The 144,179-nt window shown below is 45.4% G+C and overlaps 1 long non-coding RNA gene across 1 annotated transcript; it reads left to right on the forward strand.

The window, feature by feature from the left end:
- The first annotated feature begins 3,652 nt into the window (after positions 1-3,652).
- LOC138286765 (uncharacterized) lies at positions 3,653-83,381 on the forward strand. The gene is made up of 3 exons (XR_011202054.1): positions 3,653-3,726; positions 66,682-66,735; positions 83,276-83,381. It is a non-coding gene; the product is annotated as an uncharacterized lncRNA (long non-coding RNA).
- The last annotated feature ends 60,798 nt before the right edge of the window (positions 83,382-144,179 follow it).

A 144,179-nucleotide genomic window follows, 5' to 3' on the forward strand; every position in this document is an offset into this window, starting at 1 on the left:
TTTAATTAATGTAGAACATGAAGGATATTCAATATCCACGAACCTTTATTTGTTTTTCAGGTATGTATATGGACACATATTGGAGTGTCTCAGATTATCGGGTATCCTAAATGGTTGGTCAAACACTCTGAATTTATTTGGAAGGTATATACTATGTATTAGTGACTTAGATGTATGTTTTGGTTTATATTTGAAGAGGTGTATGGGGTATAACACATTTATCACTACTGTGGTGGTTGTTTTTCTTGGCTGAGTGTGCATGACACACAACATAATTTCACATGAATTATTAGCAAGATGATTTTCACATGTTCTGACATCACTTATGGCTATGAAAAATATTTGGCACGGTTCTCATTGTTTGTTACGGGGATGTATGTATATCACCAATAATGAGATCAGTAATGTAATTAACAAGCTGTATACTGACATGGTAATTATGGGAATATTGTTTTAGGAGGTCCTGAAGAAATCCAGGGGCACTCCCCGGATGAAACACGTTTTGACGGACAAGCAAGTAAAAACATTTTTGAATGAAAGAATTTTGGATATTGTTCATGGGAATCTGTTCAGATGACCAAGTGGAACTTGAAGTGATTTGAAATTCTGGGATCAGAGATTGTTTGAATTGGGACTTTACTTTTACAATATATACATATGGATCTTTGGTCTGTTAAATTTCATTTGGAATAAACTGTGCTTCTGAACTCAAGAAAGGACATCAAATTGGATACAATAATATGTTTGAATCATCATTTAGTGATTGATGTACTGTTTTCACTGTAATCTGTACACGTGTGCAATTACCTATTGCAAACAGATCTACTTGTATCGGACCCCAAAGTCTCTGAACCACTGGATTCAATTTTCAATCACTGTAATCTTTGAGGTATGTGAAATTTAAATCTGCTCTTACATTAATGTTTTATCAAAGTTGAATCAAACATCTCTTCTCTGAGTGGATTTCTTATCTCAGTAGAGGTGGAGGCTTGTTACAGATCATCGTCCGAACCTCCAAAAAAGTCACAGCTCTCTTGCAGGTCAAAGATATATTCATCCCATTCCATGTCCTCATCATCCATATTCTCCTCAGAAAAATGTTAAGCTTCCCGCAACTCTGTTGTGCCAGTAAGGCCACTCTCCAGTAATGCCGCTATTGACAACCTTTCTCTGTGCCCTGTAAAGGTTGCCTCTTTTTTTGTGCTGCTGGGAGCCCCATTCTATTGTAGCAATTAGGCTATCAACATTGTAGACGGGGTTTCGCGCCTTCTCCATATGTTTCTTCTTTTAGAGAAATCTTCCCCATTTTTTGGGTTCAGAGGTAGAAGGGGAGTTCCCATCAGAGAAAGAAAAATAATTTTCCTCTGGAGGGGTGTTCCTCTTCCTGTTGCCCAGTGAGGCGTCCACTGCCTCTCTTACTGAGGACTTAAGTTCCTCTTCTAAAAATCTCTTAAGAGACTCCCCCATAAAGTCACCCAGAGGCTGAACCTGTAAGTTAGATTTTTCCATCCTTTGTGACATATGAAAGTCAAAATTAGGATAGTAATAAAGATAATGTGACAATTGTAGTGCCATCCAAAAAAGTAGATTTTTTTTAAATTAAAGAGGGCATAAAGCTGTTAAAATGAAGCTTTGTTCTCAATAGAAAGACATTCACTGTCAAATCTCATTTCCTACCAGTAGATGGAGCTCTTGTACAGAAAAAGACTTTCCTGAAACATAAAGATGTAATTTTGGTCAAAATAATGAAGCAACCACTCCTTACAGTTGAGTGCTACAAACAAGTGATTACTTCATTATTTTGACCAACATTATGGCCCTCGTTACGAGTGAGGCGGGGACTAGTCCGCAATGCCGGCGGTGGTGATCCGACCACCAACAGGCTGGCGGTGCACTCCACCATATTACAACTGCAGCGGTGAACAGGCCTAAACACACCATGGTCACTGCCTGTACCGTCAGTGCAGGTCGACCGCCGAAGACGGCGGTTGCCGTCTTCGGGCCAGCAGATAAGACCTTACCACCCACCATATTACAGCTCAGCACATCATCACGATTTCTGGGGCGGGCCAACCTCCGCCCAAAGCCTGGCGGAAAGGAACAATATATAAGGAAACACTCACCGTAGGGACACAGAAGAGGCCGCCGACAACATGGAGCGTGAACTGGAGATCTTCCCAGTGCTAGTACTTGAAATCCACCTACAGGACTTACAGCGCCGACGAAGACGATAACTGTGAGTACCCCACCTACCACGCAAGGGAGGTAAGGGGACAATTACACACCCACATGCCACATACACACCTGACACGGACTGCCACACCGACACACAAACACATGCACAGCAACACCCCTACCCATATACATACACACACACGCGCACTCACACTACACTCACACACAACCAGAACACACACCACGCCAATCACACGTCACTGACACACCAAACAATACCACACGTAAACACGCCACAACACTTATACCCTCACACACACAAACTGATCACAAACCACGGGCAACACAGACATCAGGCAGAAGACAGGCATACCAGACACACATACAGCACACAACCACAAGAGCTTTCCACATATGCACTACTACTGTACTATGATGCCATTGTCTATGCCACTCACTCCACCTACACCTATGCACAATAACTGAACACAAATCACAATCAATCACACACACCATCCACTCAAACTCCCAAACTCACCACCACACCATTTTACACACAAATATAGCCTGGGCCAAAGCTAGGAACAGAAGTGATGTTGCCACACAATCACAGTGCACATGCACAGATGAGGAAAACGAGCCACATACCTGTGTACATGAGGCAACCATAGTCAAACACAGGACAACTTAATCCAATTGCACCAACTGGAGAGGTTGGGCAGATATATTATTTTCAAAAACAAAAGGGAAACAGCAACTATGTACAAAGTGGGTCATTTGGCAGTTCATTAGTCCATGTCTGTAGGAGGCTGGCCTAGTTTGTAGTGGGAACCTTGGGTACTTACACCTTATACCAGGTCCAGTTATCCCTTATTACTGAAATGTAGTAGTGTTCTAGCAGCGTAGGCTGATAGAGGTAGCTGTAGCAGAGCAGCTTAGGCTGAACTAAGAAACATGCAAAGCTCATGCAATACCACTATAGTTAAACAGTACTTATACACAAGTAAAGACAATACTCAGTGTTACCAAAAATAAGGGTAGTTTATTTGGGTGACCCAAGGCCAAAAATATCTTAGAGGCAATACTCCTTCTGGAGGTAAGTATTTTACACAATATATATGCACTAGACAGCAAAATAAGGTAAGTAATTAGACATAGGATAGTGCAAACAATAGGAAATGCTATAGAAAAGCGACCTGCCTGCATCCTTGCAGGCAGGTCGCTTCCTCCTTACCACTGCTCTGGTAAGTGCTGCCATTGTTTTGGGCTTGTTTGGGCTTGTCTGGGCTTGTCTAGGCTTGTTTTGGCTTGTTTGTGCTTCTTGGCTTCTCCTCTCCCGGAAGGCCCCACCCCCCTCCCTCCTCCTGGGAGCTCTTCCTGCTCCTGACTCCTGCTGCCCCGCCCCCGCACTCCCATTGGAGGTTTCCCTCCCTCCTCCCAGCTGGCACTCCCTCCCACCTCCCCTCTTATGCCGGCCGCGGCACAAGGTTAGAAGCAACCTCTGACCCTGCATCCTTGCAGGCAGGTCGCTTCCTCCTCACCACTGCTTCGGTAAGTGCTGCCATTGTTTTGGGCTTGTCTGGGCTTGTTTGGGCTTGTTTGGGCTTCTTGGCTTCTCCTCTCCCGGAAGGCCCTCCCTCCTCCTCGGAGCTCTTCCTGCTCCTGACTCCTGCTGCCCCGCCCCCGCACTCCCATTGGAGGTTTCCCTCCTGTAGGAAAGTACCATCTTGCCTGGCATGTTACCCCCATTTTTCACTGTATATATGTTGTTTTAGTTGTATGTGTCACTGGGACCCTGTCACCCAGGGCCCCAGTGCTCATAAGTGTGCCTGAATGTGTTACCTGTGTAGTGACTAACTGTCTCACTGGGGCTCTGCTAATCAGAACCTCAGTGGTTATGCTCTCTCATTTCTTTCAAATTGTCACTAACAAGCTAGTGACCAATTTTACCAATTTACATTGGCTTACTGGAACACCCTTATAATCCCCTAGTATATGGTACTGAGGTACCCAGGGTATTAGGGTTCCAGGAGATCCCTATGGGCTGCAGCATTTCTTTTGCCACCCATAGGGAGCTCTGACAATTCTTACACAGGCCTGCCACTGCAGCCTGAGTGAAATAACGTCCACGTTATTTCACAGCCATTTTACACTGCACTTAAGTAACTTATAAGTCACCTATATGTCTAACCTTTACCTGGTAAAGGTTGGGTGCTAAGTTACTTAGTGTGAGGGCACCCTGGCACTAGCCAAGGTGCCCCCACATTGTTCAGGGCCAATTCCCCGGACTTTGTGAGTGCGGGGACACCATTACACGCGTGCACTACATATAGGTCACTACCTATATGTAACTTCACAATGGTAACTCCGAATATGACCATGTATTATGTCTATGATCATGGAATTGCCCCCTCTATACCATCCTGGCATAGTTGGCACAATCCCATGATCCCAGTGGTCTGTAGCACAGACCCTGGTACTGCCAAACTGCCTTTCCCGGGGTTTCACTGCAGCTGCTGCTGCTGCCAACCCCTCAGACAGGCATCTGCCCCCCTGGGGTCCAGCCAGGCCTGGCCCAGGATGGCAGAACAAAGGACTTCCTCTGAGAGAGGGTGTTACACCCTATCCCTTTGGAAAATGGTGTGAAGGCAGGGGAGGAGTAGCCTCCCCCAGCCTCTGGAAATGCTTTCATGGGCACATTTGGTGCCCATTTCTGCATAAGCCAGTCTACACCGGTTCAGGGACCCCTTAGCCCTGCTCTGGCGCGAAACTGGACAAAGGAAAGGGGAGTGACCACTCCCCTGACCTGTACCTCCCCTGGGAGGTGCCCAGAGCTCCTCCAGTGTGCTCCAGACCTCTGCCATCTTGGAAACAGAGGTGCTGCTGGCACACTGGACTGCTCTGAGTGGCCAGTGCCATCAGGTGACATCAGAGACTCCTCCTGATAGGCTCCTTCAGGTGTTGCTAGCCTATCATCTCTCCTAGGTAGCCAAACCCTCTTTTCTGGCTATTTAGGGTCTCTGTCTCTTGGGATTCCGTAGATAACGAATGCAAGAGCTCATCCGAGTTCCTCTGCATCTCTCTCTTCACCTTCTGCCAAGGAATCGACTGCTGACCGCGCTGGAAGCCTGCAAAACTGCAACTTAGTAGCAAAGACGACTACTGCAACTCTGTAACGTTGATCCTGCCGCCTTCTCAACTGTTTTCCTGGTGGTGCATGCTGTGGGGGTAGTCTGCCTCCTCTCTGCACTAGAAGCTCCGAAGAAATCTCCCGTGGGTCGACGGAATCGTCCCCCTGCAACTGCAGGCACCAAAGAACTGCATCACCGGTACCTTGGGTCTCCTCTCAGCACGACGAGCGAGGTCCCTTGAATCCAGCAACTCTGTCCAAGTGACTCCCACAGTCCAGTGACTCTTCAGTCCAAGTTTGGTGGAGGTAAGTCCTTGCCTCCCCACGCCAGACTGCATTGTTGGAAACCTCGACTTTTGCAGCTACTCCGGCCTCCGTGCACTTCCGGCGGAAATCCTTTGTGCACAGTCCAGCCTGGGTCCACGGCACTCTAACCTGCATTGCACGACCTCCTAAGTTGTTCTCCGGCGACGTGGGACTCCTTTGTGCGACTTCGGGTGAGCACCGTTTCACGCATCCTCGTAGTGCCTGTTTCTGGCACTTCTCCGGGTGCTACCTGCTGCTGAGAGGGCTCCTTGTCTTGCTCGACGTCCCCTCTGTCCCCTGACGCAATTTGCGACATCCTGGTCCCTCCTGGGCCACAGCAGCATCCAAAAACCCTTACCGCACGATTTGCAGCTAGCAAGGCTTGTTGGCGGTCTTTCGGCGGGAAAACACTTCTGCACGACTCTCCACGGCGTGAGGGATCCGTCCTCCAAAGGGGAAGTCTCTAGCCCTTGTCGTTCTTGCAGAAACCTACGCTTCTACTGTCCAGTAGCAGCTCCTTTGCACCCACAGCTGGCATTTCCTGGGCATCTGCCCATCTCCGACTTGCTTGTGACTTTTGGACTTGGTCCCCTTGTTCCACAGGTACCCTCGACTGGAAATCCATCGTTGATGCATTGTTGGTTTGTGTCTTTCCTGCAGAATTCCCCTATCACGACTTCTATGTCCTTTGGGGAACTTTAGTGCACTTTGCACTCACTTTTCAGGGTCTTGGGGTGGGCTATTTTTCTAACCCTTACTATTTTCTAATAGTCCCAGCGACCCTCTACAAGGTCACACAGGTTTGGGGTCCATTCGTGGTTCGCATTCCACTTTTGGAGTATATGGTTTGTGTTGCCCCTATCCCTATGTGTCTCCATTGCATCCTATTGTAACTATACATTGTTTGCACTGTTTTCTAATACTATTACTGCATATTTTGGTATTGTGTACATATATCTTGTGTATATTTGCTATCCTCATACTGAGGGTACTCACTGAGATACTTTTAGCATATTGTCATAAAAATAAAGTACCTTTATTTTTAGTATATCTGTGTATTGTGTTTTCTTATGATATTGTGCATATGACACTAAGTGGTACTGTAGGAGCTTCACTCGTCTCCTAGTTCAGCCTAAGCTGCTCTGCTAAGCTACCATTATCTATCAGCCTATGCTGCTAGACACCCTGTACACTAATAAGGGATAACTGGGCCTGGTGCAAGGTGCAAGTACCCCTAGGTACTCACTACAAGCCAGTCCAGCCTCCTACATTGGTTGTGCAGCGGTGGGATAAGTGCTTTGAGACTACTTACCACTCTTGTCATTGTACTTTTCATAAGAGAAAAATATACAAAACAAGTTCAGTGTGTGTACACATAACTAAAAAGTTTTGCATTTCCTCTTTTCACTCTTTTCTAAAGTGCTGAAAAGTACTTCTAAACTTTCAAAAAGTTCTAAAAAGTTTTAAAAGTTTTTTTTCTCCGTCTTTCTAAAAGCTCTGACAAACTTTTTTTTCTTTTTCTATCACTTTAACTCTCTCTAAAAATGTCTGGCACAGGCCAAAATGTTGATCTGTCCAAACTTGCATATGATCACCTTAGCTGGAAAGGAGCAAGGAGTCTCTTCATAGAGAGAGGTTTGAGTGTAGGGAAGAATCCTTCCTTGGAATTGTTACTTAACATGCTTAGAGAACAAGATAAGGCTAAAAGTGCCCCATCTGTTGAAAAAGTAGCTAATGGTTCCCAATCTGATCCAGGGACTCCCCCAGGAAAAGATTCAGGAAAGAAACTTCTTAGCCTGCCCATTACTAGACAGTCTAGCATAGTTGGTACTGAGGTGGAGTCACATCATACAGATGGTGTGCTCTCACATTACACTGTCAGCCAAGCTGTTAGGGTGCCCTCTGTAAGGGACAGGTCTCCTTCTGTTCATTCTCATCATACTTCTGTGTCTAGGAATGTCCCTCCCACCCACCCTGATGACAGATTGTTAGAAAGGGAGCTCAATAGATTGAGAGTGGAACAAACCAGACTGAAGCTCAAGAAGCAACAGCTGGATTTGGATAGACAGTCCTTAGAAGTAGAGAAGGAGAGACAGAAACTGGGTTTAGAAACCCATGGTGGCAGCAGCAGTATTCCCAATAGTCATCCTGCAAAAGAGCATGATTCTAGGAATCTGCACAAGATAGTTCCCCCTTATAAGGAGGGGGATGACATTAACAAGTGGTTTGCTGCACTTGAGAGGGCCTGTGTTGTACAGGATATCCCTCAAAGGCAGTGGGCTGCTATCCTATGGCTATCATTTAGTGGAAAAGGTAGGGATAGGCTCCTTACTGTGAAAGAAAATGAAGCTAATGATTACAAAGTTCTTAAGAATGCACTCCTGGATGGTTATGGCTTAACCACTGAACAATACAGGATAAAGTTCAGAGAGACCAAAAAGGAGTCTTCACAAGACTGGGTTGATTTAATTGACCATTCAGTGAAGGCCTTGGAGGGGTGGTTACATGGCAGTAAAGTTACTGATTATGACAGCCTGTATAACTTGATCCTGAGAGAGCATATTCTTAATAATTGTGTGTCTGAATTGTTGCACCAGTACTTGGTGGACTCTGATCTGACCTCTCCCCAAGAATTGGGAAAGAAGGCAGACAAATGGGTCAGAACAAGGGTGAACAGAAAAGTTCATACAGGGGGTGACAAAGATGGCAACAAGAAGAAGGATGGTAAGTCTTCTGACAAGGGTGGGGACAAATCTAAAAATGAGTCTTCATCAGGCCCACAAAAACACTCTGGTGGGGTGGTGGGCCCAAATCCTCTTCAAATCAAAACAAAGAAAAGAAACCATGGTGCTATTTATGTAAAATAAAAGGCCATTGGACAACAGATCCCAGTTGTCCAAAGAAAAGCACCAAGCCTCCTACCACTACAACCCCTACTGCTACACCTAGTGTCCCTACTAATAGCAGTGGTGGTGGGAGCAAACCTACTAATAGCCAATCCAAGGGAGTAGCTGGGCTCACTTTTGGTAATTTAGTTGGGGTTGGTCTGATTAGGGAGACCATAGAGGCTGTGTTAGTCTCTGAGGGGGCTATTGATTTAGCCACCTTGGTTGCTGGTCCCCTTAACATGGATAAGTACAAGCAACTACCCCTAATAAATGGTGTTGAGGTTCAGGCCTACAGGGACACTGGAGCCAGTGTAACTATGGTGATAGAGAAACTGGTCCACCCTGAACAACACCTACTTGGTCACCAGTACCAAGTAACCGATGCTCACAACAACACACTTAGCCACCCCATGGCTGTTGTAAATCTCAAATGAGGGGGGTTACTGGTCCAAAGAAAGTTGTGGTAGCTTCAGATTTACCTGTAGACTGTCTATTAGGGAATGATTTGGAGACATCAGCTTGGTCAGATGTGGAGTTGGAGGCCCATGCAGCAATGCTGGGCATCCCAGGGCATATTTTTGCTTTAACCAGGGCTCAGGCCAAAAAGCAAAAAGGACAGGGAAGCTTGGATCCTGGAACAATGGACCAAGTGCTCCCTAAAGCTAGGGCTAGTAGAAGTAAAGCACTTCCTACTATCCCTCCCTCTACAGTGGATTCTACTTCTGAGGAAGAAGAATTTCCACCCTGTGCAGAACCTACACCAGAGGAGCTGGAATCAGACACTGCTGAGCTTTTGGGTGAAGGGGGGCCTGCCAGGGAGGAGCTGAGTGTGGCACAGCATACCTGTCCCACCCTAGAGGGTCTAAGACAGCAAGCTGTCAAACAAGCTAATGGGGATGTCAGTGACTCTCACAGAGTTTACTGGGAGGACAACCTCTTGTACACTGAAGCAAGGGATCCTAAACCTGGAACTGCCAGGAGGTTAGTGATTCCTCAGGAGTACAGAAAGTTCCTCCTAACTCTAGCCCACAACATTCCCCTAGCTGGGCATTTAGGACAAATGAAAACTTGGGACAGGCTTGTTCCCTTGTTTCATTGGCCTAGAATGTCTGAGGACACAAAAGAATTTTATAAGTCCTGTGAAACCTGTCAAGCCAGTGGCAAGACAGGTGGCACCCCAAAGGCACCCCTTATTCCACTGCCTGTGGTTGGGGTTCCCTTTGAAAGGGTAGGGGTTGACATAGTTGGCCCCCTTGACCCTCCTACTGCTTCAGGCAATAGGTTTATCTTGGTGGTAGTGGACCATGCCACAAGATATCCTGAAGCAATTCCTTTAAGGACCACTACAGCACCTGCAGTGGCAAAGGCCCTCCTAGGAATATTTTCTAGGGTGGGCTTCCCAAAGGAAGTAGTATCAGACAGAGGAAGCAATTTCATGTCTGCTTACTTAAAGGCCATGTGGAAGGAGTGTGGTGTGACTTACAAGTTCACTACACCCTATCATCCACAAACTAATGGACTGGTAGAGAGGTTTAACAAAACTCTCAAAGGCATGATTATGGGACTCCCAGAAAAACTCCGCAGGAGATGGGATATCCTTTTACCATGCCTCCTTTTTGCCTACAGGGAGGTACCCCAGAAAGGAGTGGGCTTCAGCCCCTTTGAACTCCTCTTTGGACACCCTGTTAGGGGTCCACTAACACTTGTCAAGGAGGGTTGGGAACAACCTTTAAAAGCTCCAAAACAAGATATTGTGGATTATGTACTTGGCCTCAGATCAAGGATGGCTGAGTATATGAAAAAGGCCAGTAAAAACCTTCAGGCCAGCCAAGAGCTCCAGAAGCAATGGCATGATCAGAAGGCTGTTTTGGTTCAGTACCAACCAGGGCAGAAAGTGTGGGTCTTGGAGCCTGTGGCCCCAAGAGCACTCCAAGATAAATGGAGTGGACCCCACATAATTGTTGAAAAAAAGGGTGAAGTCACCTACTTAGTTGACTTAGGCACTGCCAGGAGTCCCCTTAGGGTGCTCCATGTCAATCGCCTGAAACCCTACTATGACAGGGCTGATCTCACCCTGCTCATGGCAACTGATGAGGGACAGGAAGAAGACAGTGATCCTCTACCTGATCTCTTCTCTTCCACAGAACAAGATGCTCTTGTGGAAGGTGTAGTTTTGGCTGATTGTCTTACAGCTGAGCAGAAAGACCATTGCATAAATCTCCTGGGTCAGTTTTCTGAACTCTTCTCTACTGTGCCAGGTACCACTTCTTGGTGTGAGCACACTATAGATACTGGAGACAGCTTGCCTGTCAAAAGTAAGATCTATAGGCAGCCTGACCATGTCAGGGACTGCATAAAGCAAGAGGTGCAGAAAATGTTAGAACTGGGAGTGGTTGAGCACTCTGAAAGTCCATGGGCCTCTCCTGTGGTACTTGTACCAAAACCTCATTCCAAAGATGGAAAGAAGGAAATGCGGTTTTGTGTAGATTATAGAGGTCTCAACCAGGTAACCAAAACTGATGCTCACCCTATACCCAGGGCAGATGAGCTCATAGATACACTGGCATCTGCCAAGTATCTAAGCACTTTTGATTTGACTGCAGGGTATTGGCAGATCAAATTATCAGAAGATGCTAAACCCAAAACTGCATTTTCAACCATTGGAGGCCATTACCAATTCACAGTAATGCCTTTTGGATTGAAAAATGCACCTGCCACTTTTCAAAGGTTGGTGAACACAGTCCTGCAAGGACTGGAAGCTTTTAGTGCAGCATATTTGGACGATATAACTGTCTTTAGCTCCAGTTGGGATGATCACCTGGTCCACCTATGGAAAGATTTAGAGGCCCTGCAAAAGGCAGATCTCACTATCAAGGCTTCAAAGTGCCAGATAGGGCAGGGGAAGGTGGTTTATCTGGGACACCTTCTTGGTGGGGAACAGATTCAAACTATTGTTGATTGGGTTCCCCCTACTACTCAGACTCAGGTGAGAGCCTTCCTAGGCCTCACTGGGTATTACAGGAGGTTCATTAAGAACTATGGCTCCATTGCAGCCCCTCTTAATGACCTCACATCCAAAAAGATGCCTAAAAAGGTATTGTGGACAGCTAGCTGTCAGAAAGCTTTTGAGGAGCTGAAGCAGGCCATGTGCTCTGCACCTGTCCTGAAAAGCCCTTGTTACTCTAAAAAATTCTATGTCCAAACTGATGCATCTGAATTAGGAGTAGGGGCAGTCCTATCACAACTTAATTCTGAGGGCCAGGATCAACCTGTTGCTTTTATTAGTAGGAGGTTGACCCCTAGAGAAAAGCGTTGGTCTGCCATTGAGAGGGAGGCCTTTGCTGTGGTCTGGGCACTGAAGAAGTTGAGGCCATACTTGTTTGGCACTCACTTCATTGTTCAGACAGACCACAAACCTCTACTTTGGCTAAAACAAATGAAAGGTGAAAATCCTAAATTATTGAGGTGGTCCATATCCCTACAGGGAATGGACTATACAGTGGAACATAGACCTGGGAGTAGCCACTCCAATGCAGATGGACTCTCCAGATATTTCCACTTAGACAATGAAGACTCATCAGGTCATGGCTAGTCTTATTGTCCTTCGTTTGGGGGGGGGTTGTGTAGGAAAGTACCATCTTGCCTGGCATGTTACCCCCATTTTTCACTGTATATATGTTGTTTTAGTTGTATGTGTCACTGGGACCCTGTCACCCAGGCCCCCAGTGCTCATAAGTGTGCCTGAATGTGTTACCTGTGTAGTGACTAACTGTCTCACTGGGGCTCTGCTAATCAGAACCTCAGTGGTTATGCTCTCTCATTTCTTTCAAATTGTCACTAACAAGCTAGTGACCAATTTTACCAATTTACATTGGCTTACTGGAACGCCCTTATAATCCCCTAGTATATGGTACTGAGGTACCCAGGGTATTAGGGTTCCAGGAGATCCCTATGGGCTGCAGCATTTCTTTTGCCACCCATAGGGAGCTCTGACAATTCTTACACAGGCCTGCCACTGCAGCCTGAGTGAAATAACGTCCACGTTATTTCACAGCCATTTTACACTGCACTTAAGTAACTTATAAGTCACCTATATGTCTAACCTTTACCTGGTAAAGGTTGGGTGCTAAGTTACTTAGTGTGAGGGCACCCTGGCACTAGCCAAGGTGCCCCCACATTGTTCAGGGCCAATTCCCCGGACTTTGTGAGTGCGAGGACACCATTACACGCGTGCACTACATATAGGTCACTACCTATATGTAACTTCACAATGGTAACTCCGTATATGGCCATGTAATATGTCTATGATCATGGAATTGCCCCCTCTATACCATCCTGGCATAGTTGGCACAATCCCATGATTCCAGTGGTCTGTAGCACAGACCCTGGTACTGCCAAACTGCCTTTCCCGGGGTTTCACTGCAGCTGCTGCTGCTGCCAACCCCTCAGACAGGCATCTGCCCCCCTGGGGTCCAGCCAGGCCTGGCCCAGGATGGCAGAACAAAGGACTTCCTCTGAGAGAGGGTGTTACACCCTCTCCCTTTGGAAAATGGTGTGAAGGCAGGGGAGGAGTAGCCTCCCCCAGCCTCTGGAAATGCTTTCATGGGCACATTTGGTGCCCATTTCTGCATAAGCCAGTCTACACCGGTTCAGGTACCCCTTAGCCCTGCTCTGGCGCGAAACTGGACAAAGGAAAGGGGAGTGACCACTCCCCTGACCTGTACCTCCCCTGGGAGGTGCCCAGAGCTCCTCCAGTGTGCTCCAGACCTCTGCCATCTTGGAAACAGAGGTGCTGCTGGCACACTGGACTGCTCTGAGTGGCCAGTGCCATCAGGTGACGTCAGAGACTCCTCCTGATAGGCTCCTTCAGGTGTTGCTAGCCTATCCTCTCTCCTAGGTAGCCAAACCCTCTTTTCTGGCTATTTAGGGTCTCTGTCTCTTGGGATTCCGTAGATAACGAATGCAAGAGCTCATCCGAGTTCCTCTGCATCTCTCTCTTCACCTTCTGCCAAGGAATCGACTGCTGACCGCGCTGGAAGCCTGCAAAACTGCAACATAGTAGCAAAGACGACTACTGCAACTCTGTAACGTTGATCCTGCCGCCTTCTCGACTGTTTTCCTGGTGGTGCATGCTGTGGGGGTAGTCTGCCTCCTCTCTGCACTAGAAGCTCCGAAGAAATCTCCCGTGGGTCGTCGGAATCGTCCCCCTGCAACCGCAGGCACCAAAGAACTGCATCACCGGTACCTTGGGTCTCCTCTCAGCACGACGAGCGAGGTCCCTTGAATCCAGCAACTCTGTCCAAGTGACTCCCACAGTCCAGTGACTCTTCAGTCCAAGTTTGGTGGAGGTAAGTCCTTGCCTCCCCACGCCAGACTGCATTGTTGGAAACCTCGACTTTTGCAGCTACTCCGGCCTCCGTGCACTTCCGGCGGAAATCCTTTGTGCACAGTCCAGCCTGGGTCCACGGCACTCTAACCTGCATTGCACGACCTCCTAAGTTGTTCTCCGGCGACGTGGGACTCCTTTGTGCGACTTCGGGTGAGCACCGTTTCACGCATCCTCGTAGTGCCTGTTTCTGGCACTTCTCTGGGTGCTACCTGCTGCTGAGAGGGCTCCTTGTCTTGCTCGACGTCCCCTCTGTCGTCTGACGCAATTTGCGACATCCTGGTCCCTCCTGGGCCACAGCAGCATCCAAAAACCCTTACCGCACGATTTGCAACTAGCAAGGCTTGTTGGCGGTCTTTCGGCGGGAAAACACTTCTGCACGACTCTCCACGGTGTGAGGGATCCGTCCTCCAAAGGGGAAGTCTCAAGCCCTTGTCGTTCTTGCAGAAACCTACGCTTCTACTGTCCAGTAGCAGCTCCTTTGCACCCACAGCTGGCATTTCCTGGGCATCTGCCCATCTCCGACTTGCTTGTGACTTTTGGACTTGGTCCTCTTGTTCCACAGGTACCCTCGACTGGAAATCCATTGTTGTTGCATTGTTGGTTTGTGTCTTTCCTGCAGAATTACCCTATCACGACTTCTATGTCCTTTGGGGAACTTTAGTGCACTTTGCACTCACTTTTCAGGGTCTTGGGGTGGGCTATTTTTCTAACCCTTACTATTTTCTAATAGTCCCAGCGACCCTCTACAAGGTCACACAGGTTTGGGGTCCATTCGTGATTCGCATTCCACTTTTGGAGTATATGGTTTGTGTTGCCCCTATCCCTATGTGTCTCCATTGCATCCTATTGTAACTATACATTGTTTGCACTGTTTTCTAATACTATTACTGCATATTTTGGTATTGTGTACATATATCTTGTGTATATTTGCTATCCTCATACTGAGGGTACTCACTGAGATACTTTTGGCATATTGTCATAAAAATAAAGTACCTTTATTTTTAGTATATCTGTGTATTGTGTTTTCTTATGATATTGTGCATATGACACTAAGTGGTACTGTAGGAGCTTCACTCGTCTCCTAGTTCAGCCTAAGCTGCTCTGCTAAGGTACCATTATCTATCAGCCTATGCTGCTAGACACCCTATACACTAATAAGGGATAACTGGGCCTGGTGCAAGGTGCAAGTACCCCTAGGTACTCACTACAAGCCAGTCCAGCCTCCTACACCTCCCTCCTCCCAGCTGCCACTCCCTCCCACCTCCCCTCTTATGCCGGCCGCAGCGCGAGGTTAGAAGCGACCTCTGAGCCTGCATCCTTGCAGGCAGGTCGCTTCCTCCTCACCACTGCTCCGATAAGTGCTGCCATTGTTTTGGGCTTGTCTGGACTTGTCTAGGCTTGTTTGGGCTTGTTTGGGCTTCTTCTCTCCAGGAAGGCCCCGCCCCCCTCCCTCCTCCTCGGAGCTCTTCCTGCTCCTGACTCCCGCTGCCCCCACCCCCGCACTCCCATTGGAGGTTTTCCTCCCTCCTCCCAGCTGCCACTCCCTCCCACCTCCCCTCTTATGCCGGCCGCAGTGCGAGGTTAGAAGCGACCTCTGACCCTGCATCCTTGCAGGCAGGTCGCTACCTCCTCACCACTGCTCCGGTAAGTGCTGCCATTGTTTTGGGCTTGTTTGGGCTTGTCTGGGCTTGTTTGGGCTTCTTGGCTTCTCCTCTACTGGAAGGCCCCGCTCCCCTCCCTCCTCCTCTGAGCTCTTCCTGCTCCTGACTCCTGCTGCCCCCGCCCCCCACACTCCCATTGTAGGTTTCCCTCCCTCCTCCCAGCTGCCAATCCCTCCCACCTCCCCTCTTATGCCGGCCGCAGCGCGAGGTTAGATGCAACCTCTGACCCTGCATCCTTGCAGGCAGGTCGTTTCCTCCTCACCACTGCTCCGGTAAGTACTGCCATTGTTTTGGGCTTGTTTGGGCTTCTTGGCTTTTCCTCTCCTGGAAGGCCCCCCTCCCTCCTCCTTGGAGCTCTTCCTGCTCCTGACTCCTACTGCCCCCGCCCTGCACTCCCATTGGAGGTTTACCTCCCTCCTCCCAGCTGCCAGTCCCTCCCACCTCCCCTGATATGCCGGCTGCAGGGCAGACGCGCGCAGCGGGCACGCCGCTGGCGCACCAATGGCAAGCCAGTCTTCGCCTGTCCGCACCAAGACCGTGCCCAGCGCCAGACCCCCTGGCCAACACGCCTCCTGTGCCACCAAACACCTTTACACTGCCAACGAACTCCACGCCCTTAATCCAGGACGCTCCTCCATCTGCTTCCAGTCCACACCGACGTGCACCAAAGGACCCTTCTCCTGCAAAGCCTGCAATTTCACCTGTAACCTAACCTCCAAACTCCAAATCAAAACAGACAATCGCCTAAGATGCATCCTACTTAACATCTGCTCCGTCCACAAACATGCAATTGAACTCTGGGACCTCCTGACCACATACTCGCCCGACGTCGCATTCCTCACCGAAACCTGGATGTATTCGGCCTCAGAACCAGACGTAGCCATAGCCATACCAGAAAACCTCAAGATCACCAGAAGAGACCGAATCAACAGACCAGGAGGAGGAATCGCCATAGTCCACAAAAACACCATAAGAGTCTCCACCAACTCCCACGACACCATCAACTCCGCCGAGCACCTCCACTTCAAAATCCACATCAACACCAACAACACACTCAGGAGGAGCACTGGTCTATAGATCCCCTGGACCCAGACCACAGTTCTTTGATGACATCGCCGATGCCATCAGCTCCCAAGCCCTCACCTCAACAGACTACATCCTTCTTGGTGACCTAAACTTCCACCTAGAAAATAACAACGATATCAACACCACCAACCTAATCGACAACCTCGCCAACTTCGGCCTCAAGCAACTCGTCACTACACCTACACTCCGCAGGCCACACACTCGACCCCATCTTGTCAGCCAGCAACCACGTCTCTTTCAGCCACACCACCGAACTCAGTTGGACAGACCACCGCTGCATCCACTTCTACCAAAAACCAGTCACTCACCACCACCGCACACAACCCCCTCAACGCAATTGGAGCAAAATATCAACGGATCAACTGATCTCCACTCTCGCCTGGGCCCCATCCCCTAGGACCCCGGACCCCAACATAGCCACCACCAACCTGCATCACTGGATAGAAGATTGTGCCAACACCCTCGCACTGCTAAAAAAAAAACCAAACACCTCCCACAGAATCAAGGCCAGCTGGTTCACCCCAGAACTACAGGAATCCAAACGGCTATGTCGCAGAATTGAAAAAACCTAGCACCTTGACCATACCAACTCCAACCACATCGCTTTCAAGGATGCCCTACGCAAACATCACCAACTGATTCGCACCAGCAAAAGGACCCACTTCAAAAACCGCATCGACGCCAACGCTCACAACAGTAGAGCTCTTCGGCATCGTCAATGAGCTCTCCACCCCCAGGACCTGCACCAACGAACCCCCGCCATCACAGGAGTTCTGCAACTCACTGGCAACCCACTTCCGTCGAAAGATAGAAGAAATCCATAATAGCTTCAAACCCCAGACCCACCAGCTGACTACAAGCACCCAAGAACCCAACGCTCCAAGCAACACCCACCTCCTCAACACCTGGACCCCCGTCAACATAGAGGACACCCCCACCACCATGGCCTCCATCCACTCTGGATCACCATCGGACCCCTGCCCACACCATATCTTCAATAAGGCAAACATCATCATCGCCCCCCACCTCTGCAAAACCATCAACAGCTCCTTCGAGTCAGCCACCTTCCCAGAAAGATGGAAGCACGCAGAAATCAACACCCTGCTAAAGAAACCAAAGGCAGACCCAGACGACCCCAAGAACTACCGGCTGATCTCCCTCCTCCCCTTCCCAGCGAAGGTCATCGAAAAAATTGTAAACAGCCAACTATCCCGGTTCCTGGAAGACAGCAAGGTACTCAACACCTCCCAATCCGAATTCCGCAGAAACCACAGCACTGGGACTGCACTCATTGCTGCCACAGACGACATTAGGACCATGCTCGACGAAGGAGAAACAGCAGCACTCATCCTCCTGGACCTCTCCGCAGCTTTCGACACGGTATGTCATCACACTCTCCGCACACACCTCCACAACGCTGGAATCCGCGACAAGGCACTCGACTGGATCTCGTCATTTCTCTCAGGCAGAACCCAGAGAGTCCGCCTCCCACCGTTCCTGTCAGAAGCCTCCAGAATCACCTGTGGCATTCCCCAAGGATCTTCGTTCAGCCCCACGCTCTTCAACGTTTACATGGCCCCCCTCGCCAACATCGCACAAACCCACCACATCAACAGTTTCCTACGCAGATGACACTCAGCTCATCCTCTCCCTCACGGAAGACCCTACAAACTGCAAAGAACAACCTCTACAACGGACTTCACTCCATCGCCAGCTGGATGGAATCAAGCCACCTCAAGTTAAACACAGACAAGACAGAAATCTTCATCTTTGGCACCAACCCCTCAACTTGGAATGACTCCTGGTGGCCCACTTCCCTAGGAACCGCGCCCTCACACACCAACCGCGCACGCAACCTAGGCTTCATCTTGGACTCCACACTCAGCATGACTCAGCAGTCAATGCCATCTCCTCTTCCTGCTACAACACTCTCTGCATGCTCCGCAAAATCTTCAAGTGGATTCCTGTTGAAACCAGGAAAACTGTCACCCATGCCCTGGTCAGCAGCCGATTGGACTACGGAAACGCCCTATATGCAGGAATAACAACCAAACTCCTAACAAAACTGCAAAGAATCCAGAACGCATCCGCCCGCCTCATTCTGGACATCCCAGGCCATGACCACAATTCCCCCCACCTCAGAGACCTTCACTGGGTACCAGTATCAAAGAGGATCACCTTCAAACTCCTCATCCACGCACACAAGGCCCCCCACAACACAGGCCAAGCCTACCTCAACGACAGACTCACCTTCCACACCCCCACCCGCAATCTACGCTCCACCAGCCTTACCCTCGCCTCCATCCCCCGCATCCGCCGCACCACCGCCGGAGGAAGATCCTTCTCTCACCTAGCCGCCAAGACCTGGAACTCACTACCGCTCCACCTTCACCAGACCCAAGACCTCTTGACATTCAGGAAACGCCTCAAGACATGGCTCTATGACCAGTAGCTCCCCCCCAGTGCCTTGAGACCCTAACGGGTGATTAGTGCGCTCTATAAATCCTTGATTGATTGATTGATTGATTGATAGAAAGCAAGGGGAGAAAATAGGTCTACGGACAACACAAACCATATAATAAGAAAGCGGAATGCGAATCACAAATTCCCCCCTAGACAACTGTAGTGTGTAGAGAATTGCTGGGAGAGTAAGAAAACCACAATCATGACTAAAATACCCCACCCCAGAGCCCAGGAAAGTAGGAGTAAAGTACTGCAAGTTTCCTTAGGACACACAACAAGTCATGATTAGGGTTATTGCAAGAACCAAGCAAGACTGCAAACAACAAATGGTGGATTCCTGGAGCTGAAGACCTGCCAACAGAGGAGACCAAGTCCAGAAGTCGGCAGAAGTTCCAGGTAGGACAGGAGCCCCTGCCAACCTAGAAGAGGGTGCAAAAGAAGAGTCCCCGATTGGATGAAGACTGCAGAAATGCACTAAAGGAAGATGGCTGCGGGTTCCTGTGTGATGCAATGGATGTCCCACGAAGAGATGTTGGATGCAGGCGAGTTTCGGCGCTGGATTCGTCCAACAAGCCTTGGTTCAAGCAAAGTCGCAGATTGCGTCAAAGTGGCGCTGCCTGGACCCAGGAGGGACCTGGGGGCCTCAACTCAGACTAAGGAGGCAGAGAGGGCTCCCAACACTGGAGGGAACCCACAGATGACCAGGCAGCACCCACAGAGGTCCCAGGACATGGGGACAAAGAAGGTGCAAATTGCGGTTGTTGCAGCACTACAAAAAAAGGCCCCATGCCGCCGGAGGACAACTCAGCGAGTTGAGCATCACAGGATAGAGTGCTGGAGACCTAGGCCAGGCTGTGCATGAAGGATTCTTGCAAATAGTGCACAGAGGCCTCAGGAGGTGACGATGACGCGGTGCACAGGGGTAATGTCGCAAACGGGGAAGGCAAGCTCTTACCTCCTCCAAATTTGGACATCAAGTCCTTAGGACAATCTGTGTCGAAGGGGTCCACCACCTGTGTTCCAAGGAGCACGCTCATCTCCATGAGAGGAGTCCAAGAGAACCCCTCATCGACTTAGAAGGTTCCTGCTAGAGCAGGGAAGTGACTCTGTCACTCCATGGGAGATTTCATTGGTCCTTCTGGTGCAGGGTGAAGACAGGGAGTCCCCAGAGCGTGCACACTGTGGAAACTGTTGCAGTTGCTAGCTGGAGCTGAAGTTGCAGAGGAAAAGTAGCCCGTCTGGATACTTTGTTGCTGTTACAGCGGTTCCTGGAGCAGTCTGCGGTCGATCCGAGGTCAGGGGATGAAATAGTAGTTGCAGAGGATTCCTGCTGGAAACTTGCAAGTAGAATCTGAAGAGATACCCACAGGAGAGACCCTAAATAGCCCTGAGAGGGGGATTCGCTACCTTAGCAAGTGGGGTCTCTGACGTCACCTGCTGGCACTGGCCACTCAGGCCTCCAGAATGTCCCCACACCTTGGAAAACAAGATGGCGGAAGTCTGGGACACACTGGAGGATCTCTGGGCACCACCCCTGTGATGTACAGGGGAGTGGTTACTCCCCTTTCCTTTGTCCAGTTTCATGCCAGAGCAGAGACAGGGGTCCCTGAATGGGTGTAGCATTTCCAGAGGCTGGAGAGGGTACCCCCCCCCAAGCCTGTAACACCTATTTCCAGAGGGAGAGGGTGTAACACCCTGCTCCCAAAGGAAATGCTTTGTTGTGCCTTCCTGGGACTGAGCTGCTCAGACCCCAGGAGGGCAGAACCCTGCGTGTGAGGTGGAAGCAGCTGTAGCTGCAGTGCAAGCCTCAGAGAGCTGGTTTTGCAGTACAGGGGGCCATAGTGGAGCCCCCAGGATGCATGGAATTGGCTCCCCAATACCAGATTTGGAATAGGAGACAATTGCATGATCTTAGACACCTTACATTGCTATATTCGGGGTTACCATTGTGAAGCTACATATAGTTATTGACCTATGTGTAGGGCACGCGTGTAATGGTGTCCCCGCTCTCACAAAGTCTGGGCAGTTGGCCCTGGACTGCATGGGGGCACCTTTGCTAGTGCAAGGGTGCCCTCACACTTAGGGCCAGATGTAGCAAAGGGTTTTTGCCATTCTGTGTCAATGGGAAAATGTGTTCGTACATATGGCCCTTAGTAACTTTGCACCTAGCCTTCAGTAAATGAAAGTTAGACATATAGGTGACTTATAAGTTACTTAAGTGCAGTGAAAATGGCTGTGAAATAGTGTGTGCACTATTTCACGCAGGCTGCAATGGTAGGCCTGTGAAAGGGTTTGTCTGAGCTCCTTATGAGTGGCAAAATAAATGCTGCAGCCCATAAGGATCCCTTGGAACCCCAATGCCCTGGGTACCTAGGTACCATATACTAGGGACTTATAAGGGCGGTCCAGTGTGCCAATTGAAATTGGTAAATTAAGTCACTAGCCTATAGTGACTAATTAAAAGCAGAGCAAGCATAAAGACTGAGGTTCAGGTTAGCAGAGCCTCAGTGACACAGGTAAGCACTACTGACAACACACACATTAGGCCACAAACTATGAGCACTGGGGTCCTGGCTAGCAGGATCCCAGTGAGACAGGCAAAACACATTGACACTCACAAACAGGCCAAAAGTGGGGGTACCCATGCTAGAAATAGGCTACTTTCTCACAATGTCCATCTGGCACAACAGTGCTAAAAAGCCCCCAACTTGACTCCTTACATGACCATGGTCTCCACAGGGCAGGGGCATCAATGGGGCAGGCACCTCAGAGCGCAGGGGGAGGGGTTGGAGGTGTGGAGTCAGGTTAGGAAGGGTGGGGGCTTGGGCTTTGGCTTGGAAGGGGGGGCTTGGCCTTAGCTTTTGATGGAGGGGGAGTGGGTTTACACCGGTGGATGGGATCAGGCCTCTTCACACTTGTCTTCTTGGAGGAGGAAGGGACATGGAACCGGAAGGAAGGTCTAGGGAGGATTGTGAAGCGGAGGTACTGGGTTTGGGGAGGCCACCGTAACGCACCGGGACAAGACGGGGTAGGCCACGAGGTTCAAACAGGTCAATGCCAGAAAAGAAAAAAAAATTAGGAGCCCGTTGAGGGGCTGTGGAAACAGGCGTGGGAGTGGAGGTAGAGGGAGTGGTCGTAGGACGTTTAGGTGTGCTGGATCTGGATGCAGGTGGATGCGGAGTCTGTGTGTGGTGGAAGAATGTGGGGTGCCTGAGTGGGTGTGTTTATGTGTTTTGGGAGGAGGGGGGAGAAAGGGTGGGAGAGGACAAACAGGTTGTGTGAATGGAAGTTGTGGTGTCTGCATGTCTGGTGTGTGTGCTGCAGGTGTCTGTTATGGTTGTTGTGAGTGCGAGTGTGGTTTCTGGGGTGCATGTCTGGGTGACTGCTGTTGTGGTGACTGTGTCGATAGGGGCAGGAGGATGCAGTGTTTGCAGGTGTGTGTGGTGACGTCACTGTAAGGAAGGACAGGGTGGGGGCGACAGTGGAGGATGTGGCTATTGTCGTGTTTGCATCTGTCTGGTGAGTGTGTGCATGGCTGCGGTGTGACTTGTGGTGCCTGTGTTTGTCCTTGTGTGGCTTGTGTGTTGTTCTGTGTGCATGCTGTTTGGCTTGTGTGCTTGGGATGGGAGGGGGGAGAGGGGTGCTGGATGGGGCACAGGTGGTTGGAGAGGGGACGGAGGGGTGAACTGAGGTACTAGGGACACTGGCTGCCGTCAAAGAGGAGGCCAGAGCCTCAACCGATCTCTGGAGGCCAGACAGGGCACCATGAATGCCTTCCAGGCATTGGTTTGCTGCATCTGGGATGCCAGCTGGTGGATGGCATTCACAATGGTTGTCTGTCCCACAGAGATGGTTCTCAGGAGGTCAATAGCCTCCTCATTGAGGGCAGCAGGTCTGAGGTGCCTGCGGAGAAGGAGACACCCACCCTCCTGTGTGAGCGGGCACGTGCAACTCGGTGGGGAGCTCCTGGGAGAGCGGTGCTGGTGGGGGGGCAGACAAAGATGTCATTGGGTTGGTCCCAGAGGGGTCCACCACCACCAGGGATCTGCCATCGGAGGAGGAATCAGAGTCTGATGTTGCAGTGATAGTAGGCTCACCCGTGGTGCTCCCCTCGCCCTCCAACCCACTGGTTCCCTCGGTGTCGGTGGACTGTGCCTCCTGGGTCCTATGGGCTGCAGCATCCCCACTCACCGGTGCCTCTGCTCCTTCGCCTATTGATGCTGATGCACACAAGGACACAAGAAAACAGAGAGAGAGGGAGGGGAGGAGACAAAAAAAAGGTATGCAGGCTGTTAGTAACTCAACTATGATGCAGGAAGGCACACATGCATTACACCGCAATCTAAGACCTCACCTTCCCATAGCCTTTGCACTATAGGAATGTGCCATTGATAGAGATTTCACCTGCCTCTTTGGCGTACACTACACTGACAGTGGTTCACTGTACATGTCCTGCAAATCGAATTGAGGAACCCATTCACTGCTCAGGTGTATTGAGTACCACTACGTCACTTTGCTAGACAACAGGAACACTACCTGACTGACTGGTCTACCCAATTCCCACCTTACCTAGGTCCACATGCCACCTACACAGCATAGTAACGAAAGCTGGTCAAGAAGCTGAACACCTGCATGCCCTGACATCTGTTAGCCACTGTAACAGCATCCTTTGTTCCCATTACCAACCAATCCCCCCATTACGGTTGGTATGACGGACAGTGTGAGAACTCACCCCCTTGTGGCTATTGTGGTGCTTTAAAGTCCCATACAACGCTGGGTAGGCCACTGCGAGTATGCGGGCCATGGGGGGGGGGGTCAGGGTCCGACGTGCACCCCTTCCTCATTTGGAGGACGTCCCCAGCTGGGCCTCCACGGTCTTCCGGGCCCTGCGTCTCAGATCCTCCCACCGTTTCCTGGAGCTGGTGCTCTGCCGAATATAGACCTCCAGGGTCCGCACGTCCTTGGCGAGGGCTCTCCATAAACCCTTCTTCTGATGGGTGCTGACCTGCATGGGAGACACATAGGAAAACACGTTTATGTAGACTTACCACATGCATGCTGATATAGGGTACAACCACACTGACATTAGTCCACCATACATTCCATCACCTTCCTGCAGGTTCACATTGATGGCTTATTCCACTACTCCCATACGCTTGGTGATCCTACATACACACACATGCACCCACAGCAATCACACTCACTGCAAGGACACTGTTGATCCAGTCTCCTGCACCCCTGGTCGCCCATACAGGGGTAGGACCCTGTCAACAAGCTTGGTCAGCCCCACCTGGGTGAAGGCTGGGGCCCTCTCCCCTGTTGCAAGTGCCATCTTCGCAACCAGATGCAGAACACAGCAGCACACGCAGTGGAGTTGTGGTTGTGTTGAGTGCAGGAGTCAAGTGGCAAAGGAAAATCTAAATGGCGGTGATGAACGCAGCAGTTCGCACCGTCACCGCCGGCGGTGATCATGATTGGCCCCTGTCCCCCATAGATACCAATGTTAACCAATGAGGAATTGCACGGCAGTACAGATCCCCTAACGGCATGACGACTAACATCAGCAAAGTCATGTCACTTCCATCTGTCCTCTGCCTGTAGGACAGAGGACTACCATTTTAAGTGCAAAATGTGTTAAGTTCAGTCTCGACGCGCCGTCCATGCTGTCATATTTAAGTGTAAATGTTAGGTACATAAGTCATACACAACAATATATTCCATATGTGATGTGTGGCACGAGTGGGAGGAGTATGTAGGTTGAATACCACTGTGAACACTCGTCAATCGTCAGTGTTAGCTGTATAAAACCCTACATTAGTGCAAGTGGTGTGTACGTAGACATTACTCGTAATGTGTTGGCATGGTGACATATGTATGTTGGCCCTCCCGAGCTACCGACCCACGTGGAGACTGAGGAATGCACCAGTGTACCGGCCCCTAGTTGACCTGGCAACCATGGAGGAACGACACATTACGGACTGTCTGAACCGGATTACTATACGTGAACTGTGTGTCCAAATGCAGCCAGATCTACAACCAGCTCTACGTAATCTCTATACTATATCCCCTACTGTGCAGGTACTATCTGTGCTACATCTTCTGGCCACTGGGTTATTTCAAGTGACTGTGGGCTTGGCAGCAGGTGTGTCACAACCAATTTTCAGGAACATCTTAGGGGATGTCATGACTGCCTTGCTGAAACACCTCCACAGCTACATCAAATTTTCCCAAACTGCAGACTTACCCACTGTGAAATCTGCTTTCTATGTCATTGCACGCATTCCTTATGTGATTGGGGCCATAGATGGCACCTATATTCCCTTCATTCCTCCCAGGGTAAATTAACAAGTGTACAGGAATAGGAAAAACGATCACTCCATTAATGTACAGGTGGTGTGTCTTGCATACCAGTACATCTCTCAAGTGATTGCAAAATTCCCTGGATCTGTACATGACTCTCACATTGTGAGGAACATCAGTGTCCCACACCTGGTGGCACAAGTACAAAGAGAGAGAACCTGGCTTGTGGGTGAGTGAGATGTGAGAGTGCTGTAGCTAGCAACCTGCCTTTCCTACTCTTTACCCTCTACACAATGGTGATATGTGCTATGTCTACCCACCTTTCCCAGGTGATTCTGGCTATCTGTACTGGCTGTTGACATCAGTGAGGTATCCCAGGACAGGAAGTGACAATCGCTACAATGAGGCACATGGCAGGTCAAGAAGAGTCGTCAAGAGGACCTTTGGCCTACTGAAGGCAAGATTCTGGTGACTGTATTTGTCAGGCGGATCCCTGTGCTACTCCCCAAACAAGGTATGCCAGATCATCGTGACCTGCTGTATGCTGCACAATTTGGCACTAAGAAGGCATGTACCTCTACTGGAAGAGGAGGAACGACTTGATCTACTGGTGGAAGCTGAGGTGTAAGAGGACAGCGATGAAGAAGGGGAGGAGGGTGATGTGGACACCAGAACTCACCTCATTCATCTGTACTTCCAATGAGGTCAAGGTACATTTTGCCCACAACATTGCCTACGCAGATTTGTGTTCAATTGACAGATTGTACTACCAGTGCTGGAGACACAGCATTGTGTGTGTGGGGCAATGTGTGTACTGTCACATACCTCTTACTGCTTCAAGTGTTTGAGGACTCCCAAAGGTAGTTCACACACAGAAGTCATGCTTTCCTAAATGTGTTTCCTGCCTTCACATTGTAATATTCTGTGCACGCTAGCTTGCGACACGAGTGCGCGTTGGCAGAGTTTGCCATGCGCTCGTTTTGACGACCGGGCCCCGCTGACCCCTGGCCTTTTTTTCCTGGATCTCTTTTTAAAAGACAAAAACGGTGTGGCAGGAATACCCCAAATAGCATAGGGAGGTCTTCAACCACTTTGTTGGGCTCATGATCCTTCACCATGCCCTAGTTTAGTGGTGTGGTATTGCCTTTCTCTTTCCCACAAAATAATGTAATGCTCCGATTCAATGGAACACAAAACGTCCTTTTTTGTAAAGTTTTATTGTCAGAAACCACCCTAATAACTGCAGCAAATTCCGGAATTTCCAAAAACGGCGTCATTTCTTTCGACTTGCCGCTTCAAACCAACTATCAAGCACTAACCTTTTTATAACTTCGGCGGTCGTCAAGACGAGCGTACGGCAAACTCTGTCAATGCGCACTCGTGTCACGAGCCAGTGTGCACAGAATATTACATGAGTTTTCCTTTCATACACAAAATATTTGAAATGTTACAAACAAAACTAACATATCACTAAGGTTATAAGTTTAAACTGAAATTCTTACCGATATGTAAATACAAGAGAAAAATACTAAAAACACATGGACTCAGCATTAAGTGTCATCAAACGCAATAAAGAAACGAAAAAAACTATTTAATAGCAACTTAACTAAATCTGTAAGGTTTGTATCGTACACGTGAACTTTTACGTATCAACGTGAACCTGTGTCACTGCCACTGGAGGCATTTTCCTCACGCTTACCAACTACTCCTTCCTTTCTGAAATGGTAATTACCAGGAACCCAGACAGTGGATGGAGTGTCACCAGATGGGGACTGAAATTTCACAACTTTAGACCCATTCCACCAATGTCCACCGTCCACCCTGACAGCATTTCCACATACTTTATTGATTACAACAGGAGCGGAAAATTTGGGGTCACCTTTCTTAATGTAACTTCCCAGTTTGATATTAACCTGATCCCCAACCTTTATGGACACCTTGGACACCGTCATCCTTTTGTCATAACAAAGCTTCTGAGAAGCTTGGGCATTGGTGACATTTTTCTTGCAAGACAATCTAGACCTTGAACATTGACCTTTTCTTTCATAAACTTGGACATCCAAGCAGGTCTAAATTCAGTGGCAGGCGTCCTACCCCGGAGTAGTTCAAAAGGTGAAACAAGAGTAGACAACTGTGGTGTAGTCCTGCAGAACCAAAGCATAGACTGAACAGCAGAAAGAATTTCAACCTTGTTCTGCAGGGCCCACTTTATACAGTCTCCTAGGACTCGGCTAAATCGTTCAACAAGACCATTCATTTGGGGGTGATATAAAGATCTTTTTAAATGTTTGATACTACTGTGCTTAAGAAAATCTTAAACTTGGACAGAAACAAACTGAACACCACTATCAGAGATGATAAATTCAGGTAAACCCTCTTGCATGCAAATATCTGATAAATTTTACAACTGCCTTGGAATTGAGTTTACCAATGGACCCAACTTCTGGCCATTTGGTGTAGTAATCCAGTAGTACTAATGCATACCTTGAGTTTGCAGGCAGCGTATAAAAAGGACCTACCAAATCAATCCCAACTTTAACCCATGGACCCGTGGGGAGCTCAAAGGGGTTTAAAGGTGGTACGGAAGTCCTAAGGACTTTATCGCTAGTTGCACAAGTAACTCACCCTTTGACCACCTCATCTACTTCACTGTCCATCCGCGGCCACCAGAACATGGCACGCACCCTGCGTTTGGTAAAAGTCGAACCTAAATGCCCCTCATGAGCCTTCTTTATTATTAGAGGTTTGATGACCTCTGGAGGTATCAATTTTTCTCCAGCATTGGATCTTTCATAGATTCACATGCTTGAATCATCCCCGTCGTTGAGGTGGGAGCCTCACGGTAAATTTAAATACATAAAGCAGTAAGTCAGTAAAAGTAAAACCAGTAGGCCTCATAGGATATTTTACAGTCTATCCACTTTGTTTTGTGAAAAAGACCCAAACTTCAGCATCAACCAATCAGGATTCAGCCCCTCCCAAACACTCCCAACAGAGGCTGAATTCCCTCAGATTTTCTACCGCACGTCGTGTGAAGGGAGTCTCCCTGAGCTCTGCTCAGTCTTTTCCTTATTTCTGACTGAATATTGTTTTCTCTCAGGAAACTAGCTCTACAGCCTTGCCATGTCTGAAAAGACAAAGAAGGGTCTGTTCAGACACTGTGACAATTGTGGGAGGAAGAGACTGCATGTTGATGACCCCCACAAGAAATGTATCTACTGCTTCCATCCAGACCACAAGGTGAGAGACTGCAAAATCTGTCGCACCTTTAGTCAAAAAACCCTCAAGGACCGTGAGGGTAGACTTCTCTTATGGCTGCAAAAACAGAAAGCCATAGAACATCCTTCCTCAGATGACAGTGAAACATCATCACAGGCTTCTCGCCCTCAGAAAAGAACAGGTGAGAGAAGTAGAGAGTCCGATGAACCACCAAGGAAGGTCCCCAAAAAGACAAAACAAGTCTCTACTCAGGCAAAAAAGGTTGTTTCCCACTCAGAGACATGGAAACATTTGCCAAAAAAGGTTCATTCAGAGCCTACTACGCCTTTGCATCAAAAAAAGTACTTCAAAAAAGACATCCCTGTCTCTGTCACCTCAAAAAGAGGCAGAAAAAGTCTCTTCAGTGAAAAATCAACCGTCGACGACCACCCCGTCGATGACGGTGTCGACGGTAACGTCTACCACAGTGTCATCGACGTTCACAACACCGGTCTCGCCGATGATTATGACGTCGTCGCCGTTATCGCCGACGACAATAATTACGGCAAAAATTTTCAAGAAAGCTTCGTCGGCAACTACATCGTCGACGGCGGAGGCCTCCTGGGTTCACCAATCGACCAGGGCACTCCCATCTATGAAAAAGGGTCCGTCGACGAAGGGACCATCGACGAAGGACCCGTCAACGAAGAACCCGTCGACGAAGGACTCGTCGACAAAGGACCCGTCGACGAAGACACCGTCAATGACGGAACCGTCGACAAGAGAGTCATGGACGAGAGAACCGTCGACGAGACACCCGTCGACGGGGGAACCGTCGACAAGGGAACCGTCGACGAGGGAACCGTCGTCAATCATATCGTCCACAGCACTGACAGTGTATAAGCCATCCACCTACCTGGATACTTCGCCGCATCATTCCTCATATCATCAGGACGACTCCACCAGGTTCTTGCCCCTTTCACTTATTACCATGGGGGACAAGGCGTCTAAAATTCTGCCAATGCATACCTCACCAAGTAAAGTATTGCCATACCCACCACAGCATCTTTTCGATGATGATGACGATGATGCATACTCTCAAAACGACGGAATGTTTGGGGCAGCTAGTAGCCCTTCCCAACTCAATGTCAAATGCCAAGAGTTTGATGAGGAGGGGGATCAGAATTACCAGCCTAGTTATGCCTCAACATCCTATCCACAGGCAGAACAACCATCGCCTCTCGCTATGCCTAGCACACTAGTAGCAGATCTACAATATATGTTGAATGACTACTATAGGTTTCCACCATCAACTCAGTCCCCGCCACCTAGACCTGAGAGCTACCAGACACCATGGCAAACTCAGGCTACTACGCTTTTGGAAACGCCACAGGCTAGCATACCGGTAACTAGCCAAACTCAGGAAGCCCACCCATCGTCAGACGACGAAAGGGAAGAGGGTGAGCTAAGAGATTCGGCAGCTACTGAATGGGATGATTATCTCGTCCCCACACCATCTCCACCGCCAGCAGGCCCGGTAGATTCTCCTCCAGAGGACATAGGAGGTTTCCATAATTTAATAGAGAGGGCGGCAAAACGTTTTGGCCTGGCAATTGTTTCTCCTGAAACCGAATGTTTTTTGTACGACTTCAAAGAGCCATCTAAGAGATCGGTAAGAGCTATACCCATTGTAGATTTCTTATGGCAGGAGGGTTTGAAGGCAATGAAAAATCCAGCAACAGTGCCTTCACAAATGCCAAGACTGGAGAAAAAGTACAAGGCCCCAGATGATTCTCCGGCCTGTCTAGTCTCGCAGCCAAAACCTGATTCTGTTATATCACAGGCGGCTCAGCGACGTTCCAAAAACCCCTCCGCACCTATAGCGTCTCCCCCAGACAAGGAAGGAAGGAGATCAGACAATATCGGCAAGAAATTCTCCTCTGTTGCAGCGGTCACAGTTAAGGCGGCTAACTCCCTCGCCATCCTGGGAAGATACGATCGCCAGATGTGGGCAGACATGTCTGCCTTTTTAGATCTACTGCCAGAAGATGTCAAGGTGGAAGCAAAAAAGATCTTGCAGGAGGGAGAAAGAGTCTCCGCGGAGATTATAGACAGCGCAATAGACATTTCTCTCACCGGCTTCAGACAATTAGCGGGCGCAGCAGTCCTGCGCAGGCAAGGATGGCTTAAGGCTACTTCATTCAGACCGGAAGTCCAGAGTCGTGTTCTCGACATGCCTTTCGATGGAGAAAGTTTGTTTGGTAAACATGTCGACGACATGTTGCAGGCTATCAAAACGGATACTGATACGGCAAAATCCCTAGGTACCTTGCAATATAAAAAACAACCTTTTCATGGAGCAAGAGGTAGAGGAAATTACTCCTTTCGAGGTGGATACCAACAATACAGATCCCAATATCAGTCTTCCTCCACAGGATCACGACATCAGTACCACCAACAACAGCAGCATTATAGGCTACCACCAGCCGCAGCTTACAAACATCCAGCGAGAGGAAGAGGAGCTGCCCGAGGAAGAGATACTGGCAGAAAACAATGACCCGCTGGTCATCTCAACGTTTCCCCACCCACCTACATCGAGGGTCGGAGGTCGCATCACTTTCTATTTCCCCCAATGGAAGGCTATAACATCGGACAGATGGGTACTCGATGTAGTGGCCAGAGGTCATACTCTGGAATTCACACAAACACCACCAATTGTTCCTCCATCGGGCCCACCGCCTCCGAGGATAAACCAACTCCTCAAGGAAGTAAGAGTGATGCTGAGAAAAGGAGCGATAGAACCAGTCCCTTTATCTCAAAAGAACAGAGGATTCTACTCCCGTTTTTTCCTTGTAAAGAAACCCTCAGGAGACTGGCGCCCCATCTTGGACTTGAGAGCACTAAACAAGTTTCTAAAGAAACAGTCGTTCAGGATGGTAACACTGCAAGATGTCCTGCGTCTGTTAAATGTGGGAGATCGGATGGCATCCCTAGACCTCCAGGATGCTTATTTTCATATTCCCATATATCACAGCCATCGCAAATTCATAAGGTTCAGAGTGGGAAGTATGCACCTCCAATTCCGGGTTCTCCCATTCGGTCTCAAATCAGCCCCCAGAATCTTCACAAAGATGTTGGCTCCGGTGGCAGCACATCTCCGCCAGTCAGATATCCAGGTCTTCCCTTACCTGGACGACTGGCTTATAAAAGCACCCTCAAAGTCGCAAGTAACAAGTCATATCTCCTTGTGATGGGTCGCTCCATTCCGACCCACACAATTCTTTTACTTGTGCTGACTCTGCCACACACGACCTGGTGCATACTGTAGACCCCGGCGATTTGATTGGTCGCTTATCGCAACCGCGGGACCAACTGCGGGTTAAAAGCGGAGCGTCAAAGAGAGTGAGAGAGGCGAGAGGGAGTGGAGACATACAAGTGACAAAGGAGGAACAAGAGGACGAGGAACCCACCATCGAGGAGGAGGACGGCCGGAAGACGGAGCCGAAGGGAGCTGAAGTACCACAGAGGAGACTTGGAGACAGCTGGCCCGGGGAGCCCGCTTCTACGCCGCCACGCTTCCGGAGAAGTGTGGCCTCTCCAGGTACGGAGACGGAAGCGGGGAAGGGAGGCGGGAGGTGAGAGGAGCGGGGAAGAGGAGGGGAAAGAAGGGAGAAAAGGAGAGGGTGAACGGGAACTTGTGATGGTGAGCACTGCGGGGAAAAGGGGACGGGGCAAGAAAACAATAGCAGGCATTCAGATACAGAAAAGAAAGGGAAGAGAAATATAGGAAATACGATACCAAGAAGATAGAGCGTACACAGGAAGAGATTTACGATTAAGTACACTAAAACGAATAAACAAGAGAAAGAGAGAGAGAGAAAAAAGAAGAAGAAGGACGGAAAACAGTACATAAGCAAGAAGCGCAGGACGCAAGGAAACAGGCAGGAAGGAAGTCTGGCAGGAGAATCAGAAGAGGGACAACACAAGCGAAAAGAAGTAAGACAATAAGGAGACAGCGGAGACAGGGCCAAAGAGAGGGAGAGAGAAAAGGGAAAGACGAGAACAGTTAAAGCCTTAACAAACCTCCCCACTTACCGTATCTATTTATTTTCTTGTTTCCATGCTCCCCGCGAGGCCTGGGAAGGAAGAAGAAGGACGAGCCAAGAGGACCTACTGCTATTTCATAAACTTTGTACATATTACTCATCGTATAAACTGTTTCAAGAACCAATAAAGAACAGTTCTTTGAAACCACGATATTGCCATTCAGCGTCCTAAACTTGTGCCATCCTCGCACAAGTGGTGTCAGAAGTGGGATTTGAACCCCACACACACGCGGAGAAGACGATGGAAGAAAAACCCACCATGGCGGATGTAATTGCTCAGCTCGCAGAAGGACAACGACATCTACAGTTGATGTGGGAGCAGCAAATGAAAGACGCCAAAGAGGAGAGAGAAGCGTTACAGACGGCCCTTAAAAGTCAGGCCACAATTATGGCCAACAATCAACTAGTCCATGAAACTGCCATGAGTAAATTAACAGAGACCATTGCACATACCAAAGTACATCCGAATGTGCCGAGCAGTGTTCTACAAAAATACCAGGATCAGGAAGATCCGGATTCATTTTTTCTTAATTTTGAAAGGGTGGCCAGTACAGCCAACTGGCCCGAAGACAAATGGGGCCAATATATAGCCCCATTATTGACTGGACAATTACAGGCCACATATCAAGCCATCAATCCCATGGGCACACTCCCATACAAGGAGATCAAAAAGACTGTCCTAGAAAGGATAGGACTAGACCACGAAAGTTATCGGAGCAAATTCCGGCATATGAAATGGGGATTACAAGAAAATCCTCGCGCCTTATATTACCGGGTCCAAAATGCGGCGGGACGTTGGTTAAGGCCCACCGAAAAGACTCAGGAAGAAATGTTCGATGTGATTGTATTAGAACAATTCCTGGATGCACTGCCCTCAACCACAAGAAATTGGGTTCAGCAACACCCCGGATTAACTAACGAAACAGCAATTGACTTAGCCTGTGCCTTCCACAGGAGCCCAGATTTCAAAACCACCCCTTATCGGAACCCTGGACCATCTCCTGCACGGCCCAATATAGGGAAAATAGCACATTCACGACCACCAAATTCCCATGAGCCAGAGAGAATACGTAGTCCCCATCCACCTCCAGCCTCTTATACGTCTAGCGGACCTCAATGTTATAATTGTTCTGAATGGGGTCATATCGCCCGCTTTTGTCCACAGAAAAAAGACATAGAAGAACCCATGGAAATTGGCGTCACCAAAGGCAGGGTTTTCTGGGCTGGGGAGGCTAGGCCTACCTATACGCTTCCCATTTGTATAAATGGACAAGAGAAAGTAGCTTTAGTTGACTCTGGCTGCAGTCAGAGCGTCATTAGACAAAACCTAGTAGAAGCAAGGCACACCATACCCCATACCCAGGTATTGATAGCATGTGTCCATGGTGATCAGTCATATTACCCAGTAGCTAGCATTCGCTTTCAGTGGAGGGGTGAAGAAGAAACCCTCAGGGTTGGAGTATTGCCACATCTTGAAGAAGATATTATTATTGGGACCGACTATGTAGCCTTTCCACAATTATTGCACAAAGCCGGAGAAGAACATCTGATGAGAAAATGGTGGGAGGAAATACCCTATGATATTGAAATAGCTGAGACTCGCCCTCTAAAACCCCACGTAAGCAAAAGACAGAAAAGAGTCCAGAGACAGCAATATTGGGAGGAGAATCCAGGGAACAAGAACTCACACAAAAGCACCGGAAAGGTATACACCGTTGCCGGGGATTTTAGACAAACACAGAGAGAGGATCCATCCTTAAAGAATGCCTGGGAAAAGGCCCTTAATCGGGAGGAAGGAGGGGTAGGACCCACATTTCACATACATAATGAACTGTTATATAGACTGCCCCAGTCAGGAAATAGGGACCGGAGACAATTATTAGTCCCTGGGAGGTACCGAGAGCAGGTCTTACAACTAGCCCATGGGGAGACAGGGGAAGGGCATCTCGGAAGAGATAAGACTGAGGCAGCGGTCCTCCAGCGATTCTATTGGCCTGGGGTATATGGGGATATACGGCGGTATTGTCAAACCTGTCAGAAATGTCAATTCTATAATCCAGGAATGCAACCCCCTGCCCCTTTACAACCCCTCCCGATTATAGAAACCCCTTTTTCTCGTGTAGGAATGGATCTTATTGGTCCCCTCACCCCATCTACTAAAGGAAGACAGTATATATTAGTCCTGGTGGACTACGCCAAGAGGTATCCCGAGGCAATCCCGCTTCCTAGTATGCATACAAAGGTAGTGGCCCAAGCTATGATCGAGTTCTTTTCAAGGGTCGGGTTCCCTAAAGAAATTCTGACTGATCAGGGTACTCCTTTCATGTCTAGATTAATGAGGGAGGTCAGTGACACGTTGGGGATAAAACAAATCCGGACCTCGGTTTACCATCCCCAAACTGATGGACTTGTGGAACGATATAATCGGACCATTAAGTCATTACTTAGGAAGAGCGTAGCAGAGGACGGAAGAGACTGGGAAAAAAAAACTACCACTCGTATTATATGCCATACGTACACATATCCAGACTTCCCTTGGACATAGTCCTTTTGAGATGTTATTTGGTAGACCTCCTCGAACCCTCCTTGATATGTTGGTAGAACAATGGGAGGAAAGAGATGAGGACATAAAGGATCTACTGACCTATACTAAAGACTTAAAAGAGAATCTACAGGCTGTATGGGATAGAGCCCATGAGAATTTAAGAGAAGCCCAAGACAGGCAAAAGAAGAATTATGATGCCAAAAGTGTGTTTCGTACTCTTAAGGTTGGAGATAAGGCTCTAATCCTTCTCCCCAGTAGTGAGAATAAATTGTTAGCCCGATGGCAAGGACCATATGAAGTGTTAGAACAAATCAACCCAACAACATACCGGTTGGCTCTTCCCCATCGACCGCAAAAAGAACAAATCTATCATATAAACTTGTTAAAAAAATGGCAAGAGACTGAGCATAGCCATAAAATCCAACATATCGTGACAGAGCAGATAGAAGACATTCCTTATCCCGCTCTTTCCTTTTTCCCCAATGAAGGAGACGATAAACCCCGGATCAATACTTCTCTTGCTGACAGTTATCAAACCTCTCTCTATCGAATAATTACCACCTATGCAGATATATTCTCCCGACACCCTGGCCACACTAATTTAACCGAACATAGTATCAGAACCAAGAGCGAGGCAGTTGTAAGACAAAGACCCTATAGGATTCCAGAAGCCAAGAAAGCTGTAATCGAACAGGAGGTTACTAAAATGTTGCAATCCGGGATTATTGAACCATCCAGTAGTCCCTGGTGTTCCCCTATAGTATTAGTACCCAAGCCAGATGGAACCACGCGCTTCTGTGTAGATTATCGGAAGGTGAATGAGCTCACCTACTTTGACGCTTACCCTATGCCTCGCATCGACGAACTGTTGGAGAGAATAGGGCATGCCAAGTTCATGTCTACTTTAGATCTCACAAAAGGATATTGGCAGATCCCCTTAAAAGAAACAGACAGGGAAAAGACCGCATTTTCAGCACCCTCTGGGTTATATCAGTTTACAGTTCTCCCTTTTGGACTACACGGAGCCCCTGCTACCTTTCAACGGCTAATGGATATGATTTTGAGGCCCCATCGCTCCTATGCCTCAGCCTACTTAGATGACATTGTAATATTTAGCGACTCATGGACTGACCACCTCCAACATTTATCAACAGTGCTACAGACATTGAGGGAAGCCCACTTAACTGCCAATCCTGAAAAATGTATGTTAGGCTGTACATCAATCAAATACCTGGGGTATGTCTTAGGACAAGGTAAAGTCTACCCTCAAATTGGAAAAGTTGCAGCCATAAAACAGATTCCAGTACCTAAGTCAAAAAAAGAAATACGCTCGTTCCTTGGGCTCGTCGGCTACTACAGGCGGTTTATTCCTGGGTTTTCGACCATAGCTGAGCCTCTTACGAATCTGCTAAAGAATGGGTCTCCTAAAACATTCTCCTCCTTACCAGAAGAAGGTATGCACAGTTTTTTGAGGCTTAAGGAGGCCTTGGCTACCAACCCTGTATTGTGCTGCCCGGATTTTGGTCGTCCTTTTATCTTACAAACCGACGCTTCTGACGTTGGTCTAGGGGCCGTGTTATCACAAACCCAAACTGATGGGTCGGTTCACCCTGTTCTATTTATCAGTAGAAAGCTTCTTCCCCGTGAGCGTCCATATCCCACTATTGAGAAGGAATGTCTCGCCATTAAGTGGGCCATTGAGTCTCTCCGGTATTATCTCAGTGGCCGTCCTTTCACCCTCCTGACTGATCATGCCCCACTCACTTGGCTGTCTCGTCATAAGGATACGAATCCTAGAGTCCTGAGGTGGTTTCTTTCCTTACAACCCTTTTCGTTTCAGGTGTTTCATTCTCCGGGACGTCTCATGGCCAATGTTGACTTTCTCTCCAGATGTCCTTCGGATGAGCGTCGTCTACAGACGCTCTCTAGGGGGAGTGTCTGTGATGGGTCGCTCCATTCCGACCCACACAATTCTCTTACTTGTGCTGACTCTGCCACACACTACCTGGTGCATACTGTAGACCCCGGCGATTTGATTGGTCGCTTATCGCAACCGCGGGACCAACTGCGGGTTAAAAGCGGAGCGTCAAAGAGAGTGAGAGAGGCGAGAGGGAGTGGAGACATACAAGTGACAAAGGAGGAACAAGAGGACGAGGAACCCACCATTGAGGAGGAGGACGGCCGGAAGACGGAGCCGAAGGGAGCTGAAGTACCACAGAGGAGACTTGGAGACAGCTGGCCTGGGGAGCCCGCTTCTACGCCGCCACGCTTCCGGAGAAGTGTGGCCTCTCCAGGTACGGAGACGGAAGCGGGGAAGGGAGGCGGGAGGTGAGAGGAGCGGGGAAGAGGAGGGGAAAGAAGGGAGAAAAGGAGAGGGTGAACGGGCACTTGTGATGGTGAGCACTGCGGGGAAAAGGGGACGGGGCAAGAAAACAATAGCAGGCATTCAGATACAGAAAAGAAAGGGAAGAGAAATATAGGAAATACGATACCAAGAAGATAGAGCGTACACAGGAAGAGATTTACGATTAAGTACACTAAAACGAATAAACAAGAGAAAGAGAGAGAGAGAAAAAAGAAGAAGAAGGACGGAAAACAGTACATAAGCAAGAAGCGCAGGACGCAAGGAAACAGGCAGGAAGGAAGTCTGGCAGGAGAATCAGAAGAGGGACAACACAAGCGAAAAGAAGTAAGACAATAAGGAGACAGCGGAGACAGGGCCAAAGAGAGGGAGAGAGAAAAGGGAAAGACGAGAACAGTTAAAGCCTTAACAAACCTCCCCACTTACCGTATCTATTTATTTTCTTGTTTCCATGCTCCCCGCGAGGCCTGGGAAGGAAGAAGAAGGACGAGCCAAGAGGACCTACTGCTATTTCATAAACTTTGTACATATTACTCATCGTATAAACTGTTTCAAGAACCAATAAAGGACAGTTCTTTGAAACCACGATATTGCCATTCAGCGTCCTAAACTTGTGCCATCCTCGCACACTCCTATTGCCTTCAATTGTTACACAGCCTGGGGTTTGTAGTCAACTACCAGAAATCGCAGCTCCATCCCAAACAGGTATTAGGTTTCTTAGGAGCAATACTAGACACAATCCGCAACAAAGCGTACCCATCTCACGAGAGGAAACAAAAGTTAACCTCCTTGGCAGACAGGCTCTCCAGAAAAAAGTTAGTTTCAGTCCGCATCTACAAATCATTGCTCGGGATGATATAATCTTGCATTCTGCTAGTCCCAGATTGCAGGCTCCATATGCGACCCCTGCAAGAGCAATTGGACATACAATGGACCCAGATCAACGGTTCCTTCGAAGACAAGATTCGCATAACGCCTCTAATGAAGAACACCATGAGGTGGTGGGCGACTCTAGCCAATTTATCAAACGGACTGTCATTCCTTCTTCAAACACCAAGTTACATAGTAACAACGGATGCCTCTCTCGAAGGATGGGGTGCACACTGCCAGGACCTGCAAATCAGCGGTACCTGGAATGCGAAAGAGGGTCAACTCCACATCAATTGCCTAGAACTCAAGGCAATACACTTAGCTCTAAAAGCTTTCTTGCCAAAAATACAAAATTCAAGCGTCTTAATAAGGACAGACAACACAACCAGCATGTTTTATCTAAACAAGCAAGGAGGCACGAGATCCCTACAACTCTCGCAGCTAGCACAGCAAATCTGGACATGGGCCATCAAGCACAATATTTCACTCAAAGCGGAGCATGTGCCAGGACAAACCAATCTTCTAGCAGACACCCTGAGCAGGACAGTGATTCCTTATCACGAGTGGGAACTAGACAAAAAAACTCTCAACAGCCTCTTTCTATTGTGGGGCAAACCGAACCTAGACCTATTCGCCACTCTCGAGAACAAGAAATGCCAGTTCTACGCAAGTTGGCTTCCCCAAAAAGATTCGTGGGGGAATGCGTTTTCGATAAGATGGTCCGGAGTTTATGCCTACGCTTTTCCTCCGATCCCGAGAGTCATCAACAAATTGAAGTCAGAGGGGTGTCGCCTTCTGCTAATAGCTCCCAGTTGGCCCAGGCAAGTCTGGTACACGGAGCTCCTCATGCTCTCCGAACGACCACATCTACGACTCAGATAGAGTCCGACTCTTTTAACGATGCACCAGGGACAAGTCAGACACCCAGATCCGTTGTCTCTTCATTTGTCGGCTTGGCTCCTGAATACAATGAATACTTGAATCTCAACATTTCCCCGGAGTGTAGAGACATTTTAGCAAAAGCTAGAGCTGACACTACCAACAAAACCTATAAACTTAAATGGAAACGGTTTTGTATATGGTGTGCAGCAGAAGATATACATCCTTTATCCTCTCCTCCAGAACAGGTACTTCCATATCTCCTGCTCCTAGCAAAATCAGGACTTGCATACTCCTCCATTCGAGTACATCTGGCAGCAATCTCCAGATACCGCAGATCACCACACAGAGTCTCATTGTGTTTGTGTTCCACAAGAATTGTCAAGCAATTCATGAAGGGCCTTTTTCGGGTTTTCCCGCCAATTAGAAAACCTCCGCCATTATGGTCCCCGAATGTTGTGTTGATGCAACTCATGAAAGCTCCTTTTGAGCCGATCCACAAAGCTGATCTAAAATTCATTTCCTGGAAAACAGCGTTACTACTGGCTCTTACTTCAGCCAAAAGAGTCAGCGACATTCAAGCTTTCACTGTCAAACAGCCTTTCCTCCAATTCACAAACTCAGGTGTGATCCTGCGAACAAATCCTAAGTTCATCCCGAAAGTTCCCTCAACGTTTCACTTGAATGAACCAGTCATCCTAAAAACCTTTTTTCCAAATCCACAAACAGTAGCCGAAAAGACGCTACATTCCCTTGATATTAAAAGATTAAAAATTTTATCTACAGAAAACTCAAGCCATCCGCCAGTCTGATCAATTATTTATAGCATTTGGCGGAACAAGAAAGGGACACGCGGTGTCCAAACAGACTATAGCAAGATGGATTGGCCTGGCAATTCAGTTCTGCCATTCAAAAGCAGGAAAACCGCTCCACACCAAGGTGAGAGCCCACTCTACAAGATCGGTAGCTACTTCGGCTGCACTCTTTGCAGGTGTACCACTACATACCATCTGTAGAGCAGCAACATGGTCCAGCCAACATACATTTACGAAGCATTACTGCCTCGAGGAAACTAACAACGTCGATACAGCAGTGGGACAGGCAGTGCTGAGGCATCTATTTCGTTAAGGTGAGCCTCTTACACATCCCACCACCACACTCAAGGTATTTTCAACTGCAGTTGTCCAGTATTGGTATCTTTCATAGATTCACATGCGAACCACCCTCCTCCCCTCAGAGGCTCCCCTATTATACAGATATTTAACTTCACACTCCTACTAGAAAATCTGAGGGAATTCAGCCTCTGTTGGGAGTGTTTGGGAGGGGCTGAATCCTGATTGGTTGATGCTGAAGTTTGGGTCTTTTTCACAAAACAAAGTGGATAGACTGTAAAATACCCTATGAGGCCTACTGGGGCCTACTGGTTTTACTTTTACTGACTTACTGCTTTATGTATTTAAATTTACCGTGAGGCTCCCACCTCGACGACGGGGATGATTCAAGCATGTGAATCTATGAAAGATACCAATACTGGAGAACTGCAGTTACAGGTAAGTAACTAATTTTCATCTGCCCTCATGACCAAACCCTTTTCTAGAGACAATTCTTCATTTATCTTAAAGAAGGGTTGTACAGTAGGCTCTAGTGTCTTCTCCTTGAGTCAACCCTCACAGATGTACCTGGAGACCGTCATTAAAACAGGATCACGACCTGTGGCAGAAATCCATTCTACCTCAGAAAATGGACCAGCATCATCTAGCTCAATAGAAGCAACTAGACAACTTTCATCTTCAAACTCCTCCAACTGATCTTGAGGTGATGTGTTAGCAAGGAACCTAGACAAGTAATCAGTCCGGCCATTCTTGCCACCAGAAATGTGTACAATTTCAAACTGAAATTGAAGTAGACGTGCAGAAAATCTTGCAATCCTGGGTGTAAAATTCTTGACATTCTTCCCACTAAGGATGAAAGCTTAAGTTTTGTGGTCTGTTTGAAGAATGAATTTAGTTCCCCACAAATATGTGCAAAACCTTTCAATTGCCCACCAGCAGGCCAACAGTTCTTTTTCAATCACAGAATACAAGCATTCTGTTTCTGTTAAGACTCGAGAAGCAAACCCTATTGTGTTTTCCACACAACAGGTTTTCTGAGTGAGGACTGCGCCTAAGCCAACATTACTGGCATCCACAGTGAGTGTGCACATCAATTCAGGATCATAGTGTTTGAGTACCTCACTATTAGAAAGCTGACTCTTTAACCACTCAAAAGGTAAAGCACATTTGTTATCCCAACAAAATTTAGTGGCATATTTTAGCAGATTCAAGATCGGCCTTACCCCGGAAGCATAATCCTTGATAAACCGTGAGTAAAATTCACATAGACCCAGGAAACTTTTAACACCACTTTTATCACTTGGAGGAGGGGCATCAAGGATGTTTTGGACCAACCCAGGTTTACGGCTTACACCAGAACTAGAAATCACATGACCTAGGTATTCAACGTTTTCCTTTAAAAAAAACACTCTTATCTCTTTTTAGGACAAAACCTTGTTGTTGAAAAATGGACAGGACTTGCTTAAGTGTGGTGTCATGGGCCTGACGATCGGGACCAAAAATCAAAACATCATCTTGAATATGGCTACCTTACTCACATCTTTCAATAGGTTTTCCATAACTCTGAAATACTGACTCAGCCGAAGCCAAACCAAAAGGTATGTTCCCCATGAAGAGACAAAAGCCGTGAAATTTCGAGAATCAGGTTCAGTTCTATTTGGTGGTAAGCTGATTCTAGGTCTAACTTAGTAAAACATTTTGCACCAGCAACTTGAGCTAAAAGATCATTGCTCTTCGGCAAAGGGTGTGAATCAACCCAGATTTCTTTATTTAGAGCACGAAGATCAATGCAAACCCTAAGCTCACCATTTTTCTTCCTAGCAACCACAAGGGGAGAAAGCCACAGGGAAGAGTCAACACGTTCAATGATGCCTGATTTAGTTAACATGTCTGTTTCCTTTTCTAAATCCTGACGAACGCTAAATGGTACAGCCCTCATCTTGTGTTTTATGGGTAGCGCCCCATCCTTGACCTTGATTCTGTGTTTAAAACCTTTGATTTTACCCAGTTCACCAGAAAAAACTTTGGGAAACTCATTTAACAAGTCTTCTACTATCTCAGAATCTCTAATACCGAATACTTGTTCTCGTGTACCAAGTCTCAGTACCATGCCCAACAATCCTTGGTGAAACCATCCAAGGATATTGAGACCCTTGACGGCCACATAGACTTTGCCCACAGTAGCTCTCCCTTTAAACTTTAGAATGTCTTCAAAATATCCAACTAAATCAATCTTTCGACCTTCATACGACACTGGGGAACGGTCAGGAGGCAAAAGTGTTCTTTTGTCCTGCGTAGCTTGAAATAACTCCATGATGATCATAATGATGTGTGGCCCCGAATCCACTAACAGATGAAGTTCCTTGTCACCCACACTTATGTCTATATATGGATCAACACAGTCAGAGGGAACATGCCACTTGACAACATCATCTTCAACCGCTAAAACCATGTCCTGCATATTAATGATCAACTCTGGGTCTTGTAAATCCAGTGTCTCTTCGGTGACAGCACCAATATTTGTTTTCTTACGATTTGAACTTTGGCAAACTTTTGCAAAATGCCCCACTTTGCTACACAATCTGCAAGAGACTAATCTGGCCTGGCACAGTTTGCTCCCTTTTTTGTGACTGACATTACCACACCTGAAACAAGTGTTTTGTTGTGAAAAAAAACAGTTTGGAGTCGCTGTATTTTGTTGACGGAAACCCTTTCTATTGTTGTGAGTTTTCTACTCTGTTGACAACAGTACTGACATGTTCTAAGGGTTTGTCCTCTAGAGATTTAGATGCTCTTAGCAATTCTAACACACTCGTTGGGTGTTGGGTTTCCTAATGACAAAAGTTTTTTACAAATGTTTTTATCAGAGCAATGGCAGATGAATTGATCTCTAATCAGTTGATCACTAAAGTTCTCAGACTCGCATTCCGCCACCAAATTTTTTAATGCAGAAATGTACATGTCTGTATCCTCATTTGAACCTTATGAACGTCTGAAGAACTTATGTCTGGATACTACTAAACTTGGAGGAACGTCAAACCTAATTTCAAGTTTCTTTACAGCTTCCTGAAATTAATCAAGTTCTTCTCCATGAAGTACAGTTAGTTCTGGTAAATGTTTGAAAATTGCCCTACCTTCGAAACCTAAGGAGTGTATGTAGCAAAAGGCATTTCTTCCTTTCTGTCCTGAACCTTGTGGCACCCAATGCACCCAAAAATGTTTCAAATGCGTCAAATCAAAGCTTCCATTGGATGGGAGGGTCACCAGGAGTTTCCAAGAACGGAGGTGGAAGTGAGACAGACTGCATTATTTAATCTTCCAATGTTTTAGTATAGGCAGGTAAAACAACTGTTCAGGATAATATAATCCAGAGACTGAAAAATCCAAAGTAGCTGGAGACAGACCCAAACTACACAATTGTCTTTTAAACAGGGTAAACGTACTAATTATTAGAGAAATAGCTGAAGAGGATTGGAAAAGAAAAAAATGGTTTCCAACTTTTTCTTTATAAATGTACAGTTTATAAAGTAGTATTTGGGGTGACTTACAAGACCGTGAAAAAAAATATGGTCAGTGAACTTACAACAGTATGCCTTCAATCACAGAATCTCCAAGTACACTAAAAAAAATGTCAGTCAGAAACAGATATGGTCCAGTTGGGCTGTGTGCTCTCTAGTTGTTTTTTTAGTAATAGGCTACACCCACTTCTAACACACAGTGGAAACTGCCTTCTTGAAAGCAGCACGGTTATACCCAGCGCTCTTACCTCGGTTCTGCTACAACATAGAAGATGTGGAAGAAAGTCCAGTAAGAGATAAATATCTCCGATAGGTACGCATGATTCATTGAATGGGTGGTTTCTCTCTCGCTCGTCGCCACAAAATAATGTAATGCTCCGATTCAATGGAACACGAAACGTCTTTTTTTGTAAAGTTTTATTGTCAGAAACCACCCTGACAAATAGCTGCAGCAAATTCAGGAATTTCCAAAAACGGCATTGTTTCTTTCGACATGCCGCTTCAAACCAACGTTCACGCACAAACGTTTTTACAACTTCGCCTGTTGTCAAGACGAGCGATCGGCAAACTGTCAACGCACACTCGTGTTGCGAGCCAGCGTGCACAGAATATTACACACATGTATGGACTGTATGGACATGCTGCGTGGATAGAGGGTGTGGGCCAGTTTTGCTGTCAGTATTTGTCACTCAACATCTCCTCAGTACTTGCACACCAACCTAGGGTCCCTCACAATGCAGGCGGAGGTAACCTCAGCTGATGTGGCTGGCCCTCCAATTGTATAAATGTGCAAAGCTGTATTTTGGAGTAACTTTCTGGTGTGTAGTGCAGCTGACATATGGTAATACTGGTCAGTCAAGAAGTGACAGTACTCTGGCAATGATGTACAACTTTGGACACAAAGCAGGTACATATGTCATGTAACAAACTGTACCTCAATGTGTGCTACATATCTGTTCCTTACAGGTCTTTCAATGGTGGGATTCCCTTTGCCATGCCTTGTACATGGAAGATTTGGACATCCCTGGTGCAAGTGTTAGGAAGCCATTCCACAGGAATTATACATACCTGCTAACTATCGGGCTAGCCAATTTCGGGTACTGTTGCAACATATGACATTGAGAAAGTTGTTCATCACATGCATGCAGAGTGAATAAAGCACAAATACATTAGATGTGACTGTACAGTGTTAAGTGAATCAAAATAAGGGATGGGGAAATGGAAGCATGTGGACAGATGGTGGACAAAATTGTTAGTTTTGTGTTAACAGATGTTGGTGGCACTGGTTCAGAGACTATGGGGCCATTGGAAAATGGAGAAATGACAGTAGAAGGTCAACAAGGTGTGTCAGGGGCACACAAGGGAGACAGTTAAGGAGAGGATCACTTCCTGGCAGTGGGTTTGGTCTTGGCTACAGTCTCTGAGGGATGTCTGGCTCGCCGGACACATTTGCGAGGGGGTTTGTGGGCTATACAGGAAGGGGTACTGGTGTGCTGCAAGTCACTAAGGAATAAAACCTAAATTAAAATTACTCAAAGCTATAGTGCAAACCCCGCCCCTAGGGACAAGGAACAACTGCGTTCCTTCATAGGATTGGCTGAATATTGTTCAAAATCTGTACATAATTTTTCGGAAAAGGTTCATGTCCTCAGGAAAATTATGAAGAAGAAGACACAATTTTAGGGAATGATGATTGCTAGCAAGCATTTGAGAAAACTAAACATGAAATAGAAGGGGCAGTGGCTCTGAAGCCATTTGATCCCAAAGACAAGTCTATTGTGGTGGTAGATGCTAGTGCGTATGGTTTAGGCATGGTATTGATGATGAGGAAAAAAGGCTGCAGACGGGTAGATCGCTGAAGAAACATACTCCATGAGAGAAAGAGAAGCACTTGCATGCTGGTGGGGCGTGACATACTTTAAGACCTATGTATAGAGAACAAACTTTGAGTTACGAACAGATCGTAGACCATTAGTTTGGCTACTCCTCCTACTGGGTTGTTGGTGTGGTCCTGAAGGGTTCTGAAGGAGGTGATATCTCTCTATCTAGATTAATGGCCCAAATAAGGGAGCGGATGGGGAAAGCAACACCTAGATTTGCCAAGAGGGTGTATCTCCTACAGGAATATAGCTTTACATTGAAGTATGTTTCTAGTATCAACAATGTGAATGCAGATTGTTCATTGAATCTACCATTACAGAAACAAAGCGGTGACATGAAAGAAACAGATGGCGAGGAATGGTTGGTGGCGAACATGAGTGATGTTTGGAAAGAGGCTATAACTCAAAATGTATTGAAGAATGCTGTAAAAGAAGATGATATTTTAAAATAAAATTTTCAAATATTTGTCTTGTGACACCAGTCAAACAGAGGTGGTCAAGAAACCTTTTTGTGATTATAGGATGGTGTGGTCTGAATTGTCATGTGTGGATGGAGTAATTAGAAGTAATGAAAGATTGGTGGCACTGGCTAATTTGAGAATTAGATTATTGGAGCTGTTACACAAAGGTCGTGGGGAGATGGCAGGAAAGAAGAGAAGAGCCAGAGTAGACTTCTGGTGGTCCAGGATGGATAAGGATATTAAAACATGTATACATCATTGCATGGCATGTATGTGCAGTGATAAGTGTCACAAGGTAGAAGAATCCCCCATCACATCAACAAGACTACTGGAAAAACATTGGCAGAAACTGGCAATGGACATTTGTGGACCATTTAGCAACAAGGGTATAGAAGGAGAGTATGCTGTAGTTTTGATTGATTATCTTTCCAAGTGGTCGGAGGTAGCATTCCTTAAGGAAACAAAGGCATCTTGCATAATAGACTTTTGTCAGGAAGTTTTTTGAATGGAAGGGTATCCTGAATGCATTGTCACAGACAATGGACTACAGTTTTGTTGCCGGGGAGTTTCAAGAATTCTTAAGGGAAGAAGGAATACTTCATCATAGAACCGCTGTATGTCACCCTAGGGAGAATGATTTAGTCGAGAGGTTCAACAGGGTGTTAAAATAATGCATCCAATTATCTGGTAAGAGCGGCATGTATTGTAAAAAAATTGTCAAAGAAAGGTTATGTAATATCGTAATACTCCACATTCAGCCACTGGAAAGATGCAGTTTTTCCCACTTAAAGGTATATTGGCATGCACAAAGGTAACTCTTGCGTGGATGAGTAGAACTGATAAAAGGACATTTGACAGAACGAAATTAGAACAAGGAGTATCAAAATAGCAAGTTAAATATGCTCAAAGACACAATAGTAGATTAAAAAACAATGCTTGCCAAATTTTGGTGGGAGAAGGGGCAACCAAAAGTCAGGAGGTTCAAAATAGTCCAAACTAACGTAACTAAAAAAAGTGGTGGGGAATAACGTATGGTTGGAAGATGGAAAGAAATGGAACACAAGAAAGGTAACTTTATGTAACACCATGGAGTAAGATATCTGGGTGAAAGAAAAAAACAGCAAGCCTAACACAGTTCCTGAAGTTGTAAATAGGAACCAAAGAACAGAAAGGTTTAGGAGAAGCCCAGTATGGCACCAAGACTGTGGCCCTCATTATGACCCTGGCAGTCACCAGACCGCCAGGGTCACAGTCACGGTCGGCCCGCCGCCAAAGTGACGATCCGACTGTGACATTATGACAGTAGTGAAGCAGCCACGGTCGGACCGCCAACACTGCCAGGTTGCCGCCAGCGGACAGCCTGGTGGTAATGGTGGGTGTATTGCTCCAGGGCAGCGCTGCCCTGGGGATTATGAGTCCCCTTTCCACCAGCCTTTGCATGACGGACGCCCCACCATGCAAACGCTGGCGAAAAGGGGGTGCCGGGGGCCCCTGCACTGTCCATGCACTTGGCATGGTCAGTGTAGGGGTCCCCATGGACAGCCCCGTCGCACTTTTGACTGCCCGTATCGCGCATTCCACTGCCTAAATTACGGGCAGTCAAAAGCACAACGGGTGCAGCTGCCCCTGCCGCACCACCACATTGGCGCCGGCTCCATTACGATTCGCGTCAATGTTAAGGCCCTGTTCACCGCAGGGCCAGCAGGTGGAAAAGCTGTGAACTCTTAATTGGTTAATTATTTATTCCTTGATGGGTGAACTATAGAATTCAAACACTTTGTTCTTATCTATCATAAGTTATTTTCTTGTTTCATCTATAAAAAATTTAATTATAAAAAAAAAAAAGAGGGAAGATATGTTGTGTATAAGTATGATATGTTGTAAGATAATTTTTTTTTTTTTTAAATGTGTTTTTATTATTTATTATCACACAACAAAATTACACAAGTGAAAGCTGTCAATAAGAATAACATTTGCAACAGGTTCGTTCATCACATCACCCTAGACGGCTTATGTACCATGACTGGGCTATGTTGTACTTCGCCCACTTCCGCGCCACTGCCAGAGAGAACGTGTTGCCACGGGCTGGAGCAGGGGGGGGAATAGTCCTGACTGGGCATCATATTAAAGCATCCTGTTGCATTGGAAAGAAAGAAAAAAAAAAAAAAAACAGAAAAGAGAAAAGAAAGAAAGAGAAAGAGGGGAAATACTGTGGGGGGGGATAAAGGCCGGGGGGGGCCCCCAAGACGGAGGAAGCGGGGGCAGAGGAGGAAAGGAAGGCACGCGCGCGAGCATTGGGTCATGCGTCCCTTTGTGTGCTGGTGTTATTGCTAGTTGGTTACCGCCTGTTAGGTTATACAATTTCATGTTGTCTCTCCCAGCTCCTGTCCGCCTTCCTCTATTTGACATTCTGATTCGAGCCTGATGAAGGGTGGTTGCGCGCTATCACTGGGGGGTTACAGCTATTTAGGACTATAAAATGCAGATTTTAATGTTCGTTGGGGGGATCGTTCAGGGCGGGCGTTCGTCATCTTTTCTTTCTATTATTGCTACGAAAGAGTTCCAGGTGTCAAGACCTTTGACCAGAACACCCTTTGTTGATAGGAGCTGAAGCGTGTCGGCTTCGGCCCTGGCCCAACGCCGCAGCTCCGATCGCCATTGTTCAATGCTCGGCGCGGCTGGTGCCTTCCAGTGCATGGCTATGAGGCGTCTGTACAACACCAGTGCCAGCGCTATGCATCTTAGGGTTTGTTTCCGTCTTTTAAGGCTTGGACCTACACCCAGCAAACACAGCTCCGGGGTGGGGGACATTTCAACAGCTGTCCAATCAACAAGCAGTACTATTATGTCTTCCCATACTTTCCGGATTGGGGGGCATTCCCAGGTCATGTGGTAAAAGGTGGCTTCGGGAGTGGCGCATCTAGGGCATGTTTGCTTTGAGTGGGGGAAAATACGGGTTATTCGATGAGGTGATAAATATGTTTGATGTAAATAATTAAACTGGGTATAACGAAAACGCGGGTTGCGTGATACTTCTTTTGTCATTGTCAACGCCTGATTCCAAGCGGGTTGTGGTAGAGGCTCTGCTAGCACTGCATCCCACTTGTTCTTTGATTGTACTTGTTTATCTTCAGCGCAAGAAGTTAAGATTATGTATGCTCTTGACACATTTATTGAATCTTCTATGCTACCTAGCAACTCATGCAATCTAGGGGAGATATTTGGTTCTGAGTTTTCATTGCCCCAGCAAAACCTTAGTGTCTGGCGTACAGCTCCATATGCTATAAAGCTTCCGCGCCCCAGTTCATATTTATCAATTAGTGTATTGAAAGTTAGGAGGCGTCCTTCACTATAGATGTCGCCGATGGTGCGTATTCCCTTTTCTGACCAACTGTTCAGGCCAACTCTAGCTGCTATGTTGGCTATTTTCGAGATGGCCAAAAATGGAAGCCTGGGGGAATATTGTGGTGTTTTATTGTTCATGATCACATGGTGGCCCCATATCCAGTGCGCAATTTTCAGTAGTATGTTGCGTGGGTGTTTGGGGGATTCGCGATTCATCAAGTATTGTATTAAGCCCCTGTTCCCCAAAGACGAGTGGATCATCTGTGATTCAGCTCCGTCTGGACGGCTTAGCCAGGATGAGATCCATTGTAACTGGGAAGCTGCGTAGTACATTTCGAATCTAGGCGCTCCCATTCCACCCATTGTTAGTGGGTGGTATAATTTTGTTAGTGCCACTCGGCGTCTGCCGTTGCCCCATATGAGATTTATTAATAGGCTATTCAGAGGTTTAAAGAAAGAGGCTGGGAGAGTCAGTGGGAGGGCCATGAAGAAGTACAACAATCGGGGCAGGATCACCATCTTCGCTATGGCTACTCTGCCCAATGGTGATAGAGGGAGTGAGCACCAGAAGGGCAGGGAGCCTCTAATGGATCGAATCGCCTGCCCCAAGTTGCCGTCCCTGAGATCTCGTGCGTCGTGATATATGTTTACACCCAAGTATTTGAAAGTGGTGTAACACCATTTCAGTTCGCCAGGGTTGGAGGATAATCTGTGTGCTTCAGGGACAGGACACATAGGGAATATGCACGACTTAGACCAATTTACCTTGAGTCCGGCCAACGTGCCAAACCTGTGCAGTAACTTCAGCACTTCAGGTAGGGATTTTTGGTGATCTCGTAAGAAAATAAGTGCATCGTCTGCATATAGCGACACTATACGGTGTGTGTGGTCGTCTCGGATGCCCCATGCAGGGGCTACCGCTCGTAGGTGAGCTGCTAAGGGTTCGATTGCGAGGGCGAATAAAAGCGGGGATAATGGGCAGCCCTGCCTGGTTCCTCTCTCTATTTTAAACGGTTGCGAAATTGTGTCGCCCGTTTTGACTCTTGCAGAAGGGTTAGTGTAGAGTACCTCTATCCATCGGATGAATGTTCGACCGAAGCCCATACGGCGCAACGTCTCCATCAAGAAGGGCCAACCCAGCGTGTCAAATGCTTTTTCTATGTCCAGTGATACTGCCACTTGAGCATAGTCATCCGTTCGTGAGTTCGCCATAAGGCGCAATAAGTTTCGGATATTGCTAAATGTGCTCCGGCCAGGTATAAATCCAGCCTGGTCGTGATGTATCAGGTCCGGCATACATGGGAGCAAACGGTTGGCTAGCAGTTTACCGAGTAGCTTACAGTCTGTGTTCAGTAGTGATAGTGGTCTATATGAACGTACATCCAATGGGTCTCTCCCCGGCTTAGGTAGCACTGCTATCAGCGCTTCACGGCATGTGTCTGGTAATTGTCCACGCTCTAGCGCCTCCGTCAGCATCTCTAGATATGGGGTTTGTGTTTGAGTCGGGAACATGCTATAGTATTCAATAGGCAGTCCATCGTTGCCTGGTGCTTTGCCATGCGGCAATTGTTTTAGGGCCTGCTGTATCTCATTGATATCAATTGGTCTTTCCAGGTCTGCAACCTGAGCGGTCGTTAGTTGTTTCAGCTCGATAACAGTAAAAAACTCGCTCAGTGATGTTTCGGGTGGGGGGACGGGAGCTTTGTATAGTGTGCTGTAATACTCCTTAAAGGCTAGGTTAATATCGGCCTGTGCATTTACTATTAGTCCTGTTTCTAATCGGATGGCTCCTATGGGGGATTTCCGGCCACCATTGTGTATGAGCCATGACAGTAATTTACCCGATCTGTCACCCTCTGCGTGGTTACGAGCTATGTAGTGTCGATGGTCAAACAGACCTAGTCGTCTATCAGCTTCGTACCATTGTGCGCGCTTTCCAGCTAGTTCTGTGTGTGTAATCTCGCCCCTGGCGAAGTCTTTCTCAAAAGAATGTACTTCCTTTTCTAAGTTACTAAGCTCACGTGCTAGTGTTTGACGCGCGCCGACTGTTGCTGAGATGCATGTTCCTCGTATGACTGCCTTATGTGCGTCCCATTCTGTTGATCTAGAGCCCGTTGTCCCCTTGTTTTGGATGAAGTAAGAGGATATGTGTATGGCTAATTCATCTCGGAAAGGGGGGTCTTGTAACAATCGGGTCTGGAGGCGCCAAGTTGGGATGCATGCGCGCGGGCTGCCCCATCTGAAATGAGCGATGAGAGGGGAGTGATCTGAGATTACCCTAGCGGTGTAATCAGCGCTAGTGATCTTGTGGGTGATGTCTTGGGAGATGAGGATAAGGTCTATGCGAGTGTGGAGGAGGTGTACTGGGGAGTAGTATGAGTATTCGCGATCATGGGGGTGTATATGCCTCCAGGTATCTATGAGACGGTGGTCTACCATCCATTGACGCAGCATCTGCGAATTTTTGATTGCTTGGGAGGCTGCTATGGGGGGGTGTGATCTATCCGTATCTATATGTGGAACGCAGTTCATATCCCCGCCCCAGATACATGTAGAGGATAGGTCGTTTGAGAAGTGTGAGATTGTTTTGTGTAGGAATTCACTTTGTCCGACGTTCGGGACGTACAGTCCGTTCAGTGTTACTGGTTCCCCATCTAAGTGGCCTGTTAAATGTATGTATCTGCCCTCTATGTCAAAAACGCCGCGCCGCACAGTGTACGGGACCCCCGGGGCTATCCATATCAAAACCCCTCTTGCGTATGATGAATTTCCCGACCCGTGGACCTGCCCGCCCCACTTTCTTTCCAACCAGGGAATATCTACAGGGGTAATGTGCGTTTCTTGGAGAATGGCTATATGAATATTGTGACGCTTTAGGTGCGCGTGTATCCTATTGCGCTTTCTTATGCCCGCCATACCCTTAACATTCCACGTCATTATATTATATGTTGGTTCCTTTTTTGTCATGTTAAGTTAGGTTGTTGCACACCTATTTTTTTGTACAGTTGGGTCGATCCCGTGACGCGTCCAGAGACTGCTGTTAGTCTAGTGCGCGCCGCCCACCCACGTCTCCCCTCCGCCACCAGCGCCCGCCCGCCAGCCCCCCCAGTCCTACAAAACAACATTATCAAAAGAGAATAATAAAAATGAGAGCAAAAGAAATAATAGGCAAAAGGATATTTCGGGTAAAGCCCGGAGATAAACATAATGGCACAACTGGTGCCTAAACTGCAAACTGCGAAGTTAAGTTCCATTCGGGAGTGACTTGGTTGTCGGAGAGCGTGGTTTTGGTATAGCCGGGCGGGAACCGACCCGTCTCCAGGATAATTTTGTCCCTGCTCGGTCCAAATTGTAAGTACAACCGCTTTGGTTACCCTGTTAGTCCCAGTCAAGGAAGCTAGCGGCCAGATCCCATCCCAAAGAAACCACCAAGCACCGCTCTAGGCCGCATAAGGGCGGGAGGTCGCGTGTCCCAACGCCGGACTCATGTCTGTGGCGCAGTTCATATTCCCTCACGAGGTCTAGAGATCATCCGCAACGCGCGGTGTAAGGTCAGGGCCGGCCAGTAGGAAGGAGGAGGATGCACTTGATTCCCCTCCTGGGGATCCGCTGTCTGTAGCATCTGTGTCACTTCGGGTTTTGGATTGTGGTCGAGTGAAGGAGCTAGTTTCCCTTAATATTTGAGCTTGCTCTGATTCCATTTGCGATTTCGTTTTTTTTTCCTCCTGGAGCTGGGTGTTATCCAGTCCTCAGTTGTTGTCTTTTCCGTTGGCGGGCTGATCAAACCTTTGGCGTGAATCCAAGTCCATGCATCCTCTGGGGTAGGGAATATGAGCGTTTTCTCATCTATGGTGATACGCAGGCGGGCTGGGAACATGAGAGAATAAGTTATATTATTTTGTCGCAAGATTTGTTTGATCTTTACAAAGGTTGCTCTTCTACGTTGTACTTCCAGCGTATAGTCCGGGTATGCAGATATGTTATTATTTTCCAAGCTGATTTGACTGGAAGATCTAAAGTGTTGAAGAACAGAATCTCTGTCTCTGTGGTTAAGAAATCTAGCTATCATGGGTCGGGGTGGCGCTCCAGGCCGAGGGGGTCTGCCCGGTATTCTGTGGGCTCTTTCTATCATTGGTGATTTTGTGGCATCCTGAGTTTTCATTATTTCTTTCAGCCAGTTTTCTAAGAAATCCTCGGCTTTGGGTAGTTCCAATCGTTCTGGGATGCCAATGAATCTGATATTGTTACGTCTTGAGCGCCCCTCTGCTTCTTCAGCTCGGCGTTGTAGCTGTGCCAACTCAGTTTCCATCTGTTTGAATTTGCTTTTCATGTCTTTCATTTCCGGGTGAACCGTTTCTAGCGACAGTTCAGCATTATGCACTCTGTCAGACAGTTTGCGGTGGTCAGCTCGGAGTAGGGAGACCTCCAGCACTGCGGCATCAATTTTCCCTTCTAGCGAAGTTTTGGTTTCCATAATTGCCTGCATAATTTTATCAAATTGCTGGGAGTGTGCGCGTAGCGTCTCGCTCAGTTGAAGTTGCGTTGCCTTTTGCATGTCCAGTTGGCCCATGGAGGGGGGGGTTTCTCCCTCCGCAGAAGTCCCTGTTTTGGAATGCTTAGGCTTGACCATTGTGACCACTATGCGACCGGGGAGAATTATGCCGTATGAAATCAGCTATGTGTACTGGTGGGGCGAAGCAGAGCCATGCACGTCAAAGTGGGTGATTTTAGCGTTATCAGTGGTCCAGGCGTGGTTGCTTATTTTCAGGGATATTAGGAGTTAGTATGTTAATTTGTTGACTGAGGCCCTCCTCGTTGCAAGGCAGAGAGCTGAATGCCACTGGCCTGGTACAGGTGCGTTGGGTTTTTCACTTATTTGCTTGTGGCTTGATACTTTGGTGACCCAACGTGGTTGTTTTATGTGCGTTTAATTTATTCTGTGCCAGCGCTTTTTCATTCTTTTTTTTTTTTTTCTCTTTTTTATTTCTTTTTTTCCTTTATTCTGATTTTATTGGCTCCTCCTCTCTTTTTTATTTATGTATTTTTATTTTATTTTTTGTAAATTTTTTCCTTCTTCCTTTCTTTCCCACTCCTCCGCCTCTGCTTCCCACTGTTTTATCTTCTGTGCTGGGTGCTGGTGCTTGAGGGTCGTTGTCGCTGGCCCAGTGCCCTGCACGGGAGGAGAGGCCGAAGGTCCCCTCAGCCGGTCCGGTACACTCCACCAAAGGCACGCCGGGGCCCCCACTCCACCCGAGCACGCGTCCGCCGGCCGCCTCCACAGATCAAGGGCGGAGTGCCAGGGTGAGCCAGACGCCCGTTCCTGGCGCCGACACGTCCAAGGCCCGACCCCGCAAGGGAACACCGCCCAGTGCTCTCGCCGCAGCGTCACCGCACGACGCTGCTACCAGTTCTTGGTAGGGGGGCCACGTGGAGCTGTAGGGATGCTAAGCCATATCAGGGGGGGCTCGCTCACTGCCGCGCGCCCCCGTGTTTCTTGTTGCTCCGATGGAGCGCGGCCGAACCGGAAGCCGCGGCGTCCCCCAGGCCGCGCCCCAGCCAGCAGGCCCGCTCCCAGGGCCCACCGCAGTCCAGGCCCAACAGCCCTCGACCCCCCCGGCGATCCCACGGGGAAGCCGAACGGGGCGACCCGACCGCCGTGCCCACGTCTCGCCGGCCGCGGGAGGGCCGCCTCACCTCCCGATCCACAGCACCAGGCGCGTCTTGCTTCCTCGAATCCAGCAGTTGATCACGGGGCCATCCGCAGCTACTTCTGTGTCCTTGAGGGCTGCCCCCGGCACTGGGGGGGTAGCCTCAGCATTTTATGGCCGACCGGGAACCAGGGACCAGGATATTCGGCAAGAAGGAGGGCCGCGAGCGGAGCTCTTTTCTCAAGCGTCCGCTCCGGCCGCCATCTTGGCCACGCCCCGATATGTTGTAAGATAATGTTGGAATGTTTAAGGCTCTGCATTCTCCTTTGGACACCAGTAGCTCACGAAGAGAGAGCAGGTGGTATTAAGGAGGCCAAACTTAGGGGTCGTCTGGTTGTACTTCAAATAAACATTACTGTAAAAGCTCTGATTGTCGTTGTCTTCTATATGGCCCAATTAGGGAATTCCTACTAGTGTGCTCCGTGGAAGGAGCTGTCACTGCATTCAGCAAGGAATCTCCCTGAGTGCGCTTTACTTTATTTTGCCAAATTTGCAAAAACTGTTACAAAAATCCTGAAACACCTAATCCTAACCACAAAATATAATTAGTATTACAAATATTGTAAATTAAAGAAAAGGCATTTAAAAACCCATCCATAAATTGGAAGGGAAAAAAGATAACCTGCAACAAAGAAAAACATACTACGCCAAATAGAAAACAGTGTACGGTAAAGGTACATGTCTGCTAAGCAGCAGCTAATAAAAGAGGAAGAGGACTATGTGCACTGGACGATTTTATGTTTGAACATTCTTTGCTTTATGGTGTAGTTATGATGTAGTAATGTTCTTTAAAGGGCTGCATGCTGAGGCAGCAATATAAGGTTGTTGCATAGTGGTAGCATCGGTCTTTTAATTAAATCACAAGATGTTGAGCCATTGGCAGGACTCGATCCAGGTTCCTCTGTTACAAAGATGGCAACTCTGCCTGTAAGCCACATCTCCTCTCCAATTTACTTTCTAGTGGGGGCCTCGTTATATTGTGTTACACTACCGCCTACAGGTCTTGATCATTCTTCACAGCAAGGGAACACCAGAGGTGACAATATGCCTCTCCTCCTTTTGCAGCAGCTTGGCAGGTGAACTTTCAGGATGTGGTCTCTTGCATGCCAAAACTCCTGATCTGAAAAATTATGGCCCTCATTATGACAATGGCGGTAAATCCGCTTACCGCTGCGGTGACGACTGCCAACATACCGCCGCGGACTCAACACCCTCTACATATTATGACCACACACACCAAACCAACAGAATACTGCCACAAACACATATCCGCCAGCCCAAAGGTCAGTGTTAGTTTCTGTACTACCACCCATATCATTACGCCAACAAAACAACGCCCACCACATTATGACCCATGAATCACCACGGCGGACATTCAGTGGCGGTAAACCATTGGCGGTACACACCGGCGCAGTTTGAATGGCCACCCAAATACAAAACCACACCACATTGGCCAATACCAAAAACACACATCTGACACTGATACACACACCACACCCATCCAACCATCCACAGCACTATAAAACACACACCCACATTACCCACAACCCTTTATGAACACCAAAAACTGCCACGAGACAGACACGAATATCACAAAGACAACTATACACACACCACAAACACCCATTCATTCGTCACGCACCCCACATCCCATACCCCATCACATTAGTCAACACCCTCTGCACAACACACACACACCACACAACACCCATGTCTTCACTAAGGCACCCCCGTTTCACTGATGAGGAGTTGCACGTCATGGTGGAGGATATAATCAGGGTAGAGCCACAGATGTTTGGAGCACAGGTACAGCAGATATCCATTGCCAAGAAGATGGAGCTATGGCGGAGGATTGTCGAAAGGGTGAACGCCGTGGCACAGCATCCAAGAACAAGGGACAACATCAGGAAGAGGTGTAACGACCTACAGGGGAAGGTACGTTCTGTGACAGCAAGGCACCAGCTTGCCATCCCGAGGACTGGCGGTGGAGCCCAACCTCCTCCTCCCCCACAGCTCACAGCATTGGAGGAGCAAGTCTTGGCAATACTGCATCCTGAGGGACTCACTGGAGTAGCCGGAGGACTGGACACTGGTGAGTCAATATTTACTACTTATCACCCCCATACCTGCATGCCATCTCACCCCCTCTCCCTGACTCCCATCACTCCACTCTATTCCATACAGTGCACCTACATATGTGACCAACCCCAATGCCAAGCCCTGCATGCCATACCAATGCATGGACAGCCCTCCCAGCCCGGCATGTACACCCATCACTAGAGCATGCACAGCATGGAGTACCAACAATCACACAATACATCTATAAACAGCAAATATATACATGCAAGGATACAGACACCTATATTAATATATGCATGTATATTCATACACAATGTAAAGCAAATAAGCAATAAAAATGCATCACAGTAGAGCCTTTCTGGTGCTTCATCTTTCACCTGTCAGCAAGTCATTGACCCCGGTTTCACCGCAACGAGAAAGAGAGAGCTATACCCTCACAGGAAATATATCAGGCATTCGACGTCTAAATCCTGATTGAGGTCTCTGAATCTCCCACTGTCGCTCTGGGTCTCTTATGTATCTTAAACAAACAAGGAAAGAGCTTTCTGGAAAAAACCCTCCCGCTCTGCAAGAAATATAAAAAAATGCTGGCTATTATAGGTCAGCTTTGAAAGAAACACATTGGAACTTGGCCAAAATCCCAAGGTGTCTTTCCCAAAACTAAACCGTTCCTTGCTGTACCATAAACAATTCAAGTACATCCTTATCTTGCTGACTGGCTCCTCCATGTTATGCCCTAGCCCTTCTGTGAGAAAAGAACATGCAGAATAGAAAACACGTTGCTTAACATGCTTTATATGGAAAACTACTTGCATCTTTAACATGGTGGTGAAGCTAAGGATAAGCTGAATTCAAAATGGAGTATGTAACTGGTGACCGCTAATGTGATGGTGGACAGCTAAGCCAAGTGCAAAGTGGTGCAACACATAGTCAGTGGTCAAAACACAAATATCGCAGTGGTGCGACACGAAGTCAGTGGTCAAATCACAAATAACACTACAACAGCGACCCCAGGCCACACCTCACACCCAGGACAATCAGGGTCCTGGGGTCAGTGGGCACACCGTTCAGGGGACACTGGCCCTGGAGGATAGGGACACTGGGAGGACAGCTGTGTGCCAGGGGGAGGACAGGCTGAGGGAACCGACTCTCTAGGAGGCACTCACTAATGTCCTGGAGGCTTACCAACAATCCCAGGACAAGATGAGCCAGATTCTTACCATCATGCAGGAGAAAAAGTGGCTGCAGGAGGTACACCATCAGGCGATCAGGGAAGATTTGCAGGCCCTCAACGCCATCATGGTCTCCATAGCAGGGGCGCTGGCTGAAATGACCAACATCATGAGGGAATAGAGAGCACACCAGTGGGCCCCTCCCACTAGCCTGTCTACTGACCAGCCCTCCACATCTGCTGCAGCAAGTGGACACGAGGCCCAGTCACAGGACCCACAGGCTACCAGCACCCCTCCCCCTGCAGAAGGTGAACCACCCCCCAAATGTTCCCTTTAATCCTGACAGAAGCCAGAGACACTTGCCAAGACCAAGACCACCGCCAGGAAATGAGACCTTCCTGAATGGCCCCCTTGTGGCCCACCCGGTCACCTTGTCCACTGTAAGCTGCCTTTGCTCCCCTTCCTATAGCCCCTTGGACACTGGACCTGTGCTACAAACAAACTGGAACAATACCCTGGAATAAATCTCTAACATCACCCCATTCCATTGCACTTTTCCATTTATAATTTGCACTAAAATAAACACCCTTGAACACAACTTGAGTAATAGTGTTTTATGTGATGAAAATGTGCAATTATGGAAACAGTCACATCTTGTGCAAATGATCTGAACACTGTGATAGCATACAAATAATGACCTGTAGCTGTCTGTAGTCATCACCTCAGTACACAGTGGTTACAACACCAACATCTGCAAAATGAGAAGACATAGGTGACAGTAAGTTGAGATGAACAGGGAGTGACTGCCATCCTACTACAGCCACACAGAACACATCAATAGTCAGAGGAATGGTCAGTTACACTGTCTCACCTGTGTCATTGGAAGTATGTGTGTCATACATGCTTTGGCTCACATACACTCTGTCACACAAATACACTACACATAGAAGTACTCCCTTTTACACACACATACTCTGTGTTACGCACAACACTCACAGAGACATTGAGGACAAATTTATTTTGCATTTACAGCATGTTAGGTCAACATCCCAATGTGGTTTTGGGTTGATATTTTGAGGAATTTGTTATTTTGTTTACTACATTGAAGAACGTACTTAAATATAGCAGTGCACATATTAGCTTGCATGTGGTCTTTGCAATTTTAATTTTGTTACTAAAATTAAAAACGTCCTTAAATATAGCCGAATGTTCACTTGTTTTATCGCGTTTATCTTCATTATCTCGCAAGTATATTAATCACAGTTACCGTTCAGTTATATTGGCTTCATAACACACACACGCTCTCTCACATGTACACGCTCTCACGGACATACACACATTCTCTTTTATACACAATCAGTTTTTATCTCACATCAACACATCAACTTCTTTTTTTTGTTTTCTTCAATTTTTAATTCATACAGCACTCTCTTTCTGTTTTGCTCTTTCCCTCTTTCACACACTGCACGAACATTTACACATACAGACTGTCTCCCTCTCTCACTTTATCTTCCCTCTTTCTTTCACACACACACACACACACATATGCTGTCTTACCTATACAAGCTTTTATGCACATACATACATCGTTTTTGAAATACACACACGCTCTAAGTTACACACACGTACTCTGTGTCACCCACATCATTCACACATTCATATCGATTGTATTCGTCGATTTGACCATGTCAGCTTAATATTGCAGCGCCTGCTTTGACTTTTATGTTAAATTTGTACAGTTTCTGTTAGTATTTACCTCGCTGCCATTTTATGCTGACTTTTTGTTCTGTTAATTGACAAATCTCGACAGTGTTAGCGCAGTTTTTATTATACACTGACACATTTTAAAACCTTACCAATACAGGCTTAGTTGTGCCTGCTTAATATTTTGGTATGTATTGGCATTTAAAAGCCTACAAGTGCTAATGTCCACTTGTATTTTACTTCTGCACAGCTTGAAATAAGAGCAGTTACCGTTTAGCTGTGGCTCTTTAAAATGTATTACTTATTAACATCAAGGTAAAGCCCATCACTGACAATTTTGTTTTTGATCCTTAAAGGCATCTGCCGCTACTTTGTTGCAAGGGACAAAAGCTATTTAGCCACAAACAAAGACTCTCCAGTGGGCAGACAGGGGTCTGTAGTTTGTTGCTGTGTTGAGAAAGAGATCGCTTACCTTCCAAAGGGAGAGAATTAGCATAGCTATAAAGATCGATATCAGGAACCTAAACAGCATATGTGGGTCAGGATGTTGACGTTACAAGTACGCTAATTCGCTTTCCACTGAAGACAAGTGGTATTTTTCATGGATACAGCTTTGTTTTTTCAAACATTCACACCACTCCAGACTTTTTGGCCGTACCCTTCTCATTAACAACAAGGTGTGCTTGCATTACACCTAAGTGCTTAAAGTAGGCTAAACTTTTTTTTTAACCTTTAGAGCCAATTACAACTTCGTTTTCTTTTTAGCCAATAAGAATACACGTTTTTAACATTCCTTCATTTTTATTTGCTACTTTATTTAGCTTTTGTTAACTTTTATTAGCCTTGCTGATATTTAAACACTGTATCTTGCTAAAACTAAGCAGTCGAATTTTTTGGGGGTTCAGATTTTTGCAAAGCTAGAGATCACGCAAACCATATTGGTTGTTTCTTTTCAACTTCGGTAAGTGTTCTATATGTGTGTCTTTAAATTAACTAATTACTACTGTGGGAAAAAATTATATTGATTAAATTAGGTAGTTGTACAACTGCATGCCAATTTAAGCAGATTATTGTTATAAAACACTCTTTTTCTGTCTCTCATACACACTGTTTTGTTTTCATTTTCTATGTGTGTCTGCTGCTCTTTCACAAAGGTCTGCTCTTTTTCTCTCTCTCTTCCTCCCTTCTACACTAGTTTTGACAAAGCTGTGTCTCTTTAAACTTTTATTAGTCATTGCCACTGATTTTTAGTTGAAAGGTGCACTCTTAGCTTTTAACATGCATGTGTAACCTTTACATTCTATCGAAGTCAACTTAACTTGGCATAGTTTGTTATCGTGAAATTAGGACCACATCTATTCTTTAACAGTAAACGTTTTCCACACTTTTAACACCTTCTACTGTCGGCTCAATTTAACATTGCATTGGTATATATTTTAGTATATTTTATTAGTGTCCACTTTTGTTTTATCACGCTTTTGCACTGCTTTAACATAGCAGTATGTGCGTTGTCTTTTATCTGTTACCACAGCTTCAGTTTGTAATTTTATGTGCTTACATATAGCAGTGCACGTGTTACCTTTTATCTCCTGTTTGCACATTTAGATCTGTTACAAAATGTATACACATGCTTAATTATAACAGGGCGCGTTTATTATTATCTCATGTTTGCACTGTTGCTTCCATTTGTAAATTTAAAAATTTGCTTAAATGTAGCTGGAAACACATTTGCTTTCATTTCCTGTTTCCACAATTTTGATTACCTAGCATCTATATTAAGCAAAGTTTCCGTGCTAGTACATTAGTCCTCATAATACACACATGCTCTCTCACATATACACGCTCTCATGGACATATACACATCTTTTCTCGCACACAAAAGTGCTCTCTCTTAACAACGTACTCTGTGTTACTTACATAAGTCACAGAGACATTAAGATCGTTTTCTTTCTGCATTTACAGCATGTCAGGTCAACATCGCTGTGCGGCCTTTGGTTTATATTTCGTGTTTTTCGTTTTGTCACTTACTAATTTTAAGAATGTACTTAAATTTAGCAGTGCGCACAATAGCTTTGAGGTGGTGTTTGCAGTCTTACATTCCGTTACTAAACTTTAAAATAGGCTTAAATATAACAGTGCGTGCATTTGTTTTTATCAGGTTTGGGCTGTGTTAATTATTAGATAGCTCGCAGTTATAGTTTTCAAAGTTGCCGTGCTGTTACATTTGCTTCATAACACACACACGCTCTCTCACATATACACGCTCTTACGCACATACACACATCCTGTCTCCGACACAGAAGCGCTCTCTTTTACACACACGCACTCGCATCATACACATTAGTTAATATATATTCACAAACTTTTGGGGGACAGTTTTAAGTATGTTACTTTAGCCCCACAGTGTGCGCTTTGCCTTTATCTCCGATTTGCACAGTTATTTTCGAAAGTCATTTATTAAATGTGCTTAAATATAGTTCTGCATGCGCTGCTTTTTATTTTATGTTTACAAACTTTCTATTATTAATTACTTTGCAGCAATATCATGCACACCTTGTATACAGTTACAATGCAATTGATAACACACACACGCTTTTTCACACAGACATGCCCTCACAAACATCCACACATTCTCTCTCCAACACATACATTTTTTCTCTCTCTCTATAACACATACATTGTCTGTTTTTCTTTGTGTCTCACCCATCTCTCTTATCGACATAGCACTCTGTCTTTTTCTCTCTGTTTTGCCCTCCCTCTTTTACACACAGCACTATTTTTCTCACACAAACACTGTCTCTCTTTTTCATTTATTCTCTCTCTTTCTAAACAGATACATACACGCTCTCTCACACATACAAGATTTCACGCACATACATCCATCCTTTCTCTCATGCACACTCGCTCTCTTTTACACACACGTACTGGGTCTCACCAACATCAGTCACACAAACATTCACATAGATTTTATACTAATGTTACACCGTTAGCTTAACAGCGCAGTGTGCGCTGTGCTTTTCATCTCGTATTTTCAGTCTTTTTGTTTACACATTTTTAAGAATGATAAAACGTACATAAATAAAACACTGGGCGCATTAACTTTTATTTGGTGTTTGCAGTATTACTTCAGTTATTAATTCTAAAAACGTACTTAAATATAGCAGTGCGTGCATTTTTTTTTATCAGGCTTGCACAGTTTTGATTACTAATTAGCTCGCAGTTATATTATTTAAAGTTTCTGTGCTGTTACATTACCTTCTTTATACATACGCTCTCTCATATATACACGCTCTCACGAACAGACACACATCCTGTCTTCCACACAACCAGTTTTTATCTCTCTCATTTACACAGCACTCTCTCTCTTTCTCTCTCTCTCTTTCCCTCTCTCATACACAGCACTAACTTCTTCACATACAGACTGTTTCTCTCTAACACTTTATCCTCCCTCTTTCACAAGCACACATATGCTTTCTTACTTATACAAGCTTTTACGCACATACATACATCCTTTTTCAAATACACATGCGCTCTCTGTTACACACACATACTCTTTCTCACCCACATTACCCACAGAAACATTCATAAAGATTTTATTCTAAGTTTGGACCATGTCAGCTTAATATTGCAGCGCGTGCTTTAACTTTCATGTTATATTTGTACAGTTTCAGTTATTAATTCCCTCGCTGCCATATTATGCTGACTTTTCGTGCTGTTAATTGACAACTTTTGACAGTGTTAGCACAGTTTTTATTTTAACTGCCACTTTTTGAAACCCTACCAGTTCAGGCTTCGTTATGCCTGCTTAATATTTTTGTATGTATTGGCATTTTTGAAAGCCCACAAGTGCTATTGTAAACTTTATTTTACTTTCGCACAGCCTCAAATAACACCAGTTACAGTTTAGTTGTGCCTGTTTAAAATGTATTATTTATTAACATCAAGTTGAAGAACAACTTTGTTTTTTATCCTTAAAGGCACCTGACGCTACTTTATTGCATGGGACAACAGCAATTTAGCTACAATGAATCTGCAGTGGGCAGACAGGGGTCTGTAGTTTGTTGCTGTGTTGCGAAAGATATTGCCTAGCTTCAGTAGGAAGAGAATTAGCATAGCTATAAAGATCGATATCATGAACCTAACCATCATATGTGGATCTGGATGGTGATTTGTACAAGTTTGCTAATTCACTTTTCTCTATTACAAGTGGTATCTTGGATGAATATTACCTCGTTTTTTCAAAAAATCACACCACTCCACACTTTTGGATCAGTTTCCGTTAGTAATGTTATAAATGTTCCTAAATATAGTACTGTGTGCATTGCCTTTTTATCGTGCTTGCACATTTTTAGATTTAACATTGAAAATCATGGAAAACTTTTGCATTGCGCTATTTGTGTTTTATGTAAACTATACACAGCTTTAGATAAGAATTTTCACAACAAGTTTAAATACAGCATTCCACGCATTGCCTTTTCACTTCTATTTACCCTATTTTAAATAGTAATTATCTTGCTGCAATCTCAAGCGAAGTTTTGTGCTGTTACATTGGTCCTCATAACACACATACACTCTCACACATATACGCTCTCACAGACAAACACTTTTTTCTCTTCTAAACATACAGTTTTTTTCTTTCTCTTACTTATACACTGTGTATTTTTTGCTCTGTCTATCTTTAACTCTCTCATTCATACGGCATTTTCTCTCTTTCTCACACACCTTACTCACACACAGCACTATCTCTCTCACACACACACTGTATTTTCAACTTTATCCTCTCTCTCTTTTACACACATACACCCTTTCTTACACATACAACCTCTCACACACATACAGACATCCTGTCTTTATTCAGAAGTGTTCTCTTTTACACACACATACTCATATCACACACATTACTTATAGAGATATTTACATACTTTTCATTGAAATTTTTTACTATGTCACTGTCACATTGCAGCGTGCGCTTTGCCTTTATTTCCTGTTTGCATAGTTGTTTTTAAAAGCAATTTATAAAACATGCTTACACATAGCACTGCGTACGATGCTTTTTATACTATGTTCACACACTTTCCATTATTAATTAGCTTGCAGCAATATTATGCACTCTTTCATGTTGTTACATTACTATTAAAAGCACAAAAACATTTTTTCACACATATATGCTCTCACAAACATGCACACATTCTCTTTCTAACACATAGGTTTTTTCTCTCTCTTCATAACACATACACTCTCTGTTTTTCTTTCTTTTTGTCTCATTCATCTTTCTTATTCACACACCACTGTCTCTCTTTCTGTCTCTTATGCCCTTTGTCCTTTACACACAGCACTATTTCTGACACAAACACTGTTTCTTTTTTTTCATTTTATCCTTCCTCTTTCTTTAACAGATACACACACGCTATCTCACAGATACAAGCTTTTACACACAAACACATATACTTTCTATCATACACATGCGCTCTCTTTTACACACACATACTCTGTCTCACACACATCACTCACAGACACATTCCCATATATTTTATTGAAAGTATTAAACAACTTTGTAACACTGCATTGTGCGCTTTGCCTTTCATCTCCTATTTGCATAGTTATTTTACTAAATAATTTCTTAAACATGCTTGCATATAGTACTGCGTACATTAGCTTTCATCTTGTGTTTCCACACAATTATTAATTACCTCAAAGCAATAACATGCAAAGTTTCCAGGTTGTCATGTTCGTCCTAATAACACACACACACACACACACACATACATGCTCTCATGAACATACACACATCTTAAATCACACATATAAACTTTTTCTCACTCTCTTTCTTACATACACACTTATCAACACAACTTTAAATTTCAATATTACACATTCAACTTTATATCATACGTCTCTATATTACAAAACTCACTAAAGACGGCTTAACTTTTTATGTTGATTTATTGTTAAAATAAGCATTATCTCTCATACACATTTTCTCTCTTTTTCTCTTTCTTTCAAACACTCACACACCACTCTATCTGTTTCTCTCTCTCTCTATTCGCACACAGCACTCTTTCTCACACACATACACTGTCCCTCTTTTTCACCTTATCCTGCCTCTTTCTTTCACACACACACAAATACACATACTTTGTCTCAAACACACACACGCTTTCTCACACATACATACTCTCATGCACATACATATATTACCTTTAAAGCGAATTACAACTTTATTTTATTTTTAGCCAATAAAAATACATTTTACCACAGTTATTTCATTCTTATTCATTACTTTATCATTGCTAATATTTAAACATTGTATATAGCTAAAACAAACCAGTCTTCTTTTTTTACAGTCCTACAAATCGAACTATTAAGCCTTCTACATTGGTTGCTACTTAAAAACATAGGTAAGTCACTTATATATGTCTTTTAACTAATTAGTTACTACTACTAGACAAAATTATATTAATGTATTTATGTAGTTTAGCCATTTACATTATTCTGTATGTTTTAATGCATTGCATTTTATCTCCTATTAGCAGAGCTTTGGTTACTAATTTCATTAACATGCCTATTTCTATTAGTGTGTGTGTTGCCTTTTATTTGTGTTGGCAGAGCTCTAGTTACTAATTTCATAAACATGTCTAAATATCACTGAGGGGAAGTTGTGTGTGTTCAGCAATGTTTTATGTTTTATTTTTACCTGTAACGTTTAATGAATTCCTAAAGCTGCAAAACTACAAACAAGCTAAATCTACTTCCCTTCAATAGAATAAAAACAGCCAATTCCAAACAATTTTACCACACTCCAATGCAATACAACCCACTCCAGTCCAATCCAGCACAATGAACTCCACTCTAATACACACCATAACAATTCAGGCTAATTCCATTACAAACCACTACATCCTGACCCTATTTTACACCCTCAAGTCCAATACATAACATTCAGTACAATCCACAACACCACAAAATTTAACACACTCATTTTAATACACTACAGTACTTTCCATTCTATAACAATACACCCTATATCAATACAAAACATTATATTACATACAATACAATCTAGAATAATCCATCCCAATACATCGTAAATTAATGTACTCCATTCCAAACAAATACATCTCACTACAATCTACCATATACCAATACATAACACTGCACTCTATTGCATTCCAATCTAATCAAAAACACTGCAGTATAAGCCACCCTACTCTAATGAAACTCACCCCAGCCCACTCCAATACAACCCACTCCACTTCAATGATCTCACTCCCACCTGAATCATTTAAAACCACTCCAAACAAACCTAACCTACTGTAATCCAACACATTACATTCAAATGTAATCTACCCCGCACAAAACAATTCTAATGCTACCCAGCCCACCTTACTCTAATACAATACACTACAATCCATTCCACAAACTCCTATCTTCTCCAAATTAATGCATCCTACTCTAATTAAATTCACTGCATTCTAAACTAAGTTCATCTGTACCACTTCAATATAATACAATACAACACTCATAAATCAAACCATTGCACTTCAAACTATTCCATTCCACTCCTAATTTCTCATGTCAATACAATTCACCCACTCACAATCCAGCCTACTCTCATCAACCCAACACCAAATCAAACCACAATCTACAATACTCCACAATCTACAACCACATTCAAATACATTATACATTAATCCAAATCTACAACACTCTTATTTACCTCACTACACTCTAATCCACACTCTAACATAGTCTAAACCACTGTATCCTACTTTAGTGCACCACATTACGAAATAATACTATTCAACTCACCCCACTTAAATCTCCCTCATTTTAATACAATCTACTACAATCCCTCACACTACAAATCACAGCACTCCAAACAAATTCATGGTTCTATTCAAGTTCACCCCAAACAACTAAAATACAAACCACACCCCAATACATCCAACTACAATACAAAACAATATCTTTAAATCTATTTATTTTATCAAAATTATATATTTATAATTCTTTTTATCTTTTACAGGAAAAAAGTCAACAAAGTAAGCAACAAATGTATTACAGTTTTATACAATTTTAACAGCTACAACCGTTTACAGGAGAGTAACTAACTTTAAACAATTTAACAAAACCACATAGCATACTAGCACAATAATTAATTACAATACATACAACTGCTCCTTTTCAACCATTCCACAACCACCACAATAAAATACAGTATATCTAAAATACATTACAAACCCAGTAATTGTTTATAATTAACACATACACACAAAACAATAACATTTATATATTTAAAAAATAACAAATATTTATAAATAATATGAATTACATTCTAAAAGCTAGTTATCATCAAGGCCATGAAAAATGTAATATCAGTTCAAGGGGAAAACAATGCTACCAAATAGTACTTTTGCAATATTACATAACTACTATAAACTTGCACAAAACTGGGATCAAAATGATTTACACTATATTATGGATCTAGGAGATAAGTTATACACTCAAATTCTATTAATCATGAAATGCATATGCATCCAGATGATTTACCAAATTATATACAACATAATAATACAATATATTCACTTAAACTAGGAATACCTTATTATGGTGACATACTGCATTGTATTGACCCTTTATATCCTGATTTAAAAACTGCAATAAATATAACAATAAACCTGCATTCTGGAATAATACTGTGCATGAACGCATATACAATTTCAATTTTTACAAGTGCACATACTTATTTTATTTTTGATTCACATAGCCGAGATAGCAAAGGAATGCCTCATCCAAATGGAACATGTATTACTATTGAAATAATGAGCTTTGAAGGTCTAATTCAATATATTTACGAACTTACAAACAGTATTAAAGTTCCAAATGAGAATTATGTTGGTTTTGAACTAACTCCCATAAGTATAAATACAATTTTAAAAAAAACACTTCAAGATGCACACAGGAGATACAAAAAAAGCCAAGAAAATATTACTACCAAAAATTATTTGCACATCAGACACATACATATAACACAGAAAATGCTTTGTATACGGATATTGGCTTTAATAAGTTTACAGACTTAAATATAGCAACAACACCAACCTCTATATCACAAACAAATCTACAGACAATTTCATTTAATATTTTAAATAAAAAACACATTTGCACAGTCATTTAAGAGGAAACACAATATTTTGCCATTGGATAAATTAAACCCCTCTAAAAAAAATACATATGGACAAAAACAACATATGCAACTTAACCCCTTCGCTGCCAGGCCTTTTCCCCCTCCTGTGCCAGGCCCTTTTTTGCCTATTTGGGGCAGTTCGCGCTTAGGCCCTCATAACTTTTTGTCCACATAAGCTAACCAAGCCACATTTGCGTCCTTTTTTTCCAACATCCTAGGGATTCTAAAGGTACCCAGACTTTGTGGGTTCCCCTGAAGGAGGCCAAGAAATTGGCCAAAATACAGTGAAAATTTCGTTTTTTTCAAAAAAACTGGAAAAAGGGGCTGCAGAAGAAGGCTTGTGGTTTTCCCCCTGAAAATGGCATCAACAAAGGGTCTGCGGTGCTAAACTCAGCAGCTTCCCAGCTTTCAGGAACAGGCAGACTTGAATCCGAAAACCCAATTTTTCAACACAATTTTGGCATTTTACTGGGGCATACCCCATTTGTGCAATTTTTTGTGCTTTCAGCCTCCTTCCAGTCAGTGACAGGAATGGTCATGAAACCAATGCTGGATCCCAGAAACCTAAACATTTCTGAAAAGTAGACAAAATTCTGAATTCAGCAAGGGGTCATTTGTGTAGATCCTACAAGGGTTTCCTACAGAAAATAACAGCTGAAAAAGAAAAATATTGAAATTGAGGTGAAAAAACCATCAATTTTTCTCTACGTTTTACTCTGTAACTTTTCCCTGCAATGTCAGATTATCGAAAGCAATATACCGTTACGTCTGCTGGACTCCTCTGGTTGCGGGGATATATAGGGTTTGTAGGTTCATCAAGAACCCGAGGAACCCAGAGCCAATAAATGAGCTGCACCCTGCAGTGCGTTTTCATTCTATACCGGGTATACAGCAATTCATTTGCTGAAATATAAGGAGTAAAAAATTGCTATCAAGAAAACCTTTGCATTTCCAAAAAGGGCACAAGGTAAGGTGTTGAGGAGCAGTGGTTATTTGCACACCTCTGAATTCCGGGGTGACCATAGTAGCACGTGAATTACAGGGAATTTCTCAAATAGATGTCTTTTTTACACACACTCCTATATTTGGAAGGAAAAAATGTAGAGAAAGACAAGGGGCAATAGTACTTGTTTTGCTAATCTATGTTCCCCCAAGTCTCCCGATAAAAATGGTACCTCACTTGTGTGGGTAGGCCTAGCACCCGCGACAGGATATGCCCCAAAACACAACGTGGACACATCATAGAAAACAGCGCTGTTTTTAGCAAAGTGACTACCTGTAGATTTTGGCCTCTAGCTCAGCCGCCACCTAGGGAAACCTACCAAACCTGTACATTCCTGAAAACTAGAGACCTAGGGGAATCCAAGGAGGGGTGACTTGTGTGGCTCGGACCAGGTTCTGTTACCCAGAATCCTTTGCAAACCTCAAAATTTGGCTAAAAAAACACATGTTCCTCACATTTCTGTGGCAGAAAGTTCTGGAATCTGAGAGGAGCCACAAATTTCCTTCCACCCAGCGTTCCCCCACGTCTCCCGATAAAAATGATACCTCACTTGTGTGGGTAGGCCTAGCGCCCGCGACAGGATATGCCCCAAAACACAACGTGGACATATCACAGAAAACAGAGCTGTTTTTAGCAAAGTGACTACCTGTAGATTTTGGCCTCTAGCTCAGCCGCCACCTAGGGAAACCTACCAAACCTGTGCATTTCTGAAAACTAGAGACCTAGGGGAATCCAAGGAGGGGTGACTTGCGGGGCTCGGACCAGGTTCTGTTACCCAGAATCATTTGCAAACCTCAAAATTTGGCTAAAAAAACACATGTTCCTCACATTTCTGTGGCAGAAAGTTCTGGAATCTGAGAGGAGCCACAAATTTCCTTCCACCCAGCGTTCCCCCATGTCTCCCGATAAAAATGATACCTCACTTGTGTGGGTAGGCCTAGCGCCCGCGACAGGATATGCCCCAAAACACAACGTGGACATATCACAGAAAACAGAGCTGTTTTTAGCAAAGTGGCTACTTGTAGATTTTGGCCTCTAGCTCAGCCGCCACCTAGGGAAACCTACCAAACCTGTGCATTTCTGAAAACTAGAGACCTAGGGGAATCCAAGGAGGGGTGACTTGCGGGGCTCGGACCAGGTTCTGTTACCCAGAATCCTTTGCAAATCTCAAAATTTGGCTAAAAAAACACATGTTCCTCACATTTCTGTGGCAGAAAGTTCTGGAATCTGAGAGGAGCCACAAATTTCCTTCCACCCAGCGTTCCCCCACGTCTCCCGATAAAAATGATACCTCACTTGTGTGGGTAGGCCTAGCGCCCGCGACAGGAGATGCCCCAAAACACAACGTGGACATATCACAGAAAACAGAGCTGTTTTTAGCAAAGTGACTACCTGTAGATTTTGGCCTCTAGCTCAGCCGCCACCTAGGGAAACCTACCAAACCTGTGCATTTCTGAAAACTAGAGACCTAGGGGAATCCAAGGAGGGGTGACTTGCGGGGCTCGGACCAGGTTCTGTTACCCAGAATCCTTTGCAAACCTCAAAATTTGGCTAAAAAAACACATGTTCCTCACATTTCTGTGGCAGAAAGTTCTGGAATCTGAGAGGAGCCACAAATTTCCTTCCACCCAGAGTTCCCCCACGTCTCCCGATAAAAATGATACCTCACTTGTGTGGGTAGGCCTAGCGCCCGCGACAGGATATGCCCCAAAACACAACGTGGACATATCACAGAAAACAGAGCTGTTTTTAGCAAAGTGACTACCTGTAGATTTTGGCCTCTAGCTCAGCCGCCACCTAGGGAAACCTACCAAACCTGTGCATTTCTGAAAACTAGAGACCTAGGGGAATCCAAGGAGGGGTGACTTGCGGGGCTCGGACCAGGTTCTGTTACCCAGAATCCTTTGCAAATCTCAAAATTTGGCTAAAAAAACACATTTTCCTCACATTTCTGTGGCAGAAAGTTCTGGAATCTGAGAGGAGCCACAAATTTCCTTCCACCCAGCGTTCCCCCACGTCTCCCGATAAAAATGATACCTCACTTGTGTGGGTAGGCCTAGCGCCCGCGACAGGATATGCCCCAAAACACAACGTGGACACATTACAGAAAACAGAGCTGTTTTTAGCAAAGTGACTACCTGGAGATTTTGGCCTCTAGCTCAGCCACCACCTAGGGAAACCTACCAAACCTGTACATTTCTGAAAACTAGAGACCTAGGGGGATCCAAGGAGGGGTGACTTGTGTGGCTCGGACCAGGTTCTGTTACCCAGAATCCTTTGCAAACCTCAAAATTTGGCTAAAAAAACACATGTCCCTCACATTTCTGTGGCAGAAAGTTCTGGAATCTGAGAGGAGCTACAAATTTCCTTCCACCCAGCGTTCCCCCAAGTCTCCCGATAAAAATGATACCTCACTTGCGTGGGTAGGCCTAGCGCCGGCGACAGGAAACACCCCAAAGCGCAACGTGGACACATCCTAAATTTTGGAAAAAAACAGAGGTGTTTTTTGCGAAGTGCCTACCTGTAGATTTTGGCCTCTAGCTCAGCCGGCACCTAGGGAAACCTACCAAACCTGTGCATTTCTGAAAACTAGAGACCTAGGGGAATCCAAGGAGGGGTGACTTGCGGGGCTCGGACCAGGTTCTGTTACCCAGAATCCTTTGCAAACCTCAAAATTTGGCTAAAAAAACACATGTCCCTCACATTTCTGTGGCAGAAAGTTCTGGAATCTGAGAGGAGCTACAAATTTCCTTCCACCCAGCGTTCCCCCAAGTCTCCCGATAAAAATGATACCTCACTTGCGTGGGTAGGCCTAGCGCCGGCGACAGGAAACACCCCAAAGCGCAACGTGGACACATCCTAAATTTTGGGAAAAAACAGAGGTGTTGTTTGCGAAGTGCCTACCTGTAGATTTTGGCCTCTAGCTCAGCCGGCACCTAGGGAAACCTACCAAACCTGTGCATTTCTGAAAACTAGAGACCTAGGGGAATCCAAGGAGGGGTGACTTGCGGGGCTCGGACCAGGTTCTGTTACCCAGAATCCTTTGCAAACCTCAAAATTTGGCTAAAAAAACACATGTCCCTCACATTTCTGTGGCAGAAAGTTCTGGAATCTGAGAGGAACTACAAATTTCCTTCCACCCAGCGTTCCCCCAAGTCTCCCGATAAAAATGATACCTCACTTGCGTGGGTAGGCCTAGCGCCGGCGACAGGAAACACCCCAAAGCGCAACGTGGACACATCCTAAATTTTGGGAAAAAACAGAGGTGTTGTTTGCGAAGTGCCTACCTGTAGATTTTGGCCTCTAGCTCAGCCGGCACCTAGGGAAACCTACCAAACCTGTGCATTTCTGAAAACTAGAGACCTAGGGGAATCCAAGGAGGGGTGACTTGCGGGGCTCGGACCAGGTTCTGTTACCCAGAATCCTTTGCAAATCTCAAAATTTGGCTAAAAAAACACATTTTCCTCACATTTCTGTGGCAGAAAGTTCTGGAATCTGAGAGGAGCCACAAATTTCCTTCCACCCAGCGTTCCCCCACGTCTCCCGATAAAAATGATACCTCACTTGTGTGGGTAGGCCTAGCGCCCGCGACAGGATATGCCCCAAAACACAACGTGGACACATTACAGAAAACAGAGCTGTTTTTAGCAAAGTGACTACCTGGAGATTTTGGCCTCTAGCTCAGCCACCACCTAGGGAAACCTACCAAACCTGTACATTTCTGAAAACTAGAGACCTAGGGGGATCCAAGGAGGGGTGGCTTGTGTGGCTCGGACCAGGTTCTGTTACCCAGAATCCTTTGCAAACCTCAAAATTTGGCTAAAAAAACACATGTCCCTCACATTTCTGTGGCAGAAAGTTCTGGAATCTGAGAGGAGCTACAAATTTCCTTCCACCCAGCGTTCCCCCAAGTCTCCCGATAAAAATGATACCTCACTTGCGTGGGTAGGCCTAGCGCCGGCGACAGGAAACACCCCAAAGCGCAACGTGGACACATCCTAAATTTTGGAAAAAAACAGAGGTGTTTTTTGCGAAGTGCCTACCTGTAGATTTTGGCCTCTAGCTCAGCCGGCACCTAGGGAAACCTACCAAACCTGTGCATTTCTGAAAACTAGAGACCTAGGGGAATCCAAGGAGGGGTGACTTGCGGGGCTCGGACCAGGTTCTGTTACCCAGAATCCTTTGCAAACCTCAAAATTTGGCTAAAAAAACACATGTCCCTCACATTTCTGTGGCAGAAAGTTCTGGAATCTGAGAGGAACTACAAATTTCCTTCCACCCAGCGTTCCCCCAAGTCTCCCGATAAAAATGATACCTCACTTGCGTGGGTAGGCCTAGCGCCGGCGACAGGAAACACCCCAAAGCGCAACGTGGACACATCCTAAATTTTGGGAAAAAACAGAGGTGTTGTTTGCGAAGTGCCTACCTGTAGATTTTGGCCTCTAGCTCAGCCGGCACCTAGGGAAACCTACCAAACCTGTGCATTTCTGAAAACTAGAGACCTAGGGGAATCCAAGGAGGGGTGACTTGCGGGGCTCGGACCAGGTTCTGTTACCCAGAATCCTTTGCAAACCTCAAAATTTGGCTAAAAAAACACATGTCCCTCACATTTCTGTGGCAGAAAGTTCTGGATTCTGAGAGGAGCTACAAATTTCCTTCCACCCAGCGTTCCCCCAAGTCTCCCGATAAAAATGATACCTCACTTGCGTGGGTAGGCCTACCGCCGGCGACAGGAAACACCCCAAAGCGCAACGTGGACACATCCTAAATTTTGGGAAAAAACAGAGGTGTTGTTTGCGAAGTGCCTACCTGTAGATTTTGGCCTCTAGCTCAGCCGGCACCTAGGGAAACCTACCAAACCTGTGCATTTCTGAAAACTAGAGACCTAGGGGAATCCAAGGAGGGGTGACTTGCGGGGCTCGGACCAGGTTCTGTTACCCAGAATCCTTTGCAAACCTCAAAATTTGGCTAAAAATACACATGTTACTCACATTTCTGTGGCAGAAAGTTCTAGAATCTGAGAGGAGCCACAAATTTCCTTCTACCCAGCGTTCCCCCAAGTCTCCCGATAAAAATGATACCTCACTTGTGTGGGTAGGACTAGCGCCCACGAAAGGAAAGGGCCCAAAACACAACGTGGACACATCACATTTTTTTATAAAAAGCAGTGCCTACCTGTGGATTTTGGCCTGTAGCTCAGCCGACACCTGAGGAAACCTAGCAAACCAGTGCATTTTTGAAAACTAGAAACCCAGGGGAATCCAAGATGGGGTGACTTGCGGGGCTCTGACCAGGTTATGTTACCCAGAATCCTTTGCAAACATCAAAATTTGGCCCAAAAAACACTTTTTCCTCTCATTTCGGTGACAGAAAGTTCTGGAATCTGAGAGGAGCCACAAATTTCCTTCCACCCAGCGTTCCCCTAAGTCTCTCGATAAAAATGGTACATCACTTCTGTGGGTAGGCCTAGCGCCCACAAAAGGAAATGGCCCAAAACACAACGTGGACACAACATATTTTTTCGCAGAAAACAGAGGTGTTTTTTGCAAGGTGCCTACCTGTGGTGTTTGGCCTGTAGCTCAGCCGGCCCCAGGGGGGGGGGGGCAGAAATGCCCTAAAATAAATTTGCCCCCCCAACCCCCACCCTCCCCCGCCGGGAGCGACCCTTGCCTACGGGGTCGCTCCCCCTGCGTGACATTGGCACGAAAAAACAAATCCCCGGTGCCTAGTGGTTTCTGCCCCCTTGGGGGCAGGTTGACCTAAACTCAGCCAATCTGCCCCCAAGGGGGGCAGAAATGGCCTAAATACAATTTGTCCCCCAGGGGAGCGACTTTTGCCTGATGGGTCGCTCCCCATCTCTAAAAAAAAAAAACAAAGAAAAAAAAAAGAAAAAAAAGAAAAATTCCCCTGGCGCCTAGAGGTTTCTGCCCCCCCCCCGGGGGCAGATCGGCCTAATAATAGGCCGATCTGCCCCCCGGGGGGGCAGAAATGGCCTAAAATAAATTTGCCCCCCCAACCCCCACCCCCCCCCCCGGGAGCGACCCTTGCCTACGGGGTCGCTCCCCCTGCGTGACATTGGCGCCAAAAAACAAATCCCCGGTGCCTAGTGATTTCTGCCCCCTTGGGGGCAGATTGACCTAAAATTGGCCAATCTGCCCCCAGGGGGGCAGAAATGGTCTAAATACAATTTGCCCCCCCAGGGGAGCGACCCTTGCCTGATGGGTCGCTCCCCATCTCTAAAAAAAGAAACAACAACAAAAAAAACAAAAAAAAAAAATGGCCCTGGCGCCTAGAGTGTTCTGCCCCCCCCCGGGGGCAGTTCGGCCTAATAAGAGGCCGATCTGTCCCCCGGGGGGGCAGAAATGGCCTAAAATAAATTTGCCCCCCAACACCCCCCCCCCCCCGGGAGCGACCCTTGCCTACGGGGTCGCTCCCCCTGCGTGACATTGGCGCCAAAAAACAAATCCCCGGTGGCTAGTGGTTTCTGCCCCCTTGGGGGCAGATTGACCTAAAATTGGCCAATCTGCCCCCAGGGGGGCAGAAATGGTCTAAATACAATTTGCCCCCCCAGGGGAGCGACCCTTGCCTGATGGGTCGCTCCCCATCTCTAAAAAAAGAAACAAAAAAACCAAAAAACACAAAAAAAAAATTGCCCTGGCGCCTAGAGTGTTCTGCCCCCCCCGGGGGCAGTTCGGCCTAATAATAGGCCGATCTGTCCCCCGGGGGGGCAGAAATGGCCTAAAATAAATTTGCCCCCCCAACCTCCACCCCCCCTCCCCCGGGAGCGACCCTTGCCTACGGGGTCGCTCCCCCTGCGTGACATTGGCGCCAAAAAACAAATCCCCGGTGCCTAGTGGTTTCTGCCCCCTTGGGGGCAGATTGACCTAAAATTGGCCAATCTGCCCCCAGGGGGGCAGAAATGGTCTAAATACAATTTGCCCCCCCCAGGGGAGCGACCCTTGCCTGATGGGTCGCTCCCCATCTCTAAAAAAAGAAACAACAAAAAAAAAAAACACAAAAAAAAAATTGCCCTGGCGCCTAGAGTGTTCTGCCCCCCCCCCGGGGGCAGTTCGGCCTAATAATAGGCCGATCTGTCCCCCGGGGGGGCAGAAATGGCCTAAAATAAATTTGCCCCCCCAACCCCCACCCCCCCCGCGGGAGCGACCCTTGACTACGGGGTCGCTCCCCCTGCGTGACATTGGCGCCAAAAAACAAATCCCCGGTGCCTAGTGGTTTCTGCCCCCTTGGGGGCAGATTGACCTAAAATCGGCCAATCTGCCCCCAGGGGGGCAGAAATGGTCTAAATACAATTTGCCCCCCAGGGGAGCGACCCTTGCCTGATGGGTCGCTCCCCATCTCTAAAAAAAAAAAAAAAGAACAAAAAATAAAAACACAAAAAAAAAATTTGCCCTGGCGCCTAGAGGTTTCTTCCCCCCCTGGGGGCAGATCGGCCTAATAATAGGCCGATCTGCCCCCAGGGGGGGCAGAAATGGCCCAAAATAAATTCCCCTCCCCCCCAGGGAGCGACCCTTGCCTAAGTGGTCGCTCCCTTTGCGTGAAATTCACGCAAAGAAAAAACTCCCTGGTGTCTAGTGGTTTCTACCCCCCTTAGGGGCAGATTGGCCTCATCAAAATAGGCCAATCTGCCCCCAAGGGGGGCAGAAATGGGCAAAATATAATTTTCCCCCAAGGGGAGCGACCCTTGCCTAAGGGGTCGCTCCCCACCAAAAAAAAAAAAAAATGAAACAAAAAAAAAAAAAATGGTCCCTGGTGCCTAGAGGTATCTGCCCCCACCCCAGGGGGGGCAGAAAAGGCCTTCCCGAAAATATGCCCCCCTGGGAGCGACCCTTGCCCAAGGGGTCGCTCCCTTTTGTCAATAACAATAAAAAATAAAAAAAATCCCTGGTGTCTAGTGGTTTCTACCCCCCTTGGGGGCAGATTGGCCTCATCAAAATAGGCCAATCTGCCCCCAAGGGGGGCAGAAATGGCCAAAATATAATTTTCCCCCAAGGGGAACGACCCTTGCCTAAGGGGTCGCTCCCCACCTCAATAAAAAAAAAATGAAAAAAAAAAAAGAAAAAAAAAAAAAATGGTCCCTGGTGCCTAGAGGTTTCTGCCCCCCCAGGGGTCGCTCCCTTTTGTCAATTTCTACGAAAAAAAAAAAAATCCCTGGTGTCTAGTGGGGTTTCAAAAACCGGATTGCAAGCAATCCGGCTTTTGAAACCCTCTGAGGGACTTCAAAGGGAAGGAAATACTTTTCCTTCCCTTTGAAGCCCCTCCGGGCCTCCCAAGTGATTGAAAAAGAAATGCTTTTGCATTTCTTTTTCAATCGCGCTGGAAGCAGAGCTTCCAGCGCGACGAGGGAGGCCCCTGTGACACATCAGCGCGCGCGCGCGCGCTGACGTCACAGGGGGGGGTGGGGGGGGTCGGGGGTGGAAGGGGAAGGTCTTCCCCTTCCATCCCCGACTTGGGGGGGGAAGGGGGGTGCACGGGGGGCGCGCTAGCGCGCCCCCAAGTTCCCCTGTGCCATGGACGAGATGATCTCGTCCAAGGCACAGGGGAACTGTAGCCTTGGACGAGATCATCTCGTCCAAGGCACAGAAGAGGTTAACAAATAGTGAGTTAAACATTAAAAAAATCATGGAAACAACAAATAATATAATTAACAATTTCCATAAGGAAATATTTTATGGTCCAGAATACATTTGTACTATTTGTAATCAATTATGGCATAAACAATCATTTAAAAAAATAAACACCATTATCACAAATCCCACATTCATACAATGTAATATAACACCAAATCAAACAAACAATATATGCAGCACTTGTTATGCACACATTAACAGAAATAAAATACCACCCTGTTCATTTGTAAATGGGATGAAGCTTCCAAATATTCCAATACAATTACATTTGCATAATTTAGAAGAAAGATTAGTTTCACCAAGAATTCCCTTCCTCCAAATAAGAACTTTGCCTCGTGGCTTTCAGAAATCATTATCAGGTGCTGTAGTTAATGTACCTGCAGATGTTATGACCACAGTTACAATATTACCAAGGCAAATTTATGATGACATGACAATTCCTATAAAATTAAAAAGAAAATTAGCTTATAAATCGTATACACATTTTGAAAATGTCAGACCAAATAGAGTAAAACAAGCAGCATTATGGTTAGCAATACATAGTAACATGTTCAAAGAATATGGAACCACTGTTAATCCAAATTGGAAGTATATACCACAAGAAATAAATGCTTATAGTGAAACATCAGAAACAAATGATTATTCAGATACTTCCGATAATATAGCAGGTGGAAATCTAGATACTATGCTAACAAACGAAACTATTACGACTGATTGTATTAATGTATTACGTTTAGCACCTGCAGAACATAACACACCTAGAGGTTTATATGAAGACAAAGATTCTGAATTTTTAGCTTTTCCAACAATTTTTTGTGGAGAACGAAGACCCAATAATAAAAATAGACTTGTACCTGTACATTACAGTACAGTATGTCAATGGGAATTAAGAAGCTGTGATAGGAGAGTGGCAAAATCAATTACTAATATTTTCTTTAAACTAAACAAATTACATATAAAACAATTTCAAGGTAAAATTAACGTATCACTAAAAAACATTTTAACAATGGAAAATGTATAACTGCAAGAGACATAAAATATAATTTAGAACATATATTACAAAACAATGAAGGATATAAAATACTAAAAACTATTCACAGTTCTCCACTATATTGGGAACACTGCAAAAAAGATCTTTTTGCTATGATACGACAACTAGGAATACCAACATTTTTCCTCACTTTATCTGCAGCAGAAACAAAATGGCACCATTTAATAAATATACTGCTAAGAGTTCAAAAATTAAATGAATACACAGAAGAAGAGTTTGAAAATATGCCTTGGGAAACAAAATGTACATTAATACAAGATCCAATTACATGTGCAAGACATTTTGACTTTCAAGTTCGGAAGTTATTTAATTGCATTTTATTGCATGGAAGTAACCCTATTGGTAAAATAAAGGACTACTTTTACAGGGTAGAATTTCAACAACGAGGTTCACCACATGTCCGTGCTTTATTATGGATAGAAAATGCTCCACAGTATAGCGAAACAAACCTAAAAGAAGTAATTCCATTTATTGATAAATATATCACATGTGGTAAATCACAAGATCCACAACTTCAACGTTTAATACCACTACAAAAACATGCACACAGTAAAAATTGCCGACAGAAAAACAAAAGAACATGCAAATATCAATATCCTAAATATCCAGTGCCAGAAACTATGATCCTTGAACCTTTATCACTTGACCAAACAGATAAAAATTTGCAACAAAGCATTAAAAACATTCACAAAATTATGAATACACCAGAATTATTTAAAAAAAAATACATTTAGATATAGAACAATACATTATATCTATAAGATCAATGTTAGAAAAAATTAAAAAAAATTTAAAGCGAACACCAGCAGAATGCTATATAAATAATTATAATTCCATTCTTTCACAATATTGGAAAGCAAACATAGACTTACAGTTTGTATTAGATGCTTATGCTTGTGCTGTCTACATAATTTCATATATTAGTAAATCACAAAGAGGAATGAGCAAAATAATAGCACAAGCAGCCAAAGAAGTATATTATAATACCAATATAAAAGAACAATTGAAGCACATAGGCGTCAGATTTCTAAACTGTACAGAAATAAGTGCTCAAGAAGCTGCTTACCTTATTCTTCAAATTCCATTGCGTAAAAGTTCTCGGTCATTTATATTTATTAATACTAACACTCCAGAAAAAATAACATATTTAATGCGAGACATAAATACTATAAATTCTTTACCAGATACATCAACTAACGTACAATATGACAATACTATTGCAAAATATAGCAAGCGACCCAAAGCATTAGAAAATTGTACATTAGCAGACTATGCTTTATTGTATAATCATAAAAGCACAAGTAAGCAAACAAAAACACAAAATGACAATGAACATTTACTCACAGAAACAAATTTTTACAGCTCAGATGAAGAGGAAATTGAAATAAACAACTTAAATCACATAAAAGACAATATAAATATGGAAATAACCAATACGTTAATTACACGCAAATCTAAGAAGATTATACGCTACTGCAGATTTAACAAGAACAATGACTCTGAAAATTATTAGAGAGCTGTTAATGCTATACTATCCATGGAGAGAAGAGAACAAAAATTATTTTGAATAACAAAACATACTTTGAAAGATATATTCAAGTTAGAGATTTAAATAAACATCATGACAAGTATAACAAATACAATGAACTAATAACTCAATCAAATTTTAACATAAACAATGAAACAGCATTAACACCTCTATTATCACCAACAACTAATACTACTAACAACATAATACCATCTGATGCAATATCTACTGATCAACAATATCCTGAACATCAGAATTTGTATGACTTATCATTAGATTTAGGTGTTAGAGACACTACTGACGAAGATACACTATCTAATTCTGTCAAATAACAAATACTATAATGTCATGCGTAATTTAACAGATGAACAACTGAACTTTGTTTATCATCATCCACATTGGATCAAAAATAAAGAAACACCATGCTATACATTCTGTACTGGTGGAGCAGGAGTTGGGAAAAGCTATCTTATTACAGCACTTTATCAAACATTATTACATTATTACAATATTAAAGCTGATGAAAATCCAGTGAACATTTATATATTGCTTACAGCACCAACTGGAAAAGCAGCACATAATATCAATAGAAAAACACTACATAGCACATTTAAAATACCTGTGTCACAAACCTATACATATAAGCCCTTAGCTCATGAAAAGAGGACTATTCTTCAAAGTCAAACTACTAATAATTGATTAAATTTCAATGGTTGGGACAAATATGTTCAATTTTATACATAATAGATTACAAGAAATTAAACCATCAAATCAGCCATTTGGGGGTATCTCTAGTATAGCTATTGGAGACTTTTATCAATTAAAACCAGTTTTTGACACATATATTTTTGAAAATGCAAAACATTCATATGGACCACTAAGTACTAATTTATGGGTAACACATTTTAAACTATTTGAATTCACATAAATGATGAGACAACTAAATGACTTGCCATTTGCAGAATTGCTAAATCGATTAAGAGAAGGAAATCATACAGATATTTTACACAACGCGAACAACTGCCAGATAAAAGTATTATCAAAAATATACCATATATCATATCAACAAACAAAGAAGTAAATAACATAAATAATAACGTTTTGCAAGACCATATACAAAGATATCCAGTATTCACAATAATGTAATAATTTAACATTAATAAATAAATCATTCACATTTAAAAACAATCATTCCTTAGTAACTTTTTTATGTTTATCATTTTTAACAAACATCCCCTATTTCAAAAATTATATCCTTTCATTGTCCCTTTTTTATATCCTTTCCTTAGGCATTTATTTAACATTATTCACTCATTCAATAGTCTCAACATTCATCCATAACTCCCTTATTTCTTATTCCTTCTCCTATATTCATTCACACCACTTTTAATCGCATTCTAAATTTCAACCAAAAAGCTAAAATACATTAACACTTTAAAACCCTACAATATACAGCTATTGCTCCAAATGGTTTTAGTTCATTAAAATAAGCTAACACTGTTTCTATTATTTCTTTTACAGGAGGAACCTATAAAAAAAAGTTTTCATTGGAGGATAAGATACAGAACTAAAATCAATTACAATTAAAGGCTCAACCGACTACATCAAAATAACTTTATGGAGGGAGGCAACAAAATTCCCAATAAAAATTGGAGAATACATTAAAATTACACATGTAATGGTCCATGGATTCAATGAAGAAAAAATCTTAAATAGAACAAGGCACAGCAAACTTCAAGTAAGTTCAAAAGCTGCATAACCATACAAAATTAAACATACTAACCATAACAAAATGTAAAAAACAATGTTGTTAATACCCTTCTATTCATTTGAAATACTTGCACAAAAAAATAGAACAAATAAACCTACAGTACTAAAACCATCTATAACAGATGCCTCCACACTAGAAAACAAGCACATCTAGGGGGGCCTTAAATAAACCTAGCAGGCAACAATTTTCTAGCCAAAAGCATAATTATGGTGATAAAAAACATTGAATTACACTGCCAAAAACATCAATAAACCACTCTATAATAGCCATTAAATAACATATTTTAAGATCTACATCTAATCTGAAAATATGTGTCAGAAGGAAAGGGATTTTAATACATCTTTAAAACACTATTTGCACTTCTAATATTCACACTATCAAAACTTTTACATATTTACATACTTACTAAAAAACATAAGCATAATACCAAAATAACTTTAGCTAAAAATAAACACTTAGAAATATACATTGACAACTTTAAAAAAAAGGCAATTGCTGTAATTAAATATGTATCTAATATTTTCATATATTTTATTCACAGACTACAGAAGCACCACCAGAAAAAATAACAATTCACATATATGGAATTGAAAAAACAACTCAAGAAATAACAACACTAACAACACAAGTTCAAGGGAATGAAAACTTACAATCGATGGATATTAAAAATGAAACATTAATAGATTGGTTTATTATCAGTCCACAAGTAGAAAACTTGGCAGATGAACTAATAACACATTTACCAGTAACGTGAAATAATTTACAACAATGGCGTCATCAAAGACATTCTTCAAGAAATGTTCTCAATATAAACAAATAAATGAACATGCTTTATATTTATACCATTGTTTTTACTGCTATTCAAATAAAAAAAGTGCATCAATATTATAAAACTGCATATGTACAAAACTTGAATTAAAATGTCAATTAAAAAAAGGACCCAATTTTCTGAGATTACACTTAATTGTTGCTGAAAATATAATAAAAGATGCTCACAATACTATTTGTATTCTAATACAATAACATAAACAACACCAATAGCTCTAATGCTCACAAATGCAAGACCTATTGCATTGCAAATGCTTGTTTCTTCTGTCATCCTGTCCATGTGTGCATTAGCATCATCTGGTGGAAGAGCAGGGGCACCGGCGACAGAGGAAGCTGCATCCCACAGGACCCAGGAGGCAGTGTCCACCGACGCCGAGGGGACCAGTGGGACGGAGCGCGAGGGGGCACGACAGCAGAGACAGGCGGTAACAACACTGACTCTGATTCCTCCTCTGATGGAAGCTCCCTGGTGGTGGCAGACACCTCTGGGACCCCCCTAGCTACAGCCATCAACCCCATACCAGCACCACCCTCCCAGTAGCCCCCCACTGAGTTGCCCGTGCACCCAGGAGGGTGGGCATCTCCTTCGCTCCAGGCAGTCCCCAGTCAGCCTTGGTGCCCTCAGTGAGGCAGCTATTGACCTCCTGAAATCCATCTCTGTAGGGCAGTCAACCACAGTGAATGCCATCCAGGGGCTGGCATGCCAGATGCGCAATGCATTCCTGGAGGGCATCCACGGTGAATTGGCGGCCCAACAGAGATCATTTCAGGCTTTGGCCTCCTCCCTGCTGGCAGCCAGTGTCCCTGTTCCTACTGTATCCCCTCCAGCTATCACTTCCCAGTCCCAGTCACCTCAACCCCATCCCACACACACACACATACAAGTAGGAACACAAAACATCACACAAGAGTGGCAAAGACAAATACAGGCAGCACAATTCAGGCCACAAGCACTCACTCAAACAACAGACAGTTGCACACACAACAGCATCCACTGCCTCCACTGTCTCCCCCCTCCTCATCCTCCTCCCTCACAGTCACATCCGCACTCATACCTGCATGAACTGCATCAACAGCCACCACCACCATCCCCACACCAAGCAGCACACACACCTCACTTGCAGACACCTCCACAATATCAATCTACACATCCCCTGTGTCCTCTTCCACCTTGTCTGCCCCCCTCCTAACAGACACAAACGCACGCACTCATACTCCCAACAGCCATCCACCTCACATCAGCACACTGCTCATGCACCTGCACCCACGTCCAGCAGACGTACACCTCCAACAACCACTCCCTCAACCTCCACTCCCATCCCTCCTCCCTCATCCCCCCCACCGTCCCTAAGAAGCTTTTCCTTGCCCAACTTGACCTCTTCCCTCCACCTCCACCCCTGTCCTGCCCATAAGAGCAGCCCAGCACCTCAGCCAAACAGTCTGCCACTGCTCCCATCAAATCAACAGCTGCTGGCACGAAGGGGCCCCAGAGTGTGACGGTTGCCACTCCTACTATGAGCATACCTCTGCCTCAGAAATGAAGGACTAGGGTGGTGAAACCCAAGGGACATGAGACAGGGACAGTGGAGACACCTCCTAGTTGTGGAGGCAAGAAAGGGAAGGATCCCACTCCACCACCCAAGAAAGGGAAGGACCTCACTCGACCACCCAAGAAAGGGAAGGATCCCACTCCATCACCCAAGAAAGGGAAGGATCCCACTCCACCACCCAAAAAGGGGAACATTCCCACTCTACCACCAAGAGAGGCAAGAGGCCCCCTCCACCAGTAGTGGGCAAGGAGCCCTCTCCTCCAGCTGAGGCAGGCAGGGTAACACCTCCACCAGCAGAGGGCAAGGCGGCCTCACCTCCAGCTGAGGCAGGCAGGGTAACACCTCCACCAGCAGTGGGCAAGGAGCCCTCACTTCCAGCAGAGGCAGGCAGGGTAACACTTCCACCAGGATTGGCCAAGGAGCCCTTACCTCCAGCTGAGACCCAGTAGCCCTCACCTCCAGCTGAGGCACAGCAGCCCTCACCTCCAGCTGAGACACAGCAGCCCTCACCTCCAGCAGGGGGCATGTAGGCCACCCTCCAGGAACTGTTGTACAAGGAGCGCCCTTCAGAACCAGTGGGCGAGTTCCCCACTTTAGACACTGTGACCTTGCACTCCCCAGCTAAGGAAAACGGGCATGGAGCCCCCTCCAGAACCAGTGGGCAAGTTCCCCACCTCAGAGACTCTGACCTTGCATTCCCCAGTTAAGGAAAATGGGCATGGAGCCACCTCCAGAACCAGTGGGCAAGCTCCCTACTTCAGCTGAGGTGACCCCCCACCCCTCTTCCCCCTGAGGTGCCTGCCCATTTCCAACATGATGCCTCTGCACAGTGTAGTGTGGATATTGCCAGGAAACAAGTTGGGGCTTGGACTGTGCCCTACAGCAGTTTGCTATGTCATAATATGATGGGCGGTATTTTGTCTTCCATCTGGCTGTTGATGGCTGCCGCCCTGGTCAGTGGTGTTAACACCCTGGTGGTTGGTGTGGTACATTGGCTGTCTATGGGAATTATCATCGCCATGGTCATAATTTGGCGGTAATTACCACCAGCCAGTTGGCGGTATTACCGCCACTTTAACAGTTACTGCCATTGCAATAATGAACACCTAAATTATTTCTCCTTTCTAAGCATTTCTGATGCCCTATGTTTACAGCACATTGACCTTTGCTAAAAAAAAATTACATGTATTGCTGGATCACTTATTCTTTGTGCTCATCTAAAACACTGACTAAACATCAAATCAAGGCTTCTGCATGCCCTTGTTTATTTGTTATGCAGATTTGTAGAGCGCTCTATCACCAGTGATGGTATCCTAGCGCTGAGCAAGTGTAAGTTTAAGCACAACTAGGACCTTGTGGGACTACTTGAAAAGCCAGGTCTTCAGCTTCTTGCAGATTTCAAGAAGTTAGGAGGAGGCTCTTATGTGTAGCAACAGGTTGTGCCATACTTAAGGAGCTATGTAGAAGGCGGCTCGACCACTAGATCTGGTTTTCAATATGTGTGTAATTTGTGCGAGTAGGATTCCGGATGAGCAGAGATGTTTGGAAGGTTTGTGAAAGCAGATGTGATTACCTTTGTTGAGGTATGTGTGCCAGTGTTTTGTAGTGCCTTGAAAGTGTGGGTGAGGAATTTGAATTTTGCTTGTTTGTGAATGGGGACCCAGTGGACCTCCTTCAGGTGTGGTGTGACAGCGGCATGGGAGGTTGAGAGTGATTCTGGCTGCTGCATTCTGAATGGTCTGCATCTTTAGCTGCAAAACTTGTCATTATAGCTTGGCTAGAGTGCTCTGTTCAGTCCCGGAGTCAAGGAGCTGCAGTGGCTGCCTGTAGGACAAAGTAGCCGAAGCAGGTATAGAAAGTGTGGGATAGGGAGCGCTGTAGATGCTGGGGTGCATCTTCTTTCTAGCACGGTGACAAACTTTGAGAAGCCACACTGAGAGAACAGTGCATGTGGGTGCTTAAGGTTAATAACAACTTGAACACATTGACATGGGAGTCAAACCCATAGCTCAACACTGTAAAGGCATTCATTTCAGTGTTCCAGTATTGAGAATAAACTTAGCTAGAACTGGACATCATTGACCTAGCCATAAGCCATGGTCCTCACCCATAGTCCCTGTCCTGAAGAAATAGGGAGGAAGGAGCATCTACCTGTGAGTCGACATGCATTAGCCCATTCAAAGTATTCAAAGAGAGAGACACCTAACTCTGCAAATATGAGATGATAAATCTGTTGAACTTTGTGTTCTCAAGACGTGAACTGAACAAATGACACCACCAACTAGAACAGGCAGAAGAATCCAGATATATAACAACATTCACTACTAAGATATTGCTCGAGATACATATCAAACTTCACTTCTATAAGAGCGCTGCTTTGAGACCTTACGAAGAAGGGCTCTAACTTTAATTGATAGAAATACATGACCAAATCTCCAAGGTTGACAATCTTGGCTATTATTACTCCAGTATTGGAACTTTCATAGATTCACATGCTTGAATCATTCCCCGTGGTCGAGATGGGAGTCCCCGGTACCTTAGAAAAGATCATGTCTACCTAGACATAATAATAATAATAATAATAATAATAATAAAAAAGGCCTATGGTCTTACTGTTAAATAACTTCTCCAAGTCGTTATGTAAAAAAGGACCAAACTGCAGAGTCCACCAATCTGGTGATCCCACCCTCTAGAACCCTCCTGAAAGAAGCTCCAGTAGCGCAGATTGTCGTGCTAGGGAGTCTCCACTGAGCTCCGCTCTTTCTTTTCCAGTTTGGGATTAGATTTATCACCACAACTTACTTTATTATTGTCCAAGAGTGTTAGTTATATATTGCCTCTATCCTGATCACTCTGCAACAGAATGTAAGGTATTTCGTACCTTTTCTTCTAAAACTCTAAAAGATAGAGAGGGAAGACTGCTTATTTGGCTTCAGAAATTGAAAACAAGGAAAAACCCTGTCTCAGATTCAGTTAGTGATGAGTCTTCCTGGTGTTTAAAAAAGTCTCAGAAAAGACAAAGATCACCTCATTCAGAAAGGGGTTCAGAACAGCCCTCTAAAGCTGTGAAAAAGACCTCACAGGGGTCTGGTAAAGGCCAAAGACTATCAACATCACCTCATGAAGGAAAATCTTCCTCAGAAAAATCAAAACACCAGCCTTCTACTCAAAGAAGGTTTATAAACCTTCTTCAGAGCCGACCACACCTTCTCCAAAGGTAATTACTACTTTTAAAAAGCCTTCTTCAGCTCCTTCAAGTGACATACCGCCGACAACTACACCGTCGACATCCACTGTATCCAGCCTGTCGACCATTTCTTCCTCGTCGACGATGTCCACGTTGACGGTATCCAAGGCCAGACCGTTGATGCTGAAAATATAGTTGTCGACGCCATCGACGACACTACGATCAACGACCATTCCACCGATGACGGCATTGTCGTCAACTCAGTCGACAAGAACCAGAGATGGGTCTTCGCATATGGAGGCGACTCCATTGACGGCCTCACCATCAGCATCGTTGACGGTTGTCGACTATGAGGAAAATCAAGGTTTTAAATAGGAAAGAATACCTGTCGCCGCATGCCACGTCTCCAAGTAAAGTCACTCCCTTACTGCTGGCCCACCTATTGGATGAGGATTCAGATGATGATGGACCATTTGGAGCAGCTTATAATCCTTCTCAGCTTCAAGTCAAATATCAAGAGGACGAAGACTAATATGGCCAGTATTATGACAAACAATATTATTTTCCTCACAGGGACCAGGGAAGTGCACCAGAGGATATGGTGTGTGTTCCAACTTCCCTTATCACGGATCTCCAACGTATGTTGTCGGACTATAAAAAGCGATTTCCGTCAACACCCCAGGGAGAATCTCTTCCGACTCTACCTCATCCCTCCACCCCACTGCCAAGGACTACGCCTTTGCCAAGATCAGTAAGAGGTACCCTGCAAAGAGCTTTTGTACAGGTTACAGATTCCTCTGAAGATGAAAGTGAGGAAGGGGAGCTCCTGGACACACAATCGGAATGGAACAACTATATAATACCAACTCCGTCATCTCCATCACCTCCTCCTGTATATTCACCCCCAGAAGACTCTGGCGGTTTCCATAATCTGCTGGAAAGAGCAGCGAAAAGATTCGCGCTGCAATGCCATCTAAACAAATGGACTGCTTCCCCTATGATTTTAAGGAACCCTTTCAGAGAAATGTGTGATCCATGCCCATAGTAAATTACATTTGGGAGGAGGGTCTAAAAGTGAGAAATCAGCTATTGTCACTGCTGTCTTACCAAGGTTGAATAAAAAGTTGAAAGCCCCAGAAGACGCTCCAGCCTGCCTAACTGGGAATCCAAAACCAGACTCAGTAATAACTCAGGTGGGGCAGAGACGTTCAAATAATCCAACAGCGCCTATTACAGCACCTCCAGACAAAGAAGGAAGGAGGCTAGATAACATAGGAAAGAGGTTTTCCGCCATGTCTGGGCTTACAGTGAGAGCAGCGAATTCCTTGGCGGTTTTGGGCAGATATGACAGGCAGTTATGGGCTGACATCACTCCATATTTGGACCTGCTTCCAGAAGAGTCGAAGATGGAAGCAAAGAAGATCTTGCTGGAAGGACAACACACCTCGGCAGAGATCATTGACTGCGCAATGGATATTGCTACCACAGCTTTCAGACAGCTAGCAGGTGGTGCGGTGCTACGTAGGCAAGGCTGGCTTAAAGCCAATGCCTTCCGCCAGGAGGTGCAGAATAAGATATTGGACCTTCCATTCGATGAAGAGGCCCTCTTTGGCAAACACGTGCAAGCGATAAACACTGACACAGACGCCGCCTGATCACTCAGGACACTACAATTTAAGAAATTTCCTTTTCATGTTCCCAGAGGGTGAGGAGTATAATTGTATCGGGGGAGTTTTCAAAACTTTCCTTACCCCACCTATTCAACTCAACAGTTTCGGACACAATACTTCCAGAGGAAACTACCTCAAGCGTCCTATGCTGGACCACCTACTAAAGGTACAGCACGTCAAGGGAAAGACACAGGCCGTCGTCAATGACCAACTTCAAGCTCCGGCTACTTCCCCACCACCGATTCACAAGTTAGGAAGAAAAATGTCTAGTTTCTTTAAAAAATGGCAAGAGCTAACATCGGACCCATGGGTTTTAAAAATAGTGCAATTCGGCCACACCTTGGAATTCACCCAAATTCCACCATCGCACCTTCCACACACCTCCCTTCAAAAACATCTAAAACAACTCCAGTTAGAGGTCAGGACCATGTTAAAGAAAGGAGTAATAGAGAGGGTCCCTTCTTCACAGCAGGGGAAAGGATTCTACTCCTGATTATTTCTGAAACACAAGAACTGGAGAGTATGGCGCCCTATCCTCGATCTTCGAGACCTCAACAAGTATAAGCGCCAAACCTTTCGTATGGACACGTTACAGGAGATTCTCCTCTGTATGAACCACAGCGATTTTATGACAACCCTGGATCTACAGGATGCGTACTTTCATATCCCAATCTCACCTGCCCACAGGAAATTCCTTCACTTTACAGTAGCCTGCAGCCATTTCCAGTTCAAAGTTCTTCTGCTTGGCCTCAAATCGGCCCCCAGAATATTCACAAAGTGTCTAGCACCAGTAGCAGCTTGGCTGAGGAAGCAAAAACACCAGATTTTTTCATATTTAGACAACTGCCTCATAAAAGCGCAATCAAATCCAGCGGCTCACAAGTCAACAAGGGCGTGCATGGAGCTATTCGACAAACTGGGTCTCATGCTAAATTGGAACAAATCAAAGATCTTGCCAGCAAGAGTAACAGCGTTCTTGGGGGCATCAATAGATACAGTCAGGGACAAGGCCTTCCCAACATTAGAAAGACAGACAAAAATAAAGTCTTTAGTAACCAGAATTCAAAGAAAAAAGTTTCTTTCAGTACGCAGTTACAAATCGCTACTGGGGATGATGTCATCTTGCATTCACCTAATTGCATTTTGCCGGCTAAGGATGCGCCCCCTGCAAGAAGAACTGGATCTTCAATAGATGCAAAAAGTATGTTAATTCAACGATACTGTCACAGTGACTCCACGCATGAATGAAGCACTGCAGTGGTGGTCAGATCAGTCGAACATGGCAATAGGTCTTCCTTTTCTGCTCCATTGACCTCCGCTGGTCATTACCACAGATGCCTCTCTGGAAGGATGAGGTGCTTATCTACAGGACCTGCAGGTCAGTGGAAAGTGGAGGAGCTCTCTTTAGAAATATCACATCAATTTCTTTGAGCTAAGAACAGTCTTTATGGCTCTACAGGCTTTCATCCACAGGATAAAGCAGTCTGCTGTTCTTATAAGAATGGAAAACACAACAACAATGCATTACCTGAACAAGCCAAGAGGGACAAGGTCTCTTCTCCTATCTTGAGAATCTCAAAGTATTTGGAATTGGGCTATTCGACATGGAGTAACATTAAAGGCAGAACACCTTCCAGGCAGACAAAACAAAACAGCAGACACCCTCAGCAGACTAACATCCTCGTGCCATGACTGGGAATTGGATCAATGAGCCTTAGACTGTCTTCAGGGAATGGGGAAAACCCGACCTGGATCTCTTTGCGACGCCTCAAAACAAAAAATGCTGCTTCTATGCAAGCTGGGATCACCATCCGGGATCGTGGGGGAATGCCTTTTCGATGTCATGGTGCAGAATATTTTCTTATGCTTTTCCACCCATTCCCCTGATTTCAAGGGTGCTCGATAAACATCAAGAGGGAAGGTTGCAGGCTGATACTCATAGCCCCATATTGGCTTCGCCAACAATGGTTCTCGGAAATCCTGTTGTTCTCGGAGAAACATCGCATTCCACTGGAGGTCTCACCAGATCTCCTAACAATAAACGATGGCCAGGTCCTGCACCCGGACCCCAAATCACTAACATTTTCAGCCTGGCTCCTGAGCACAATGAGTTTGCCCATTTAAATATTCACCCAGAATGTGGAAGAGCACTTTCAAAGGCCAGAGCAGAAAGCAAACAAAATATACTCTCTGAAATGGAAAAGGTTTTGTTCATGGTGTCAGAAGGAACAATTGAATCTGCTATTGTCACCGCCAGAGGAGATATTGCCCTATCTCCTCCATCTGGCATCTTCAGGATTAGCTCACACATCCATTAGAGTGCACCTGGCAGCCATATCTCGGTTCAGGCATTCCCCAACATCTCCTTGTTTATCGTCCTCTAGGCTAATAAGACAGTTTCTGAAAGGACTCTTTAGAGTTTTTCCACCAGAAAGACCTCCTCCACCCTCCTGGCATCTCAATACCGTTCTATCCCAGCTCATGAAGCATCCATTTGAACCCATTCACGAAGCAGAATTTAAATATTTATTGTGGAAGGTTGCTCTCCTACTGGCTCTTATTTCTTCTAGACGTATCAACAAGATCCAAGCTCTTACCATCCTAGAGCCTTTCCTTCAGTTTAAACATGACAGAGTAATCCTTTGCACAAACCCAAAATTTGTTCCCAAAGTACCGTTGGACTTTCACATCAATGAACCTCTGATCCTTAAGACTTTCTTTCCAAATCCGTCATCTCTGGCAGAAAAGGCGCTTCACTCCCTGGACATCAAGCAATGCATGAAGTTTTTTTGGGAGAAAAACAAAAAATGTCATAAGTCTAAACAGTTATTTGTTGCTTATAGTACCCCACAAAAGGGCAAACCCCTATCAAAACAGGGCATAGCAAGTTGGATAGTATCTGCAATAAAGTTCTCTCACCAGGCAGCTGGTCTAACCCACTTCACCTCTTTAAGAGTCCTTTTTGTTCCTCAGTACGAGCACCTTCCATGGGATCTATCCCAACATCTATGGCATTGTTCGCAGGTGTACCCTTAAAAGACATTTGCAGAGCGGCCACCTGGAAGAATACACACACGTTTATGAGGCACTATTGTCTGGAGGAGATACCTCAAGAAGATGTGGTGGTTGGACAGGCGGTCCTGCGGCATCTGTTCCAGTAACGGTGAGCTATCCCTAACTCCCAACATCTTTTCCTGTTTGCTAGTGCACATTGCATGATCTGATGGTAAGGAGGGATTTTGCTTGGGAATTTAATGTTTTACAAACATGAATAATAGTGTTTATAAACTATAGCACCTTTGCAGGTTAGAATGCTTGTATGCTTTATAACATAACATGTATCTGTAGACAATTTTAATAACTTCTTCTCAATGCAATGTGATGTAAATACTGCTTTATAGTCTGATTCAAACATGTGAATCTATGAAAGTTCCAATACTGGAGTAAGAAAATAAGTTACTTACCTGTAACTATAGTTCTCCAGTATTGGAATCTTTCATAGATTCACATGCGACCCACCCACCTCCCAGGGGAAGCTCACTGTACTATTCTCAGTACAACCCTTTATTGATATGCACTAGTGCTTAGAAAATCTGAGGTACTGGAGCTTCTTTAGGGGGGTTCTGGAGGGTGAGATCACCTAATTGATGGACTCTGCAGTTTGGTCCTTTTGTACATAACGACTTGGAAAGGTTATTTACCAGTAAGGCAATAGGCCTTTTTTATTCTTCTTCTTCTTCTTATTATTATTATTATTATTTTGTCTAGGTAGACATTATCTCTTCTAAGGTACCAGGGACTCCCATCTCGACGACGGGGAATAATTCAAGCTTGTGAATGTATGAAAGATTCCAATACTGTAGAACTATAGTTACAGGAAATTAACTTATTTTCTTATGCCTTTTCACCCACTAAATTAACCGAATGCCGTCTCATCCACTGAATTAACCCCATGATGCCATCCATGTGGGACTTTGGGAAATTTTGCCACATGATACAATGATTCTGAAGCACTAAGTCGCATAATAGCATATGCAAGTTATGGTCACCGAAGCCTGGGAATGGGATATTCCCAGTCAGAAAGGAAGCCCCTACCATTGTTTGGACATGTGAAAGTTTTCAGCTTTTCTTATATGGAAAATATTTTACACTTGTGACTGACCATCGGGCTCTACTTGGCATATTTGGTATCCCTAAAGCCAATATACCCCCTCGCCCAATATTGAGAAGCGGGTTTTCTTCTACAAGTGAAAATAATCCACAGACTGGAAAAAGGATAAGAATCCTGCTGATTTCATGTCTTATTTTCCCTCAGAAAAATCGCTCATAACACCCTCCATTGCGGAGGGATATCTAAAATCCTTCTTTATACAGTCATACCCATGTGCCTTCACAAAGCAAGATCTACTACAAGCCTCTAAGCAGGATCCTAACCTACATGCTGGGGGAGATCTCACTGATTCACTGAGGTGGAATGAGTTTGAACAGATGTGCAAAGCACATCCAAAGAGTGTCATGCAACACCACTAGGCCTTTAAAAACATTAGAGGGGAATTGACTCTCCACACAAATGTCCTAGTATTACAAGGAACTCGCCTCATGATTTCTAAGATGCTCCAAGATCTGGTATTAAAACATGCGCATGAAGGGCAGAGAGGGGTGGTAGCAACCCAGACCCTTATTCATAAAAAAAGTCTGTTTTATCCAGCTTGATCAGCTTGTGGAAGGGAAGATAAGCATGTGTCACATGTGCCAAGCCCAGAGTAAAGATGGCCCGCCTGAACCACTTTCAAAAGGTGCATCAGCACAAACAGGGACAGTGCCCCATATTACAAAGAATCCACTGTCCCCTGGACAGCCGCGAACCTGCGCTGAGCCCAGGGCAGCGCATTCAATTGAAATACGGAGCACCTATTTAAAAAGTACTCCAGTTTCACAGTGCAGATGGCAACCTGCCTGCAGTTTCAAGAGGGGAGAGAGAGATCCCCGTGCAGGCAGGTGTGGCAAGTGACTGCACCTGCCTGCAACAGGATGTTTGAGAGGGTCCATGGGACCCTACTTCCCCCCACAAGAGGGCTGCCTTTAGGAGACACACTGAAAGTGTGCCATCCTTTTGTGGCACACTTCAGTGCGCCTCCTAAAGGCATGTTTGCATCCATGCCCATGTTGGTAATACGGCACGGTCGCAGGTCGCAGAGACAAAGTGATTCTCTTGTTGCATGGGATCATGCCCTCTTTTTTTCAATTCACCAGGATTTGTAAAGTGTGGCAAATCCCCTGTGAGGATCTTAAGGCGCAGAGGTGTAGGCACGGGGAGATTACGTGAATCACAGGAAGCTGAGCTAATGCAGAGACTCGAACATGGTTCCCCCAACTCCAAAATTGGCAGCTCAGGCCATTAAGCCACACCCTCTCCCAGTGTTCTTATGATAGCGCTGGGGCAACATGTGCTCCACCAATATCAGTATTTCAGAAGGGAGCGCACAAGTGTCTGTGGCCCCCTCTGTAATACCACTATGCCCTGGGGGTGTACATGCCTGGGGTACAATGTATTATACAACCTTCTATGTCTGCAGTTTCTACACAGGTGTGGAGAGAAGTGGCTGACTTTTTCAGGCAAGTTGCAACATTTACTTGCAGTCATTGATGAGTGATGATGTGACCAATCCTGCACTGAACAAGATATTCTCGTATATTGGCATTCCAACCACTGCAAAGACTTATAATGGCCCTCCATTCGCCATGAAAGAGTTTAAAGACTTGCCAAGGAAGCTTGGGCTTAAGGACTGCAAGAATACCCTCGTGGCATTAGGCAAATGTCCTAGACGAGCACTTTATGGGCACCTTGATGAAGGTTCTATAAGTTGCAAAGATCACAAAACAACCTCTAGCTGATGCCAGAGTCTACTTGCCTATCAAGACACTCCTCGGACTAGCTGATCTAATATTTGGAATAAAGATCCACTTGACTATTATCCAATCTACAGATAGCCTAAACTCCTGTCAAATTCAGTGAAGGGATGCAGATGCCAAAAAACAAGCTGAAATATTATGCTGACAATAATCATGGAGCCAGGCCTCAAGCCTCAAACAAGTACTGACAAAGTGAGGAGTCATCTCGGGGAAGATACATACTTTGAACCTTAGCCTTATGTGAGCTCTGACATCTGTGGCATCATGATTACGGCCTGGCAAGATGAGAAGACCACAATTGCAACTCAACATATTTTAAGACTCTACAAGGAGAAGAGTGTGAGTTGGTGATGACAGATGACTTTCAAGATGACTCTAGTGACTCTGGGACACTTGATGCTAAAGGGGAAATGCCGGGATGGGAAATCTTTTGCATGGCTTTGGCGAGCATGCTTCCCTGCCCTATTTTGGTCTCCTGGCAAGTCACTTGAAAGTAGTGCAGGTTTTCTTAATCTACCTCAGTGAACATGACAATCACATGTTTACTGAGCATATTTCTGTTTACATGGATTGAGGCCCTAGAGCTTTGCTATGAGGTCAAGGGGCATGTATAGTGCACCTTGCTTTTAAATAGTGGCTACTGCCCTTTCTACCCTCACTGTGGTGGATGACAGTGGGCCAGCATTAATCCATACTCGGGGGAACTGTATCCTAGGAGGGGTGGCCTACCGTCTCCCACCTGCTAGTCTGTGTGGTCTCCCTTACGTGGGTCCTTTTCATCTCTGTCATATGTGGGATGTCAGTATTGAGAACCAGTGCATTCACTGCGTAAGAATAGTGAGCCATTGTGTTTCATTTAATCCAGCTGGCATCTGTTCTCCTGGACATTACAGCTCCCTCGTGCCCATCAATATTCCTTGTAGAAGCATTGTGGGTTTGGATAGGCAGTAGCTCTTATCTGTATTTAGCTAAGACTACCTCTGCTGGGACAAACCCCCTTCCCTTTCTGCCGGGGTGCTGGTCAGGATCTCCTGGTCCTTTTGTGTTGTGGGATAGGCCGGACAGATACCATGAGACTTGGAGAGAGCCCTCCTTACTCGGCTTGAACATGCAGGAAATATGGCCCAGCATTGGAGAGGAAACTAGAATGCACAAGTAGGGGACCCTCTGATTGGTTAGCCTGTCATTCAGGGAATGATAAAGGTCTGGACTCATCCACCTGTAGGTTGTTCAAGAGTGTTCTAACAAGGCACCAGCAAGGGGTCGTTGAGGAATCCAAAATCCAGGAGTAGAATCCTGGGGTTAGATTGTCATTCTCCTTTCAGACTCGGGTATAGGCTTTGAACATAAGAAGGTGTCTCTCTGACAGATTACAGGTGAAAGGAATTTGACAGTCTGACGGAAGGAGCTCGGCAGCAGCTCATCAAGCAGCATCCCAGCAGAGAATGAGCTGCATCTGTGAGGCTTGTGGAGGCTATTGTCTTTGGAACACAAGGAGACTGTAGACAGCTGCTCAAGATAAGGAAACTTGCTGCTTGTTAGACCTGGCCCTCTTTGCAGGGTCACCCCCAAACCTTTTGCCGTCCTCCCCGTATGTTTTATGCTGAATTTGTTTTTGTTGGCCTTAGGACTCTGTGCGCTTTACCACTGCTAACCAGTGCTAAAGTGCTTGTATTCACTCTTCTAAACATGGTTTGATTGGCATATACCTAATTGGCATATTTAATTTACTTGTAAGTCCATTCTACAATGGTATACCATATATCCAGGGCCTGTAAATTAAATGGTACCAGTGGGCCTGCAGTGCTAAGTGTGCCACCTACCTAAGTAGCACTTGGAAATTTGTCCCAAGCCGGCCATTGCAGCCCCCTTGCTAAGCCTTAAACTCCACTTTTTTTTACATATACGTCACCCCTAAGGTAGGTCCTCTGTAGCCCATAGGGCAGGGTGCTGTGTAATTGAAAGGCAGAACATGTACTTTTACGTTTTACAGTTCCTGGTAGTGTAAAATTCCCAAATTCGTTTTTCACTACTGTTATGCCTAACCCTCCCATAGGATAGGATTCCTTATTACATTTAATAGGCTATAATTCCTAATTGAGAGGAGGTAGATATGGCATGTTTGGTACCTATGGACTTGTAATGATAAACCCTCTTTACTGGTAAAGTCGGATCGCCATTACAATTTTGAAAATGCCACTTTTAGAAAGTTGGCATTTTCCTGCCCTTTGTGCCTGCAGTCTGTCTTAGGTCACATGACTGGGTGTAGCTGACAGACTTTGAGAATTCCTCCCAGACAGTCACATAACAGTGGGATTAGGTGTGTCTCAATGGCCCATCAACTGGCAGGATGTTGTGGGGCGGAGCTGAGCACAGCCCTACTTACACCTTAATAGGCTGTGTGCTGTTTTCACACAAAAGGATTAAAGACCCTGTATTGTCACTGCAGCCAGCTTGGAGCCAGGGCAAGGGATGCAGGGAAGCCCATGCACTTTAAAGAACCTTTCCAGAAATGCCTCCGCCTTCCAGGAGAAGGACACAAGGATATTAAAATAGGACCCTCAGACCCACTCTTTGGAAGACGTTTCTAAAGACTGCCTGCTGCTGTGCACTCTGCCAGACTGCTGCTGTACCTGGAAGGTCTGCTTTTTTGCCTGGGGCTTGCACTGAACCCTCAGAGACCAGCCCTACTGTTGAGCCCTACATCTACACCTGCATCCGGGACTACCAGCAGTGACTCCAAGGGCTGGTTTGCTGGCCTCCTGTTCAAAGCCACAGGAATATAACGTTCCCACCATATTGAACCCACATCTGGACCCAGCCTGAATGAGTCTTGAACCCCTAAGAGGTGTCCCATCAGTCCTGTCCACTTGGTTGTGATGATAAAGATGCCCAGATGGCCACTTTCCAAAACTGAGAACTTAGACAAAATGTGGCCAAAAATTGCTCTGAGAACCAGGAGGAGACCCCACCCAACCTGCTTGACTATCTGCCTGAGGTGCTTCACCGGGTTGATTGACTTTGCAGTTTCTCCCACTTCTTCTGCATTTCAGCTGTCCTTCGCCAAAGGGGTATCCATGTGGAACTGTCTTCGGCTACAGCCCTCTGCTTCGTCCCAGTTAAGATTTTCACCGTGGCTTCACTCCACAGCCATCTGACAATGACGCTCCCTCCTTGGACACTCCTGCAGCCTTGCCCCGCTGAACTTCTCCCTTCTCAGACATTTTTCTTTCAAAATTTGTCTATGTCAGTAGGTAAGCACTGACCGGGCCCAATCTACTTCTTGCATCTGAAACACGCTCCATTGCAGTCAGCATTAACTTTCTACTTTGACCCGTCTCACTCAACCAGATGACCACAGTTGGCGCTTTGATCTTTTAGGTGCTATTTTGAACCTTGTACTTTATAAATTAGGTTAATTTAGTGACATTTTGTGATTCACCCTGCAAGGGACTGTTGCTGTGGCTTGACCTGGGCTACCACCTGAGCCCACCAACAACACAAATATTATTACAGTGAGCGCTCTAAGGAAATATTGTAAGCTCGGACTGCACTGCTGACAGTGGTCCTAGTATAAAAATGTGTACATGTTTGCAAAGTTTAACAATATAAGTCTACGTATGATGCTCCCAGATTTCTCTCTGGCTAGATGCAAATATTTGCAGAAGTTTGAAAGCAAGATTGATGATTCAAATCAAATGTTCACAAAAAATGCAACTAGTGAAAAAGTGTTTTGCTAAACTACTGTGAAATTTTAGATAGCATTTCTTTGAAGCATCATCTGCTAAAATGTGTTGATGCATGCTAGTATTCTCAAAAAATATTCATAATGGAAAATTAGTGCAACCAATTTAAACAAGATTATGGGAAACATGAAAATAAGCAATCTTTGGCAAGGCCAATAGGTATAACGTTGGTGGTAAGCCTTTTGGTTTTGTCAAAGCGTGTCTTGTTTTGACATGGTTTTTGTAAAACGTTATTGTTTTGGGAGCTGGTAGACCCTCACCATTATAATAAACATTGTCAAAAAGCAATAATATTTTTGGGTCTCAAAAAGTACACATTGCCACAGCAGTCTCTGGCACTGAACAAAACTACTTTGTGTACTGATATGCTCCTTGTGAAAGAACAGAATGCTGTCACTCACAGTGAAGCCAGTCTACAGACTGAGAGACATAATTTTAATAAAAACAAAAGATCTTCGTTAACTCAAGACCTAATTAGAGGCCCAATCCTTGAACAAAGTCACAAAAGTCCCCCATGATATATGCCATTGTATTAGTGCAGATTTACAGCGTTCATGAATAATTTACAGGAGTTGGCCAGGAAATCGTACTTCTAGAAAAAATTTGGGAACCACTTCTTAGCATGTGCAAATATGCATGTGTAGATTTGCTCATGTGAAAATCTGTTGAGCATTCACAAGCTCACTTTCCCTCCAACCACTTTTTTCCCCAACCGTGGAAGAAGTTTTATTACTGCCCTTGTCAGAAGTAAATTTCCAACCTTTCTCAGTATGGGAAAAGATCAGAGAAGAGATGGTGTAAACCCCCAAAACATGCAAGGTAGTAGGTTTGTTCAGACTCCAAAGCACATTCCAACCCCGGAACTATTGCTTAACGCCACCACCAATCTTAACATGTGGAACTGTGTAAAGGTGGCAAAATGCCAGAATTGCTAGAATTCAAACCCTACTATAGTATGAGCCCTGGCATAATCTGAGAGGCTATAATCAGAGCTCTTATATAATGAGATTACTGCCATAATTTATCTTCTTGCAGGACAAGTAGATTTATGAAGCAACCTATCCCATGGACAAGTAGATATTTTATTAAATTCCACACCCCTCACTATCCAGACCTGACATCACCTGAGTGGTCAAGGAAGGGTGGGCACTTCTATTGCTTTGGGTGGACCAGGGTTTGGGTTTGACCTGCTGAAACCGAATCACAGAAATACGAGTAATGATAACATTTATAAGTCTGTCCAACATGGTCTTTATAATGCAATACTGTGTTTTTTATAGTGCTTAGCATACTCTTTGGGGTCAGGACTTAGGCCTATAGGTTTATAGAGACTTGTTTTTCACTGTGTATTTTAGTTGTATGTGCAGTATATTTTTCTTGTGTGAATTAAAATACTTTTCTTTTATAAAGTACGGCACTTACTGGGCATTAATCCTATTAGCTGGAATTATGGTATTGTATGGTACTGTATTCTGAATGTCTAACCCACTTCACCTCTTTAAGAGTGAGCCTTGGACTACTCTGTCTTGCGTCCCTGAGAGTGTAGGCACATAGGCCCTACCTCCCACTTACCTTGGACTGGTCCTCCGACCAATCTATGACCCTTCCTGACCCGGCCATTTTGTTTGAGGCCCTGCCTTTCAGTCCTTTTTTCTGAGTACCCTCTTTGCTGCTCTGCCCAGTCCTTTTGTCTTTTGTGCCCGTTTTGTGCCTGATCTTTTGTACTCATTTTTGTCTTGCTTTGCCTTTTGTACTCATTTTTTCTCTGTGCCTGTTTTGTGATCATTTCGCTCTGCCTAGTCTTTGTGCCAGTAATTGTGCTTCCCCTCGCCTCCCCTTCTTCCTCGCTCTTACAGCCTCCATCTGCCTCCATCTTCCCCATCTCCTTACTTAATTCTCCTGCGTGCCTTCTGCCGGTGTTTTCCTGTCCCTCTCTAGCCCCGCCCCACGCTCTTCCCCTCCTAGGACCTACTGAATGGTGGCCACTGCACAGCTGCGCAGTGGTTGCGCAGCCAGCATGCCACAGTCAAGCTTATCTGTGCCTGTTCGCACCTGAACCATGCCGAGCGCCACGGATCCTGGTCTGTCCAATCGCTACAGCTCTGCTGACCTGCTAGCACTCAGCACCGAACGCCACCACCACTGTCCCTGCATCACATCGCATGGTAGGTCCTTTCTCTTATGCTCACTGCCGCTTCTCCTGCAGTATCCCCCCACATCACCCTCCGCACACATCTCACCCTGTGTCGCCTTCCTGTTCCTCAAACCACATCCCGCTGCAAGTACGCCACCGAGATCTGGGACCTCATTGACACCCACTCTTTGGACATCCTCTTCCTCGTTGAGACCTGGTTCAGCCCATCTTCCACCCTTGGCATCGCCATGGCCATCCCACCTGGATTCAAGTTCATCTGCTGCGACAGGCCGCACAAGCCAAGAGGAGGCCTTGCAATGATCCACAAGGATACCATCACCTGCACACGTCTTCAGATGTAACCAGCATTCCTCATGGAACACCTGAGCATCCAACTGCAGATCAGCCACTCTATGACCATCAAATGCATCCCTGGTTACCCGACCGACAGGACCCCGTACCACCTTTAGCAACCCGCCTCTCCATCAGATCCAATGACTTCCTCCTACTCAGCGACCTCAACATTCAACTTGATTACTCCACGGATCACAACACCGACACTTAGAAATCCTCAACAACATTGGCCTCCTGCAGCTTTTACAAGGCCTGACACATGCCGCCAGACACACACTCGACTCAATCTTCATGTCCAGCAACAAGATCATGTTCGGTCACATCTCCCCGCTCACATGGACAGATCACTCCAACGTACACTTCTACATCAGCACACCCCACCCCAACAAACCCAAACTGACCCTCAAATTCTGCCGCATCTGGAGCAACATAACAGAGGCAGACTGGACCCACACTCTCAGATCCAAATAACCAAGCCTATAGAAAGACCTACCCAACTTTGGCAATTTGATAAGAATGTGCTAACAAACTGGCCCCCATGAAACTAATCAGACATATAAGAACCTGTGCTCAAGCATGCTGGTACACCGAGGATCTCAGACTCCAAGCACTACTGTCAGCAGCTGAAAAGATGGATGACCAGCCGAGACACCTCCTCTAAAGACACCTACAAATCCGCTCTCAGAAAGTACCACACACAGATCAGACTTGAATCCTGCTCCAACACAGACCCAGAACTCTTTGACATTGTCAAGGAATTCACCAACCCGACGGCTGCCACCAACACTATCACTCTCTGGCAGATCCTCTGTGACAATCTTTTGGTCTTCTTTCACAACAAAGGTCTTGAGATCTACTCCAACTTTGTACCCCAACCCTCCATTGAGGACATTATCATGCAACCTCTCACTGCCACCTGGAGCACCCACCTCCTAACAAAGTGGAGTCCACTTACCACAAACGCCACCAGAATCATGCAGAGCACCCACTCAGGGCTCTCAGACCCCGTCCTCTCCACATGTACAACCTGGGAAGCACACTGATCAGCACCAAACTCACCACCATCATCAACTACTCCATCCTCAGTGCATACGTACCGGACATATGGAAACACACAAAGGACACCACTCGGCTGAAGAAACCCTAAGATAATCCTAAAGATCTCAGCAACTACAGGCCCATCTTGCTCCTACCCTTCCCAATCAAAGTCCTGGAAAAAGAGATCAACAAGCAGTTTTGCGCCCATCTTGATGAGCACCACCTCCTAGACTTCTCCCAGTCAGGATTCCGCAGCAACCACAGCACAGAGACTGCCCTCCTAACAGGAACATATGACATCCGCTCAATCATGGACAAAGGAGAAACCGCTGCACTCATCCTGCTTGACCTGTGGGCAGCGTCCTTCACCGTCTCTCATGGCACCCTCATTGCGGGACTTCAGGATTCCATAGACTTGTCCTAAGTTGGATCCCCTCCTTCCTCTCCAATAGGACACAATGTGTCAGTTTCTCCACTTTTTCTTCCAAACCCAAGAAGCTCATCTGCGGAGTCCCCCAGGGTTTCTCCCTCAGCCAGACCCTATTCAATGTTTACATGGCACTTCTCGCCCACATCATAAGAACCCACAGCATCAACATTATTTCATACACCAATAATACTACGCTCATCCTATCCCTCACCAACACGAACAACACCACGAAGAACAAATTCACCCAGTGCATGTCTGGTGTAGCAAACTAGATGCAAGAGAACTGCCTCAAAACCAAACACAGATAAAACAGAGATCCTGCTCTTCGGAAATAAGAACTCCCTTAGTGACTTTTACTATGGCCACCTGACTTGGGTCCTATGCCCACCACCACAGACCACACCAGAAACATTGCCACTATCCTTGACAACAAGCTCTCGATGAACAAATAGGTTAACGCCATGATCCCTTCCTATTATCACATACAAAGAATGCTTCACAAAATCTTCAAATGGTTGTCCATGCACACTAGACGCACGTCACCCAGGCCTTCATCACTAGCAGACTCAACTGCGGTAATATACTATGTGTCGGCATCTCCAGGCAGCCCACACAAAGACTCCAAATCATCCAAAATACCGGCACATCCTAGACATTCCCAGAAGCGCAAACATCACACTCTACCTCTCAGAACTGCACTGGCTATCCATCCAGAAGAGCTGCTAATTCAAGCTTTTCATCCACGCCAACAAAGCACCCACAATGCAGGACCAGCCTATATCAATGACCAACTCCATCTCTACGAACCTGCCAGACATCTATGCGCCACTTTTCTCTCCCTCACACAAGTCCCCCACATCCATAGAAAAAAAGACAGGTTGCCGCGCCTTCTCCTTCTTCGTAGCCAAAAGCTGGAACAAACTTCCTCTACATATCAGGACCACCACTGCTCTCCCCCCACTCCAGTAATACCTTGGCCCAAGGACATAAGTAGTTGATTCAACTGGAGCCCAGCAACCCCAGACTCCCAAGGTGCTCCAGGAAACCAGCTGTCAAAGATCAAATCTTGAAGACAGCTTGGACCTGCTGCAAAACAAACTATGGGCAACTTGCTATCTTGCCTAAACATCCCCACTCCTGTCTTTTCCATACCCCTCCCTTTACAAGTGCCTTTGTTTATAATGCTTCACACAAAGCACATCCTGTCACCCACCAACCCAAGATCAGAAGAAACATCTGGCTTTCTGAGTGCCTCATCGCAGTGATGGACTAACCAGAACTATATATATTTGTTGTGGGTGGTTGTGAGATAGTGAGCACTCTAGATGGCGCTGCACAATCCTCTTCCCAACCCGTGACAGACTTCTGGGCTCCTCTGTTCTAAAGAGAGCATGTGCAGTCACTAAAGGTTATTAACAACTTTTGCTGTCAGTCAGGTCATAGAATAAATCACCACACCCACACCTGCAGAAGAGGCCCCTTTTGACAGAAAAGCCCACACACAGATCACCTGTAAACGTACCTGCACATCTAGTTGTGTGTGGCTAAATATATATATATGTGTGTATATGTATGTGTGTATATATATATATATATATATATATATATATACATATAATGGTTCGGACCTAGTTTCTGTATGAAAAGTTTTTTTTGTTTTGCTAACTTTGGCACGATTTGAGGAATCTTCACAAAAGTTTCCAAGAAAATACAACGCTCACTTCAGCGTCTGTCTGGAAGGTTTTGGGATGATCCGTCAAGTGGAGGCCGAGAAAAAGGGGTGCCCCAAAACACTTGTTCCGCCATTCATTGATTTTGAACAGTGATAGCACAGAAATCACTGGATGGATTACACCAAATGTGTCAGACAGCTAGGGCCTTGTCCAGAAAGTGACCTTTTTGTGATTTGGTGTAAAGCTGTTCAGTAGTTTAGAGAAATAAAAGAAAATTCAAATTTGCATATATAGGGACGCAAAGGCTCCGTGAACCCTCCAGATCTTGTGCTGAGATCTGAGTGGCTGCCAAAACTTCAACAAGGAAGTGTTGGCAGCCATGTTGGGACTTGGCTTCAGCCAAGTCCCAGAAAAAAGTGTAAAAAAAAAAAAGGGGCCAGGGTAGTCACCCTGACCCCTTAGCTCTAGTTCTGGGGTCTCAGAGAGACTTCACCTCCTCTCCCCTCCCTCAAACAAGCAATAAATATATTTATTTTCTTATTTTTACTGTGATTTGCAGCAGATCCGGCAACATAAAAAAATAAAACAAATAAAGCGAAGCGTGGGCTCCCATCCTTCATCATTCTCAAGCCCCCGGATGGGCCAAGTCCCAGAGGCATTGTTAATTTTAATGCAGGGGGCTGCCTGGCCCCCCTGCAGTCTCGGGGCTATAATTATAAATAGTGCAGGGGCTGCAAATATGTGTGCAGGGAAGACAGATGAAAACATTGCTCCCACAAGCAGGGAGCTGCTATTAAAAACAGCTCTCTGCTTGTGGGAGCAATTCCAGCTAGGACTGCGGGGGCCTCGAGGCTCTCCCTGCAATCCTGTCACTCTCCCTCTCTCTTCCTTCCCATAATGGGATGGAAGAGAGAAAGAGAGAGATTGTCATTGCAGGGTCTCTCCGTGCAATGACTTCAAAGAGTAAGACCAGCAAGATGTGTAGTTTGAATGTCATAGTTACGTTTTGATGCAAAGCAGAACAGAGTCTCTTCAGACCTACTGGTAAAGATCTTAGACTGTTGCTCAGTAGGCTGATAGTTGAAAGCTTAGCATCTCAAGGCAGTGGGTATGTTTATTTACTAGTGTTTAGATTGTTAAACCTCCCTAGTAATGGAACATTCATGTCTCTTTTTTCTCGAAGTGTGTGGGCTTAATGTCATAGTTATGTCTGGACAAAGCACAATAAGAAGTCGAGTCACCTATGTCATAATGGTTACGGTCTCAGACCCTCACACTAACAGTTGAGGGTTCTAGTCCAGGTATGTCTTAGGTCAATACCCTGCTTTGATTTCTTTTCAACTTCAAATGTTTAAGGTTCATATAGAAAGGTGATCTCACTTATTTTTATTGACAGATACACTTTTATTTTCAATTTGTCATAGAAAATGTCATTCTACTTATATCATTCATCAAAACTTAAAAATCTCTCCCTCTCGTTCCCTAAAGTAACTTTAACAAGTGCCATTACCATTCACTGCTAATTACCCCACATATTACGGCACTGATGGCATCTCTGATAACATCACTGATACTGATACTATCAATGTAATATTTGCAGTAAAATGTTTGAGGAAAAACTGTGCATGGCAGGGGCATGAGTTATAGTTACCTTGGGACACCTCCACCACCGCTGCCCCGGGGATGACCCCGGGGACCACCACCACCCTGGGGCTTTGAATATAATCTTTGCGGGGGCCGTGCCCCTCCCCGTGCCCCAGGGCCCACCACCTCCCCAGGGCAAAAAGTAAAAATATGGAAAGGGGGGCAGTTTTGGGCTCCCTTTAGCCCTGTGGACCACCACCTCCCAGGGGCTATCTTCACGTTGGAGGGGGACTGCGCAGCCCCCTTCATGGGGTCTCTGATGGCCTTGGGGACTGCCAACCCCCAGGGCCAGCTCCTGCTATGTCCTTTGGGTGCCCACCCCCGGGACACAGCTGTTTGTTGTGGCTTAGCTGCAGCTTTGAAGCTGCAGCCAAGCCACAGCAAACACTTTGGTTTTTGACAGCAGGACCTGTCAAGCAGATCCTGCTGTCAAAACCCAAAGGTTTAATCTCTGTGAGATGAAATGCTTCAGCAAGCACGGAGCTGCTGTTAAAGCAGCCCCTTGCTAGTTGAAGCTTTGGCAGCGCGAGGGAAGCCATAAGACTTAACCTGCGGTGCCAGATAGCCCATGAAGGGCATTATTAATCATTAAAAATAAATAAATAAGTAGGGACCGCGAGGGAGCCCAGCAAGCCCATAAAGGGCTACAAAAAAAAAAAGAAAGAAAGTAGTAGCTCAGTGTGAAGGTTGCCAACACCTTCACACTGAGCATTCAGACTTCAGATCCAGCCGGACTCGCTTCCCTCTTTTTTTAATTTTTATTTTTTTTAAATGACAGATACTTTTTTTTTTAATTGTACGGAAATATTACATTCTAAGTATATCATACATTAAAGCCTAAAAAGCTCTCTGTCTCTCTCCCTCTCACTTTCTCTTTCTCCCACTCAGACACCTATGCACCCACTCACAGCCCCAGTCAGACCCTCATGCATCTACTCAGACTCTCACACACCCACTCACAAACCCACTGACAGCCTCATACACCCATTCACACACCCATGCGCCCAATGATGTACCCACTAAAATACTGATATACGCACTCTCACACCCACTCTCACCCCCCACATATACCCTCTCACACCTATTCTCAAACCTGGAGAGAACGCAGCCAACTTCCGCCACGCAGAGAAAAAGGGCTGTGCAAAACATGGGGTTGGGTGGTTACGGGGGGGTTCGCCCCAGAGTCTGGCTGCAGGCCAGGTCTTGTAGGCAACCTCCACTGCACACAGACGAAGGCCATGCATGATGCAAGGGTATGTGGATATACAGGGATGGCCTCAGGCCTGCCGTGTCGCCAAGCCCTGTGGCCAACCACCACCGCTGTGCGCGTCGGTGGTTGGATTAACGTCTAGTAATAAAAATGTATTTTCGTTAAAAAAAACTTAGAAATTTACTGAAAAAAACAAAGGTTACAGGGAAGTTAGGACATTATAGTTAGGCTCACATTTCAAACGTACAAAACACAGAAATTCACCAGTTAGATTTAGAGTTATCTTAAGTAACTATAACTCGTGCCCTAAGGTAACTATAACTTGTGCCCTCACCATGCACTGCTATTTATCTCACAAATAACGGCACTCATGATATCTTTGATAATATCACTGATATCAATGTAATATTTGCAGTAACATTTTTGACAAAAAAAACTGTGCATAGCGGGCCGCACTTTATAGTTCCCTTAGGGTACGAGTTGAAATGTGAACCTAACTATTATGTCCGTGTAACCTTTGGTTTTTTAAGTGAATATATGTACATATATTACCTATTGGCTGTCGCTAGCAGGTAGTTACAGTTAAGACCAAGTTTCCATAGAAAAAAAGAATTTTTTGACTTGCCTATATTTGTGGTGCTGTTTGACGAATCTTCACAAAGTTTTCCCAAAAAAGTGTGCCAGAGAATCTTGTGCATGGGAAGTTTCGAGGGGTGATTCATCAAACGGGAGGCCGAGAAAAAGGGGGGGGGGGGGGGGTCAAAACAAGTGCATTTCCCATGTTAATTTCTATAGGAGCTTTGAACACGACTATAGCCTGAATTGCTGGACAGATTTACACCAAATTTGGTAGAAAGGTAGCTTTCGGTACATAGATTGCACTTTTTGTTGTTTGTTGTAAATCCGTTCCGTACTTTGGTAGATATTAAAGGAAAACCAAATTTGTAAATCCAGCAGCGCAGATTCTCTGTGGAAAAGCAAGGGCCTGATTGGCTGGCCGCAACATGACAGAAAAGTTGGGGCCACCATTTTGTTTCTTGCATTGGCTGGGGGTGGAAAAAAATGTGTAAAAACATTTAAAGGGTCAGGATTACGGTATCCTTTGGTTTTGTCAGTGTGTATATATATATATATATATATATATATATATATATATATATAATTAACTTCATCATCTCCCTGTATTTTAAAAGCAGATTTCTAACAAATAAAAGAAATGGACCCCATGATTCATAGGTCTCTGTAACCTTATATATGCTGTTTAAGAAGAGCCCTGGTGGGTCCAGAACACTACAGAAGGTAGGCTAATGTAGATTTTCCTAGTAATTTATGACGGAAAGTCTTAATTTTTTTTTAAGACATAGAGGTGAGTATTATGCTGTCTCTAAACTTGCTTTAATAAATAGTAGCAGTCAAGACAACAATAAAAACTACATGTCCCATGAGGCCAATGGGAACAAAAGAAAAACAGTATAGCGTACCAGTCAGGTAAGAGGAACGGATTATTATACCTCACTTGACTGCAAGCAAAATAGAACATACATTTGCCACAACTAACATGAGAGTAAAAATGTCCTGAACAAAGTCCATCCAAAAAGATCCAGAGTAGGGAGTGGAAGACCATAAGAGGACCGGAGCAGGAAGCAGATGTAAACTTCAGAAAAGGCGCAGACAAAGCAGCCTTGTAAAGTCGGACATTTTCATGTGGTTGTAGAAGCTGGCATAGAAGAAACTGTTAGAGTGGGAAAACACAGAGTTAATACAATGTTGCGGAGGGATAATACACGCCTCTTTGTCTTTAATAAAATTAAGAAATTCCATCATAAATTACTAAGAAAATCTACATTTAATGGCAAGACCAGAGGCTCATAAGATACAGTAATAACATGTTTGGAATAAAAGGTTTGAAAGGTGGTATCGTTAGACCAGTCAACAGATCTCAGAATGTCCTCTAACCAAGAGCCCACCCAGAAGGCCTTGGAAGCCATAGCTCCCGAGCAGAATGGGCACCAAAAATGGATGTATCTATACTGGCAAGGGACATAATCCATTTTACGTAACGGGCAAGAGTAGGAGGAGATACGGATCTGTGAGGCTTTCTAAAGGAAATGAGGAGTTGGGTATGAGAGGATGTTACAAGATATACTGTTTTCCGTTCATAGACTTTAAGACAGTTCCCCACATGTTTGTTTTTTTTGGGAAAAAAAGGATAAAACACAGTACTCAAATTGTTTTTGGTACGTTTGCTAAATGTTGAAGAGAATGTCTGTGGGAGTAAAAAAGTGAGAAGAAATGCCTAAAACTTTTTATATCAGATAAGCCTTTGATACGAGATTAAGCACAAAAACACTGTCAATTTAGCTCAATGCATTTTTAGAGAACCAGAATCATTCTCTGGTCAGGAAATGAACAACTGTGAAACCAGGTTAACATCCCATAATTCACTATATTTTGGAATAGGAGCATTCGAAAATGTTACTCCCTTTAACAGACGACAGATGAGTGGATGTTCTCCAACTGCCTTTCCACTTACTTGAAAATGATTCATGGAAATTGCAGAGCGGTAAAGGTTTACAGTACGATAAGTCTTACCTGAACCTGCTTGGGATGTTAGGAAGTTAGCAATAAAAGAGATGTCTGTTGAAAAGGGATTAGTAGATTTTCCCACGCACCAGCTATTTATGTAATGGACTGCCCAAAGATTGTCTATCCAGAGAATGGAGAACTGAACGCTGTTTTTTTACGAAACTCTTGATTGAAAGGAACCAGCCAGCATCTCTAAACAATTGATGTGCAGTGAGGACTTCTGTGGAGACCGTGTACCTCTAGTCAATATTTGACCACACTGGACGCCCAAACTTTCAGGCTTCCATCGGATTCTAACACAAGAGCAGGGGCCAAGATGAAGATGGTTCTTCCATTCCAGGCATCTAAATGGTCTAGCCACCATTGAACTTCTAGTCTGGATTCCTGATCTGGAGCAACGGACTCCTAATAAGCAAGACTGTTGCACAGATGGCACATTTTTACTCTCCAGGAGAATGTTGGCTAGGTAGATGATTAATTGTATACCCTGGGACCTGAGGAAAGAAACAATAGGTTTCATGAGTTAGGTAAAGCACCATGGTGCAGAAGACAGTCCAAAAGGGAGAGAAGAAAACTGGTAGGTTTCTCCCTGCCGTTGAAACTGGAGGAACTTTCTGTGATTGTGATGAATAGGAATTGTAAGGTAGGCATCCTGATCATCCAAACAAACCATCCAATCGAACCGAAGAAGAGCATCTCAAAGATGAAGAATGGTTTCCATTTTAAAGTGGCAATAATGACAAACTGATTGAAGTGTTTGAAGTTCATGGCCGGTCTCATCTTTTTGTTTTTCTTTTGAACCAAGAAAACTGAGCTTAAGAAACCTGAAGGATGAAGGGAAGTAATTTGAATTGCTCACTTTCTTAACCTCTTAGCTGCTGGGCCGTTCCCCCCCCCAGTGCTGAGCCCTTTTTTGGCTATTTGGGGTAGTTTGAGCTTAGGCCTTCATAACTTTTTGTCCACATAAGCTATCCACGCCAAATTTGCGTCCTTTTTTTCCAACATCCTAGGGATTCTAATGGTACCGAGAGTTTGTGGTTTCCCCTGGAGGAGACCAAGAAATTAGCCATAATACAGTGAAAATTTCGTTTTTTTTTTAAAAAAATTGAAAAAAGGGCTGCCGAAGAAGGCTTGTGGTTTTTTCCCTGAAAATGGCATCAACAAAGGGTTTCTGGTGCTAAAATCACCATCTTCCCACCTTTCAGGAACGGGCAGACTTGAATAAGAAAACCACATTTTTCAACACAAATTTGGCATTTTACTGGGACATACCCCATTTTTACTATTTTTGGTGCTTTCAGCCTCCTTCCAGCTAGTGACAGGAATGGGTGTGAAACCAATGCTGGATCCTGGACAGCTAAACATTTCTGAAAAGTAGACGAAATTCTGAATTCAGCAAGGGGTCATTTGTGTAGATCCTACAAGGTTTTCCTACAGAAAATAACAGCTGAAATAAAAAAATATTGTAATTGAGCTGAAAACAACAGCCATTTTTCTTTATCTTTTACTCTGTAACTTTTTCCTGCGATGTCAGATTTTTTAAAGCAATATACCGTTACGTCTGCTGGACTCTTCTGGTTGCGGGGATATATAGGGCTTGTAGGTTCATCAAGAACCCTAGGTGCCCAGAGCCAATAAATGAGCTGCACCCTGCAGTTGGTTTTCATTCTATACTGGGTATACAGCAATTCATTTGCTGAAATATGAAGAGTGAAAAATAGGTATCAAGAAAACCTTTGCATTTCCAAAATGGGCTCAAGATAAGGTTTTGAGGAGCAGTGGTTATTTGCACATCTCTGAATTCCGGGGTGCCCATACTAGCATGTGAATTGCAGGGCATTTCTCAAATAGACGTCTTTTTTACACACTCTCTTATATTTGGAAGGAAAAAATGTAGAGAAAGATAAGGGGCAATAACACCTGTTTTGCTATTCTATGCCCGAGGCACAGGAAATGCCCCAAATCACAACATGGACACATCCCATTTTTTGACAGAAAACAGAGCTGTTTTTGCAAAGTGCCTACCTGTAGAATTTGGCCTCTAGCTAAGCCGGCACCTAGGGAAACCTACCAAACCTGTGCATTTTTGAAAACTAGAGACCTAGGGGAATCCAAGATGGGGTGACTTGTGGGGCTCTGACCAGGTTCTGTTACCCAGAATCCTTTGCAAACCTCAAAATGTGGCTAAAAAAACAAGTTTTCCTCACATTTCGGTGACAGTTCTGAAATCTGAGAGGAGCCACAAATTTCCTTCCACCCAGCGTTACCCCAAGTCTCCTGATAAAAATGATACCTCACATGTGTGGGTAGGCCTAGCGCCCGCGTCAGGAAATGCCCCAAAACACAACGTGGACACATCCCATTTTTTGACAGAAAACAGAGCTGTTTTTTGCAAAGTGCCTACCTGTAGATTTTGGCCTCTAGCTCAGCCGGCACCTAGGGAAACCTACCAAACCTGTGCATTTTTGAAAACTAGAGACCTAGGGGAATCCAAGACGGGGTGACTTGTGGGGCTCTGACCAGGTTCTGTTACCCAGAATCCTTTGCAAACCTCAAAATGTGGCTAAAAAAACACGTTTTCCTCACATTTCGGTGACAGAAAGTTCTGGAATCTAAGAGGAGCCACAAATTTCCTTCCACCCAGCGTTCCCCCAAGTCTCCCGATAAAAATGGTACCCCACTTGTGTGGGTAGGCCTGGTGCCCGTGACAGGAATAGATCACACAACGGTCAATGTTGGTCCTTACATGAGGCAGCTGTTGACCCTGGGGTGATCCATTCCTGACGCAGGCACTAGGTGTAGGCACTCAAGTGGGGTAGTGTTTTTATCAGGACAGGTGAGGAATCACTGGGTGGTAGGAATTTTGTGGATCCCAGCATATTCCTGTAGTTTGTGTGACAGAAATGCGAGAAAAATAGAGTTTTTATTCAACATTTCAGCTTTGCAGGGTATTCTGGGTAAGAAAACTTTGGGGAATCCACCCAAGTCACACCTCTTTAGTGTGTTTCTCTATATGGCCGCCGAACCTGGGACCAAAAACACAGGTTCCTGCCTTACAAAACCAGTTTGTTTTGCAATAGATAATCTTGATGTCTCCACAATACGATTTGGGCGGTGGAATTTGGGGCTGAACTAAATTGGGGAGCTCCCAAGAGAGCACTCTCTCTCTCTGCTTGCCGCCGCATTCACCTGCTCTCTGGGTTGGGCTAACCCACTATTACCCAGTTGCACAGACTGCTTGCGAAGGGACAGCAGGACTGTCCTCATCACCTCCCTCATAATTTACTGGAAGAGGAGTTATCGAATGGGACTCCTCCGACTGAAAAATCACTCCCAGAGTCTGCGCCATTGTCCTATCCCTCAGATGCTGTCTCAGTATCTGATGTCTCAGTCTCTGATCCTATGTCAGAGCTGTCCTCTATAAACCGAGTGACGGCAGCAGTCATCCATCAAGATGCCATCTCTGCTATTGGCTAAACTGTTGCTCTAAAACACTAGCCTACGTAGACAGTCACAAAATCGATGGTGTGTGTGAGATACGTGCAACAGTAGAGGCCACCTTACCTGCGCTTCTTCCCTCAATCAGCACGTTCTTTCAAGACGCTCAAAAAACACCTTGTCACATACCATTAGTCACAGTCTTTAGCACTTCCTGCACCCAGTCCAACAATCATTATTGGTGCTCCCACTCCCTCCTCCTCGGATTCCCTCATTCTCACCCAGCAAAAGTGCCCTTCATCTCTCCATAGTCGCCCTCCACCCCGCACATACATTTCATTTGTATTATAGCGCAGGTAATGGCTGACTTTACTAATGTACTCAGCTATTTACATAAAATACAGATTTGCTCTTTGCAGTAGGCATATAAACCTTCTGTGCTTCTTTATGGCACTAAAACTGCCACTAGACAAGTCTGACCCTTTTGTAGCAGAAACATAATCACAATACTTACTTGACTTTTTTATTGCTGCCTAAAAGCTACAGTTGAAAAGCGTCAGTTGAAGTAAGTGCATTGCTTTGAAGACGCAAGCTGCAACTGCAAGACAACTGGTGGCAAATATATATATATAAATAAATATATATATATATATATATATATATATATATCACTTTTATATGTGGGTCTGGTTTTCCTGGGGGCCGATCGCAGCCCCCAGGGAAACCACACACGTATTGACAAAAGTGATATATATATATATATATATATATAGAGAGAGAGAGAGAGAGAGAGAGAGAGATCTATCTCTCTCTATATATCTATCTACATAGATATATCTATAGATATATATATATATATATTTATACATATATCTCTATATATATATCTATAGATCCATCTATAGATATATCCATGTAGATAGATATATCTACATAGATATATCTAAATATATAGATTTATATATATATATATATATATATATATATATATATATATATATATATATATATATATATAGATCTATATTTTGTATAGTTGTTGTATGGTTTCCGTTTTCCGAGGGGGCCGACCTCCCCAAGTGAAATCCCTGGTGTCTGGTGGTGTTTCCTGGCCCCCGATCGCAGCACTTTCAGAAGGCCTCGTAAGAAAAGGGAGACTCTCTCCTTTCTTACGAGGCCTTCCCGAACGTGGGGAAGGCCGTTTGTGGCCGTTTTCCCTATTGCAAGGCCGCTTCCTGCTCCGATGGGGAAATCCACATAGTTATGTCAGCGCGCCTCGCGGCGCGCTGACGTCACAAAGGGGCGGGTGGGGGTAGGGGGAGACACGGAAGAGCTTCTGTGTCTCTCAGGGAACAAAACAAAAAAACAAAAAATCCTCGGGTGCGATGCACCCGAGGATTTATTAACCCCCTCCCTGGTGTCGGCCACTGGTCATGACCCGCACCAGGGAGGTAGTGCGGGTGTCGGCCAGTGGCTGACGCCCGCATTTAAAGGGGTAAGAGATTTGTAATTTCGTGGGAATTAGCATGGACATTTCGGCTGACAATTTGCGAGGAAGAGGCGGGGCAGATTCGAAAGGAGAGTCGTTAAGTACCACAGCATAACCTTGAACAGTGTTTAGTACCCAAGGGTCGGAGGTGATTGTCTGTCATTTGCTTTAATCAACCAACTACAGAAACTGGGCCAGAAGGAAGACTTACTTGCTGAGTGTGAAGACATGAAGTTCCTCTGGTTGTGACCTTGGAAACCACTTGACCTTTACAAATTGAACTGTGGTCGGAATGCTTGATAGTTTGAAGGAGTCTCTGTAATCCTGACTTCTGAGAGATCGGTCGATAAAGTGGCTCCTGCTTCTACCAGCACTGGCAAAAACCCGGTTGGAAAAACGTTCTTGAGGGACTGTTGTGCTTTATCCAGAGAAGAGAATGCATTAACATGTTTACTAACAGTAGTCTGTCAGCTTTGAGACCGGGATCCACAGAAGCAAGATTTGCAAGTTTGAGGTCAAGTTTTGGTAAAAGACGTTTGCGACATTCGTTGGTAATAGTGGAATTAGCATTCCCCAGAAGACAGAAAGCTCGTTGTATCCACATAGATAATTCCTCAGCATCAATATCCGCTTTGTCAAACCTGGCTGTCTCGGCAATATCAAAAATGCGTGCTAAATGACCAACAATGTCTAACAACTTATCTTGACAAGTGGACCATGCTTTGTTCACGTCTTTACGAAAGTTCTTGCCAAACAAGGAGAAAAAGGTCAGCATGTTTTGAATAAGTAGAGGGGTAGAGGTAATATGAATATGAAGGGAAGGTCTGGGGCGTTCAGATCTTAATTTAGCCCTTATTATCCAAAGGTAAACAAAGTTTGGCTGCAATATAATCCCCTACATGGTTTGAGGGGAGACACTCTGCAGAATTAGGATGATGGATGAGTTTGGGATCGAACATAGAGTGACCAACTGCATCTAAAATTGGTCTGGAGCGAAAAGGATCATGAGGAATCAAAGATGAGTTGGTTTTCTTTACTTGAGGCCCAGACCAAAAGTCTGAATCATCCCCTGCATCAGGATCATTGTTGATATCCATATACCCCATGCAGTCATCTGTATCTTCAATATTGTTAATGACAATCTTAGTATTGCTGTTTTCTAAAAAAAAAAAAAACATTTGCGGTTAACACCAGTAACAGAAGAATTCCCCTCCTTAGAAGGAGGCCTTGGAGGAACGTCGTGAAGAATCCCATGTGAGAAATCCTCACCAGTGTGAGCGCGTCTGACCTTATTTTTTCCTTTACATTTAATTTATAAGGAGATGAGTTAGAGGTTTGATGGACATTTGAACTGCGCTTAGAGGTGTTCCCACCATAAGCCCAATACAATCATAAATCATCAACAATAGAAATACTACTATGGAGTCAGTAGTTAGTACGCACCATGACCCATTTGGCCATGAATACCCATACCTTTGTATAAAGTTAAAATGTTTATTTTCCTACATTAACAATGCTAAAGTCGCGTAAATCAATCTCAACACAATTTGATAAGCATAGATGAAAAACACTGGTTGACCGAATCTTCTAAAGAATCTTCATTTTACAGGCACCTTAGTTACTAAATACTCAAGAGTAACAATGTAGATAAACAACAGGAACAACTGAGCATAAGAGATAGTATGCATTGGGGTTGCATGCAAAAACAATTCAACAACATCAATTTGGAAAAACATCTAGCACGGACTCTTTCAAAATAGCGGTTGGTACCTAGAAACAAAAAGACAATATAGCAAGAAAAACACAGCATTTGTTATACCCCTCCTCAAAAAGATCAGCAAGCTGTGATCATCTTTGTCGGTCAGCATCAGCAACAGACCATGAAAGGGGATGGTTCAGAAAGAGGGGACTTTAAGCTAGCTGAACAATCTGAAAGCAATTTCTAAAGATCAGCATTCGGCATCAAAGTTAAGCAAAAGTCATCAGGAACTTAAAGCTCCTCAATCAGAATGTCTGTATAAAGGAACGAACAAAGGGTAAGAGCCCGTCAACTTTCTCATCTGTTCGGTTAAGTTAAAATCATCAAGAGTACTTCCCACGTAGTGATTGGTTAGAAAATCATACGTTTACAGTTAGTCCAATAAGAGCTTATTTCTATATCTAAAATATATCTAAATTGTCTTTCACACATTGATGATTGGCTCCTCGTTGCATGTTCTCATCATTTGGTTTGTCAGGTAACAATTTTTGTATCATTTCATACTCTGGTCAGTGCATCCTTTGTTAATTCTTGGGAACATAGCTGTATTACGCATTACACCACAAAATGTATCTATCTAGGAACAAGACATTCTAGCAAGCATTTCTTATGAGACATCTGCTGACGTCTAGGTCAAACCAGTAAACAATACATGGATTAATTTCTCTAAGCGTTAGACTTGGCATCCTTGGCGTGGGTCTCCCCTAACTTTCCTAACTTTTTTGCCTCTGCTTCCCAGGTTTTTGATGTGTGCTGGACTCGGTTTTTGCTGTTTTTGTTAGCCTCGGCACTTTACCACTGCTATCCAGTGCTAAAGTGCAAGGGCTCCTATGTAAAATGTATGTGTAATTGGCTTTCCATGATTGGCATATTTGATTTATTAGTAAGTCCCTAGTACAATGCACTAGAGGTGCCCAAGGCCTTTAAATCAAATGCTACTAGTGGGCCTGTAGCACTGTTTGTGCCACCCACATTAGTAGCTATGTAAACATGGATCAGACCTGCCACTGCAGTGTCTGTGTGTGCAGTTTTAAACTGCCAGTTCGACTTGGCAAGTGTACACACTTGCCAGGCCTAAACCTTCCCTTTTCTTACATGTAAGGCACCCCTAAGGTAGGCCCTAGGTAGCCCCATGGGCAGGGTGCAGTGTATGTTTAAGGTAGGACATATACTAATGTGTTTTATATGTCCTGACAGTGATATACTGCCAAAGTCAGTTTTCACTGTTGCAAGGCCTATCTCTCTCATAGGTTAACATGGGGGCTGCCTTTAAATGTGATTAAAGCGTAGATTCCCTTTGGGAGCAGATAGACATGTGGAGTTTGGGGTAACTGAACTCACAATTTAAAAATACATCTTTTAGTGAAGTTGGTTTTGAGACTGTGTGTTTGAAAATGCCACTTTTAGAACATAGACATTTTCTTGCTTAAACCATTCTGTGTCTGTCTGTTTGTGGATTCCCTCTCTGAGTTAGTTTGACAGTTGGGATGTTTGCACCTCTCTCTAGACAGTTACACAAAGGGAGCTGGGGTGTAGCCTGCATATCCTGATGAGCCATCTGTACATGGAGGGACGGGAGGAGTGGTCACTCGCACCTGAAAGGGCTGTGCCTTCCCTCTCACAGTGCAGTCTCCAACCCCCTGGTGTGTGTCTGAGGCCTGGCCTGGGCCAGGCAGGATCTTACAAACAAGAAAGACTTTCCTTTGAAGAGGCCTAGTTTAAAGGCAGAAAGGAGTATAAGAAGATGACCCAACCCCCTGAAAATCAGATCACTTGTGGAATCAAGAGGAACCTCTGCCAAGGAGAAGAGCTGAGGAGAAGTGCTGCCCTGCATGTGACTGTGCTTTGTGGAGCTATCCTGCAGTTCCTGCTTCTGCCTGTGAACGGGGACAAAGACTGGATGTTGTTGTGCATTCCTGCTTGTGAAGAATCTCCAAGGGCTTGAACTGAGCTTGCCTCCTGTTGTTGAAGTCTCAGGGCCATCAAATACTTCCACTGCCAGCACTTGGACTCTCTGCTGAGACTCCTGCCCTGCCAAGTGGTGCCCTCTCCAGTTCCTGGGCCCTTGAAAGGTGAAGCTGACAGACAAAGACTGAAAATCCCCGCATAGACCACTGTGTGGGGAAATTTTCGATGCACCTTCTGTGACGCGGCTGATAAATGGCGTGCCGCCAGCTTTGCATCTGAAATCAACGCTCCACCTGCGTCCCATTTGGAAAATCAACGCAATGTGGCTGGAGAAACAACGCGCAACACCCGCTAACGGAGGCTGATAATGACGCAAACCCCACGCAGCGCAGTTTTGTGATACCGCGCAACTGTTTTTTCGACGCAACATCCCTGGTGCGTAAAAACAATGCAAAGCCTGTCTGGACCTGAGGTGCCTGTCCGGATCGACACATCGCTGTCTTGAGGGAGAGAAGAAACGACGCATGCCGACCCAACCAGAGGAGGAACGATGCGCTGTCTCGCTTGCGAGTGAGAAATAAACACATTGCTTGCCTTTTTCGACACTCACTCGCCTGTGCGGCTTTATTTGATGCTACCCAGGTGCTTTTGTGAAGTAACTGCATTCTCACTGTTTTCTAAGGATTAAGACTCTTATTCTTTGAAAATTCATAACTTGACTTGTGTATGTTGGATTTTTGTCATTTTGGTCTTGCTGTGTTTAGATAAATATTCTCTATTTTTTCCAAATCTGTGTTGTTTCATTTTGTAGTGTTTTCACTGAGTTACTGTGTGTGTTGGTACAAATACTTTACACATTACTTCTGAAGTTAAACCTGCCTGCTCGTGCCAAGCTACCAAAGGGTGAGCAGGGGTTAACTGAGGGTGATTCTACTTTACCCTGACTAGAGTGAGGGTCCTTGCTTTGAAAGTGGCTAACCTGACTGCCAACCAAAGACCCCATTTCTAACAGCAACCATTTTATAAAAAAAAATTGTTAGGACAGTGCAGCTTAATGTAAGGCTGTGCAACTAGGCCCAAACCTCGCTAACTTACGGCATAAGTTTATAAGGCAAATACATAATACATATCCATTAGTATGACATACTAGTACATTTTCTTTAATAAAACACTTCAGTTTAACCTTAACATACAATCAATCAGTACACTTCATGATTAGTGACGACCACTCAAGTAAGCACATTTTCCAAGTGGCACATTATTTCTAACTTTAATCACGTTTTATACAAATTCATTAACAGAAATACACGAATAATTTATTAGTAGAATTTCAGTGTTCACAATCCCTCCTCTGATGACTAAATATGTCATCACGCCAGCAATTTTCCCCAGACATTTTAGCTCTAGTAAAATGTATCCTCCTTAAATTATGTAAATCTTCTTTCCATTTTCACATTCTCCCTAAACAGTTTTTCCATTCTAATTTCTTCCTTCCTCTGATCCTTTTTCAATGTATTCCTTTAAGCACATTATAGAGTTTTCTTATTCCCCATGCTCCAATTATGTAAATTAAGATAATCAATATTATTTGTAATATTTTTAACAATTAATCCTTTTCCCATGTTCCCAAACCAATTCCTCACTGATGCAAATCCCTTTCCAACATCTTCCCAAATTTCAGGTTCTTGTAATTCTTTCAAATCAGCACTGTCATTAGTCAAATTAGTAATTAAGCTTCTAATTTCCTTGCTATTATCAGGTATATATGAGCAACAACGTTGCGAATTCAGCATCTTAAAAACTCCATCCTGTTTTGCTAAGAGAATATCTAACGCAAGGCGGTTCTGAAGAGTCATAGATCTTACCGCAGCCATTTCTGTATCCATTAGGATCATGGCTCTTGAAAAATTTGTCAGCGTGTTATCCACAATAGTAGACAACTTCTGAATCTCACTTTTGTCTAGAATGGTGTAACTCTTTAGGCAATTCACTCAAGCCCTCAAGCTGGAAAATCTTTGGTAAAACTATTTCCAAATAACATATACCATTCTATCCTCTTGGAAGATGGTAATACGCATTTGATAAACATATGAATAAACTCCTGGAATTGCCGGGTCTTGTCCATTCAACTAAATGTCCACTTGCTCTGAAACAAAAACACCTGCCTACATTCACTCGTTCCTACAAACGTTTCAGTGCTAGATTTCGGCCTATATATATATACAAAGCTTTCCAATGTGTTGTGCATCTAAAGCTAACCTCCCTTGTCCCTTTATGTCAGTAAATGCATGATCATTTCTAAATGTCCTCTTTTCTAATCCCTTTTCTATTTTCTCTTTTAATGCCTTTCTTCTATCATCTGTCTGATCTAAGAAGCTCTTTTCTATAGGTGTCAACAAGCATGTAAGGTTATTTCTATGTGCATAAGCTGTTGCAAACGTTAATGTAGGTTCAAAGAATCCTCCCACAAATTCTATGTTATTCTGTTTAGCTTCTCTACTCAAATATTTAATTACAGGGACAAACGAAAACACTAAGGCCCTCATTACAACCCTGGCGGTCGGTGATAAAGTGGCGGTAATAACCGCCAAATTATGACCATGGCGGTGAGAACTCAGATAGACAGCCACTTTACCACACTGATCGCCAGGGCGGATAAAACAGCCACCACGGCGGTAGCCCCCTCCAGCCAGGTGGAAGTCAATATTCCGCCCACCATATTAAGACCCTTGAAACCGCCACCTTTTCCGGGGCGGTACCAACGACATTAAAAGCCTGGCAGAAACACTGCACAGAAGGGAAAAGACTCACCTTTGGAGACACAGGGAAGAACCACGCCACCATGGAGCCTGAACTGCATATAATCCCGATGATTTTCTACGTCCTGCTCCACCACGAACACCAATGACTGCGAAGACGACCATAGTGAGTACAGCCGCCTAGCACACAGGGGAGGGAGGGAAGAAAAAGAGAGTGACACACACGGACAACACCCCTCCACCCCCAACACCATACACACAATCAGCTGCAGTAATAAAACATATTTACCCCGTGTCCCTGATGAATAATGCAAGGACAACAGGATTATGCAAATGTGAGTGTAATAATAACAACATAGTAGAAATACGAAAATGCAATGTAATGGTTCAAGGGACACTGCCTAGTCCATATTGTGCGTGGGCCACAGGGCCACAGGCTAATGTCCAAGGTACCCCTTGTCACCTGTACCAACACGGAGAGAACACTGCAGGGGCACCAGTTGGAAAAGAGGCAGGCACCTCAGGGCGATTGGGAATGGGGGGGCACCTCAGCCGGGAGATAAAACAAGACCACTGGTTCTGGAGGGGGCAACATACCCTGTGCTTGTTCCTGGGGAGTGCAAGGCCACAGTCTCCTGAGTGGGTAACTTGCCCACTGGTTTTGGAGGGGGCAACATGCCCTGTGCTTGAGCTGGAAAATCTTTGGTAAAACTATTTCCAAATAACATATACCATTCTATCATCTTGGAAGATGGTAATACGCATTTGATAAACATATGAATAAACTCCTGGAATTGCCGGGTCTTGTCCATTCAACTAAATGTCCACTTGCTCTGAAACAAAAACACCTGCCTACATTCACTCGTTCCTACAAAAGTTTCAGTGCTAGATTTCGGCCTCTATATATATATATATATATATATATATATATACACAAAGCTTTCCAATGTGTTGTACATCTAAAGCTAACCTCCCTTGTCCCTTTATGTCAGTAAATGCATGATCATTTCTAAATGTCCTCTTTTCTAATCCCTTTTCTATTTTCTCTTTTAATGCCTTTCTTCTATCATCTGTCTGATCTAAGAAGCTCTTTTCTATAGGTGTCAACAAGCATGTAAGGTTATTTCTATGTGCATAAGCTGTTGCAAACGTTAATGTAGGTTCAAAGAATCCTCCCACAAATTCTATGTTATTCTGTTTAGCTTCTCTACTCAAATATTTAATTACAGGGACAAACGAAAACACTAAGGCCCTCATTACAACCCTGGCGGTCGGTGATAAAGTGGCGGTAATAACCGCCAAATTATGACCATGGCGGTGAGAACTCAGATAGACAGCCACTTTACCACACTGACCGCCAGGACGGATACAACAGCCACCACAGCGGTAGCCCCCTCCAGCCAGGTGGAAGTCAATGTTCCGCCCACCATATAAAGACCCTTGAAACCGCCACCTTTTCCGGGGCGGTACCAACGACATTAAAAGCCTGGCGGAAACACTGCACAGAAGGGAAAGGACTCACCTTTGGAGACACAGGGAAGAACCACGGCACCATGGAGCCTGAACTTTATATAATCCCGATGATTTTCTACGTCCTGCTCCACCACGAACACCAATGACTGCGAAGACGACCATAGTGAGTACAGCCGCCTAGCACACAGGGGAGGGAGGGAAGAAAAAGAGAGTGACACACACGCACAACACCCCCCCCCCACCCCCAACACACAATCAGCTGCAGTAATAAAACATATTTACCCTGGGCCCCTGATGAATAATGCAAGGACAACAGGATTATGCAAATGTGAGTGTAATAATAACAACATAGTAGAAATACGAAAATGCAATGTAATGGTATTTACATATGTACAGTTCAAGGGACACTGCCCAGTCCATATTGTGCGTGGGCCACAGGGCCACAGGCTAATTTCCAAGGTACCCCTTGTCACTTGTACCAACACAGAGAGAACACTGCAGGGGCACCAGTTGGAAAAGAGGCAGGCACCTCAGGGCGATTGGGAATGGGGGGGGCACCTCAGTCGGGAGATGAAACAAGACCACTGGTTCTGGAGAGGGGGCAACATGCCCTGTGCTTGTTCCTGGGGAGTGCAAGGCCACAGTCTCTTGAGTGGGTGACTTGCCCGCTGGTTCTGGAGGGAGCAACATGCCTTGTGCTTTGTCCTGGGGAGTGCAAGGCCACAGTCTCTGGAGTGGGTGACTTGCCCGCTGGTTCTGGAGGGAGCAACATGCCTTGTGCTTTGTCCTGGGGAGTGCAAGGCCACAGTCTCTAGAGTGGGTGACTTGCCCGCTGGTTTTGGAGGGGGAAACATGCACTGTGCTTGGTCCTGGGGAGTGCAAGGCTACAGTCTTTGGAGTGGGTGACTTGCCCGCTGGTTCTGGAGGGGGCAACATGCCCTGTGCTTGGTCCTGGGGAGTGCAAGGCCACAGTCTCTGGAGTGGGTGACTTGCCCACTGGTTCTGGAGGGGGCATCGTGCCTTGTGCTTCTGATCCTGGGGAGGCTGGGGTTGGTGGGTGTCTTACCCAATGGTTCTGGAGGGGGCATCATGCCCTGTGCTTCTGATCCTGGGGAGGCTGGGTTTGGTAGGTGTTTTACCCACTGGTTCTGGAGGGGGCATCGTGCCTTGTGCTTCTGATCCTGGGGAGGCTCGGGTTGGTGGGTGTCTTACCCACTGGTTCTGGAGGGGGTATCGTGCCTTGTACTTCTAATCCTGGGGAGGCTGGGGTTGGTGGGTGTCTTACCCACTGGTTATGAAGGGGGCATCGTGCCCTGTGCTCTTGATCCTGGGGAGTGCAAGGTCACAGTCTCTCATCTGGGTGTCATACCCACAGGATTTGCAAGGGGCAAGCCGCACAGCAGCCCATGGAGGCAGGAGTATATACTGTCTGCCGGCGGTGATGGCTGCTCAGTGGTGGCAGTGCTGCTGCTGCAGCTGCTGGTGCGGGGAGGCTCCAGCCCATCCCCTGCAGCCTCAGACGGCTGCCCACTGGTGTGGCTGCTGCTGTTGGTGGTGGTGGGGGGAAGCTCCAGCCCATCCCCTGCAGCCTCGGACGGCTGCCCACTGGTGGTGGTGGTGCTGCTGATGCTGGCTGGGGGAAGCTCCTGCCTATCCCCTGTAGCCTCGGACCGCTGCCCAGTGGTGGTGGTGGTGGTGCTGCTACTGGTGGTGGTGTGGGGAAGCTCCAGCCCATCCCCTGCAGCCTCGGACGGCTGCCCACTGGTGTTGCTGGTGTTGCTGGTGGTACTGGTGGTGGTGGTGGTGGTGGGGGGAAGCTCCAGCCCATCCCATGCAGCCTCGGACAGCTGCACAACCATGGTTGGTGGTGGGTGCTCCGTCTGAGTCCCTGCACCAGGCCCCTTGTCCTTCCTGCTTGCTGGTGCTGGCTCCTTGTCTTTTCTGGCAGCAGCTGGGGCAGGCACCTTGCACTTCCTGGCAGCAGCTGGGGATGGCTCCTTGCCCTTCCAGGCAGCAGCTGGGGATGGCTCCTAGCCCTTCCTGGCAACAACTGGGGATGGCTCCTTGCCCTTCCTGGCAGCAGCTGGGGATGGCTCCTTGCCCTTTTGGGCAGCAGCTGCCTGGTGCCCTGGATCCTTTCCCACCCGATTGGGTTTGGAGACTACTGGGCCCATGGAATGGATGGCTGAGGTGCTTGCCTTGGTTTTTGTCACCCTGGTCAGATGTGAAGGACGGGGGAGGGAGGAGTAGGGAAAAGGTCACTGGTGGAGAGGAAAAGCTTCTTAGGGACACTGGGAGGCAAGAGGGAGAAGGTTTGGGAGTGGAGGAAGAGGGAGTGGTTGTAGGAGGTGTTTCTGCTGTGTTTGGGAGCAAGTGCATGGGCTGGATGCTGTTGTGAGGTGGATGGCTGGTGGGTGTCTGAGTGCTTGCATTTGGGTACTTTAGGAGGGGGGACAGACACAGTGGGAGAGGACACCGGGGACATGTGCATGGCTGTTGTAGAGGTGTCTGCCAGTGAGGTGTGTGTTCTGCTAGGTATGGTGGTGATGCTGGTAGTGGATGAGGATGTAGTGCATGCAGGTGTGACTGTAGACGCAACTGGGAGGGAGGTGAAGGAGGAGGAGGAGGGGGAGAAAGTGGAAACTGGATGTTGGTATGTCTGCATCTGGATGGTGTTTGTGTGAGTGCCTGTGGGATGATGTGTGGTGCTTGTGTTTGCCTGTGTCACTCGTGTGTTGTCTTGTGTGCATGCTCGTCTGCCTGTGTGCTTGGGATAGGTTGGGGTTGAGGGGAATGGGATTAGGAAGAGGAAGTTGGAGGGTGGAAACAGGGACAATAGCTGCCACCAGTGAGGAGGCCAGAGCCTGGATCGATCTCTGTTGGCCCGCCAAGTCAGTGTGAATGCCCTCCAGAAATGCATTAGTTTGTTACATTTGGGCTGACAGCCCCTGAATGGCATTCCCAATGGCTGACTGCCCAACAAAGATGGATCTCAGGAGGTCAATAGCATCCTCACACAGGGCAGCAGGGCTAACTGGGGCAGGGCCTGAGGTGCCTAGGGCTTAGGAGATGCCCACCCTTCTGGGTGAGCGGGCACGGGCAACTCGCTGAGGGGCTACTGGGAGGGCAGTGCTGGTACGGGGTATCGGATGTACCTGTAGCTGAGGTGGTCACAGAGGTGTCCGCCACAACCAGGGAGCTTCCATCGGAGGAGGTATCAGAGTCTGAACTGTCTCCGCCATGGTGCTCTCCTCGCCTTCCGTCCCACTGGTGTCCTCAGCGTCGGTGGACTCTGCCTCCTGGGTCCTGTGGGATGCAGCTCCCTCCATCGCCGGTGCCTCTGCTCCTCCGCCAGATGATGCTAATGCACATAAGGACAGGATCACAAAACAAAACGGGGGGGAGAGACAAAGGATACACTGGGTCAATGGCTGCATCAACACCACCGTTGGCGTACACAGCACACTCACACACAAGGAACAGCCCTACGCACTATGCATTGCACTACCAGTTATAATGCTAGCCACCAAGGCATGGGGAGGGGCACATACCGCCAATTGCAGCACACCTGGGACCCACAGAGCCCTGACCAGTTGTGGATGCCTATGAGCTAGGTAGCAGGATTATTACTTTATAACCCGGGCCAACATGTGACCTACTCTGCAATGTCAGCCCTGGCCTAGGGGCACCCACTGACACACAACCCCCACCCGGATACCACCCTACCATGCATAAGTTGTAATGATGGGCACTGTACTCACCCCCTTGTGGCTGCTGTGATGCCCTCAAGCGTCCATCCAGCTCCGGATAGGCCACCGCCAGTATGAGGGCCATCAGGGGGGTCAGGGTTCCACGGGCACACCTTCCTAGTTGGGAGGCCATCCCCAGCTGGGCCTCCGCCGTCTTCCGTGCCCAGCGTCTCAGGTCCTCCCACCGTTGACTCCCAGGGTCTGCACGTCCTTGGAGATGGCACACCCTTCTTTTGATGGGCATGACCTGCAGAGAAATACACACAGGAAATGGTACCAGACCGTCCTGCCTGTTACACTTATGGCCCACCATACCCCTTCACATCGCCATTTACACACACATGGCCCAGCATACAAGCTGTATGCCGCCCAGGGTACATCCACCCACCCCCCCCACACGAGGCCTTCACACACACCACTCCATGCATTCATGCCACATGCATTGTGCTCATAGTGTACTCACCTGTTGGTCTGGAGGTCCATAAAGCAGTCAGTACTGGGGTAGGACCCCATCCACCAGTTGCTCCAACTCCGCCGAGGTGAAGGCAGGGGCCATTTCCCCAGTCACACGAGCCATGGTAGGTTCCAGACACAGGTCACAGCAGCACATGCAGTATAGGTCCTCTCCTATGGAAGGTCAGGTGGCAAGTGAGTGATCAAATAGAAAATGGCGGTCACGTCTGCGGTAGTGCATAATGTTACTGCCGGCATACATCACCATTGGCCACTGTAGCCCATAGGGCCCAATGTTAACCAATGAGGAGTTGCACGGCGATTTCCGACCGCCTACCGCAACAGTGCACGACGTCAGCGGAATTACCTCACTTCCACCTGTCCCTCCACACAGGACAGGCAGACGCCATTTTGGTGGGGGAGGAGGCAGGGCCTGGATAATAACTGTTAAAAATTGAACATTCAGGAAAACAACACTTACCCATTACAAATTAACATCATGCATTGTACTGTTGTGGCTCCGATGTTCAGTTTGTGACCGGCTCCTCACTCTTTTTTCCCTTAGACTGCAACCGCTGTGGATGAATAGGAAAAGGAGACATACCCTTGAATACAGACACCTGATGGACTTGGCAACAATGGAAGACAGGCACATTATCCTCACCTTTAGACTGGACAGGGCCACAGTGCCACGGAGCTGTGTGCCCAATTTGAGCCTGACCTGATATCTGCTATCCGTCACCCCACTGGGATCCACCCCTCTTGTGCAAGTCCTATCTTTGCTCCATTTCTTGGCAACTTGTTCTTTCCAAGTGACAGTGGGCTTGGCAGCAGGAAGGTCACCACCAATGTTCTCAATAGTGCTGACAGGAGTGTTGTCTGCCCTGATTAAACACATGTGCAGCTACATTGTATTCCCCCAGGTGGAGGATTTTGGCCACAGTGAAGGCTGACTTCTATGCAATGGAACATATCCCCAATATAATTGGGGCAATTGATGGAACACACATTGCATTCTCCCCCGCCCCCAGCAAAATGAACAGGTGTTCAGAAATCGAAAGAGTTTCCACTTGATGAATGTCCAGATGGTGTGCTTGGCGGACCAGTACATCTCCCATATCAATGCTAAGTATCCAGGGTCGGTGCATGATGCCTTTATCCTGAGGAATAGCAGCATTCCAAATGTGATGGTCCAATGAACAAGAAGGATAATCGAACTGAGCTTTGGTCTCCTGAAGGCCAGGTTCAGGTGCCTCCATCTAACTGGGGGATCCCTGTGCTACTCACCCATGAAGGTCTGCCAGATAATCGTGGCATGCTGCATGTTGCAAAACCTTGCTTTGAGATGCCATGTGCCATTTTCTGCAGGAGGAGGAGGCTGGAGATGGCCGTGTGGCAGCAGTGGACCCTGTGGACAGTGAGGATGAGGAGGATGAGGATGAGGACAACAGAACTGTAGTTATTCGACAATACTTCCAATGACACATAGGTAAGACAGTGTTACTTCACATTTCATTATCATTATTTAGATTATCTTTGGCACTGGCATGCTGTTATTTCCCACTTCTATGCCCACTCACTGTACCCTTTGGCAACTAATTTCGCAGATGTTGGTGCCACACTATCGCTCCTGCTGTGATCACTGCAGCCAACTACAGGTCTTTCCTATTTGAACATTACTGTACATTTGAATTGCAATGTTTGAACATGGTTAAACGAATACATACTAAAAATAAGTTTGACATACTCCATACTTGAATTTTTTCAAAGAGTGTTTATTTAAGTGCTAAGAAGTAGAGGGGCAAGTGCATTGGGATGGGGTGATGATGGAGGAAAGTCCAGGGTATTGTTTCAGTCTATTTGTAGCACAGGTGCATTGTCCATGGGGACGTAGGAAGGGGAGCAATGCAGTTCAAGGTGCACAGGGTGACAGAATGAGACACAAGGGTGACAATCAGGAGAGTCTCATTTCCTGTCGGGGTCTTGGTAGTAGTCTCTGGCTTCTGCCTGGATCGCAGAGAACGTTTGCGGGGTGGTTCACCTTCTGCAGGGGGAGGGGTGCTGGTGGCCTGTTGGTCCTGTCCACTAGTGGCAGCGGCGGTGGAAGGCAGTTCAGATGTATGTCTAGTGGCAGTGGCCCGCTGTTGTGAGGCTGCCTCCCTCATAATGTTGGCCATGTCTGCCAGCACCCTTGCTATGGAGACCAGGGTGGTGTTGATGGCCTGCAAGTCCTCCCTGATCCCCTGGTACTGTCCCTCCTGCAGCCGCCTGTTCTCCTGCACGTTGTCCAGGATCTGGCCCAACGTATCCTGGGAATGTTGGTAGGCTCCCAGGATCTCTGCTACTGCCTCCTGGAGAGTTGGTTCACAGGGCCTGTCCTCCCCCTGGCGCACAGCACTCCTCTCAGTGTCCCTGTTGTCCTGTGCCTCTGTCCCCTGAACCATGTGCCCACTGACCCCAGGTCCCTGATTGTCTTGGGTATGAGGTGTGCCTTGGGGTCCCTGTAGTGGTGGACACATTGCTGATTGACGTGTCCTAGGGACAGAGGTATGGGTACGCTGGGTGGGTGCTGTGGTGGTGTTTCCAGATGGGGGGGCTCTGTGGTTGTCTTGGACTTTGTCTGGGTAACCAACTGTCCAGAGGTCCCTGGATGGGTCATCCAGATCCAGGCGACCAGAGTTGCTGTCATCACTGTGGGTCTCTTCAGTTGGGGGGCTAGATATTGCTGGCACCTCTTTACCGCTGACCAATAAACAAATTCAGCAAAAATTACTGACTATGGGAGATGCTTTATTAGAAGAAGTTATTACAATTGCTAAAAGTGTTGAAATGGCACAAGCTTCTTGGCTGGGATACTTGTGGGGGTGTAAATGCTGTGTTATTTTGAGACAGTTGTAGTCTGGTGGCTTCCTCCTGATGAGAGAAAGAGATAACCACATCAGCCAGGCCTTTGCAGTAGGTCAACACCATATCATCTGTTATGTTCACAAGAGCATTGGCAGGACCTGCTGGCAACCTCATTGCTGTGCCAATGAGGATCTTGTGCTGTGACAATCCTGTTTTCCTGTTGGGTGTGTTTCTCATAGACATCAGAACTAACGGTAGTGCATCTGACAATTTCAGATTCGTGGACGCACACTTTTTTTGCCATTCGTGATTTTAAGGTACTATTCATTTGCTCCACAAGTCCTGATGCTTCAGGGCGGTAGCTACAATGCAACTTCTGCTCAATGTTTAAAGCTGAACATAGCAATTTTATTACTTCATTGTTGAAGTGAATTCCTCTATCTGATTCTAAATAGATCGGGAATTCAAAATGTGGTATTAGCTCCCTAAGCAGTAACTTGGCTACTGTGAGGCTGTTGTTTCTTTGTGTGGGGTAAGCTTCAATCCAGTGACTAAAGATGCACACAATCACCAACGCATATCTTAATCCTCCACACAAAGGCATCTCAATGAAATCCATCTACATTCTGCTAAATGGATCTCCAGGTCTTCCAATGTGGCTCAAACTGACCACTGTCCCTTTTCCCATGTTCATCTGCTGGCAGATGAGGCATCTGTGGCAAACTGGTTCGGTAACCTGTCTAAATTTTGGATTAAGCCAGCATTGTTTAAAAGTCATGACCATTGCATTCCTCCCAACCATGCACATGACCATGGTAATATCTAGCTTGTGTTAACAAACTATTTGGCAGTACCATTTGACCTTCTCCCGAAACCCAAGCATCATCCTCACACTGAACACATTTCATTTTGTTCCAGTTCTTTTTTTCATCCTACATTGTCTTGTAACACTTTTAATTCCTCCAAAGTATCTATTACATGCAAACAATAATTCATATAAGTTTCTTCCTCAGGTAACAGTTCCCATTTGCCTTTGACTGATATACAGTTCAATGCGCACAACCTTGCGACTTGATCCACATATCCATTTCCCATTGACACAAAATCTTGTGATTTCAGGTGTGCACTGCATTTTACCACAGCGATATTTTCAGGCATTTGAATAGCTTGCAGTAACTCATGTATTATTTTACCATTTCTGACTGATGAGCCAGAGGAGGTCTGGAAATCTTTCTGTGATCACAGTTGGCCAAATCCATACTGACTGTCCGTGTAAATAGTTATGCCAGAAATTGTACCTACGGCATATCCTGCCCTCAATGTTTCTGTGTTGTCTCTTGAGCAGGAACTATCAAGAAAGACAATTTGGCCATTTTCTTCCAGTGGGATATTGTAGTGAATCCTAGTTTGTTTTAGCGGGATAACAGGAGTTAGCTTAGCCGTAGGCTTGTAAACTCGTGCCCCCATCACCCAGTGACTTTTAACCTACTTAGCTTGCTCTGTCATAGTCCATTTAATTATTTATTTCCTTTAAAATGGCGGCCTTGTTTATAGTTAGGCCACTTGTTATTGGTTCTATTATCAGTGTCATTGCGCCAAGGCGTCAAGATCAAGCACGAAAGACAAACATACAGTAGGCATTCACACTTAGGGATTTTCCCTCTCTATACTTTCGAGGGATTGTTGATATTAATTGCCGTCCCAAGCATGCCTGTTATCTATTGTTATGAATAACACTTATGTCAGGGGACCTTGTAGATCTGTATAAATACAACACACTTTCAGACAGATAATCAGAGGGATTCCGACCAGAGGGCATCGCCACCATCGCTGATACCGATGCTGCAGTCATCTTGACACTGATCCAGTCTTCGTGTCCCTGCGGAGTCTGAGATAGAGACCTCATTCCAAGGTAACGAGGGTTGGGGGCTCCTCTCATGGACACGGTTTTGGCAGATTAGGTTTAACGAACCCAGCTCTTCCTTTTTAGGTAGGAGGTTAGACCTACTCTCCTTATGGTATTAGGGCTTATTCCATCTTTTACATATACATATATTTTTATCTTATATTGCATAATGGTGGGGGTCTTTATAACAATGACTCTCCTCTTTACAATACTGTTGCTTGGTATATTCATTATCCTAATCATTGCAGTTCATGCAACTTATCACAAATTGCAGTTATGTTGAATAAAAACTATTATAACTTTACTGCATCTGTGTTATTGCCTTTGTTTGTATGAGACATTATAAATCTGTGAGAAAAGGGTAATTTCCGTTTAACCACGACAACCCTGAGATATTGTATTTTGAGTCCATGCGTAAGCGACTGCTACAAATCACCTTTTACTATTGTGTTTTCGGTGAGGTACTGCTAGTAAGCCGGTAAGGTTTGGACAACAGTTACAAATAGTTGTAGGAAGAGACGTAGTCACCTACGAACGAAAGTACTGTCATCCTGAGACCAGCAGTCTTGCTCAGAGCAAGAGTCCAAACAACGACATGGTGCCACCAACGATGGTGTTTAGGCACTAATTTACGGATACCCTGACTATCACTGTCTCACAGACAACAGGTACCCTCAGTACCATTATACGGAGACGTCCGTGGTCTTTGGGAGAATCCTCCTCAGCCAAACAGGTAACACCTGCTTAGGCTGTAGGTTGTTCGAGCTCGAACTCACAAAAGGAAAACTTCCCCTATTTTGGTGTTCCGCTTCTCTAAACAACTATGGCTAATACCATAGACATTCCTGCAAATGCTAGACATGCACTTACACAACATTTATTAGCGCATGGCCTTACAGAAGAGGGCGGGGAAGTTACTTTGATTATAGAAGCAACTGAAGCATACCAAACGGAAACATTTTATTGTTGGGTTGCCTTTCCTGAGGCTGACCAACGAACGCACACATTTCACACTTATGACATTGCGGACGTACCCGTAAGGTACGAAGCATACCAGTATCATGAAATATCGCTCACATATCAGGAGCATCAAAACTGGTTTGAAGGCGCCCTACCACATATACTGCGGCGGGTGAGGCTAGGTCCTTAAGTAATGAAGGGCCTACGTGGCCCATGTTTGCCACATATACACCTCACCCAGGCATACAGACTATGCCGCTTGTAGATTTAAGGATATTATATAATGAATTAGTGGCATTATATAGACGATTGGTCCAGTTCGTAATGCGAACATTGAACACTACACCAGCGCGTCCAGCACTGCCAGTAGCTGGTGGATATCAATTGGCTACTGGGATTAATCCACAAACGGTGCATACCATTATGGGTAAAGTGCCCTCGGATCGAGAAAAAATACCGTTCTGGATTGCTCAGAAAACAAATCAGCTGGAGGCTGTGTTCCCCCATACGGGGCCACAGGAGAAACATAGATTGCTCACTATGTGCTTGCCATTCGGGATGGTTCCCTCGGTTGATGAATGTGCCACTTGGGGTACAGTCTTCGCTGCCGTTTATACTACCATGCATGGTACCCCTACACTGGCCAATTTGCCAGAAGTATTGAAACAAATACAAAATGAGCATGGGGCTGCACCAGCCCTAGATCTGGGGATGAAATTGATGCGTAATTTTGACGCCGTCTCCTCGATAATATTGAGTAATAATAAAGGGGAAGCAGTAGCACTGGCGATACGCCAGCGTCTCCGGGAAACTCCACACCAGGAACAAGAGAGACAGCTACCCAAAATAATTTCTGATACCTATACTAGTATAGGACGGGATGGGCTGGGAGCCAAACCTAAAAAATTGGACATACCAAGTACCACCCATAAGGAAGGTACGAAGCAGGCACAAGAGGGCTCTAAGAAGCGCTGGGAAAAACAAAAAGATTACAAGGATAGGAGAAACAAAAGAGCTGATTCTCCTCATCCGGAGTACTCCGAAAGGAGATATAGGGGGTGATTCTGACCGCGGCGGACGGCAGTCGCCGCCCGCCAAGCGGTTCCCGCCGAAAGACCGCTCCGCGGTCAAAAGACCGCGGCGGTCATTCTGGCTTTCCCACTGGGCCGGCGGGCGACCGCCGAAAGTCCGCCCGCCAGCCCAGCGGGAAACACCCTTCCCACGAGGACGGCGGCTCAGAATGGAGCCGGTGGAGTGGGAAGGTGTGACGGGTGCAGTTGCACCCGTCGCGAATTTCAGTGCCTGCAAAGCAGACACTGAAATTCTCCGTGGGGCCCTCTTACGGGGGCCCCTGCAGTGCCCATGCCATTGGCATGGGCACTGCAGGGGCCCCCAGGGGCCCCGCGGCACCCCCTACCGCCATCCTGTTCCTGGCGGGAGAACCGCCAGGAACCGGATGGCGGTAGGGGGTGTCAGAATCCCCATGGCGGCGGAGCGCGCTCCGCCGCCATGGAGGATTCTCAAGGGCAGCGGGAAGTCGGCGGTACACCGCCGACTTTCCGTTTCTGGCCGCGGCTGAACCGCCGCGGTCAGAATGCCCAGCGGTGCACCGCCAGCCTGTTGGCGGTGCTACCGCCGACCTCCGCCATGGCGGTAATTACCGCCAGGGTCAGAATGACCCCCATAATCTCAGAAATAGAGATAACATTAGAACTCCAAACAGATATACTGTTTCACGTCCTTCTCGTTCCTTTCAGGACGCACCGGATAGACGTAGCGAGAGAGGGGGCCATCAAGATCGACGTCCGGAATACGTGAAAGAAAAGAAAGACTCGCCACAGTCTACTGTTAAAAAAGAAGAAAAGACTCCTCAACAAAAGCCACAATTTAAAAAGAAAAAAGTGGCTGCACTCACCATTAAAAATGCCAGTAGTATTGAGAACACTGTTGAGGAACAAGAAGTGGGCAGTGACTCTGTTGGACAGCGCGGCAGAGGTCACGATATGTCGCCAGAATCTGAAAGATCATCTGGATGCGACAGCAACTAGCGATTACATCGCAGTTGAAACGGCGGATGGCCGCGTACTTCCACCCGATCGGGTTTTTGATTTAACAATTCAGATAGAGGGAGACGTGGAACGCATTATTAGTGTAATATTCTGGGATGAACTTACTAGTGATATCCTGTTGGCCGAGAGAGACTGGCCACCTGAACATGTCCGCATGCTCCCACATGGGGAAGATGTCATTTTGCCTTCTTTTTCCGATCTTGTTCCGGAGACAGACAAACGAGCATTAGCTGCTGAATGGGCTTTAGCGCAGGCACCTGCATTATACCGTAATCATGTAGGATGGGACAAGGACTCTCCTTGCCATGTTATTCCCGTTTGGTCTACGCCACACCCGCAGCCACAATACCCTGTTAAACATGAAGCAAGAGCTCCAGTGACGGAGATACTGTCACAACTTGAATACCAGGGAGTAATTGAGCCCTGTACATCGGCAATGAATAATCCGCTATTTCCCGTTGCAAAACCTGATCATTCATATAGAATAGTGGTCGACTATAGGCACTTGAATAGTCATGCACGCACTTATGCTATACAAAATTCACACAGCACAGCGCTAATTAATAATATAGTGCGTAAAAAATACAAAACTACATTGGATATATCTAATGTTTTTTTCTGCCAGAATTTAGCACATGAAAGTAGAGACCTAAGTGCATTTTCCTATGGTTCTCAGAAACGCTTTTGTCGTTTACCAAAAGGCTATAAAAACAGCCCAGGACTGTTTTCGGCCCATGTCACATCAATCTTACAGGAGCTTGATTCCGAGGCATTATCATATGTGGATGATATCTATCTCACTGATGACACCCTTGACATTCATCTTGCCAGGGTCGATCGGATTATTTTGGGATTTGCCGCCTTCGGATATAAATTTAATTTTAAGAAAAGCAAGATAGCCTTTCTTAGTGTATTGTTCCTAGGATATGAACTATCAAACTAGGGGAAGAGCCTGGCCCCACACTTCCTAGAGAAGTGTGCTCAGCTACAGCCTCCGAACACGCTTAAAAAATTGCAGTTATTACTGGGTTTCTTTCATTTTGGCAGAACATATATTCCAGATTATGCTGAACGCGTAAAGCCACTATATGATTTAATTCAGCCCAATTATGCTAGCAGGCGATGGACAATTGAACACACACACATCCTAAGGGACATATAACGAGACATGCTAGAAGCTAGACACTTGTACACACGGGACAATAAAACTAATTTGGTCATCAGAATAATAGCTGGTGCCCTAGGATTTACCTATGTCACCTTTAATGAGGGTGACACAGTGCCAATAGCATACAAATCACATTTGTACTCCAATGCAGAAAAACGTTTTGCTCCTACTGAAAAAATTCTGACGGCAGTTCAGATTGCCGTCATAAAGGAGAGACCGCTTGCCCAGGGGAAACGCATTGTTGTTGTCTCCCTGGTTCCGGCCTTAGAGGCTGTCACTAAAGCGAGCGTTCCTAACGCTAAGGCATTGCATCCACGCTGGATTCAATGGGCAACATATCTGACCGCCACTGATGTTGATTATGTGTTTGACCCAAGACTTCAGACACAAGAATTTCTCCAGTATGAACAGGAGTACCCCGCTCCCTTACACATATTGCCAATAGACAGTTATGATACCATCATTTACACTGACGGATCGGCACAACTGGCTGTGGGTACTAAACATCAATACTCGGCAGCTTGCGCAGCCGTGTGCGGGGTAACGGAAGACGGAGTTTTTCATCCTCATAACACGTACACTCAGACCTTAGGGGACTGCACAGCCCAGTTGGCCGAGCTTAAGGCTCTTCTTCTAGCGCTCGAACATTCAGAGCCAGGAACACAGACTTTGATCGTCTGTGATTCGTATTACTGCGTCCAGTCATACAATGAATACCTCAATCATTGGATACTGAACGGGTTTAGAGATTCTAAAGGGAACACCCTTAAACACAAAATATTGTGGGGAAGGGTGGCTGATCTTAAGGATAAGCTGCCATGTGTCCATGTAGTTCATACATTGGGGCACCAACGTGTAGGAATACATGTTGCCGGTAATACATTGGCTGACGAAGCAGCCAAAGCTTCAGTAGCTACGGCTTCTGTGGCTGCAGTGACTCGTTCTCGGACGAGGTTGGATAATGAAATACTGATTGCCGTTAAAGCCTCGGCTGCAGGCAAGCCCCTTCCGAAAGGATACCTTACGAACTACACATATCATATCAGTGCACAGAATGTTGCTTTTGCAACAATTCCTGATGTTGGTGATCGAGTGATCCCAAATGAAGACCAGAGGTTGGAACTGATTACTGCTGCACATGAGGGTGTCGCTTCTGCACATGCTGGTATACAGGCCACTATCACCATTCTACAACAACGGTACTGGTGGCCTGGTCTATGCAGATGGACTAAACAGTATGTCCTTTGCTGTGACATTTGTCAGCAGATTAAGGGCTCGAATGTCAGACGCCCTCCGCAGACATCTCTCTTAGTGTCAGACAAACCACTCCATTGTGTGTACCTGGACCATTGTGGTCCTTTGCAACCTGATGGTGCATACAAATACATTTTAGTGGCTGTAGATTCCTGTTCTAGATTCCTGTGGGTATGGCCACAGCGGTCGGCTGACGCCCGGACTGTTATAAAAGATTTGCTGATCTTTATCGGTACATATGCGGTTGCAGCATTCCATTCGGAACAGGGCCCTGCATTTGCCTCTAAGGCTTTCAGGGACACCATGAGGACGATGGGTGTTGAACTCCATTACTCCTCACCATACCATCCCGAGGGAAATTCGGTCGTGGAGAGGTGGAATCATGATCTAAAGCAGTCCTTAACAGCTCGAGTATTAGGTTCAGGCCGTAGTTGGTTCCATCACCTATAAGGGGTCCAGAGAGCACTGAATAATCTGCCAAGATGGTCCTTGAGGGGCAAGTCTCCATATGAGGTTCTCTTTGGGACAACTATGTATGTTCCCGATCTTGATGCCCCTGGTATGGTGGCAGCAGAAACACCATTTGACATAAAAGAACGTCTCGCTGTTTTACAGGAGCTTCAACAATTCCGTGTTGATAAATCATCTGCAAACGCTGCCACCTTGGGAATAAGGGATTTGGCGAAAACTTCGACTGGCTGGATTCCTAACGTTGGGGATCTGGTTCGTGAGAAGATCGCTGTGAGGAAAGAGTTTGGTCCAGCATACAGAGCACCTGTACCGGTCTTGGGGATAAAAGGCACCAGGACTGTCATCCTTCCGCCATTGTCTGGTTCCAAATCAAACAGATTCATCTCCATTGATGACATCAAATTACACCATGTGGCCGATTCTTCACAGTAGACCAGGAGGTCCCTTGGGTGGTTCCCGATCCCCTCTCACTACCCAACAGGACATCCCTCTACATAGTAGGATGACCATCGCTACTACTGACTATGCAACTATGTCAGCTGCTGTTCCAGACACTTCCTCGACCATGGGGAGGGCGGAAAATTAACTTTTGTTGGTTCCTGTAACAACTTCGGAGAGCACACCGCTACAGGATTTGGCTGTATTTTACACTAACACTTCCACGACTGGTAACGTCATCTATCATGAACCTCCACGAACAGTGGATGGGAATTCGATGAGTCCTGTGTTTGCAGAGACTTCCTCTGGCTATTTTGTGGACATTGATGATTTTTCTTCAGATTCATCCTCAACTGAGACTGACAAATTTTCCAGAGATGGCAAGTTCTATCAATGGCTTAAAAATAACTATTTGATATATCCATGGAACTATCTCTGGTTCTGTTTGACATTTATTGCATTGTTTTTATGGATTGGTTTTGTGACTGTTTTCTTTTTACTAATTAATGGTCACTATATTGCTGATCGCTCCTCAGTGGAGCCTGTTGATGTAATTTTAACACCGCATCATTCATCACATAAGGTCCGACGTGATTTGTCCCCTGTCAATATTACAGCTATTCCAATTTCTGATGGGATTGTTTGGGACAAAGTTCTGTTCGATATATACGGGCCTACAGAGATAATTCAAATACCATACGTGTTCAAAATTTCTATGTCTGATGTTATTACACCTAATGTTGTCTCTGATGATTGGGATGTCCAAACAGTGGATTCCATGCTAACTGAAATGAAGGACTACTCCGCTTTTGGAAGTGATGATGTATATGATTTTACAATGAATTATGGTGAAATGTTCTGCTATAATAATTGGGGACATCACTACCTGCACCGTGCAACTAGATATAGGCCTCTTTTTAACTACACACAATGGGAACATTGTTCAACACCACGGGTGTGGAGTCCAAATTATTACAGTGACAAATTCACATACTTTTCTGGGCATGATACAACAAAAGCTGAATCTTATTATTTTAAATTACCTAAGACACACATTAGAAAACTGTTGCTAACAGATACAAAACTGATTTATTCAGATCCCTTTCTTTCCCGACTTTCAATTGAGGGTTATGAATATTGGAAGAACACTATCGATTTGAAGAGTGTATGGGGGACGCAAGATTGGCAGATACAGGGTAGGGAGGCTTTGTTTCGAGCTTGCTTAATTCCTGTGCAAATGATTTTTTTAAATGACACTGTTGAGCAGACATCATGTCTGGGATTAGCTAAGATAAAGGATCTAAACACACCCTAGTATCCCTACATCAATAAAATTTAAAGATTGGCAACACTTTCTAAATGTTTCTGAGGAAAGGCTGGATGCATTGGTTAAGGCTGGTGACTATAATTCTTCACTTTCCAGTCCTGGGGGATGGTTGGTATGGCCCACCGATACTGATGAGTGTCAAAGGCGTTTTTTGAACTCTTCAGGGGTTTTTTCCATTCATAGACCAGACCCTCGCTTTTTGTCAGGTCAGTATGCTGGTATAATTACAACTTACAGTGTGGGCAAGCTGTGCCAACAATGGGTACAAACGAACACCTTAACAGCGGTGAAACAACACCTGAATACTCTTTCTGACAGTATAGACCTGCAAGATTTCCTATTAGGTCCTAGAAAGCAACGCTCGAAACGGTTTTTATATGCCATGTATAATGAAATTTGGAAACTTTCTCAAATAGAGGCTGCTGCACGTTTACGGCAACTTGATAAAGAGAATTTAGAAAATACATTGGCTGTTGTTGACAATGGCATGAACACGCTTTCCAACAGGATTTATTCCCTGTCGAATATAGTGTCATCTGCTATTGATATCACTCAGACTGATTTGTCTCGGTTATATCATGGGCAAACACAGCTGCGTTCCATCATGCAGCTGAGTTGGGCATTACAGACGCTGAAAAGTGGCCACATTCCATGGAAATACCTTAATGGGAGTGAACTATTCGCTGCTTTTAATTTTTCCGGGGAACAAGTGACAATGGGTAAAAGAGAGGCTCGTTTCACCTTGCTTCAAGTAGAAAAATTAGATAAGTTGCCCTTCACGGTAGCAGAGAGTCCTTCAACTATCTGGCTCTTACACAGCATTATTAATTTACCGTTTTCAACGTTTCGTTTCTCAAGCTGCCTGAAACATCTTGTAGTGGGACGATATGAACGGCTAGGAGATAGCTTTATTAAGGAAGAGTGGGAGTTGCCCTTTGAGTATCGATGTCTGAACGGCGAATAAGAGGTCTTTCTTAGCGGAAGTGAATGTGAGACTAATGTTCGTCATTCCATGATATGCAAACAGGTGTCTCTTCACGGTCTTTGCAATGCGGGGGTCGCAAATTTGGCCTGTTTTCTGAAGGGTACTCCCGTCCCCTTGATTCGTTCAGTGTTTCATGTTCTTTCTAATGGGAGTTATGTTCTTCTGAGCGATGACAGCTGTTGCGGCTTGCGACCTGGAATTGCCTACGCAATCTCAGTCACGAAGGTCGTTACGTGTTGTGGCCATGTTTTGTTTCCCCCCACACGAGAGATACAAATATCTGAAATGTGGCCCCACATTGATACTATTAATGTGAACTATGACAAGTTGAGTAGACTGAAGGCGCTATTGTTTCAAAAACAGGTCACCTTGACATCCGCAAAAGAGACGTATGCTCTCCAGGTTGCGAGATCATCAGCCGAGATACAATCCCTTTTAAATACCGATTTCCCCATACACTTTGGAGAGTTGGTATCGAGAATATTCAATGCTTCAAGCACCACTGGGATTGTTAATTTCTTTAAGGCTGTCGGGTCTGGTTTCGTGTCCATCTTCCAGACTGTCTTCTGAGTCATCCCATCAGCCATCCATTCACTCTTTTCCAGTGTGTTTGGTGGCTTTCCAATTATTTTGGCTTTAATTGGCAGACTACTACTGCTATATTTTCTGATTCGCGGTGGTTGTTTTTTTCCAGCGACACAGAGCAATGGAGCCGCTCCCGTCAACCCCGCTGTGCCGTGAACGGATGGTTCGGATCTTCGGTACACCTTTGCTGGTGGAACTAGAGTTTGACTGGTCATTGTCATTCCGGCCTCTACTATGGTGTGTACAACCGGTGTTCTGCTGCATATGGTGTCTCTTTGAACATCTGCCTATGGTCTGTCTTGCTGTTGCACCAACATCTCCTGTGGACCACAAACTGCTGATGTCCCCGATGAGGGTTCATACACGGTCATGCCCTTTGAGACTGAGGTTGCTCCGCGAGGCCACCTATGAACCTTCTGTTATACAAACTAACATGGATGAGGACGCTGCAGCGAGTGTCGATACACCGATGAATATGGCTCACTTCTGCTCTGTGGATCCGTTTGTCCGTCCAGCTCTCAATTTCACTTCAGACGATGTTGACTCATTTTTAAGATCCTTGAATGGTGACTTCGATGATATTCTTCAAGATCCTGCATATAGCACATCATTTGGTGAATTAGCTTGCCAGTTCCCGGTTCTAAAAACTAGCAATTTAACTGAAAGTTTGCTATACTTGTCATGGTTGATATTAACATCTCTGATTGTTTTAAAAAAAGAAAAAAACATATTTTAACACACAGCATTTATTTTTGTAATTACGTACATTTTTTTAGCTTGAGTTTTTATTATCGTTTTTTGGCTTTTTGGTTCAGTAGAAACTTTTTTAGCGCCTGGGTTTCCTTACCTTCATCATACCTGTTACGGCAATGGGGAGGGTGTAGTGAATCCTAGTTTGTTTTAGCGGGATAACAGGAGTTAGCTTAGCCGTAGGCTTGTAAACTCGTGCCCCCGTCACCCAGTGACTTTTAACCTACTTAGCTTGCTCTGTCATAGTCCATTTAATTATTTATTTCCTTTAAAATGGCGGCCTTGTTTATAGTTAGGCCACTTGTTATGGGTTCTATTATCAGTGTCATTGCGCCAAGGCGTCAAGATCAAGCACGAAAGACAAACATACAGTAGGCATTCACACTTAGGGATTTTCCCTCTCTATACTTTTGAGGGATTGTTGATATTAATTGCCGTCCCAAGCATGCCTGTTATCTATTGTTATTAATAACACTAATGTCAGGGGACCTTGTAGATCTGTATAAATACAACACACTTTCAGACAGATAATCAGAGGGATTCCGACCAGAGGGCATCGCCACCATCGCTGATACCGATGCTGCAGTCATCTTGACACTGATCCAGTCTTCGTGTCCCTGCGGAGTCTGAGATAGAGACCTCATTCCAAGGTAACGAGGGTTGGGGGCTCCTCTCATGGACATGGTTTTGGCAGATTAGGTTTAACGAACCCAGCTCTTCCTTTTTAGGTAGGAGGTTAGACCTACTCTCCTTAGGGTATTAGGGCTTATTCCATCTTTTACATATACATATATTTTTATCTTATATTGCATAATGGTGGGGGTCTTTATAACAATGACTCTCCTCTTTACAATACTGTTGCTTAGTATATTCATTATCCTAATCATTGCAGTTCATGCAACT

The sequence above is a fragment of the Pleurodeles waltl genome, chromosome 3_2 (assembly GCF_031143425.1).
Source record: "Pleurodeles waltl isolate 20211129_DDA chromosome 3_2, aPleWal1.hap1.20221129, whole genome shotgun sequence".
Taxonomy (NCBI): Eukaryota; Metazoa; Chordata; class Amphibia; order Caudata; family Salamandridae; genus Pleurodeles; species Pleurodeles waltl.